The 144,179-nt window shown below is 43.4% G+C and overlaps 1 long non-coding RNA gene across 3 annotated transcripts; it reads left to right on the top strand.

Annotated features, from left to right (window-relative positions):
• Positions 1-33,910: 33,910 nt before the first annotated feature.
• LOC141584058 (uncharacterized) lies at positions 33,911-108,779 on the top strand. 3 transcript variants are annotated; one of them, XR_012516983.1, is made up of 5 exons: positions 33,911-34,003; positions 81,559-81,668; positions 93,733-93,810; positions 98,862-98,988; positions 108,101-108,779. It is a non-coding gene; the product is annotated as an uncharacterized LOC141584058 (long non-coding RNA). The 3 variants fall into 3 exon arrangements; XR_012516981.1 differs by lacking the exon at positions 108,101-108,779 and having other exon boundaries at positions 98,862-102,250; XR_012516982.1 differs by lacking the exon at positions 108,101-108,779 and having other exon boundaries at positions 33,911-34,248; positions 98,862-102,250.
• The last annotated feature ends 35,400 nt before the right edge of the window (positions 108,780-144,179 follow it).

Below are 144,179 nucleotides of genomic sequence, written 5' to 3'. Positions count from 1 at the left end.
TAAGATAAGGGATACATTCATTTTTCAAAATTCTATTAGAGGATATTTGAGAAAAAAGAGAGAGAAAAAAAACCACTGCAATAGGGAAAGGGTCCCCAACCCTACGGACTAGTACTGGTCCATGGTCTGTTAGGAACCAGGCTGCACGGCAGTAGGTGAGCAATGGGCAAACGAGCGAAGCTTTATCTGTATTTATAGCCACTCCTGATCGCTCACAGTACTGCCTGAACTCTGCCTCCTGTCAGATCAGTGGTAGCATTAGATTTTCATAGGAGCGTGAACCCTGTTGTGAACTGCACATGCGAGGGATCTAGGTTGCACGCTCCTTATGAGGATCTAATGCCTGATGATCTGTCACTGTCTCCCATCACCCCCAGATGGGACCATCCAGTTGTAGGAAAACAAGCCCAGGGCTCCCACTGATTCCACATTATGATGAATTGTATAATTATTTCATTAACTATTTCAATAGAAATAAGGTGCATAATAAAAGTCATATGCTTGAATCATCCCTAAACCATTCTCCCCCTCCCAGTCTGTGGAAATATTGTCTTCCATGAAACTGGGACACAACTAGTGACATGAGAGGAGGACAGAAAAAAAAAAAAAAAAAACAAAGGCCCCGAACAAGAGCCATGTCAGGGAGCTGATTTCATTTTAGATGCCATGGAAATCCATGGAAAGATTCCTATGTACTAACTAACATACAACAGGAGGCCATATAGTAACCTGAATAAGAGATAATAGTGGCTCTGATGGAGGTGGTGTCAGTAAAAATGGAGAGAAACGGACAGATTTGGAGGTTTTTGTTTTAGCTACTTTTGGGATGTTCACAATTCGATGGGGGTGACCGAACAAAAATCCATTATATCCAGTCCACCATCACATCACATCTCCAGGGCCAAACATAAAAGGGATTACTGCATAAATGGGTGGGATCCCTCAAATCTAGATTTTGCCTCTTGGATATACACACGGCTGGGATTTCCCATAAGTGGGCTGAACCTGTTACACTAAGGAAATGGGGAAGATTAAAAAAAAAAAAAAACAAAAAAAAACCTTTTTAACCCATAAGAGAGCCTCGCTCAGTTTTTTTTGCAGAATTGTGAGGGGAATGGATTTGAGAAATACTTCTTGGGAACTGCACCAGTAGCAAGAATGATCTGACTCTGAGAGACCTGGCTGTCCTGTACAATTCTGCTTAGTTTTCTGTTGGGTTTTAAATTTCTTCCATTTCCTTGTCCGTTTCAGAACTCTTTACACCCCAGGATAGAATGTAAGAGTGGGAATCTGCCACAACACCTTTGGAGAAAATAGATTCTAGATATAGCCAATAAATCCAGCCCAGAAAATAACTCCCTTTAACAAAGAGAATGACTGATAGAGGGGGAAGACTCATGTAGAAAACAAACCATCAAAAACACCCCGAGGAAGTCTGCCCTCTGCTCCTGACAGCCCGCGGGAGCTCACTGACTACCCCTTCCCCTCAGCTCCTCCTCCAGCTCCAGCCCCTGTGGGATGCTGGGTGAGGAAAATGACCTGCTGTTTCTGTAACAAGTTGGGTACAGACACAGCAAGTGAGTTTCTGGAGGATAAGGCAGATGGCCCCTGGTCCTCCTCCTTGCTCTGCATGCGGCCGTGTTAAGAGAGTTCCACATGGCCACACTGCCTCCCTGGATTGCTGATGGCTGCCTCTCCAGTCAAAGCAGGTCACCCAGAGGGGTCTCTGTTACATGGGAGGAAGGGGAGGAGCCAGATTCCACTTTAAAAGCAGCTCAGTAGACCACCCCGAACCCTTTTGTGTTTATCTCTGATTATCCACTTAGTTCAACATCTGGGCCAGTGGGCAAGGGTAGGGAATGGATGGGGTTTATTGATAACCATTTCCATCGCTTTTCTTCCTCCTGCACAGCATCCCCACAGCATCCTGTTGTCACTCCCTCTCTCCACTGCAGCCCAACATGAGCAAGGATCCAGGTTCACAGTAGCCATGGCAGAAGGCATAGGTGCTCCCACACTCCTCTCAGAGGGAACCAGTGGAGGAGAATGTCTGGGAAAGAAGAGGAGGCAAAGGTCCACAAGGACACCAGCCCTTCAAGCCCTCCGCCAGCCACTGCAATCCAGTTCAGCCTCAGAGCAGAAAGGGCCTGGGCTTCACTCCCGGTTTTTCAAGCCCACTTTGCAGATGAGCCAGTACAGGGTTATGGGTAGAGAAGGAGGCCCTGTCTCTGCGGTTTGATTTAAGAGATGGCAGCTCCATTCTGTCTCTGTGGTTTGATTTAAGAGATGGCAGCTCCAATTGGAAAGTAATTTCTCTTTGGTCCATCTCCGGAGCCTGAAATGTCACTGGTTTTGGTTTATTCCTCAGCAGTAGGCAGTGCCCTTCTTCCTGGATCTCTTTTCAAATCTTCCTCAGATGAAGAACATCTCAAGTCACCCAAACCTCCCGGGAAATGATTGAGTCCTCCAGCGAAAGTCTTCCCATTGGAGCAGAAAAAGAAGAGATTGAAAAGCGAATCTTGAGTGTCTGAGGGAGGAAACAAGGAAAAAAAGAAGAGCGAGAGAAGTGAACAGTCTTGAGTGATAGTAACAGTTAGAGGATTAACCAGGCCTACAGTGGAGCTTCTACAGCCTAGACCAGAGAGCTGCCTCTGCCTGGTCCCCAGGGAGCAGAAAGGAACCAGGCCCTAGGAGTGAGGACTGGAAGTGTTTCTCAACAAACATACCAGCAAGCTTCAGACGTATCCTGTGCCAATTTCTCAAATCCCTGACCTTCATGGGTAATTCTAGCACAAGACCCAAGAATGGATTTTTAGCAAGAAAGGGCTGGTACCAGGAGCCAGCTGTACTGTCCATCTACCTGAGAAGTCAGAATGTGGGAAAGATGAGGGTAGGTGAGGCAGCAGCCAGGGCTCCCGGTGAGGGCCGTGGCGGGCAGCTCTCTTGCTCAGGAGACTCTCATTCCCCAGCACATGTCCAAGTCCCCATTTGCCTGTCATCATAAGGTTCAGAGAGCTGAGAGAGCCATGTGGCTCAAAAACTCAGCCTGTCTCACCTGCCATTTGTTTCTCTGAATGGGCAAATTTCATAGGGAGGCCTATTGACCAGATGTGGCTGAAACCAGTGCCCGAGTATCCCTCTGCAGCTGTGGAGGGGGTGCAGAGGGCCCAAGTGCTGGCCATGAATCATGTTCAGGGGCAGCTGATGTCCTCTGCTCATTCTAGGCAGGGCACAGACAGTGCCAAGGAGGCCACAGCCCAGCCGCCCCCAGCTTGCTGAGAGGCCCTGAGCTTGCATGACCAGTTGAGTCTGATAGTTAGTGCTGAAATCCCTGAATGAAGCCCCTTGCTTTAGGTAGAGACAGTTATAATGAGATGCTTTTCTACATTCAGATGGTCAGTTTAAAATCAGTATTCTGATTTCAAAACAAACGAAACCTGATTCCAGAATAATCCCCTGCCCCTTGCCATCAGTATTATACCTTAATTACTGGTGATACATCAAAAAGCAGTGGGAATCAACTAACATGCCAATCAACAACTCCTTCCATCATTATCAGACCTAGGGGGATAGCAGCTACTATTATTCTGTAATATCTACATAGCTACTTAGTACCCCAAGTCAATAAATGCAAAACCTCCGCTCCTTCTCCTCTCCCAAGCACAGTGTTCAATGCATAGTAAGTACTGAATTAATAAGCTCATCACTGGGGACAACTCTGACCTTGATGACTTCTCAACAACAGTCTTAGAAAAAGCAAGAAGGAGTTGTCCACTCATTGGCCTCAGATAAACATTTGATAAAGTGTTGATTCCTGTGGTTATTTATGAGCTATAACATGCATATAAATGAACGTGTTGTATTAGTCGGTACAAATTTTAAACTTTATCTATGTAAAACATACACTTCATTCTACAGGCAGCTGACTTGTGTTAAAAATGAGGGTCTGGAATGCTGTTAGAATTTGTGTTCCTGCATGCGTATCTGCCCTCCAAAGGGTGCTCCTCAAAATCGCAGGATCTAGCATTGCAGACTTAATCAAACCCATTTCCTTTCCTTTCATAAGCGAAGAAATAGAGGCCCAGAATGGCAAAGTGATCCCTGAACCATTACTCAGCATGCGATGGCAGAGGCAGAATTAGGATCCAGAATCCGTGTTCCTCAAGCCAGTGCTCCTTCTCTCTGCCATGCTCCATAGGATCAGAGTTTCATGGGATCAGAGCCTTCCGCACCAGGGAGTTCGGCTCTGTCGCTGTTTAAGGCATGCTGTAATAAACAATCTGCAGGGATCCGCTCTTCTCTGTAATTCCACATGGTGATTATAAGCCAATTTGTGTTATTCTGTAGTTGCAGCATGGTAGCTGCTTCTTATATTGAAATGTTTCATTTAAATGCATTGGAGTCATATAGTATTTATTTTAAACAGAGGGAAACTAGCCTTTAGGAGTTGAGGCAGTTCCTGGATTAGGTAGTCAGGCATTTTGAATTAGGACAAAAGACCGTAGGTAAAACTGCAAAGTGGGCCGGGAAGCTTGCTGTGCCCATGAGGGAACTTACTGCATAGTGTCAGTGGATTCGTGTGTACTCTAAGTGCTGATTCTAGATTAAACAAATAACATGTCTTACACATAGACCTCCTACAGGACCACAAGTATTTATTTCAAACCTTGGGGACCAAATGTGTTTTGGAAGTCAGATAGTTCAGGTTTTAGAAAGGTAATAGGATATATAAATATATATGCACCATATATTAATAATATTCCCGGTGGAGTCTGAGCAGTACCCTATAATCCAACACATGAAAAGTTCTGCAGTTAAATATGGGAATGCTCACTACTAATGGGATAAAGAAAGACTATAAATAGCTTCATGTTAGCTCAGGTCAGGTTTTGTCCCCAAAAATTAGTTTGTGACAAACTTACCCAAAAAAATCCTGTTTTCAGTGCTTTGTGAAGTTCAAGATTGTGGATAAGAGATTGCAGACTTACCTTGTCTTATTTTAAAAGTATGAATACACTGATCAATAAGAGATACATGAATAAATGAATGTCAATATTTAATGTGCCTTTTGCCATTATATATTTTCTCAATCGATGGCTAGACATGAAGACAACAAGCATGTCAAAGCTCACAAAATTTTAAGGGCTGCTGGCTGTCCTTGGTGGGAGCCCCAAGCCTAACTTGGCCCTGGAGCGTAGCTCACGGAACCACCTCCCTCACTGGTGCACAGCCACACCTGAGGGAGTGGGAGGGCAGCCAGGACCTACGGCGGGAGCTGATTAGGAGGGACTCCACATTGTAGGGCAAGGGTTCCCATTCACATTAGATAGAGGACCTCATTTCGATTGCACAGGCTCTAGAGCCAGATTGCTGGGTTAAAATTCTTGCTCTGCTATTGACCAGTTGCAGCGCCTTAGACAAGTCATTTTACTTAGCTGTACTTCAGCGTCCTCCTCAGCTATGAATCCAAGTAGTAATCAGTTCTATTTCACAGAAATTCTATTTCATAGAAATATTGTAGGGACCTAAATGAGTTAATCCATGTAAAACTCTTAGAGGGGTATCAGGCACACAGTAACCTCTTAATCAATGTTGGGCTTTTTAAATTGTTATTTGTTTACATGTCAATGGTAGGCCGAATAATGCTCCATAAAGATGTACACACCCTAGTCCCTAACTGCTGGATCCTGTAATCGAATATTCTGAAACATATCTCAGTATACGTTACTATCCATGAGAAGGGGAGATGATCCTGGATTTTTCAAATAGTCTCAGCTTAATCACATGAGTCCTGAAAGGGGAGAAATTTCCTTAGCTGTGGGAAGGGAAAGGGATGTGACAATGGAAAGGAGCTTCCATGCTGACTTTGCAGGTGAAGAAAGGGCCCATGGGTCACAGGAAGTAGGTAACCCCTGGAAGCTGGAAAAGCCAAGGAAATGGATTCTTTCCCAAGGTGTCTGGAAAGGAAAACAGCCCCGCCGACATGCTGATTTTTAGCCCCATGAGGCCTATGTTGGACTTCTAACCTAGAGGACTTTAAGGCAATACACTTGCGTTGTTTTAAGCCACTAGGTTTGTGGTAATCTGTTACGGCAGTGACAGGAAACTAATAAATGCCTGTCTCTTCTGTTCTCTAATGAGCAACTTGAAGGTGACCCTGCATTGCTCACTCCTTTATCCCCAGTGTCTAGTCAGAATCGGGCATGCAGTAGGCACTCAATAAATATTTAGTGATTTAGTCAACAAATGTCTGTGTAAAGCATGACAAATGGCTTTGCTCAGGCTAACTGAGCTACCAATATGGGAAATACTGAGGTGAATACTGGACAAGGTTTGACAAATCCTTTCCAGGATGTTAGTCTAATAATATTAAAAACAAAATCATTAAAAAGTGAACTGGATAATGTAATAATAATAATAAAGGAAAATAGCAAGTGCTGACAAACATGTAGAAAAATTGGAGCCCTTGGTAGAAATAGAAAATGGTGCCAATGCCATGGAAAAATACTTGATAGTTCCTCAAAAAGTGAAACAGAGAATTACCACATGCAATTTTTACACCCAGTAATTCCACTCCTGGGTATATATCCAAAAGAATTGAAAACAAGTATTCAAACAAAAAGTTGTACACACATGTTTATAGCAGCACTGTCCAAAATAGCCAAAAGATGAAAACAATACAAATGTTCATCAGTGAAAGTCTAAATGAGCAAAATGTATTATATTCACAGAACTAGTTTTTATTATTGAGCCACAGAAGGAATGAAGTTCTGAGATATGCTACAGTATTGATGATCTTGAAAACATTATGCTAAACAGAAGCCAGACAAATAAAAAGGTCACATATTGCATGGTTCCATTTGTATGAAGTAGCCGGAATAGTCAAATCAATAGAAACAGAAAGCAGATTGGTGGGGAGGCGGGGAACGGGGAGCGACTGACTGCTCGATGGGTACAGGGCTTTCTCTCGGTTGATGAAAACTCTTTGGAACTGGATAGAAGTGATGGCCATGCAACAATGTGAATGTACTGAATGCTGCCAGATAGACACTTGAAAATGGTCAAAATGATGACTACTATGTGAATTTTACCTCACTTTTTAAGAAATAAAGTAAGCTGGGCAGAAAACTTCTTCCGTTTGAAAAATCCCAAGAAGGATGACAAAATGTAGTATTAATCATAGAATCTCTTTTTCCCTACCATCTAATAAAATGCTCGGAAAGTAGCATGAGTGAGTAAGAGATTAATTGATTGATTTCCCAGCACCAAATAAACAAGGAAGGAGGAACAACTTTATGCCGTAAGTGTCAAGAAGGAGCAGCCGCAAAAAAGAAATAGAAGATGCTGTCGGCTCCTGACCTCACAGCCCCCTCTCTTCCCTTTTCCCAAAGCCAAGCCCTTTAGAGGATGGATGGCCAGTTAATGGAAGCCTGATGACTCTCACCAATGCCCTCCAGCTTCAAGAGAAACAGACTGAAGGAGTAAGTAAACAATTCTGGGAAAATTCCAGGAAAAGTCCTTGAGAAAAGAACTCTCACTGCTTGACCCTGGGGACTTTGTTGGAGGCAGGAAGGACTGCCAGGTCAATATGTTGAGCTTCAGAAACAAACTGAGATCTAGAGGAGTGGACTGTACTCTTGGCTAGATTGAGTGGGGGCATGAGTAAAAAGTTATCTTCATCTCCAAAAGGAGTGGAACTGGGCTCTAAGCAAAGACTGTACTAAGGCCTGGCTGGGCTATTCTTGCTTATCCCCACCTTTTCAGGATACAGAGAAGGGGACTGGAAATAAGACCCAACCCTTTATTGGGTCAGAGTGGGGCAGATAAAGAGTCTACATAAGGCAGGGGAATGACAAGGAAAATTCACCCACACTGTATTCCATTGAAGCAATACACAGTAACTCAGAATTGTCCACATTAGGCATAAGATGAAAATAAATCACACAATCTCAATAAAATATTCTAAGCAAAGAATGTATGTTAAATATATGAAAAATCCTGTCTGGGAGGAACCCAAAACCAAAACAGCAAGAAGATTCCTGGTAAGTGTATTATGCTATATAAGAGCTTAATAAGAACACAAGTTAAATGAAATGAAAGATCAAAATAAGATAATAAAACAGCAAAGTGAGATGGAACAGGATATCGAAGAACTATAGGAACAAAATAAAATTCTGAGTAACTTAGAAAGAGATAGTAGATATAACTAAAAATCATACTAATTATACCACTTGAGACCACGGCAAATACAGAGGAAAAAAGAATTAGCTACTAATTAAGACACTCAAAGATAATTCAATGTAAGAATATTTGATATCCCTGATAAAAAACCCAATAAATAAAACAGGAAAATATTGAAAAACCTAATACAGGAATTTTCCTGAAGTGATGGCAGAACTGAATTAGCACTTTGACAAGATTCAAATCTGTGTCCCTGCCCAAATCTCATGTTGAAATGTAATCTCTAGTGCTGGAGGTGGGGCCTGGTAGGAGGTGACTGTATTGCAGAGGAGGTTTCTAATGGTTTAGCACCATCCCCTTAATGCTTTTCTTGTGAGAAGTGGTAGAGTTCTCATGAGATTTGGTTGTTTAAAAGTGTGTAGCACCTTCCCCCTCTCTCTGTTTTTCCTGCTCTGGCCTTGTAAGATGTACCTGCTTCCCCTTTGCCTTCTGCCATGATTGTAAGTTTCCTGAGGTCTCCCTAGCCACACAACCTGTACACCCTGCAGAACTGTGAGCCAATTAAACCTCTTTTATTTATAAATTATAGTCTAGTCTCAATAGTTCCTTATAGTATTGCAAGAACAGACTAATACACACTTGAAAGATCAAACTGTATCCTAGGCAAAATTGATGCAGAATGAACAACATTGTGTCATACTGTGATTAAGCTAATCCGTCTCTAAGATAAAGAATTCTTTGGCCATCCAACAGAAAAAACAAAAGGGGAAAAACATTAAGGGGGCTGCAGATTTCTCCCTATCACCTCCCAATGCCAGAGAACACTATGGAAATAGCTAACACAGGACAAGAACCATCACCTGGAATATTTTTATTTGGTCAAATTTTCATCCTTGTGTAAAGGGATCGTGGAAAGCATCTGCAAATGTAATAGTGCTCAAGGAGTATAGCATCCATGAACCTTCTTGAAGAAAGCCTTCAAGGCCACAGACTATGAAGCCAAACTGCCTAAATTTGAATCCTGGCTTTGCCACTTTCTAGCTCTGTAATTTAGACACATTACTTAACTAACCTTTTTTGTGCCTCAGTCTCCTCATCTGTGAAATGGGGATACTAATAGTCAATATTTAATTGAGTTTTTTTGTGTGTGGATTCAATGAATTAATATGAATTAGTTCCATGATTTTTAGCATTTCCTTTATTTTCATTTTAGTTTCTTTTGTCTCCTATTAAGACCATGTAAAACTAAGTTTAGTATTTTTATTTTTAAGAGAAATATAACATGACAGTCTTATAAAATTATTTTTGTCCGTTCATCCATTCCTTCACTCAATTATAGACAGAAAGATGTCTGAATCAGGGCCCATCATATATTAACGGTAATGGGATTTGAGTAATGCATTGATTTTTTGGTATATATCTTGAGGTTTTATAATATGCATGCAAAAAAACCAATAAAGTTATTATTTTAAAACTAACCAATTAAATAACCATCTAAATATACACAAATCACTTCACAGCCTTGTAAGGAATGATTCATGCTTGCTGAAGTACATTTTGTTCTTAAAAGAAGAGATCGTATGTATAATCAAAATCAACCTTTTCATATTTTGTCAACTATTTTCCACTCTATTACTTAAGCATTAGGGAACAGTTTTGTCTTGTCAACACCCAGCTGGAAATAATAGCTCATAGGTGATGAAAAATAGTGGCTGTGGGGTGTGGAGTGATTCACAGGAACATGATTTCCCATGTCAGGGAGAAATGATCTCCACCAAGTAAGCTGTAATTTTCCATAAGTTGAGCAAAGAGGTAGGGCTTACAGAGCAACAGGCAACTCTTTCTTCCCTGGCCACTCAAATGACCATGCTAAGGATGCTCTCCGTTGACTACAAAGTAACCCTACTGACCTGCCGTGGAACTGAGTCTGGAGTTCTGTGTTCAGTATTTGGCTGATCCTCTGAGCTGCCTCAGGCCTAGTTGGGTGTTTCCTTCCTTCACTCCTATTGCATCTTGATCTCTCTCTGCTCACACTTCACTGTGATGGTTGGCCCATCTTCCCCTTAGGCTGTGAGCTTCTTGAGGGCTGAAATATACCTTGTCCATCACTCTAACCCCTATGCCTTGTTTAGAGTCTGTCTTAGAATGGGTGCTCCCCCAATAGAGTGGATATTTGTTGAATGAATGATTCATTGAGTAATGAATGAGTTATCCATCCTTCTCTCCTGGTCCCTTTTGTCATCATATAAATACCTGTGGTGAGAACAAATTCCTGAGATAAATGGATCTGCTTCCTTCTCACAGGCCCTTGTGAGATGGGAAACTCTGGCATAATCAGCTAGCTGTGTTGCAAAGCTCATCACTAGATGTAGGCATGGCTCCTCTATGACCTAACCACATTCAGTTTTTCTTTTTTAGAGGTTACAAAGGAGGGCTGATTAAGGAACAATCATTCTGGAGTCACCCCCAGAAAAGACTTTATGAACCAGTAGAATAATATAGCTCAAGGACCAACTTGAGGTACTCTTCATGCTGTTCTGCATCCTAGAAGCCCCAAAATAATCCTCATCTTCCCTCACAATGTTATTCTTAGACAGCCATTAGGAAATAACATAAAGGTTATTTGCAGAGCTATCTTGGCAAATAGCAACAGGGCTGTCAGTAAGTAAATAAAATGTTTTAATTTTTATTTATGTTAATTGTAGATTAGATCCTTTAAAAAAAAATTGGGCCCTTAATTCCTGGTGGCTCTGATCACAAAGACCGTCTTGTATTGAGTGTGATTCAATCAGTTTGACAAGGACAGTTAAACCCAGAACTGAAAGAGAATGCTGCTTGTTCCTCATTCGTTAGAAGCAAGAGATCAGCGAACAGGGATTAGGGCTGAGGAGACGCACAGAAGCTGGGAATGAATGGGCGTGCTAGTTTGAAATGGCCTCAGACAACATTTGCTTCCTAATATTTAGATCACGGTGCACACAGCATTTTTTGACAAATGGAAATTAAGAACAAATAAGGAAGGAAAGAAGGAAAAGGAACTCCACAAAATACCAAAACGATTGTGCTTCCTGACTGGTACCCAAACGTAAGTCAGGAGGGCTCCTGGCACTTTGGCTTTCGATACGAAACAGTCAGGGGTACTTTGTAACCTGTTATGCACGTAAAATTGTTAGATTGATCACTTGGAGGGGACACGCTTTTTCTCAGTCCTCAGCTTTGCTTCTCTTATTGATAGAATTTGCTGATGTAGTATAAAGCTCGAAATATGCTAAGAAGAATGAATTATTGAATTCAAAAATTTCTGAAATGTTACGAAATGTTGACAGTACAGACAGATCTGGGGTGGGTTCCTGGCTGTTTGGACATATTTTCTAGGGAGGAGAGTCTCTTTTCTTGGGAATGTGAGGATGGTTAGCACTCCAAGCAGCAGCCAGGGTCTAGGCCGGGGGGCCTCCTCCAGCTATCATAAGATAATCCTCACCAGCTAAAAGCACCATGGGCTCCCTTCTCTGATTCTGCCTTTAGAAAAAAAACACCAATTACTTAAAAAAACCCATTGCATATAGAGCAGAAGTCCTCAGACTTTCACATGTGATACCCGCAGTGCTTGTTAAATGGCAGAGTGCTGAACCCCACATTCTTGAGACCTGGGGTAAGACCCCAGATTCTGCAGTCTTACAAGCCTAACAGATGTCAGAGATGTGAACACCGCAATCAGACAAACTCAGCTGTAGATGCTAATGCAACTTCCCTCCGAGACAAGGACATGTAAGATCAAATTTTAAGAAACAAGGAGATGCAGAAGATCTTTAAGATCTTCTGAAAGTCTGATGTATTGTGCTATTTCAACTGTATTCACAACAACTACAGATGCGATTTATCTGAGCTGCTACTTTGTGCTGGGCCCAGTGTCAGGTCTTCACATGATATCTCATTTGATCCTCACACAAATCCTATTTTGCAGAAGAGGAAGCAGAAACCTAGAGAAATGATGAATTTTTCCCAGAACTTGCAAGTGCTAAGAGTTAGAGCCAGAGAGGGAGTCCCGGTGCCTGCAACCTCAAAACCAAGCATATTTCTGAGCTGCAAGAGAATCAATAGATGTTTCAACAAAAGCAAGGCCGGACAGGACTCCCTCTTCCTTTTGCCTGCATTTAAGGTCTCTAACATCTCTTAGAGTCAATGGCATTAACTTCACAAGTGTTACCTATTGTATTCCCCTGGGAGGGGATGTCACAGGGAGACTTACTCCTGATTTTAATTAGGCTATTTAGATCTTATAAGCTTATATCAATATTAAAATAAAAAGTTCTATAGGGGTGTATTTAGAAAGAGATTAAGCCACCTTTACAGAAGGTCTTTTCTGCAACAGCTACTTCCATGTGGCCCTGAGAACTCATGGGTGATGGTGGTCCTGGCCACTGAAAAAGCTCCAGACCCTGGCACAGGCATCAGAGCACTGTCACCAAGGAACTTTCCCTTGAGATGCAGAATTGTGATGCAGGCCAGATATCATTGATGAACACATAAAGTAAACCATCAATGAAATGAAAAGCAAGAAAGCCATTTGTCCATTGATAGCCTCGGGACAATATACACATCATCTTTTTCCTTCTCAAAAGAAGAGACTTGTGGAGGTATGGGCAGACCTTAGGGAAACCAGCAAAAAACAGTGAGGACTCAGAGACTAGTGACAGGTGTGCTCTTACTAATCCTGGGCCTGATGGGTCCAGGGGAAGGGCCAGGGTTCTGGAGCCCAGTAGGGAAGATCACCTGCCCAGTGGGAGCTGCATTAGAGGAGGGGTGCAGAGACTGCCTGCACATCAACTTCAAAGCAGCCCTTGCAGAAGAGGATGAACAATCTATAAATAGCCTCTTTATTTCCGAAGATAAGAAAGGCTAAAAGTGGCTGATCTGAAACATCCTTTTTTCTTATGTTCAGTCCATTACAGGCCTTTGGTGTTTGAGGGAAACTATGGTTGAATATTTATCAAACCAAACAGTAGAGCACTGCAAGCCCTCTATTCACCAGTCACCTTTCCTTCAATTGTCTGCAGCATCCAGGATGCCTCAATTCAGGTCAATCTCTCAGTTGCCCCCAGTTATAAGCCCCCAGTTTGATGGAACCAATTGAGGTGGGCCAGCGTTTTGAAGAGTTAGCTCCTTATCCTTACTTCTTCATTGATTCTGGCTCAGGTTCTCTGCTTATGCAAACTAAACTTGACTTCATAATGAACTTCCTGTATTTCTGTCATGCTCATGCTCCAGTTCACAGCATTGCTTCTATCTCCAACTATGTTGTTGATAGGACCCGCCACTTCCCGCAGTGTGACTCACTCCCCCACCCATACAATAGGGTATGAGGCATGATGTGTGTGGGGGTCATATTGCTGAGCTGAGCCAATCAGGGTCTTTTCCCTGAAAGCTGAAATGTAGATGACGGAGTCTCCTTGCGGATGGTGTGAGTTTGTAAGTTCTCCATAGCTGGATTTTTCTATGAACGAGAAAAGCAGAGGATGAAAGGTTACAGAGAGGAAGGGAAGAATGAAGCAGAATCAAAGAGAGGACGTATGGATAAGAAACAGAGATGGAGAGAGGTTGAGGATGTTCAAGCCCTGTTTCATTTGCCTGGGTCTCTGTAGCTTGCATGTAAAAGAGTTCTGTATATATGACTCACCTTCTTTTCCTTCAAGCATCAGAGCAGGAGAATTGTCATGATATACTAGATTCCCCATGTGGTTTTCCCAGCATTGTCTCGAAGACAGCCTCTTTTACACGTGGGGAAAACCATGGCGTTTTCTTATAACATCCTCATTTTGCCCTGGAGCTCATATAACAACATCAATAAATATTTATGCAGCATCTACTTACAACATTGGCCTGATTTACTGATGGTAAAACAGGCTTAGTGAGAGGCAAGTGGCCTCAGGTCACACAGCTAGCAGGTAAGTGACTGCACTGAGGTTCCAGAACTCTTACTGATTCTCCTCTGTGTAGATCTAGCCCAATGGAAGGGTCATCCAGCTAGTGGTTTACAAACTAATTTGGTGACCGCAATCATCCAGTTCCTACCTCCAGAACTGCTTAATCAGAGATGTGGAGTGAGGAATGTATGGTTTTTTAAAAAGAAGTTTTTAAGAGTTTAAAAGAAAAAACATGGCTGAGTGCCATGGCTCATACTTATAATCCCAGCACTTTGGGAGGCTGAGACAGGTGGACCACCTGAGATCAGGAGTTTAAGAACAGATTGACCAATGTGGTGAAACCCTGTCTCTACTAAGAATACAAAAAGTTTGTCCCTGTCCATATAGGGACTCCGTTACTAAGTAAGAAAGAGAGCATGGACGTTAGGTGGAAAACTGGCAGCCTTTGCCACAGCCCACTCGGTGCCAGCCACTGCCCTGGGGATAGTGGTGAAAATGTGAGGCTGCTGCTTTCCTGGCACTTTTGTTCCAGCAAGGAAACAGACACTAGATAAACAAAAAATAAATAGTAGAATTTCAGGTGGTGATGGGTAATGGTAGCAATTGTAAATAAGTTGAAAAAGGGGAGGGTCCTCTGAGCAGATGACATTTGAGCAGAGACATGATGGATGTGCAGGGTTGGAAACAAGCATTCTAGCAAAAGAGGATGCACCCACCAGGACCTTGGTGCAGAATTATGCAATGTGTGCTCTGGTGGAGCACCACTGATCCCAAACCTTAAATCATTCTACTATAAAGACACATGCACACATGTTTATAGCAGCACTGCTCACAATAGCAAAGACTTGGAACCAATCCAAATGTCCATCAATGATAGACTGGGTAAAGAAAATGTGGCACATATACACCGTCGAGTACTATCCAGCCATGAAAAGGATGAGTTCATGTTCTTTGCAGGGACATGGATGAAGCTGGAAACCATCATTCTCAGCAAACACACACAGGAACAGAAAACCAAACACCTCATGTTCTCACTCATAAGTGGGAGTTGAACAATGAGAACACATGAACACAGGGAGGGGAACATCATGCACTGGGGCCTGTTGAGGGGTGAGGGCTAGGGGAGGGATAGCATTAGGAGAAATAACTAATGTAGATGATAGGTTGATGGGTGCAGCAAACCACCATGGCACATGTACACCTATTTAATAAACCTGCATGTTCTGTACATGTAGTACTTAAAGTATTTTTTTTTTAAAGTCATCTGTAGCCTGTTCAGATTGGGTAAAAATCTGGGTCACATCAATGAAAGGAACGATGTTAGTGACATTCTATTGGTGGTTTTATTTATTCATGAAATAAATTTTCTTATCCATATGGTAGTTACTGATACGTCAAGTAATTACTGTGAACCTTGTTGGTGTGGTTATAATTCACAGATACCTCTTGCTCCATAAAAGTGTTGCATAGAATAGGTATTTTAAAAATAATGTTCATTATTAAACTACATTAAATATCAATATAGTACAGACACTTCCAGTTGTGTTTCAGTACTTTTCATCTTGTTTATATAATTTTGGATTCTTCCTTCTCTCTAAAAGTACTGTATGAAATATATTTCTTCTTCAAATTCTACTGAATTTAATTTCAAATGTATCCATTTGTGTGTTTAACCTATATCATTTCTTGAGAAGCAATGTCTTCCCTAAGGATATTTGTCCTTGCTGGGTCTTTCTCTTACCTTGAGTGATGCCCTCCTGTTACTGTATTCTGGCGTTTGGCAAAGATTTTTATTGACCTTATTCATATCATTTATGATTGTATTGATTTCAATAAAATTTCCATTTCAACCTTTGCCTTTATGTTGGTGTCATAATCTTTCAAAATCTCTTCATGTATGCCAGACCTCCCTCCCCCTACGCTATGGTTTTTTCATTCCCCCCTCCAGTTCTGTGATATCTTTCTTGATGAAATAGGAATGCCTGCAGTCCTCGGTACACACACTATGCAAAAATCACACTGAACAAGCAGCACTGTGGCATATAACCATGAACCAACGTTTTGCCTCCCACTGTCCCTTTAAATCTGCTTCATGGGCCTGGTTCTTCTCTTGAGTCTGCATAAAAACTCAGGCAGGATTTTCTAGTCAGAGTGTTCTCCAGTCAATAATTTAAAAATCCAGTCTCGTGTAACAGATAATACTTTGGACTTGGTTCAATATTGTTTTCCATTCCTTTCCTGATCATGACCTGTTGCAGGTGGGGGCTGGCAGCCGGGAGAGGGAATACACCCTCCCCTTTCTTCACCTTGTGCTTCCTGTGTCCCTCCTCCATCTCGTTAACTGTGATTTCTGGCCCCTATTCAGTAGATCATGGGAAAGGAGAAAAGGTAACATTGGCCAGAAAAGTTTTATCTTGCCTTGTACTATTGTAAGCTTGGCATTGCCCTCTCTGGGCTTGGGAAGTGTTTAAAGCTGACTTGTTCTCATCTGTATCCTGTGGGGTTTTAGGACATTCCCATTACCAGAGACCTTCCTCTCACCTGCAGTCCCCTGACGTGGGCGGGACACTCTTCTCCAGCTCATTGCGCACTCTTTCCCTGCCTCCTGGCATTTGGCATTATCTCCGTCTTGTCTTCGTCTCTCCAGGTAGCCCTCTTGGATAAGACTGTGGTCCACATCTGGCTTATGGAAAGCAACAGTCTATTTTTCACACTGACAGACCCTGTGAGGACAGGCCCCCAACACAGCCCCTTCTCCTTGGCTTGTGTGTCGGCAGCTGGCCAGCCCAACTCTTGCTCTTAAAATTTCTCAGCTAGGGGTTAGGCACAGTTTAATGTGTCCTTCAACTGCAGGGGACACAGACCACGCTTTCAGAGTGTTCCTATTGAAGGCTCTTCACCAATTTTAACATGAGTCATCAGCACTCTAGTTCTCACTCCAAGGACAGGATCAGAACCATCATAAACCTAGAGCATTCTCTAAAAATGTTCTCTCAACCTCCACTTTCTCCTTTCTTGACTTCTCTAATCTCCTATATGGGCTAGAGGTGGGTGATCAGCTCAGGGTTGAAACTGGTTTTTCACCCCCACCTCTTTTTTTAAAAAAATGTTTTATTTTAACATAATTATGGGCTTATAAGGAATTGCATTGCAAAGAAACATAGAGGTATATCCCATGCAACTTTCACCTCCGGTGTTAACATCTTGCATAACTGTAGAGCAATATCAGAACCAGGAAAGTGACGTTGGTGCAATCCACAGTGCTTATGCAGATTCCACAAGTAAAATATGTACTCAGTTTTGTGTGGTTTGCAAATCTGTGCAATTATTTCACATGCGTAGTTTTATGTAAACACTGTCACATTCAAGATCCGTAACTGCACCATCACCACAAGGTCCTCACGCTACCGCTTAATAGAGTACTCTCTTCTCCTCGCATCCCTAACCTGGCAATCCCTGATCTGTTCTCCATCTCTATAATTGTTATTTTATGAAATAATTCAGTATGTATCTTTCTGAGATTGTCAGCCATCTCCTTTTTACACGTCCCATAAAAAATAATGGTCTCACTTTGGAATGTAACATCTATTGTTTTTGTGCTTCAGCCGAAGGGGAGGCAAGAAGAATTCCATTTCAAAATCCTGTTACGAATAGTTTTGTTCAAGTTTGGGACATATTTTCTATTTTGTGTCTTTCTGATGGCTCAGCATTTCATTCATTTAACAAATATTTTTGGAGTGCCTGGCGTTTTACTGTTTTGGATGCTACTGTCCTGTTAGGCTTAATGTTCTCAGGAAAGCAAATAACTCCCAGGGTCTTCTCCTGGCTTTATAGGTCATTTCTAGGCGACTGTTCTACAACTGCTTATTCTTAAAGTGTTTTAACTTGAACTTGCCCTGAAATGGAAATTTCTGTACCACTTTCTGTTTAGCCTCGAAAAGTCTCTCTCCTATTGACTTGACATTTCACTTATAATGTCTCGGGGTCATCTACCACATTGAACGTTTCACTGCGCACCTAGTTCTTGAAACCTCTTAGTAAAATTATTCACCAAGATTGGCACTTCTTGATCTCTGAGAACTCTTACCTTTTACAAAGAATTGCCTCTTTTTTATTACGCGGTTTTCCTTGTTTGAAATTCAATTCTTTGTTCATTTTGAATAGTCTGTGACTCCTATGGTGATCCATTCATTCTTTACTCACCTATCATCAGGCTTTAGTGTAGACACTTGTCGAAGACATTTCCAAAGTCTGCAAAATGACTCACTCCCCTGACCCTGTGTACCCCGAAGGAACTTTGGAAATCAGACCTGATTCCTCCGTGTAGAACCCATCTTGCCTTTGCCTTCATGAGTGTGTTGATTCAAGCTTTCTGCAATTTTGTACTTTATTTAAAGATACATTCTGTACTTTATTCCAGCAGCCTGGCTGGTATGGAAGAGAGAAACTAACAGTTGGTGGTCTCCCAGGGTCCCCTCTGGAAGCGCAGGCCGAGGCTAACATTGGCAACCCGACTGTCCTGCAGCACCGCAGCTGTTGCAACAACTGGTCCCACATCATAGTCGACAGCTCCACGGTTCTGCCCTGAATTCATTTGAAATTCCTAGGTGGATCACATCCCGTCTGGGTGATTTATTGATATCTGTTTTGTCAGCGAAGACTAGAACATTCTGTGCATTTACTACAATTTTATTGAATGCTCCAACCCGTCCATTTCAAGGACGTGCCTCTTCCTTGGTAAAGGGCAAGGGAAGCATTAACGGCACTGTCTCTTGTATCATTTTTTTTTAATTCCTTTGTGCATTCCATGAATGCCCTCAGTTTCTTGTTTTTGTTTTTGACATTCTTTGGAGTTTCTTACAAGGTGCCCTTTAATAGATCATAGAATTTCAGAAGTAAAAGAAATGTTAAAAGGTAGTTTGGTCCAAACATCCCAACCTAAAGATGAAAAAAGCTGAAGTTGAAAGTTCTGTGACTTGATCTGACACATTGAATGGCTTCAGTTTCCATTTTGATTGTGAGTGCTACTTTTTTTGATATTGATGTGAATTTGAAAATTTGAAAAACATGGCTTTCCTTTTGGATTCTGAAATGCTGTCCTTCTTTTCTAAGTCTCTGTGGTGCTGCAAAGAGGCTATCTCATCAGCGCTGTTGCCTGCCCACCTGGCTGCTGACCAGCTTGATTTTGCTCACCAGGATCCAGAAAAGCCTAAGGTAGCAACCCGGTATGCTGAGCCCTGCCCAGTTCAGGAATCTCTCTGCCTTGACATTTGCTGCAGCTTCGGCTTGTCACCACCCTCTCACAGAGAACTTGTTTATTTCTCCACAGATACAAATTCCTGGTTACAGCGTGTTCCTTTTATAAAAACGGTCTGCTTTCCAAAAGGCTGCTTTCTCAGAGCATTTCACTTTGCCATCTCTATCGGGAGATCTGAGCCGTGACATACGCAGGGTTGAAGTGGGATGGGATGAGATGGGAAGCCCTTTCATATCTTTCTGGAGGGTGTGAAGCCAGCCGGCTTCTTTTGACTCACCATCCTGCTGTCTTATTTTTACTGCGAAAAGGAGGCACACGACGTCCTCCTTGTTTTCAGCCTTCATTCTGAGCACCGCACACCCATGAGTACTGACAGGGGTCTTTCTGTTCCCCTCCGGACCTCGTGGCTATTTCCAATCGCATGATATCCACAGTAGCCTTTATCAGCCACCTCATCACTGGAGCAGGGGCTTCCTGCTTTCTTTCTTTCTTTCTTTTTGAGATGGAGTTTTGCTCTTTTTGCCCATGCTGGAGTGCGATGGCAAGATCTCTGCTCACTGCAACCTCTGCCTCCCAGGTTGCAGTGATTCTCCTGCCTCAGCCTCCTGAGTAGCTGGGATTATAGGTGTGTGCCGTCACACCCAGCTATTTTTGTATTTTTAGTAGAGACGGGGTTTCTCCGTGTTGGTCAGCCTGGTCTCGAACTCTCGACCTCAGGTGATCCACCCATTTCAGCCTCCCAAAGTACTATGATTTCAGGCATGAGCTACCATGCCCAGCTAGGCCTCCTGCTTTCTTATGCAGTCTCCGATCTAGTCAGTGAGTGCTAGGGCTAGGAGTATCGTGGGAATAAAAACCGAACATGCCATCCCTTTCCTCAAGGCTATGGTTCCTGGTGCCCCTCCTAGTTTCATGCAAGGTGTCTAAGGCAAGGTCAACTCCTCTTGGCCTTGCCTTAGACACCTTGCATGAAACTAGGAGGGGCATCAGGAACCATAGTCCTGAACACAGCAAGACGTCAGGGAGCCTGTGTTCAGTGCTCATCATAGGATGTATTCCAGCAGGGTCTCTCTGCCTCTACTGCGGCCCCTGGAATGGGTTTTTTGTTCATGTAACAGCCAGAGAGCATGCCAAAAAAATGCATAAGCTGTCATGCCACTGCTCTGCTCAATGCCCTCCTCCCACACTCGATGACTCCCGCATCACATCACCCTGCGATAGAATGAATTCTTGTCCCGATTTTCATGATATTCGATAACTCTACCACAGCCTCACCATGGCCCTGGTGCATTTTCTGCCCCTTGACTTTGAGTGAGTCACATGATGTTCTTTGTCCTTGGAGTGACAGTGGCCCTAACTCCAGCAGGTGCCTACCATGAGCCTGTGCAGTTGAATTCACCCTCCTCCTGTCTGCCACTGCCAGGGCAAGAACAAGAGGAGTTAGGCTGGGTGCGGTGGCTCACGCCTGTAATCCCAGCACTTTGGGAGGCTGAGGTGGGCGGATCGTCTGGGGTCAGGAGTTGGAGACCAGCCTGACCAACATGGAGAAACCCTGTCTCTACTAAAAATACAAAAAAAAAAAAAAAAAAAAAAAAAAAAGCTGCTTGGTGGCACATGCCTGTAATCGCAGCTACTTGGGAGGCTGAGGCAGGAGAATCGCTTGAACCCTGGAGGTGGAGGTCGCAGTGAGCCAACATTGCATCATTGCACTCCAGCCTGGGCAACGAGACAACAAGAGCAATATTCCATCTCAAAAAAAAAAAAAAAAAAAAAAAAAAAAAAAAAAAAAAGAAAAAGAGCAGTTGCCCCTGCCTTTTGCAGCTTGAGCTCCAGAATGAAACATGTGGAAGAAGCCTGTCTAGGCTGAGCTGATGATGTGCATGAGACGCTGCTGCTGTGTGCCAGTGAACATCTGTCATTGCCACGCAGCAAGAGCTAATTCACGCAGAACCCAAAGGCCTGCCTCATGGTCCTGGGTGTCTTCTCTCATGGCATTTTTGTACACCCTTGCCCTCATGGACTGCGCCCCGGCAGTGTGTTGCTGCCCCAGGGTTTTGCCCTTGCTGTGTCCTCCACTTATCATTTTATTTTCTTCAACTACCTGATCGGAGCTCTGGTAGTGATCATTGTGGTGAAGCAGGGTAAGGGACAAGTGAGTCCCGGCAGGGGCAGGAGGAAGGTGTTTTAGATGTGGTGGTCCAGGGAAGGGGCATTTGAGCAGAGAACTGGAAGAGGTGACGGAGTGAGGGAGCAAGCCACACATATCCGTGGGGGTAGGGGGCCCGGGTGTGTTCCATGCAAACGGTGTCTTCTGAGCACTCTATGTTTTTTTTTCCTGCATTTGTGGCTTTAGACAAGCTCTTCTCTTCATCTGGAAAGTCCTTTCTTCCCTCCTTATCCTCCCCGCATCCTTCTCATTCTGAATTGAGGCTGATCTCATCCAGGCCCCTCAGCTTCCTAGGAGATTGATGTCTGCCTCTGGCCTATATTCCCAGGGTGCCTTGGCAGCCCTCTGGGTATTTGTTGGGGAGGACCATCTTGAGTTCATAGACACCTAAAAATAAAGAAGTTAGACTGGAGAAAATGATATTTAGGAAGAATTTTAAAACTTACTCAGCCATTCTTCCAAATATTCTGAACCTTCTCCTGGGTTCAATCCGGTTGGTAGAGAGCTGGTTACCCAGGCATCATAGCAGCCTCCAATGCATTGCTAGAGTTGAATACCAATGCCCCATATTATTATTATTCAGAGACAGAGCCTTGCTCTGTCATTCAGGATGGAATGTGGTGGCTTGATCATAGCTCACTGCAGCCTTGAACTCCTGGGCTCAATTGATCCTCTCATCTCAGCCTCCAAGTAGCTAGGACTATAGGCAGGGACCATCACACCCAGCTAATTTTTATTTTTATTTTGTAGAGATGGAGTCTCCCTCTGTTGCTCAGGCTGGTCTCGAACTTCTGGCCTCAAGCAATCCTCCTGACTCAGCCTCTGAAAGTGCTGGGATTATAGGTGTAAGCTACCTTGCCCAGCCTGCCCTGTATAATTATACCACTGGCCAGTACTGAGAGTTTGTATAAGACAGCCCAGTGAAGTATCACGTGGTCTACAGCCTTGCTAATCAAGTGTGGTCTGATAACCAGCAGCGTCTCAGCATCACCAACACCAAGGAGCTTGAGAATCTTGCAAAATTGGCTGGGCACAGTGGCTCATGCCTGTAATCCCAGCACTTTCGGAGGCCAAGGCAGGTGGATCACCTGAGGTTGGGAGTTCGAGATTAGCCTGGCCAACATGGTGAATCCCCGTCTCTACTAAAAATACAGAAAAAAAAAAAATAGATGAGCATGGTGGGGCACCTGTAATCCCAGTTCCTTGGGAAGCTGAGGCAGGAGAATCATCTGAACTTGGGAGGCAGAGGTTGCAGTGAGCCAAGACTGCACCACCGCACTCCAACCTAGGCAACAAGAGCGAAACTCCATCTCAAAAATAAAAAGGCAGCAAAATCTCAAGCCCCATTTTAGAGCTTTAGAACCAGATTCTCTAGTGATCTATATGCACAGCAAAACCTGAGAACTGATCAATTCCTCATTTATGACATTGCTTGGTGTCCTCTTTATTAGAATTTAACATTTAAATTGTTGTTTCATTAGTCCCAAGACAAATTGCTCTTCAGAGTATTTTATTTGCTTTGTTGCCCTTGTGGACATTGCAAATCGTGTACAGTTTCTCTTCCAGTTGGCTGCTCAATCTATACTGCCTTCTACACTGCTTAGTGTAGTGTTTTGTATGGAGCAGAAGAAAAATATTTGACTCATAAACAAGTTGAATCCATTCCCTATATTATTAAAAATAAAAGACTCCTAAAGTCCTCAAATGGGGTGGTATGCTTGTTTCAGTGGCATCAGGGTACCAGAGAAATTGAGAAGGCTTTTGCTTACCAGCCGGGCTGAGGACACAGTCCCAGGCGGCACTGGTGCTAACTGCAGAAGGAAAGTAATGGCCTCCATTCCTGGGGACTGAGGAAGAAGCCCAAAGCTCTCAGTGACTGGAAGCTCTGCACATTATGAATTGACCCTGCGAACTGCTCCCATGTGCCAGGTGGGACTTTTGTATGGTCAGCTCGATAATGATGACATAGAGCCATGAGCGATGGGCGGGGCAAATGGACCTGCCCACTTCCTGGAGCTGGGGCTGTGGCCATGTCTTCCCTGCTCCTCTATGCCACAAGGGACCTTTGGACTGCCAGGTGCTGGAGCTCCTTTGCCACTTTTTAGAAGGAAGAATATTCTGGACCCCACCTCCCCTGCCGACCCACAGCCTCCCTCAGCACTATCTCACCTTTTCTGTGCATGGTCGCTGTGGGAGAAGGGAGGTAGCCAAGCTGACTTGAGACTCTATTCAGCTCCTGTTGCTGCAGCAAGAGGGAAGTGACAGGCCATGGCTCCCCCTCCTATTTCAAGGTATCGGCACCTTTCTGAGGAGGCTGAAGCTGTGAGTTTGGTGGCCTTCTGCCCCTATTTCTCAGAGGTTTGCTGGGACAAGGCATGATTGGCAGGCCTGTGCTGGTCTCCTTCTGCCCTGCAGAAATGGTGCCTCTGAAGTGTCGCTAGAGTCACTTGCCTGTCTACTGGGTTTCTTGGACCAGGCAGAGTCATACCCACAGAAACCACAATTAGCAGATGTATGTGTGTGTGTGTGTGCAGACTCACACATACGTATATATTTATTATGTGTGTATATGGATGTGTATATCTATTTTCCTTGTCCAAGAACTAAACTCCCTCTAGAGCACAGCAAAATACTGCTTTACAGTCACTTTTATGTAACCAAGTAGAGAGCTGCCTGAAGTCAGGGGGTGCTGGAATTTGGAAGCTGGCCCTTCGTCTAAACATGGTGCTAGGGGTTAGTCAGTGGTGCTGATTTATCTTCCAGGGCTTGGCAGTCAATGGTAAAAACGAACAAACACAGACACATACTTCAGCTTACCCCATCAGGAACACCGCATAGCATCCCAACCTCAGAGGCTAGTACCTGGAAACCACTTTTTGCTGTCTTCCCACACCTGAAAGCAGAGTGACACTGTGGAATCTGTAGCAGAACCAAGCCACACAGTCTACTTTGGGCCACAGATGGAGTTTGTACAAAATGAGATCCGATTTTCCTTGTCAAGGAGTAGTTACTCCAGGACAGACTTGGCTGCTCTGCCCACTTCATCCATTACAGCTATTCCCAGATCTCCTTCCTCAGAGGCAGCTGCAAATTTGGAGTGCACAGATGTATACTCACATCTTAGATTACTTTTGCCAATGCACATTACCTTATGTTTATTTGAGTTAAGTTTCATCTGCCTTCAGGCTGCACAATCCCCCCAAGTGTTTGAAGGCATCTGGAGTTTCCTGCAAGTCTACTCAGTTTTTATTAGCCAAAACAATTTGGAGCCAGTTGAAATCTCTGGGAAGAGATTAAAGGACAACTACGTGACAATTGCTCGTGTAATCTTTGACCAAGTAGCCCAGGCGGGGACTGTGGGTTGTAAGCAGGATAGTGCTTCTTCCAGCGTGTGCCTCTTCTGATCTCACAGCCCTGGAGAGGTGCCAGGGAGCCTGGCATGGTGTTTGCTTCTGCAAGTGGAAATGTAGATGTCTGTGCTTCAACCAGGGCTTGGAAGCCACCTTCGCAGGGAATGACAGAGAGGCGTGTTACATAAGGTCCATTCTGTCTGAGTGAATTGGTTATGGGAGAGAGAAGAGGAAGCAGAACAAGAGCTGGTGGGAAGCAAGTGAGTGAGAAGGAAGTCTGTGCAGCAGCCTGTTCAGATGTGTAGAAATATAAGTTTAATCCAGGGGAGGAGGGAGAACAGGAGTGAGGTGACGTGGACCAGCCTAGGGAGGCAGAATGGTCAATCCTGGCATGTCCCGGAAGCTGGGAGTGAGGGGCTTGGACAGGGATAGAAGGAGCTGCCCTCAAGACCCAGAAAAAGATGGCAAGGAGCAGCCCAAACTGACAGGGGGAGGGAAAGCAAAAGGAGCTGTTTTCAAGAACCAGACCTCTTGAAGCCTGGCTAGTGCCAGGCTCTTGTGTGTGGGCAGTGTCTGCGCGGATCTGAGTGTTTCAACAAGCTAAACTAGTCAGCTTCAAGCTGTTCCATAGACAGTGGGTGTGAATCCCAAATCATTTCAGACATTCAGCTTTATGTTTCTTTTAAGAAAAAAAAAAAAACAAAAAAAACATGGAAGAAGCACCAGACCCAAATGATTCTTTTTTTTTTTTTTTTTTGGCCAGTTACCTGTGTAGGTATCAGGCCAGCTGTAAAACACAAGTCTGGGTGGGTTAGAAAGGCAAGTTGCCTCTTCCCTTACAACAGCATTGGTAGGAGAGCTTCTTTCTCTCTGCCTGCCTCAAGGATACTCAACATTCTTCTACCCCAGTTTTAGAAACAGGCTGGCAGCACACAATCTCCAGTCTTTGCACAACTCTCTTCCCCTCGCTGGTCCGTTTGTCTCTAAGGTTGTTGGCATTTGCCTGAGCAGCTCATGCATGGGAGTCAGACTTGGATGAAGGTTCAACAGTCATTGGAGGGAGAGATCGTGAACACTTCCACTGCCTTGCTAATAAACCGCCACTCCACCCTCCAATCTGCTGCTCTTTGGTCCTGCTTCAAATTCCTGTGGCTGCAGGGAAGACCTGCTGTTAAAAAGGAGAAGCAAAGACTATGAGTGTGTGGGGGAACTGAACGCAGAGCTGCAGCCTGGGGTGACCTTGGTGAGCACTGTGGCCACCCAGATGGGGAAGCAGTGGACCGGAAGACAGCTCAGGCCCCAAGCTTGCCCGATTCATGGCATCCTTCTTTCTCCCCCACCGAGTGGTTGTGTTAGTTTGATAAGGCCGTTGTAACAAAATACCACAGATTGGGTGCTTTAAAGAACAGGAATTTGTTTTTTCACGCTTCTGAAGACTAGAGCCTGAGGTCAAAGCGTTGGCAGGGTTGGTTTCTTCTGGGGGCTGTGAAGGAAGGCTCTGTTCCGGGGCTCTCTCCTCGGCCTGTAGGTGGCCATCTTCTCTCTGCCTCTTCTGATAGTTGCTCCTCTGTATCTCTCTGTGTCCAAACTCCCCTTCTTAAAGGAACACCAGATGTATTGGATGAGGGCCCAGCCCAAAGACGTTATTTGATGTTAATGACCTCTTTAAAGACCCTATCTCCAAATACGGTCACATTCAGATCTATTGAGGGCTGGGACTTCACCTGTGAATTTTGGGAGTGAACACAATTCAGCCCCTAACAGTGGGCAAGAAAGGTTTCTTTCTGAAGTCTAGCTATAAAGAACACCCATTTGGAGAAGCGAAACAGCCATGATAGTGGTGAATGATAGTGAATGGAATCTGGAAGAAGAAATGCTCAGAGCTGTGCACCTGGAGCCCAGGCCATTTTCCTGGGAACACTGTCCCCTTGCAGATGCAGGTTGGAGGAAGCAACATCTGTTTGGGTCACCTGTGCTCCAGCAACGCCCTCAGCAGCACTTCAGTTGACTATAGGGCCTGGGGGCTGACCATGGCCTATGGTGGCAGAGTCTAGGCCGCAGGGTATCTGAGCTCCTGGAGGGTGACAGTAGGTAAGTGGCAAGGGGACCTGAATTATGAGTTAGTGAAGGTGATCCTTTGGGATCTCTCGGAGGGAAAATCTAGGAAAAGACAGATCTTATACGCCACCTGGTAAGGTGTGGGCTTTGGTTAACTCAATTTGGATTTAGAAGGAAGTGTGGCATTCTTTTGAAATGGCAGACTGGGGAGGTCTAGACAATATAGACTGTAGATATAAAGAGGAGTGAAAGCTTAACAGTTAGAGAGAGGGCAAGAATTACATAAAGAGGGTACAATATGCCAAAGCACGGAAGAGTGAAAATGTTGGCCATTTTTGGGGAGCCTCAAGTTCAAACCTAATTTTAACTATAAATTATAGAACATTTTATATTACTTAACAGTTTACTAAATTTTGTATGTGGTTTTTCTTATTATGTCTTCACAATGACCCTGTGAGATATTTTATTAACATTTGATGGTAGAGGACACCGAGGCTCAGAGACGTTACGTAACTTGTCAAACTCAAAGAGTTCGTAAGTGATAAGCTTAGGATTCTAACCAGGGTGTCTAACTTCAGACCTCACATTCTTTTTGTTTGCTTGTTTTTTTGAGATGGAGTCTTGCTCTGGTGCTCAGGTTGGAGTGTAGCAGCATGATCTTGGATCACTGTAATCTTAACTTCCCAAGTTCAAGTGATTCTCCTGCTTCAGCTTCCTGAATAGCTGGGACTACAGGTTAATTTTTGTATTTTTAATAGAGATGGGGTTTCACCATGTTGGCCAGGCTGGTCTTGAACTCCTGACCTCAGGTGATCCACCTACCTTGGCCTCCCAAGGTGCTGGGATTACAGGTGTGAGCCACCGCGTCCAGCACAGACCTCATATTCTTGACCTGGCTACACTACGAGGCTCCTGGGCATTGCTGAAAAGGGAAGGGATGGGACTTGACAGTTGTCCACCTGGACAAGGATGAATATTTTTTCTTTGAAATTGTTTGGAATTGCCAGTTGCATAATAATAATACAAAGCAGACCAATTTTTAAATGGTTCTATCACTGTTTGTCAAATCTCCATAAATAATTCATTCCTAATTCAGGCTATGATTGCCTGTAGCCAGGGAAAACCTCTCCCTCCACCTTCCTTGAGTATCTCATTGCAATGAGACTTATTCTTGGGTTCCTGACTGCCCTGGGTAAGGCTCTACCAGTAGACACTCATGTTTCCAGTCAGTGGATACTCAGTGCCCCAAGGAGAAACAGTAGGTAGCTTCTATTGGGTTGTCAGGAAGGAAGCATAGACCTTTTAAGAAACTATGTCACGTTGGGATTGAGCAGCCTGACCCTATTGTAGCCTGGAGAGCTATGTGTTCTCTCCTCTTAGAAGGAAAGCTGGAAGCAGAGACATCATAAGTATCAGCCTGATCATGCTTGGCGGGACACAGGAAACAGGAGATTCTGATCTTGCTGTAGCTTAGGTCAAATACCCATCCCAGAGAAGCAGACACATGGAGACTCAGCCTGGAGAAGCCGTCACAGGGAGAGCTAGAGATGGAGGTGTGGTGTAGGCAGCAGGATGGATAGACACACACTTGAGGGCCATCACCCAGAATTTTCACTTGCACTCAATGTAAGGAAGAAAAGATACACACAATGCACTGTTGGCATTTTCTGCACATATTTGATTAAAATCTGACAGCATTTTCCTAGCGAAGGTATAATTTCTGTGATTACCCTCCTCCCGGCTCCTTGAAAAAACAAAAAGCAAGATCATTAGTCGGGTAACTGTGTACGTGTATGTGTTTAGCCAGGTGCCACAGCAAGATGTGCAAAATATTTTCATTACTTGATTCTCAGCATGAATTCTATTAGGAAGAACAATTAGGGTCTGGTATTCCAGTCAGATATAGTACAAGCAAGTTTTTGGTGCTTAGCTGGAATTTTCTATCCAGACTGCTAGTCTGCAGGTCTTCTTCTAGGCACAATGGAGGTGTTCAAGGTCCAAATAAGTGTTCAGCTCGCCGGAATCATGAGACTAGCTTTGGGGCCATTTGCATGCCTGTCATACATGCCTGACACTGGGGAACCAATTTTTAAATTTCCTCTGGTGTGGAAATATCTTGTTTTTGTAAAAAAAATTTACAAAATCAATGAATGCTCCTTATAAGCCCAAATTCAAACAGTACAGCAGTATATAGAATAAACAATGAAAATTCCCTTTAATCCTTACTCTTTTTTTTTTTTTTTTTTTTTTTTTTTTTTTAGACGGAGTTTCGCTCTCATTACCCAGGCTGGAGTGCAATGGTGCGATCTCGGTTCACCGCAACCTCCGCCTCCTGGGTTCAGGCAATTCTCCTGCCTCAGCCTCCTGAGTAGCTGGGATTACAGGCACGTGCCACCATGCCCAGCTAATTTTTTGTATTTTTAGTAGAGACGGGGTTTCACCATGTTGACCAGGATGGTCTCAATCTCTCGACCTCGTGATCCACCCGCCTCGGCCTCCCAAAGTGCTGGGATTACAGGCTTGAGCCACCGCGCCCGGCCTAATCCTTACTCTTATCATCTCATTCCCCTCCCCATCCATGACCACGGCCGATAGTTTGGGGTGTATCCATCTTGACCTATTTTATGTTTTATCACATATGTAACATATAGACATGGTTTACATGAGAGAGAGAGAGAGAGAGAGAGAGAGAGAGAGAGAGAGAGAGAGGTGTGTGTGTGTGTGTGTTAATGAGATCCTACTATACTAGATACATTATTTGGTCACTTACTTTTTTTATTGGGGAATTTTCCATGTCAGTACATATAGATCTACCTTATTCCTTTAGGGGATGCGTACTATATAATCATTCTCTTAACATTTAGATTATGGAAATTTCATACCAAAGTAGGCCATGCTCCCTTCACCCTTTTATTGATCCCAATCATTAAAAATATTCAAAGAAAAGCCGAAAGACAGATAGGGAACCACTGTCTTCTGGTAACTTGAGGAGTGCAGAAAGCTGCCCCCACCCTTCTCTAGGCTGTGCCCAGAATCACTACTCTCCTGAAGCTGAGATTTCAACCTTCATTTCTTTAGGTCTTTGTTTCTTCATATTTTATCACAAGGACCCTCTTCTAAAATGCAGAGAAACTGGGGGTATAAAGGAGGGGGAATAAAACATTAACAGTAGTTCCCATGCCCCTATGACAAGAAGGCTTTGCAGAGTGTGGAGACAATTCACAGAGAAGGCATTATTATTATTCCTGTCTAGCACTTGACAAGTCATTTTTTTGCCTGGATTATGCTCCTTACCTACCTCACCTCCATGTGGACACTGTACAGGCTCTTTTCTCCAAGGAAAGACCTAGAAGGATAAGAGAGTGGAGAGCTTGGGCTGAAGAGGCATTGAAAGGGGAAGTCAAGGAAAAAGAGGAAAGACGAGAGACCTGGGATGCTGACAGCTCACATTACCCCGCTCACGATGCTGCCTAGGGCTGACCCTGCCGTACGCCGGCATGTTCGCCTGCTGACTGGGCTCAAAAGATAAAATTGAGTTCTGTGGATGCTGGCCAATGACTTCCTTGTCATGGGAGCGATTGCTTTCTGCTGCGTTTGCAAGATGTGAATTCATTCTTTTTTAATATCAGTAATACACAGTAAAGAGCTTAATTCGATTTACAAAGAAATGGGATCAGGCAAGCCTTGAAAATACAGTGTGCCTTTATGACTCTAAGATGTTAGTGCTGGAGCAAAGTGAATGTCTCAGCAGCAAGGAAACTCTCTCCATCACCATCATCCTTCATCAATAGGACCTTGGCACATAAGCGATAGGAGCCTGAGGGGCTTGGAGTTTTATGGGTGCCTTGGAGCTCTCGTTCTCATGATGTGAGAAAATTGGGCCATACTGACCCAGTAGTTACAGTACTAACATGCTATTCCTCGTGTAGGAAAAGGAAGCTCCTGGCCTCCACTCAGGAGAAAATCCATCTTAAAGTTACTCATGTAGAGAGTGTGCTGAGCCACGAGCCCTGCTTTCCTGGTCCTTTGCAAGAAGTGAGGTTTCTTTGCTACATGTGTGACCTGGGTTAGAAGTGGTCTCTGCCCTGGTCTGTGTGGAGGATGTAGCTCATGGTTATGCTGGGCTTGGTTTGAGGGCAGGAATTAACATGGAGGAAAGGCTGGGAGTGGATAGGACCCTCTGCCTATGAAGCTGCAAAAGCCTAAGGTCTGTGTCTCTTTGCGCAAGGCGTTGCACCAGCTCCAGGTTTGCTTTGACATCCTGAGGTACTGATCTGGTGGGCAAGTCGTCAGAAGCCTTCAGAAAGCTAGAATGGTGGTCAGGCAGGTAGGAGAGAGAGCTGAGCTCTCTGGTGATGGTGGGGTTTCCACTAGACTTCAATGTAATTAGATTTGCACACATTTTTTGGATATCAGTTATGTACCAGGCACCATGCTAAGCTTAGCAATGAATTAAACTTCATTCTTCCCTTGAGGAACTTACAAGATGACTTCAGCATAACCTGCTAAGGTTGCTATGGGTGCATGGAAGAGAGATGGCCAAGCCCCATGAGAATGGAGGAAAGGCTTTCTGGAGGAAATGACACTTGAGTTGAAGTTTAGAAGACATGTCAGAGTTATAACTGTACAACAGTAGGAAAGTCATTCGAGGCGGAAGAAAGAGCAAGGACATCAAAGATATGTGGAATCACCGTGGCCTGCAAGAAATCAAGCCAGAGAAGCAGGAGCCGGATCATGGAAGGACAGATGTGCCCTGCTAAGGAGCTGGGATAATACTTTGTAAGTGAGAGATCTTAAACAAGGCAGTGCCAAAGCTTAAAGTTGTGCTTTAATAAATCAGACTGGGGGAGTCTGGAGGGTGAAACAATTTTCGAAGCCAGGAAACCAGTAAGGAGTCTGGGACAATGTGCCAAAGGAAGCCCAAAAAGGTCTTGAACATGAGTAGAATCTGACCAGGGGGAGGTGGGGAGAGAGGGGCAGGGCTGGAGAGCCCGGGAAGGAAATTAATAAGGGCCAGGCAGATTGTCAGGATGTCCAACTAGAGATGAGAATTCCAAGAAGGGACCCAGGAGAAGTTGTATTTTATAGGCAGGTCCCTCTTGGCAGGGAGTGGGAAGACAGCCAATGAGATGGGGATTGTCCCACTCTGTGAACATGTTGGATGGGTGGGGCTCTCCTGAGTACAACAGAATCTGAACTCAGGGCAGTGCGATGTACTCCAGAATCTACCTTCTGATGGGCATGGGGTCAGGATGGGCCTTGGAGGTGGTGAGTGGACTACACCAGCAGTGTGGTCTTCAGCTACAGCAGCAGGTGGGCCTGGGAGAGGCAATCACTGGCACAGTCTAACCCACTCAGAATTGCCCTCCTGGACACCACGGGGTATGCAATAGGCAATGGCTTTGAAGCTAAACAAACCCAAGTTCCACTCTTTTCTCAGACACGTCCTGGGTAATTGAGCAACTGATACAACTTCTTAGAATATTAATATGTGCATCTGTCATATAGGGTCTACCTTACTTGATTTTGTAAGGTGTAGGTTAAATGATTACTGTATGTAAAGTGATTGGCATACAGTAGGTTCATTTATCCAACTGAGTTTTTTTTTTTTTTTTTTTTTTTTTTTTGAGATGAAGTCTCACTCTGTTGCCCAGGCTGGAGTGCAGTGGTGCTATCTCGGCTCATTGCAACCTCTCCCTCCTGGGTTCAAGCGATTCTCCTGCCTCAGCCTCCCGAGTAGCTGGGATCACAGGCATATGCCACTATGTCCAGCTAATTTTTGTATTTTTAGTAGAGACGAGGTTTCACCATGTTGGCCAGGCTGCTCTCAAACTCCTGACCTCAGGTGATCTGCCCATCTTGGCCTCCCAAAGTGCTAGGATTACAGGTGTGAGCCACCCTGCCCGGCCTATCCAACTTATTTTTATTAGCACCTACTGTGTTCTCAGTACTATGCAAAGTACTGATGATAAAATTGTGAATAGTACTAGCAAAGTTCTTACTCTCCTTGAGCTTCCCTACTGAATGCTCCATAACCCTCAGTAAAGCTCGCTTCTTTCTACCTGAGTCGGTGCATGTTTTGGAGTGAATACTGTCATGTGCGAAGTGCTTTGCTCAGTCTCTTCTGGAGTAAGTCGCTAATGGACCAGTTCCCACCAGCAATGCCCAGGAAGCCTTTCCAGGGAGCAGATTCCAGGGCCTCATTATTTGCACATTGGATCAGAGCCTCCATAGACTCCTTATTCATGGGAAGCTCTCAAGGTTTTGATGATGACTTTGGTAATCACTGCCCTAGCATACCAGAGTGAAAAAGACAACATTGAACTTCACATAAATATGTTACAGTAGGATAGTGACCAGATAGGCCAACGTCAAGAATTGAGAGGAACAATAAGAAAATATGTTAACTGCGCTTTTGGGTGTAATTGTTTCCTTGAGCGGAATTTTATGTTTATTTAATTAAAGCGTTCCACTTTGATCAAAGGTGTTGCTTTGACTTCTCGAGTATGAAATACAAGACTTGTGAGAATCAAACAACTTGTTAAATGCAAACATTTACCAAGGGCCCTAAGTAAGACAAAATATAATAAATAATCAGCTTTAGAAATTAAGTGTAAATGTCTGTGGAGAAACTAATTATTCCTCTTGTTATGAACATTAACCCACATTCAGTTTTCAAGCCTGTGTTATTCTAATGATGTTCACCATTAGCCATTTCTGACTACAATGAGAAGAATCGCAGGGGGGATTCTGTTCATTAAAGCACCCTGGGATTTGCCTTGTTTTGTCTTCACTTGACTGGAGTTTCAGATGCCTCAAGTCTTCATTCACTATAGAATGGAGAGAACTAGGAGCTGCCCTTGTGTGAGAGCGAAAGCTTTGCATTTATAACAGAACTGGAGGGCTGAGATAGCTCACTGAGACACATACATAACAGGAAGTTTCCTCCCAGAGAGAAGTAGTTAAGCAGAGAAGCAGAGGAGTTGATGCTGTACCAGTATCTTGCTCTAGAAGTGAACATTAGCGATGATGGATTGCAGCTGTGCCTAGTCAGACCCAGGGAGAGGTAAGCGTCAAGACGGGATCCTGTCAGCTTTGTATCTACTTTATCCCTTCAGCCAATGGTTAGCAAATGCCTACCAAGTATCGGGCTCTGTTCGGGGCACTTGGGATATACCCGTGACCAAAACAGACAAAGGTTCCTGTTCTTTATGGAGCATTCATTCTAGTGGAGGGAGAGAGACATGCAACACAAACACAGTAAATAAGGAAGACACAAGATTATACGTGAGAAAGAAGAACTGGAGCAGGGTAAGTGGAATTGGAAATGTATTAAGAAAGGTAGGCAGGGGAGGCCTCAGGGAGAGGGTGACGTGTGAGCAAAGGCTGGAGGAGGTGAAGGAATTGGCCAAGTGGATATGCTGGGGGTGGAGCGCTCGGGGCAAAGGCTCAAAGGGAACGTTCTGAGAGGCACCGAGGAGGCCTGTGCGGCTGGAGTAGAGAGAGCGAGGGACAGAGAGGAAACAGAGGCGGACCACCCAAGGCCTTGTAGACCAGGTCAGAGACTTTGCTTGACTCTGCGTGGACAGGGTTGGGAACACAGTGTGTGATGTCTGACTCAGATTTCAAATCCATTCGTAGCTGCACTGGGGCCACAGGTCCTACGGCAGGAATTCAGGGGAGTGAGGCTGCTTGCTTGGACCATGGTGGTATGGTGGTAGCAATAGAGAGTGAGCTTCTCGATAAATCATTGAGACTGCCCCCAATAGGATTTCCTGCTGGACTGTACGTGGGGTGTGAGAGAAAGAAAAAACAGAGTGGAATAATCGGAAGGGTGGGGAAAAAAATCTGAGATAAACCAAATACACTCACAACCTAATGGTAAGCCACATGCGTGAATGCCAGTGGAGCTGGCAGCTTTGGATGATTTTGTAGGACATCGGGGTGCTGTGGGAAGAGTCTGGGATTTGGCATCAGATGATCCTGGGTTTTGAATGCGTTTACTTGCTCTGTGATTTTGAGGAAGCCACTTGATCTCCCAGCACCTCAGTTTCCTTGTCTATCGTATGGGGTGATGATGTAATAATGCTTCTCTTACAGGGTCTATGAAAATTAAATGAGATAATGCACGTAAAATACCAGGCACCTAGCCCTGGAACTGTTGATTGTCCTGTCCCCTTCCTGTAAGGAATTGTGTAAATCGTCCAGACCTGCGCTGGTGGCAGAAAATGAAGAGAAGGCTGGGAAACTGTTCCGGTGCAGCCTTAGTTTCAGAGAATCTCATCTCCAGAGCATTCTGCACCGTCCCCCCCACCACCCCCCTCCTCCACCTCCCCCCTACCATGGAAATGATGGGACAGCATGCGGGAGACAGAGAACCCAACAAGCTACTTTCTGGCAGCTGTGACCTGCTGGAGGGCTATGACCACCAGATAGGCCTGATAACTTGTAAAAACAGTGTGACATGGCAGAGTAGGAACTTGTTTGTGTGGGATTAGGGAAACATTTATTACAGGCTACAGGACTAATGTGGCCCTGTAGCTGGCTATATGCTTTAAAGGCAGGGAGCCTGTGCAATGAGCTCCTCTAACCAGTGAGACCACCGAACCCCTAGGAACCAGAGTTCAGCCCCATCATATGTGTTTACGACTGGGGTAGCCTTCACACTCATTGCTTGCTTGTTCTGAACTAAAGAAGCCAAAGCAACTTTAAAACCTAGCCTGAATTTTTATCCCCACTGAGCTTCAGATCTGGCTTAGCTTTTTCTTCTTTCATTCATTCCTTATTCCCCTTCTAGCTCTTTTTTTTTTTTTTTCTTGCCATGTCCTGTCCTGGGCTCCAGACCTCTTGACTCTTGAATGTTCTGTTTCTGTCTCCTTCATCCACTTCCTTGCTTCTGTTTCAATTCTGCCCTAGAGAAAATAGATGATCAGAGAAGCCAACAGGGACTAAAGACACATCTTGCCCGAAGACCTGGAACTTGGCTCCTCAGCCCTGCCCAATGCCCCGTCCTATGGTTGAAAGCATCCTGGAGGCTATGCCCATACTCACACCCAGGGAACCATTCTACTGTCTTTCCTCCAGAAACACTGACTCAGATTTCTCCTGTCATATGCCAATCATAAGTTTCAATATCTAAATTAAAGTTTCACATTTACTGGATTCCTAACTAGCTTCCAGACATTGTGCTAGCTGCTTCCACATATATTAACCAGAGTAACCTATTCAATTGTGATTTAATTCAGGAAGGTTGGCAGGACCTGTACCTGCACACTTTAAAAGTATAAACCCTGACATGATTCTCAAACATCTTCCATGGTTCTGATAGAATGCATATCAGCAAATGGGCCGGGTGCAGTGGCTCATACCTGTAATCCCAGCGCTTTGGGAGGCCGAGATGGGTAGCTCACCTGAGGTCAGGAGTTTGAGACCAGCCTGATGAATACGGTGAAACTCCATCTCTACTAAAAATGCAAAAATTATCTGGATGTAGTGGGCGCCTGTAATCTCAGTTACTCAGGATGCTGAAGCAGGAGAACCACTTGATCCTGGGGAGGCAGAGGTTGCCATGAGCTGAGATTGTGCCACTGCACTCCAGCCTGGGCAACAAGAGTGAAACTCTGTCTCAAAAACAAAATGTATATCAGCAAATGAAATTCAGACATTACAAATTTTTTGTTCCCATGATTGCTAATATTTGCTGGATTCTTTCAGATGACGGTGGTTCTCTTTAATAATGAGGGCTGACAGTAAGGATCCATGAGAAAATAAGAAATTCCAAAACTTCCAAGGGCCTCAAGGATGACTAGGAAGCACCTATAACCTAACTGTGGGTCAGGAGTTCGAGACCAGCCTGGCCAACATGGTGAAACTCCCTCTCTACTAAAAATACAAAAATTAGCTGGGCGTGGTGGTGCACCCCTGTAATCCCAGCTAACTCAGAGGCTGAGGCAGGAGAATCGCTTGAACCTGGGGTGCCAGATGTTGCAGTGAGCTGAGAATGTGCAGTGAGCACTTTCAGGAAGTTCACGCCATGGCTGCCAGGTACACCAGGGAATGTAGCAGCAGCAGGCTGGGTCCCCGCGGTGGCTCTGCTTTATGAAGGCTTAGTGCTTAGTTCCTCCGTCTGCTTTCACAGTCTCTGTAGCTCCTGAAGAAACCTGATCCTACCTTGGTATATTCTTTACTTTCTGTCTCTCTTTCTTTTTAAGAGACAGAGTCTTGCTCTGTCAGCCAGGCTGGAGGGGAGTGGCTTGATCATAACTCACTGCAGCCTTGAACTCCTGGCCTCAAGTGATCTTCCTGCCTCAGCCTCTCAAAGCACTGGGATTATTGGTGTGAGCTACTGCACCTGGATCCTTTGTATATTCTGAGTTCAAACTCCTTGAGAAATATGATGAGCTTGTCCTTACTTGCCAAAATTTTCACTCCAGATCACTGTATCGGTTACTGGCTGGCTTCAAGGGCAGGGAGCAGGTCCCCTTGGCTGCATGATGGTGAGGTCATATAATTCTCTGAGGGGTCTCTGCGGGGGGGAGGGGGCAGGGAAATTGGCCTTGTTGGTGTAATTGACTAAAGTACACTGATGACAGAGGACTGTGGGTAAAGTGCTCTGGTGAACCTTCAAAGGTCATTGGCTCAATACTGCTGTGGGCTTTTTACGTGAAGTGCCTTGGTTTCTTCATTCCAAGCAGAAGAGTGGGTGGAAATGTCCTACCTTGCCTTAAGAAGCTATGTTATGATTAGGTAAGAAGACAGAAAAGCAGCAGGTAGTCTATAATTGCAGATCGGCCAGGGTATTAGAAACCCAGCCAACAGACCTAATCAATTCAACAGAAGACACCATTAGCACTTAGTTACAGGGCGACTGGTGAGAAAACAAGCCGCTGGTGTTTATTGTATTGTGTCTGAACTGCTGATGTTCTTCCTGCTGGTGGGAGCTATTCAGAATTACTTTGTCGAGTCTGGCTCTTTGGGGGATAGGAGAGAAAACAGAGCTGGGAGCAGTCTCTGCTGTGAACAACCATAAAATCTACCTTGAAAAGCAGTGCAGAGTAGAAACAGAGATATGGTGGTTGGGAATTGGCTCTGGCTTGCTCAGAAAACAATTAAGAAAGAGAAGGATTCTGTCCTGGGAGGCTAAGTAGCAGAAACATCTCTTCAGGAAGAGCTGTTCCCAGCAGGTGCCAACCCAGGAGACCCAGTGGCCAGGCAGGTCCAAGAAGGTAGTGGGTGCCAGGCTGCACAGCTCAGTGTTTCTTTCTGCCATGGCAGGGAAAGGAGGCTGGATGCAGAAGCACAGTTGGGAAGTGCACCCCAAGCCTGACTGCTTGAGATGGACCAAGAGTGAGGGCCGTGATGAGCCCTGTTGCTTCAGGGAGGCCAGAATCACAGTGTTTAGGGTTAAGGGCAGAATCTGGTTCCTGGGTCAGGAAATTGACCAGCACCTAGAAGGTATCAAGGCCTTAGATATGCAGTTCTAGAAGAACAGAGACAAAGAAGAAATCAAGAAATCCAGAGTCCATCCTAGGATGGGGGCTCAGGGGGACTCAAGCCTGCACTAGGGGAATTTGGTTTTGGCTGCCGTGAAGGCACCCAGGAGGGCCAGAAGCAGTGGCCTAGCTGGTCCCCAGGGCCCGGGTTGACCATGAACTTATGTCCCGGTCCTGTTACATTTTGGTGACTTAAGAAGAGCAATGACCACATTCGTGAGCAGCTTGGAGATCCTCAGGCAGACGCCACCCTGGAGGAGGGCGCCGGGAGAAGCAGTGGAATACATTTGATTAAAGCAGTTTGTTCCTCTGATCAGCCCCAAATTAGGAAGCAGATCCAAGCTGGGCAGCACAAAGTTACATGAAAGGAGCCAAGGCCTGGGGAGTGTTTTCCCCTCTGTCCTTTGTCACTCACTTTACGAACATCTGTACCTTTATCAATACGCAAGCCTCTGGGGCCCTGTGGCATGTGCAAGAACAGGCTCGCTGGCTGAGGCGGCCAAGTGCAAATCCAGCACAACTCGGGGTGCTATCTATCACTCAGGGCTTTCCAAGGAGATCCTATTCAGAAGCCCGGGTGCTTAACAGGCAAGGAACAGTGTTCATAAAAGTTCTTTTGACTTGAAAAGGCACAGAAAAAAACCAATAAAGCTGAGCCCAGCTCTTAAAAAAAAAAAAAAAAAGGTTGATAAAACCGACAAAAAATAAAGAAGTAGTTTATTGTGGTTCTAAAAGAAAGGCAAGGGTTTTTCTTTCTCTTTTTTAAAGGCAGAATTAATTAATCCACCACTGGCTTGAGCTCTGAATGGAATGTTAGCTGTGACTCTGGGGGGGCTGGTTAAGTCCTCTGGACCCTGGATAAGCTTTCATTAAAGCAACGGTATTGAAAACAGTAAATTTAAATTCATCCATTGGACAGAATAGAGCACTAGAAAATGGAGAAGAAAAGCTAAATGACAGGAGTGCGGTTAGGAAGCAACTCTTGAGAGCGGAAGTGCAATTCCTTAAGCCTCCCTTAGGGACACGATGATAATAATATTAGAACAACCACAGTGGGGTCAGCAGCCCTGGTTCCTTCCCCTTCCTCTGTCTTTCCCAGCTTCTCAAAGCTAAAGCCATGGGGTGTCTGCACCCCCAGGCTCAGACCTATTTTACTTCCTGAGCAAGCATGACCAAAGGAAGTTTCTCGTTTCTCATTCTCAGACCAATGGACCAGAGGGCCAGCTAAGGGGCTTCTCCTGTCCTCACCCCATCCCTGGGTGCCCCTCCCCAGGTGACACGCTCCATCCTAGGTCTTGGGATGGAGCGGCCTAGCTGGTCTCTTAATTTTTTCACTGTCTTTACTTTTCTAGGACTGTATATCTAAGGTTTTGATACCATCCATTATTCTGGCCAATTTCCTCCCCTAGGGGCTGAATTCTGCCCTTGAGCCCCAGGCTAGAGTCCTGTCCAATATGCACAGATTTTCTGGGAATGAGCCCACGGCTTGCATGAGTATTCGATTGGCATCTGAATTCCTTGCTGCTGTGCCCAGCCCCTGATGGGATGCACAGGATACCCGGGAGTGTCATGCCACCTGAGATGCCTGCTGTCCTCTCTGGAGTCATCTCCATTCACTTTCCCACACTCTTTCTTGCTCAGGCCTGGCTTCCGCTTGTGCCCTCCTGCCCTGTTGTTGAGAGTCCAGCCTGCCTCTCACCTGGCCCATTCAACCAGCAACTTGGGAAAGCCTGTGGAACCTTGTGCAAGATCTCAGTGGAAGAGAACAATTACTTTGCAGGCACAGTGGAGACTACACAAAGTGTACAGCTAAATCTAGACCTCAGATGTAGGTATGTTTAGGATTGATTAGGTTCATTCATTCCATTAAAAAAAAAAGTATTGAGGGCTTATGAACCATGCACTGTTCTAAGTGCTAGGATTATAGCAGTAAACACAAAAATACGTGTTCTTATGAACATTATGCTCTGGTAGGGAGAAGACAGACAATAAAACAGATTAAGTGAGAAAAAGATATAAATGCTGTGGAAACAAAAAGTGCAGAGGAGAGGCCAGGCAATGTGAGGTAACTGTTGTATTTTAAATAAAGCGAGGGACGGTTTTATGGAGAAGGTGACATTGAGGAAAGACCAAGGGGGTGTTAAGGAGTGAGCCGGGCCACATGGGAACCTGGAGAAGAGCTTTCTAGGTGAAGGAGCAGCCCGTGCAAAGGCCCTGAGGTGGGTGTATGCCCAGTCAGTGGACGAGAACAGAGAAAATGAGGGGGAGATGAAGTGGGGAGAAGATTCAGCACCTGGAGGTGTGTGTAGGCCTCTGGCATGCAGGAATGGAGTAGGCACTGCCTTAGTCAGCTCGAGCTGCCGTAACAAAGTGCCATAGTCTGGGTGGCTTAAACAACAGCCATTTATTTTTTACAGTTCTGGAGGGCAGGGAGTCTGAGATCAGGGCGACAGCAAGGTCGGGTTCTGGAGAGGAGCCTCTTCCTGGCTTTGTAGTTAGCTGCCCTCTCACCGTGTCCTCACGTGTCAGAGGGAAGCAGCTCTGGTGTCTCCTCTTCTTCTTACAGGGGCGCTAATTCCCTCGCAAAGGGCCTCACCCTCGTGATCTCGTCTTAGTCTAATCACCTCCCGAAGTCCCCAGCTCCTAATACCATCACCTTGGGGGTTAGGGCTTCAACATATGAATTTTGAGGAAACAGACATTCCATTTACAACAGGGAGCTAGTGCAGGGTTTTAAGCGCCGTGAAAATCAATTCCAACGTATTTTAACCTCCATTAAGTCAACAATTATATGCCTCAGTTTCCCCAGATTCCATCCTGGACTGTAACTCTAGAAGCTTTTTAGGGAATCGAAATGAGTCTGGGAAAACTCGGGGCTTCTCTGTGTGTTGCTTTGGTAGTTCATGCAAATCTGTGTTTTCTCTGTTCAGCAGAGACAGGTGATTTTCAGCTTATAAAGTTCAATGATCTCAGCTTTAAGTTTTCCTTTGGTCCTACTTGCGCAATTTTTAAAAACTAAGCAGTGATCCACATGAAAGATGTTTGGTTACCCCTATGGCTATAGATCAGACCAAGACGCTACGGACTCAGACAATGTTAATCTTAACCTAGGCCTGGATTTATTAGGCTGCCCGGCATCTGAGATCGCAGATAAGCACATTTTCTACCCCAGGCCTTGTTGTATTAAGCCTCGCATGGACAATGTTCTAAGGGTTCAGAAAAGAAATACTTCAAACTGTAAAGCACATAAGCCTTTCTTTTCAGTCTTGTCTTTTCTCCTCCACCTTCTCTTTCTTTGTGTATCATAGTGAAACTATCTTCTGTGCCCAACTGACTCATCTGAAAGCCTGATCAGTGCCTTGAATTATCCTCACTTTTTTAAAAGGAAGATGAATTATTTGTCTAGAACAAGAAACTGTGCACTGAGATGACTTGATGTAATGCCCTGAGAGGCAATCACAGCACAGTGACCCAGCTGTGCCGGGGAGGGGAATGTGATAGAATAGCGGGGAAGGGCCTTCACTTTTCACTCAATGTCTCCGCTCCATCCCAGGCCACTGGCTGCCCGTCTCTACTAAAAATACAAAAAATTAGCTGGGCATGGTGGCGCGTGCCTGTAATCCCAGCTACTCAGGAGGCTGAGGCAGGAGGATTGCCTGAACCCAGGAGGCGGAGGTTGCGGTGAGCCGAGATCGCGCCATTGCACTCCAGCCTGGGTAACAAGAGCGAAACTCCGTCTTAAAAAAAACCAAAAACCAAAACCCAAAAAACAAAAGTAATGAGGGCATTACCCAGCTCTACGATTTCTGCAGGATTCCGACATGCCTCTGGTGCATACACACAAATTGGACCCATCAGATCTGAACTTGCTCCAGTTGATCCATTTGTGAACAGGATCCAGGCCTAAGCCCCCAGTTCAACTGCAGAACTGACCTGGTCCTAAGGGTGCTCTAGCCTAGGGCTGACATTCATTCATCTAACAGATATTTATCGTGCATTTGTGTGACAGCATTGTTCCAGGCACTGGGGCTACGGTAGGGAATTACACAAACAAAATTCCCTGCATGCATGGAGTTTACATTCTAGGAGGGGTCACAGACAAGATGCAAGTTTTGATACCGGAGTCTCCAGGGCTGCAGTGGATCAGGGAAGAGAGCAGGAAATTTCTCCAGGCTGCCTCCTCGGGACTGAGCTGGACTGGGCCAGGATTTGGGGGCCCAGGAACAGGGGTGGTTCAGCCAGGTCTGGGCTCTGCCCGAACTCCTTATGTGGTCTCCAAAAGGACTTTGCCTCTGTGAAGATCTCTGGCCAAGCATGCTTTGTAGAATCAGTCCCTCCTGATATGACCCAGGCCTCCAACCAGCAAGGCTGCAAATGTTGCTCACTTGTGGAATTCAGGATAAAAACAACCCAAAGTGCTCTGGCGGTTGAAGAATGAAAGTCTGAGCTTAGGGGAATGATCTGTCTCTGGAGGAAGGAAGTTAGAGGAAGGTAACAGCAAACAGGATGAAAGAGGGAGCTGTACTTGCAGGAGTTTTGATGATGAAAAGAATCCTTGAGATTCTTCTTTCTTTCCTCTGAGCTTTGCCTAGCACTTACACATACAGCCTGGCTCCCTCTCGAAGCTCCCAAAGCCCCTATGTGTTAAACAAAGTTTAGAATGCAAGAGAAAATAAACTAGGCATTTTATCCGTGACATGGATTACAGCATCTCCTCGGGTATGACTTACTACCCTAAAGCTTTTTAAAAGGATAGAAGCAATGAGGTTCAAAGCCCAACAACTGTTTCAAACCCATTAACTGGATTTGAGCTTGCCACGCAGCTTCCCTCTGATTTGAGGTAGTTGGGGTGTACATTTATAGCGGATACATCTGTCATTATAAATACTTGTGAAAAAAAATAATGGGGCTTGCAGGTCAGAATAGTCCATTAACCTTAGAACTGCACCACCAGGGAGGTGAGGGAGCATCTTTTGTGGGGAGCAGAGGGGTGTAAAAATGTCCACACGAAGTGTAATAGGTCGTGTCTAGGAGACAAGGGGAATTTTCTGGTTACCCAGAGTTTCATCTAAAGCCAAAGACTCAGAATAAAAGGCTCTAAGTTAATGACATTCTAAGTTCAGGAAGCCACCTGCGACTGTGACTGGTTATAGTCATAGTACGACTCTCCAGCCCTCAGGTAATCTGTGAGAACCTGGGTGGAAGGCAGGTTCCTTAATGGGGAAGTGCAGTGCTGGTGAGAGGAGAGTGATTCCTGAATAGGCCCCTCATAAAGATTAGGCTGCCCCAATTACCCCCTTCGTTAAGTTGTTTGCAAACTGCTGGCCTCTAGGAGGGCAGGGTGCCTGGCACTGTAGGGGGCACTTGGAGGAAAAGGCAGGAAAAAGTAGGCTGGAATACCAAGATGCCCAGGCAGACAGGGAGCAGGGGCACACTCTGTGGTTTCTGGTGTCCAAGGAGGACCGAAGGTAGATCCTGCACACACCACACACACCAGTAGATTCTGGAGATGGGGATACTTGTGTTTACACCAAGAAACCCTGGAAACACATACCTGATTATCTATAGGACTGATGGGAATAGAGGAAGAGCAAGAGCAAGGTAGAGGGTGGATGAACTTCATGGTTACAGTTTTGCAAAAGGCATGGCAGGCAGAGCACTGTGAGGTCACGTGCTGGTGGTTCACTGGAAAATGTGGCTGAGTCTTGCAAGGAACTATATGGCAAAGACGGTGTGTTGTTCACTGGACAGCTACTCTCACCTGCTTTAGGAAGAGAAGTCCGATTCTGTTGGAGAAAGCATTGTTGGCTCAAACGCCTGGCTCAAAATGATGTTGTCTAGTTGTAGCTCAGGCTATTCAAGTAAAATAGGTCAGTAAGTGGAGGCCTGTTGGCAGTCTCTCAGATTTGTTTTCCTGTGATGGACAATATTATTTCCTCCATTCACTCTTTTTGCTCTTCCTTATTTTCTTATTTTTTGTAACTCAGATGAGATAGCTGGAGCTCTGGCAACTATTTTGTGAGAATGAGGATGAGATTACTACCCTAGGATGACAGAGCAATAAGCTAGAAAGAGCTTAAGTCGGTGACAATGTTGTGAAGCCACAGTAATAGCCCCAGATTTCTCATTACCTCTTTCTTACTTAAGCCACAATTGTTTGGATTTTCTGCTACTTATCACAGAGTATTCCTATTGATACCACCACTGCCTATAAGAGCTAGTGCCCCCACCACCTGTCCCCATGAAGTCCACGGGCAGCGAGCCTGATGAGCAGCTAGTGACTGGCCCCAAAGGAGGGCCACAGCTTCTCCATAGCAACAACAGAGGGAGAAAGTCCTCCCTCCCTGTCCCTGCTCTTACCCCGACATTGAAAGGAAAGAGGGAGAATGTGAGTACTGACGCCCTACCCTGCCACCCAAAGACTGTTCCAAGCTGAGCCTTAAGAAACTCAAACCCAGCCCACGGGACAGTGTGTGGAGTAAGTGTTTAAGCCACTCTTAAAAACTGAAACTGACAGTTTTAATAGCTGGAAGTAATTGTCAAGTTTTGGAGTCAGGTTGAAATGTTAAGGGAGGCACTACTTAGTGAGAAAAAGGGATTGGATTCAGCAGAATTTTAGTTTGGAAAACAGCATTGTTTCAATTCTGTACCCCATAGAGGTAAAACATCTCAATCAACTGCTTATAATATGAATCTGCTTAATTTCAATTCTCTTAGAGTCACCCCCACATCTCTATGTACTGGTAAGATTTCCAGGACAGATTCTAAGTTAAAGGAAAAAAGAGGAAACAACGACACAGGACGCAAGACAGGCTACCTTTCAGAAAGTAAAAGGGGCAAGCAGGAGCTGATACTTGTGTTTGCACAAAGAAACCCCAGAAACACATACAGGGTGGATGGAATGGAGGAAGAGCGAGATTTCTTAGAAGGTATTTCTTTATGCGGACTTAATTCTTGAATCATGTGTAATGTATTCCAAACTAAAATTTTTAAATTCAAAATTTTAGTGTCACAGAATATTCAACTTTCTTACAGAAAAGACATTTGGATCAGGAGATGACAAAAATAGGAGACTATGAAATTCAACCCTCCATCCACTTCCAATATTGAAATCAGTGTTTGCTGCATTTTTTTAGACAAATCTCCCAGTTGTGTAAAACAAGAAAGGTTTTTTGTTTGTTTGTTTTAAGAAACAGAGATTTAGGTGAGCTGAGTTGGTAGAAACATCAGGAACCACAGGGGAGCTTTAGGTTTTGTGTGAAGAAAACAGTTTGTGACTTTAGTTAAAACAAAAATTAATATATTACTGCATATAATCTATTGCTATAGTATATGTTATATTAATATATAAATTTGCTAATATATTAATTAATTGATATTAATATATAAATATAGTAATATATTAGTATATTCATATATTAATTTAATACATGTAATATATTAATACATATATCACATGTTATATAGCAATATAAAATTGTACTACCTTATATTAACATATACTAATGGAATATGTACATATCTTAGTAATATATGACTGTATATAATTTTATGTTAATTTATTTCTCAAACTTCTTGAAACCAGATTTTCTGTACCTAAGAGAAATTTTCTGTAACCAAGAGAACTTTAGCTGCAGAAATATAACACTAGTGAGAAATCTAACAAGTTTGTTTATTTAAGGCAATGGTTGGCAAACTATAGACCATGGGCTCAATCCAGCCAGCTGCCTACTTTTTTACAGCCAGTAAGCTAAGAATGGTTTTCATATTTTTGAGTGGTTATGTTTTAAAGGGTTATATAAATAGCTACATAATGTCCTTGCTATGGCCTCTTGGCCTCCAAGTCTGAAGCTCTTTAAGAAAACTTTTGCCGACCCTAGATTTAAGATGTTTTAAGACTCATTTTCCAAATTCTGCTCTGAAGCACGTAGCCACAACTCAGGCCAATCTCTGGCCAGTGACATCCCAACAAAAACATAAAGGTTATTTATTTAGTAAGGAGGCAAGGCTAGTCTTGACGTGAAGTTTTCATTCGGATGTGTAGCATTACACGTGACACATACACACACACACACACACACACACATACACACACACACACACACACATACACACACACACACTTCCCAAGTTGGATATGGGAAAACATTGCTCTGGGTTGGGCGTTTCGTTGGGTCTCGTTCCAGCTGCCAGACACAGAGAAGGCCTAGCATGCAGAGCTCAGTATGTCACCGGCCCATGAATGTGGCTCTTAAATAAAGAAAAGGTGACACGTCAGCCTGTTGCAATGGGGTTCTGTGGCTTGAAAAAGACCTCTGTATTGTATGTGTATCTCAGTAATTGGAACTTGGACTCATCACGTCTTTTTTAGCAATGACATTATAACAGCATGGACCCATCCATCATCATGCCATCCTTATGAAAATGGTTTCCACACTGGTCAGCTTGTCATAGTTAATTAGTCTTCCGATGTATGAATAGTCAGAAGCAAAGCGACTTTGAGGTTTTCTTGAACAATTTTAGCAGTGAACTCCAGAGATATCTGATCTTTCCTGCCTTTTAATTAGAGCCTTTTCATTTGAGAAGGAGAGTGTCCTTGTGGTTAGAAGTACAGTCAGCCTTGTTCTGCTTTTCATTCTTAGTTCTGTAGGCAACTCGGAGCAACCACAGGCGAGTCAGTGAATCTCTGAGTCCTCAAATATGTGAAGTCCAGGAAGTTCTAGAATAAAATGCAGATAGCTGATTGCTGTTCAAATGTAGATATTGTTGAGATCTTAGTGAGACAAGGGTAGTATATTAGATACTGCTATGAAATCTCTAAACTTAGTAGTTTAAAAAAGACAATGATTTGTTTAGCTCAAGATTCTGTAAGTCGTTGATTTAGTTTGGGCACAGCTTGCTCTGTCAGGCACCCACAGTCAGTCGGTGTCGGTGTGTTGGGTGGGTGGGTGGCTGTGCTAATCTTGGCTGGGCTCTCTCATGTCTTAGGCCTTGGCTGGGACAATGGGCTATGCCTCTCTGGTCTGCTTGGCTTCTCCTCCAACAGGCTAGCCCAGGCTGTTTACACAGCAGAAATAGGGGTCTCAAAAGAGAGTGAATGTGGGCAAGGACTCTTAAAGCCTAGGCTTGGAACTGGCAAACTATCACCACCATATTCTAGTGGTCAAAGCAGGTCACAAGGCCAGCCTGGACCCAAAGAGTAGGGAAACAGACTACCTCTTCATGACTTCAGAGTCATGTTTCAGGGGCATGGATACAGGAAGAGGGGTTGTGGTTATTTTGCCATCTACCTCTGGGAGCTAAAACATGAAGGAACACATGCAAGGTGTGAACCGGACCTGCTGCCAGACCAAGTGAGAGAGGAAGGGGCCTTGCCCGTGAAGTCTAGATGCTAAGCTGTGAGAGAGGAACTGATCGGGGGAATTTGGTGACCTCAATTCCAGCAGGGATATAGATGATGCCACTGTTTGTCCCTGGGTCTCCTTTCTGGAAGAAGAGAGTAAGGGAGCCTCCAGGAGACAAATCAGACCTGCAGAGGATGTGTAGGTATGTGAGCAGCACCAGGAGGGGTTCTGGTTAGTTTAGTGAAGAAGGAGGGTGCTCAAAACCATCAGAGTCACCTCACTGTTTACCAGCTGACATCCAAACCTTGAGTCTGATGTTCAAAGGCCTCCACAGCCTGACCCAGGCCTTGTTACTAGACTGATCTTCCGAGACTACAGGCAAGATCATTTGGCTTTATAAATTTTTTGTATCTTTATGTCGTGTTCCCAATAAGAGTATGAGTCTGCGGAGCAGAGATTGGCAAACTATGGCCTGTGGACCGATTCTGTATGATCCACAAAGCCTAAAATGCTAACTCTCTGACATGTTATGGAAAAGTTTATTGACTCTTGCTCTTGGGGGTAGAGGCATGTCATAGATGATTTTGTTTTTCCTACAGAAGAACCATGTACCCTTCAATAAACATGTATTGACCTCTAAGCATCCCATTTCTCATTCTTGTAAATTTGTTTCCTACGTAGAGGGCCTTCTTCTCTTCTGTCTACCTGGGTGAACCTTTTCAATCCTCTGGGATCCTCATCAAATCCTCTGGAAATTTCTGATGACTCTTGCTGAATTCTGAATCCCAATAGCACCAAACCCCACGTCCTGTGTTCATCTTCTGCTTCCAGTTAGTTCTTTGCATCAGAGTAGGTCGTGACTTTAAGTGATACCTGGCTCTTAGCTACCAACTGTTTATCATCCACCCTTCGGTACTCAGTAGATATGATCTGGCCTGGGAAGTGTTCTGTGACTCTGTCATTCCTCTCCCCACAGCTGAGTTTGGAACCCTTCTGTGTACTCCCCCAGTTGCCTGGACTTTCCATCATGGCCCTTGTCTTTGTGTATTGTGATTGTTGATTTACTTCTAGGATTCTCCAATTGGTCTGTGACCTCCTCGAGAACAGGCTAGTGTCTTATTCACTAATGTATTCCCAGCACCTGGTATGGTGCTGAAAACACTCAATTTACATTAAAAAAAAAATAATGGATCAATGTAACCAATAGTTGCTGATTAATTACATGCCTGATTAAAATATTGGTACTATTCCTGGTGGTACCCTATTTACATGCTTCAGTTCTCTAATTAGTCTATTATATATAGTCTAGTTATACATAGTAACCAGACTTAGTTATAATAACAAGTTTTCCTTAGTTACATATCTATGGCTAGTTTGTATCTCTTGATATTAGTCAATGCCTATCAACTTTTATGTGACTGAGGTTATCAGGCCAAAATTGGGGCAACCTGGGAGAAACAAAGCTAGGCGATCCAGGTCTTTGGCAAGAGAGACATGTGGCTTTTTTCAATCCCAATTTATCTCCTGGACTGTGGGCTACTAAAACAAATAGCAGCTCTTCCTCTTTATGAATTAAGCATTTCAAGGACAGTCTGGCTGTGGAATAAAATGATCCAGACAAATTATAGCACACTCATAGCCAGCTTTCTGATTCAAGTCTGAGCCTGCCTGGAGCTCCACGTTCACCTAGCGTAAAATAATAGCAAATGTTTGGACTTGGAAACCATTTGCCAAATGTTGGGATAATATAACAACACACACACATTATCAGAGACAGAAAACGGCATCCTGGAAACAGCTTAACCCACTGCAAATGAGAAGTAAGAGCCTCCTTCCGCAGAAAAGCTCTTTCTAGCTTTCTCTAGGTTTCCCCTGGAGCTGTTTGCTGCTTAAGCCCCTCTAATCTACCCTCCATATTTCCTGGGAGCACATCATGTATTGCAATCGCGTTTCACTGAGCTGTCCATGATCAGTTTCTCCAACGCGAATACATTAGAGACAGGTTGTGAATTGGCCAGCCATGTCAGTGCCGATCTCTTTGCAGTAAAATGGATGCAGAATAACCACATTTTCCCTTCTCTCTGTGTGCTGGTGGCTTCCACAGGAACCCTCTGGAAACGAAGCATCGAAAGAAGCTCACCTGACCAGACAAAGAAGAGACATTTGGCATTTTAAAATGCCTTTTAAATGTCTAGATAGATGGTATATTACCCTGTCGCCTTTTCAAAATCTTTTAGACATGCTGTGAATGCTGTTGCCTAAAAACACCAGCCCAGGAAAACCCTCCGGTGTCCCGGTGAGATAGGGAGCAACCTCACCACTTCTGGAAAGAAAAGGTTCCCACTTGCTTCAGGAAATATCTGTTTCTGCCAGATGACAGGACAAGGAGAAGCCAGCAGAATGTTTTGCTTATATTTTTGTCAGATCAATCATGTGTGATAAACAATGCTGTCTGGCCGTGAAAACAATACACAAGATGGGAGAGTGACTGCTTCAAAGGCTGGCAGGAAAGGGCACATTTCTTCAGGACAACATCAAAAGTCACTCGTTGCCTTGAGTGAGTGGTCAGGATTGCAAGTTTAGTGGCGACAGATGCTTTCGTGTAAAGCCCCGTGGCCCGAAGACAGCTCTCAGGTTGATGCTCAATTGCCACGTGCACCTGAGACATCCCCAGGCATCCAGCAAAGCAGGAGAGCAATCCAGTATTCCCCGAAGAGAAGGATCATGAGGAATGTGGTGGTTGGATGCATAGAGGTCTGAAAAGTTTGCTTTTGCTTTTCCTTCCCAAAGTTCATACCCAATTGCACTTGTGATCATTCTCTTTTGAGAAAAGGCAGTCCAGAGCCCACAGCCGTGAACAAGAGTTGGAGAAAAAAAAGAATGCGCCACCCAAGCTAGTAGGCACCTAGGCCTCATCAGCAGCTTGGGGTCTGCCTACCCCCTCAGCTGGGGAAAGCAGGGGAGATAAGACAAGGGCCCTAAGGCCTCATCAGCATCCTTGACCTTGGCAGAGGGCAGACATGCAGACATGCAGACATGGTCCTTGTTTGCATGGGGTAAGGGGTGGAAGGAGCAGGGGGAGTGGAGCAGAGCGGCTTTACTTTGCTGCTGGAGGCCAGCGAGGGCCATTCAGTAAACAAAGCAAAGTAAAGCAAATCACAACAGCAAAGCAGGGTGTGAAAGGGAGAAGGGTGGATTTCTGGGGAGTCCCTGGCAGGTTGGGGTGCTGCCTTGCCCAGAGAAAGGCTGGAAGGTGTTGGCGTTTCCATGATGCCAAACGGGTGGGGGCTGCCACAGGAGAGGCTGCAGACTGCCCTGAGTCCTGGGTGACTAGCTCTGAGCATCACAGTCCTCTTCAGTCATTACCATGGCCTCGTTAGCTTCAGTACACCTCTGGCTTCAAAAGTGGGGGTGAGCGTGAATCACAGATGCTTGAGAGAACAGAATAGGGGTGCCATGGAGAAACGCCTGGGGGAATGCACCTGAGAATCCCCTGCTGTCCTCCCGAAGCCTGTGTCTGTCTCCTTGCTCAGTCATGTCAGGGAATGTTCCACCTGCTCCATCGTTTTGCTTTGAGAACTTCCTGTCCTGCTTTCTTTGAGAATGCTCCAGGCTTCCTCTCGTTCTTTTGTTCTTCGTACCTCCCCTAATTTCCCAGGCATTCCCATACCTCAATGCTTCTCAGAACATGATTCCTCAGCCCCAAGCTGCCCTGAGAATCCTGACGGGAAGCTTCCTGCTCATCCATTTGAGGACCCATTACTTCAATGGGCTGCTCTGATGAAAAAAGAGAAAGTCACAGTGTTTACTGCCCATCAGTGTAGAGTTACAGAGCAATTCCAGTCAGCCTGTGGTCTGGCACAGCTCTTACTAAGGGTGACTGTGCAGCAAAGCAACACTCTCCATGGAGACAGCTCAAAGAATGGGGAGGAGGCCAAGGGAATCCAAGACCTCCCTGCCTTCCTTTGCCTTCTTCAGCTTCTCAGAGGCTTTTAGGAAGAAGCCCTGACCCTGCTTTTCAGATAATTCAGTAGCTGTTTTAAGGTAGATGGCCACCTTAAAATAAAAAAGAAAGTGGACGATTCTCTACATTTGTGTAGCGTTTTACACTTTTAAGAGCACTTTTTATCTCCCCACCTGAACTGTAGCGCTTTAGGCCTAGGATGGAAATTAACAGGAGGAATCACAAAACTTGGTTACTCCAATCACAAATTTCAGGTCAGAATGTTGGTCTTTTTCTGGTTCAAGCTAATGTTGACCTCTCTGTTAACGTATTTTGGATCCGATTCCAGTGCACCTTTTTGCCTGTAGAGCTGAATGAATTCTGTGCTGTTAGCCTGAAATGACCTTTGGCTTGTTTCCCACACAGCCCTAACCCCTGTCAGTTCCCACTGAAACTGATGATTTCGCAGAATTCTTCACCCAAATGTGACATGCACTTCTTTCCTCTTTCTCTCCTGGTCCCCACTTAGCTCTGTTCTCTTCATTTCCCTCATTTTCTTTTTCTTCCCTTTCCTTTCCATTGTCTTCCCTTTCTCTATATATCTGTCTCTCTTCCTCTCTCCTAGATACTGTTTCTTGTCAATCAGTGTTCACTAGTAATTGTACCTACACTTTTCTTCATATCTCAGGGGCTGGAAACCTGGAGTTCCTGTTTCTTAGGCTTCCTTGATTCCAGGAAGGCAGAGAATAGGCTCTCTTTCCTCTGGCAGAAAGAGATATGGCAGAGATAAGGGCTACGCTGGATATGAGTTTTTGCAGCAGACGCCATATTCTACTATCAGTCACAACTTCAGGGTCAAGAGGCAGCTAAGAAGCCAGCAGAGGGTTCCTGCAGTTTTCTGATGCTGGGATATTAGTATATCCCAACTTCATGATCTCTGGAGCATGGCTATAGTGGTGAACCTGAAACCTAGTGACACCGCCCCTAAATTACCTTCCTGTAGCACAGCCAGTAATTTTACTCACATTTTATCCTCTTCCTGCATTGCTTAAAAGTCAACTTTTTTTTTTTGAGACGGAGTTTCGCTCTTGTTACCCAGGCTGGAGTGCAATGGCGAGATCTTGGCTCACCGCAACCTCCGCCTGCTGGGTTCAGGCAATTCTCCTGTCTCAGCCTCCTGAGTAGCTGGGATTACAGGCACGCACCACCATGCCCAGCTAACTTTTTGTATTTTTAGTAGAGACGGGGTTTCACCATGTTGACCAGGATGGTCTCGATCTCTTGACCTCGTGATCCACCCGCCTCGGCCTCCCAAAGTGCTGGGATTACAGGCTTGAGCCACCGCGCCCCGCCCAAAAGTCAACTTTTATGCATAAAATACCTAGAGTAGTGGTTCTCAAAGACTGGTCCTGGAGAAGCATCATCATCATCATCATCATCCAAGAGCCTGTTAGAAATGCACACTCTTGGGCCCCATCCCAGACCTACTAAATAAAATACCCTAGGGATGGTACCAAGCAATCCGAATTAACAAGCCCTCCAGGTGATTCTGATGTAAACTAGAGTTTGAGAACCACTGACCTACTGAGACGTTTATTCTCCTATCATAAGCCATGACTGATATACACACACCTTCTCAGTGTATGCTGCTTTTTGTATAATTATAAAATACTATGTTACATGTAGAAAATTTGGAAAACTACAGAAAGTGTGAATGAGAAATCAACCCCCACAAAATCTCACTATTGAAAGTTAACTATTGTTAACCTTATTTTTTTCTAGTAATTTCTCCATGCATCCACATTTATACATACAGTTACCTAACTGGTTCATCAGTTTGTATCTGATTTTTTTTTCCCCACATAACATTATATTAGCATTTCTCTGTGCCATTATGGATGCTTATTTAAAGTTTACTTAGCGTTCTATGTTATGGAAATACCATAATTAATTACCCACTCTTCCAATGAGAAACGTTTATGTTATTTCTGGGTTTTGCTGGTATCAGTGAGTGCCAAACTGGATATCCTTAATATAAAATATTTCTCCAATTCTGATTGCTCCATCAGCATCAAAGGATAAATTAGGATATGGATGAGAAGAGATTTAGGCAGGACCGTGCTGGACGCTCTCAGAGTAGTGGCTCCTTCTGTAGGGGTAAGCAGAGACCTTATGAAACTTACCAGTTAGGAATCAAGGTGGGAAAGAAGAGAGGAACTTAAGAAAGAAATGTTCTTTCTATTTCTGAGCTTATATAATGTTGTGAGAGTAGAGGCATTTCAGAAGGAATGGCAAACAAAATGAAGCAAAGCAAGTGATTCTTCTTTTGACGCCCTAGATATTCACCCAAAAGGTAGTATAATTTGAGGCCAGTCCACACTTGCTGTTTATGAAGACACAGAAACCTAAACTCTTTCCCTCCTGAGTCAAGACATCAGCCTGGGGAGACTGAGTCCATTCTTATGTTATAGTGGCTCCTTCTATGCTAGATGGGCTGAGGTCACCCTGAGAAATCTAGGTCTTCTTGTGCCAAATCCCTATAGGCCTCAATGTGAACAGCACCAGGTTTAAGAAGCCAGAAGGGATCCAGGGCCAGCAAACAAGACATGCAGTTTTATTGGGAGCTTACATACAAGGGAGAGTCCACTGGGGAGGTCTGTGCAGAAGAACCACATCCCCCTGCAAAAAGCATGCAGTTTATACAGGATTTTCGCTTTGCACCCTCCCCTTAACAACTTCCACCTGGCAATTTTCATTTAACCCCAAACTCAGGGCCTGAATCCCCTGTAAGGCCAATGTTTCATGGGCTGGGATCAGGGGTCAGATGTTTTTCATAGATAAGAAATTAATTTCTGAACACACATTCAGGTGCATCTGCCATACAGGGTCATTCTCAGAGTATGCTCGAGTCACTGCTGTCAGGTGCATTTACTGCACGCTCCACCCAAAAATGACCCTCGAATGGCCCTCGTGTTCTTACCACCTATTTTTCTGCAATTTCCCTGGGGCCAGGTATGTGGAGGAGCATTACAGGCAGATGCCATGCTACAATACAAACTATATATACATGTCCTTCCAAATGCTTGGGAGTTGATCTGGACCATAGCAGTCCCAGTATGGAGGAGAGGGGCCAGCTCTCTGCCAGATCCAGCAGTCTGTTTTGTTCTGGAGAGAGGCCACCATCTGTGCCTAGTTGGTGAAGAGGTTTGCTGCATACCATCTTTGGGCAGAAGATGAGATGTTTAGTGGGTACAAAAAATGGTCCAGTCATAACCATTTAACAAGACACAGGAAGTCGTGTTGTCGAGAGAGCACTGCCCTTGGCAATGGCCTGGTGCCTGGTTTACAGTATCAATGGATTGGCTCCCCTCTGCAACATGTGGTGGGAGGCCAGAGCAAGACACCAGGGGCACCCAATGTTTTACAGTAAGAGGGTAATCATCCCCTTGCACAAGGAAGGCCCAGGACTCACCATCCCAGAAGTACTAGAGGGAATAGGGCACAAAATAGGTGCGACCCGTATATCCTGTTCCAGGCCCTTCCTCGTGGAGTGGGAAAAGTGAACCCTTGTGGGCTCGTTTGTCATTTCCAGAGGCACATAATGATGTGCTCCCTGGTGGGTAGGTCCTGAGGCAAGGCCAATAGCAGGTTGCCTCCAATCCCAGGCTGGTGCAAAGCCATGTCAGGAATGGGGCCCTGTCCCTCCTGAATGAGGGAGGGAATCCATGGAGGTCTGGCAGCAGCCTCTGTCAAAGACTACGCTTCAGCTCTCACATAGGTGCAGGGCCAAGCACCGAATGGAGCTCTGTGCTCCAGGGGCTACCAGTCAATGTGCTCCTCTGTTGGAGGCATGCCATCTGGCCGCAGTCTGCATCTGAGCGTTCCCAGACCTCCATCTCTGGAAGGTATCCTTTAGCCAACCTGCCATGAGGTACTGGGCATACATCAGCACTGGGACCCCCTCTGCAATGTGCTCCACATGTTGCAAGGCACAAAATGCAGTGCAGAGTCATTGCTCCATGACACTGTCATCCACCTTCAGCACCCTGCCATAACTGGGACCAGGATCCTAAAGGCACATGTTCCTGTCCTTGCCCTTGCCACAGGCCCCACCTAAACCCCTCAGGGTAACCAGCTATGTCCCATTCACAAGACGGTACCCACACAAGATCCCTTCCCCCATCCTTGTGTTTTGCTGCAACTTTAGCTTGTTCAAAGGCCTCATCCTCCCTTGTGGACCCATCGCAGTGGGGTCCTTTTTTGACTAAGAGGTATGGGGACCTAAGAAGTTGGACCAAATGGGGAATAAAAGAACGCCCTTACCATAGAAGGCCTAGGAAGGTTTGCAGCCGCTTTGGTGTGGTATGACTTGGGTAGAGCTGCAGCCTATCCACAATGGCAGATGGAATGACTTCAGTCTTATCCAACAAGATGACAGCCAAGTATTGACTGACAAGCCGAGACCCTGGACTTTGTCTGCACCAACCCAACTGAGACAGCAGAGTGCGGGCTGTAGTTTGGAAACTGGAGAAAGACTCAGAAGTTAAATATCCCTGGGGCAGGTGGCAAAGGTCCATTATTCTCCTTCCCAGGTGAACGCAAATTGGCCTTGACTCTCTGGGGCAAGAGGAATGCTTAAGAAGGCATTGGCTAAATCGATAGCAAAATGGCACATGCCAAGTGCCTCTCCTACCCTCATTGATCGGTAGGGAGATGATGCAAACACTCCCTGCCAATGAGGAGTTCCTGCTCCACACTGGGAGGAGGAACAGCTGCCTACACTCTGGGGGGACCACCTTATTTATTTCCCAGTAATCCACTGCCATTCTCCATGTCCATCAGGCTTCCACACAAGCCATACAGGGCTGTTTCATGGGCTGTGCACTGGCCTTATAAGTCCTACCCAGGCCACCTCCTCATCAGTCCTGTGTTTTCATCATGTCCCCCAAGGTGGGTCATATTGCTTCAGGGCTACCTCTTGCCATGGGACTGGCAACTGTACTGGTGCCCATTTCAAGTTCTCCTGATCACATGCGTCACCACACCAACTCTTAGTCGGAGTTCTGTTGGGATTCACTCAGGGTGGCTGGCAAAATATTCAAGGAAATATTAGGGAAGTTATAAGATTATAGTCTCAAACCTTTTGGAAGGCTGAAAGGTTTTTATTAACTTATGGAACGGGCTGAAGGCAGTCAGTTCTTACATTACAGCTCTAGGTTATAGAGTGAAGATTAAGGATGACAAAAGCTTCCCCAGTTAAGTCTGTTTACCCCACATCCCTTTGTCCCTATTCTAATTTGTTTACTCATGTAAACTTTGTGCTGGGTGATCCTCTCAGGGGGAGGTGGAAGGGGAATACCTGTTAATGGTGTTTACTCTGGGCCACGGAGCCATTTGTAAAACCACTCTTTTAACCATGTTTATTATCCACAAACATGTTGACTTAGAACCTCTGTTATTAAATCTATACTGCATAAATGCTAGGAGGAACAGGGAGTGGTGGTCAGATAGCTGCAATCACCCTCTGAAAGCAGCTGACCATACCTAGCCTGACTCTTACACTGTACTCTGGTGTGTAAGAGTGTATTTATTCATCCGTTGCTGAGTCAGAGTCTGCAGGACAGACCTCTGCAGGTGGTGATCAATGTCTGAGTTCCCCAGCAGTTTTTTGGGGGCTCAGGCCTGGTAAGATATCATTCCCAAGATGTATTCTAGGTTGGGAGCTATGTATACTAAATAGGGTTTTAGTGGTAGTCTCTCAACTGGTGATAGTAGTTGAACCTGTCTGACTTTCATGACCCCCCACCCCCACCCCATAACCATCTATTGCTGTCACAGCCCCTTGGAACACATGAATGGTACCATATGTATTAGTTCATTCTCACGTTGCTGTAAATAAATAAATGGGTAATTTATAAGGAAAAGAGGTTTAACTGGCTCATGGTTCTGCAAGCAGTATGGGAAGCATAGAGGCTTCTGCTTCTGGGGAGGCCTCAGGAAACTTCTAGTCATGGTGGAAGGCAAATGGGGAGTGAGATGGTCTCACATGGCAGGAGCAGGAGCAAGAGGAGGGGGCAGGTGCCACACACTTTTAAACAACTAGATCTCACGAGAACTCATGGTTACAAGGACAGTACGAACAGGATGGTGCTAAGCCATTCATGAGAAATCCACTCCCATGATCCAATAACCTCCCCCCAGGCCCCACCTACCACAATGGGGATTACATTTCAATGTGAGATTTGGTGGGGACATAGATCCCAACTATGTCACCATATATGAGAATGCATCTGGCTTCAGTATCCACGAGGCATGCACAGTCTGTTATTCTTAGGTGACCAATATATAGTTATGTGGCCTCTGGTCCCTGGACACCCTGATCATCATTGCTTGTATTGGGATTCTGGGCCCTTCATCTACTTCCCAGTTAAAGAGGGTGGCGCCTGCCATCTCTCTGCAGGAGGGGCAGTGGGATGTACTTGAGGCTCCGTAGCGGAGCTGTTCCAGCTTGAGCTTCTGCCCTAGTCGAACCAGAACAGCATTAGGCTTTTTATTCGTTTTCATGGTAGGTGTCCCTGCCACTAACAGGTCATGCCAAATTTGTTAGTGGGTCACCCTGTTGGGCCCTATGGCTGTCTCCTTTCTTTTCATTCCAGCAGTGTGTACTCTTCACCCATGCAGCAAGCCTGCTCCATTTCCTCCAAGTCAGTGTCTGCTTGGGCCACCAGAAGCAATGGCTGTCCTACCAAGGAGCTGAGGATAGACACTAGTGCACTGTACCATTGGCTGGGTGCCAACTATAAGATGGTGTCTTTCAAGCCAGCACTGAAAAGTTCATCATCAGGACCTTGATAATGCCCAGCATAGATAGCATGTTTCATCCCTAATTCCTGGAGGATGTCCTGCAATTCTTCCACAGTCTGTCATTGCCAAGGAGATGTGGGGACATCTCCTTCACTTGGCAAGGCTTCCTTGCAGCCTACAACCACCCAGCTGAGGGGCACAGCCTGATCTGTATTACCAGCATCACAGAGGTGCTGCCTCGAGGCCCAGGGGTCTATAATGGATGCCATTTCACTCATGGACAGTACAACACCCTCTGCACCCATGTCCCAGAGACAGAGAAGCCAGTCCACAGTCAATTCTCTCCCCTTCTGCCTGAACCTATTTTCCAGCTCCACAAATTCCACAGCTGTATGGTCCCACATGTGGTCTTCCAGGCAGAAGCAAGTCTTTCAGGACTACCTGCTATGGGCACACTTGGTCTGCTTTTAGCTTGGTGGTGACCAGCAGATGCACAGAGGGAATGGGAACCTCTAAAAGCTCATTCCAATTTTCACTCTCCTCCCCACTAGACCACGGGGTCTCAGGACTTAGGGCCTCAGGAAGATTTAGTCACGATAGCTTTGACTCATTGATGTGGCAGCTGGTGACCATTCAAATGGACTACCTGACAATCTGGGTCATCCATCTTGCACCTGCAGGCAGGACAATAAGAGCTCCAATGTTTCAGTCTGAGCTAATCTGGCACCTCTTTCTAATTGCAGTTCACCCTGTAACTGACAAACACTTGCCTGCAACGTGAGCTTGGCTTCAGTGGCTACTCAGAGGAGCAGTCAGCCAATTGCAGCTGCCACCACCTTGCTCAGTCAGATTCATCTCCTGCAACAACTCTTCTAGATTTTTTAGCATTTTGGGGGGCATCCCCGTACCCACATGTTGCACCCATTCCATCAAGAATAGTGGCTTTTAGGCCCCACACATGTGGACAGCCAGCTCATAATTTCCCCTGTGGATTCCCCTTCCCCGAACCCATCATCTTGGTGCTCGGAGGATTTTCTCCACCCTTCTGGATAGCTCACCAATTGTTGTGCTAAATCCCCATTGACTCCAGTGGGGATGGCACCAGGTTCAAGAAGCCAAAGAAGAGACCCAGAGACAGCAACTGAGATATGAGATTAGTGGGGTTTACATATAGGGGAGAGAGTCCAGTGGTGGCCGGCTGGGCAGGAGAACTGCTGGTCCAGTGGCGGTGGGCTGGACAGAATAACCATACAGCCTAGTGGCAGCGGGCTGGGCAAGAGAACTGCATGGCCCGGAGGCAGTAGGCTGGGTAGGAGAAACACAACCACTTGCAAAAAGCATGCAGTTTATACAGCATTTTCACTTAGCACCCTTCCCCTAACAGCCTCCACCTTGCAATCTTCATCCAACCCGAAACCCAGAGCCTGGTTCCCCTGTACAGCCCATGTTCCACAGGATGGGCTGGGGACTCAGATGTTCCTCATAGATAAGGAATGAATACCCTCAAGCACACGTTCAGGTATGTCAGCCACACAGTGTCATTCTCATGGTATGCACAAGGCATTGCTGTCAGGGGCATTCACCGCACGTGTCTGACCACATTATAGGTGTTTTGGCAATACTTCCTGATTGAATAAAAATGAAAAAAAATAGACGGATAGAATATTTCTGAAAGCCCAGGCATATAAAATATTATGTCAAATGCCCCAGGTTTAGTGATTCTATATAAAATCCCATGCTTAGAAATGGATCAGTTTCCCAGCATGCATGGCACAAATAGGCGTTCTTCTCTTTTCTGCTCTTGTCAATTAATCAACAAATATTTATCAAGGATCAACCACATGTCTAGCAGTATTCTTGTGCAGGAAATAACACAAAATTCTTCCTGCCTTTGAGGAGCTTATAGTATATTTTTTATTTTTAATTGACAGAAAACAATTGTTTATATTTATGGGATAAAATGTGATGATGTGATATTTTGGTCGATGTATACATTGTATTAGAAAGATTCAATCAAGCCAATTAATATATCCATTTTCTCACCAACTTATTTTTTGTGGTAAGAAGGTTACAAGTCTATTCTTTTAGCAATTTTGAAACATGTAATACATTACTATTAATTGTGGTCACCATATAGTGCAATAGAGCACTAGAGCTTGTTACTCTAGCCTGAGACTTTATACCCTTTGATCAACATCTTTTTCCATCTCTACCCCTCTCCCCCAGCCTCTGGTAGCCACCTTTCTATTCTCTCTTCTCATTTTCATGGAATATCTTTTTCTATCCCTTCACTTTAAGTTTATTTGTGTCCTTAGAAGTGAAGTGAGTTTTTCTAGGCAGCATATAGTTGGGTCTTAAATTTTTATCCCTTCAGCCACTCAATATCTTTTGATTGGAGAATTTAATCCATTTACATTCAAAGTAGTTATTGATGTGAGGGCTTATAATTGCCATTTTGCTAAATTTTGTTCAGGTTAATTTGTAGAGCTTTTATTTTTCTCTTACTGTCTTCCTTTGTGGTTTGATGATTTTCTGTAGTGGTATGCCTTAAATTCTTTTTATCTTTTGTGTATTTACTAAAGATTTTTGCTTTGTGGTTACCGTGAGACTTACATAAAACATCTTATGCTAATAATAGGCTATTTAAAACTGATAATAACTTTGATCACTTGCACAAATTTTATACTTTTACTTCCTCCTAATTTGTTTTTGGTCACACATTTTGTATCTTTTATAATTTGTGTCCCTTAAGAAATTACTGTAGCTATAGTTACTTTTAATAGTTTTGTCTTTCAACCTTCATCCTAGAGCTATAATTTGTTTTCAGACAACAATTACAGTATGAGTGTTCTGAGTTTAACTATTTATTTACTTTTACCAATGAGTTTTATGTTTTTATATGGTTTTATGTTGCTACTTAGCAACCCTCCCTGCTTTTTAAGTCAGAGAAAGTGATTATCTCCTTTTCATTTTTTTAAGAGTAGGATTTCCAAGTATAGTATTCTTGGTTGACAGGTTTATTTTCTTTTTTAATCTTTCAGCTTTTTGAATATATCATCTCATTACATTCTGGCCTACAGGATTTCTGCTGAAAATCCTCAGAGAGTCTTGTTAGAGTCTCCTTATACGTAACTGTCACTTTTCTTTTGCAGCTTTCAGTATTCTCTTTTTGTCTTTAACGTTAGACAATTCCATTGTTAAGTATCTTGGTGTGAGTCCCTTTGGACTCATCCTATTAGGTGTATGTGGAGTTTACTGGATTTAGGTTTTAATTTCCTTCCTCAGAAGTGGGAAGTCTTTGCCATTATAATTTTTTGAATGTGTGTTCTGTCCCTTTCTCTTTGTCTTCATCTTCTGATACTCTGATAATGTATTTATTATTCCCCTTGATAATGTCCCACAGTCCCTTAGGTTGTCTTTACTTGTTTTCATTCTTTTTTCTCCTCATATTCTCCTCATATTGTTTGATTTTCTTTAATACATCTTTATGTTCACTACTACTTTTTTCTGTTTGATCTAGTCATTGTTAAAGCAGTCTATGGAATTTTTGAGTTCAGTTATTCTTCAGCTTGATGATTTCTGTTTGTTTCCTTTTTTTTCTTTCCTTTTTTTTTTTTTTTTTTTTTTTTTTTTTACATTTTCTACATCTCTGTTGAAGCTGTCAGTTTTTCCAAGCACTGTTCTCTTTACCTTGGTGAACACCCTTACCATTGTCCTTTTGAATTTCCTGTCAGGTAAATCACATATCTATATTCCATTGAGTCAGTTTCTGATGATTTATCTTGTTCTTTTATTTGGAAAATATTTTCTTCATTTTCCAGTTTTTTCATTTTCCTTCACTCTCTGTGTTGGTTTCTGCACATTGGATAAAAAAAACTACCTTTCCCAATCTTGTTATACTGCTCTGTGTGAGACATGCTCCTGCCCAGTTAGCCTGGCCAGACATTCCAGGTGCCTCCAAACTATTTGTGTTTGTTCAGCCTACTGTTTTTTTTCTTCTTGGCCTCCAAGAAATTAAAGCATCAGGTGGGTGTAGTGGCACACACTTGTAGTCTAGCTACTTAAAGGGTTGAGACAGGAGGATCACCTGAGCCTGCGAGGTTGAGGCTGCCATGATCATACCACTGCACTGCAGCTTGGGCAACAGAAGAAGACTCTGTCTCAAAAGTGTCAAGTCATGCTATTGTCTTAAGAGAGGTAGGATAGAAGCCAGTCCCTTGGGATGCAGATGGAAACATTTGGGTGTTAGATGTGTGTTCCAGTTCCTTCTTTCTCTGCAGAGAAGCTGAGAGCTAGAGTTTATCTTCACTCATTCTGCTCTACATCAAGGAAAGGCTCTGAAACAGATGCCTGTACTGTTTGTCAGACTACTGACTTTGAACCTGGGGAGATGGCTGCTGAGAATTTACAAGTTTAAAAGTCACCTTTTTTGTTCTCAGTGATCTAGGAGACTCAGGAGCGCAGTTTGTCAACTCCCATAGTGAGGAGATTTAAGAGCTAGTCCTTCAGGTGAAAGTTGTAAAAATTGGGGCATGCAGAAACTACTTCCAGGGAGAGTCTGCAGATTTGAATTTATTTCTGGAGCAAGCCAGGGAAGAAGGTGTGGGGAGTTCCCACTCTCCTGTTTGAGCAAGCAGAAGTTTCATCCCTTCCTAGCAAGGGAAGACTTCTGGTCTGGGGTTATCACTGAAGTTTGCCAGTGAGGAAGGTGCAGGGAGTGCTCTTTCTCTTTCAGGCATGGAGATGTCTCCCAGCATTCTCCCAGTGAAAGATTCCAAGACTTTATTTCTAGAGCAAGCCAGGGAAGATGGCACAGGGAGTGCTGTCTTTTCATTCTTGCCAGCATAGTTCTTCAAGCTCTTTCTATGGAGAGATAGCGGGGCTGGGATTATTGTCAGGCCTCCGTGTGCAAGCCTGGACCCAGAAAGTGTGAAGTCCTGCCTGCCTCGGCTGATTGACCCCCACCCCCTGCCTGCTTTCACCATTATCCCTGATCGCCCAGCGAAGCTTCCCCTGGACATTAAGCTTCTCTCCCTACCCTGCCATCTTAACTATTATGATAATGTGAATACTCCTCACCCCACCCTGCCATCTTAACTATTCTTGCTCTGTGAATATCCCTCTGCCCACCCTACCGTCTTACCTACTCTTACACCTTACCCCACCTGCCATTATAACTGAACTTATGGTAATGTATACTCCTTGTCCCTACCCCCACCACTGTAACTAATCTTACTCTGTAACACCACTGCCCACCCCAAACCTATAAAACCAGCTGCTATCCCACCACCCTTTGCTGACACCCTTTTCAGCCTCAGCCCACCTGCGCCCAGGTGAATAAACAGCCACGTTGCTCACACAAAGCCTGTTTGGAAGATATCTTTATTAAATGCATTTAATATTCGGTACTATTGACGCAAATAACAATTATCTCTGGAGCAAGCTGAGGAAAAAAAGTGCAGAAAGTGCTCACTCCCCTGTTCAAGCAAGAAGTCTCAGATCCTCTTTGCAGTGGGAACATCCTGGTCTGTAGTTATTGACGAAGCAAGCCAGGGAAGAAGACTTCGGGAATGCTCACTTTCCCTTTTAGGCATGCAGAGGTCCACCAGCCTCTCTTTAATAGAGATTGTAGAGATTTACAGTTTATTTTTTTTGAAGACAGGCAATAGATACTCAAACAAATCCATGGTTCTATGAGAAAATTAAAAAGAGTTGAGCTTGGCACACAATGACCAGGTTTAACCAAACTCAGGCCTGGCTGCTTGTCACTCGCTTGGAAGCCAAAAATGAGAAGCAAGATGGGGTGGAAGGAAAGCACTTTTATTCAAATGCTAGCTATTGAGAAAAATGGCTGGACTTAGTTCTCAAAGAACCACCTCAGGCTTCTAGGCTGAGTGAAGGGGTTGAGAAGGAAACTTGGTATAGGAAGCCTGTGTGGGTGGGGCAGGATGGAGGTCAGCATGTCTTGCTCCAATGTCTATCTTGAGATGTCCACCTGGAATATGGGCTGGCACCATTTTGACAATGGTCGGGTTGTAGATTAGCCATCTTGAGGCAATTTCTAGGTGGGGAGACTTCCAAAACTGGGTCTGTATGCCTGGTTTATTTCAAGATTAGCCCCTGGAGCTTCTAAGCAAGTACATCATTAGACAAGCACATACGGTGCAGGGAGTGTCTGGAATAGAAAGAAGAAGAAAGCGTTTTCTTAAGATTAAGAAGAGAGAAAATAAAACTTCAAAATACATTTTGTGGTTAGATACTGGGTTACATAGAGTGTGAAGAAGGTATGCTACTTTTGTCACTTTATAGTTCCAGCTATCGCACTGGAGGCTTAGTTGGGGATGGTAGATGATCTGTCTTAGATTCATTTGCAAACCAATGGTCCAGGCTCAGCATAGATTTCAAATCATACCCAGCAGAGGATGCGGCAGGTCTGGATAGAGCTGTAGGGTTTATTTATTTCTTTTTTCTGATTTTTAAATTATTTTTTGAGATGGAGTCTCACTCTGTGGCCCAGCCTGCAGTGCAGTGGTGCAATCTTGTCTCACTGAAACCTTTACCTCCCGGGTTCAGGTGATCCTCCTGCTTCAGCCTCCTGAGTAGCAGAGACTACAGGCACTCGCCACTATGCCCAGCTAATTTTTGTATTTTTAGTAGAGATGGGGTTTTACCATATTGGCCAGGCTGGTCTCAAACTCCTGACCTCGTGGTCCACCCACCTTGGCCTCCCAAAGTGCTGGGATTACAGGCGCGAGCCACTGGGGTTACTTTTTAATTAATTTTTTTTTTTTTTTTTTTTTTGAGACAGGGTTTTGCTCTGGAGTGCAGTGGTGCAGTCATGGTTCACTGCAGCCTTGACTTCCTCGACTCAAGTGATCTTCCTCTATCAGCCTCCCAAGTAGCTAGAACTACACGCATGCAGCACCACACTTGGTTATTTTTTTACTTTTTTTGTAGAGATGAGATCTTGCTATGTTGCCAAGGCTAGTCTCAAACTCCTGGCCTTAAAATCCTCCTACCATGGTCTCCCAAAGCGCTGGGATAACAGGTATGAGCCACTGAGCTCAGCCAGTTTTATGTCTTAAGAGGTTTCGTGTGTTAGTGTCTTGGTTCAAGTGGTGAGGGATAATGGTTAGCAACTTGTCATGACTTGATTGGGAATGAAATAATATAGTAACTATATGATAATCAGTGTAATCAAGAACAGTTTCCTCAAAAATACCTGGCTGGAGTAGCAACTGGGTGCTTCTCCCATGCTGATTCTGGTGTAGGAAAGTTTAAATCTTTCCTCTGAAGTTTCAGCAATTTGAGCCTATGAAATAAATTAATAACAGATGAAAGAAAAAAGGCATACAAATTTATTGACATGCATATGGGCAAGAGAATCATACACAAAATATGAGGCTTAAAGGTGGGAGTTGATTGAAGTTTTTATACCATCCTGAGGTTACAGAAAAAAATAGGGGCTTGGAGCATGCTAAGACAGGTTACAAGAGGGACAGAAGAGAAAAAGGCTAGCATAAGTCCACTAGCCTGGCTAGTGAGGATGATCTTGTTATGCAGATGAACCTCATAGGTAGGAACCCTTAAAGAATAGATAAATAGTAGCCTGTAATAACGGTTTCTCTGTCAGACTTTCAAAGGTGTCAGACTCTGAGTCAGTCTCTCTCTCTCTCTCTCTCTCATTCTCTCTCTCTTCCTCCCAACCCCATCAGTTAATCTTTCCTGGATTTGGACAAGGGGTTGCCTCAGAAAAGGCCTGTTTGCATCTCCTATTTACTTCACTTTATTTCCTCCACAGATGCAAATCTCCCTTTTCCCCCAGAAGGAGGAAATTGCAGGGCTATTCTTGTGCTTGCAGCCTCTCTGAATAGCCATATCAAATTATGCCAAAGAAGTATATTTGGCTGGGCTCAATGGCTTATGCCTGCAATCCCAGCACTTTGGGAGGCTGAGGCGGTTGGATCACTTAAGGTCAGGAGTTTGAGACCAGCCTGGTCAACATGGTGAAACCCCATATCTACTAAAAATACAAAATTAGGATGGTGTGGTGGCAGGCGCCTGTAATCCCAGCTACTCGGGAGGCTGAGGCAAGATAATTGCTTGAACCCGGGAGGCGCAGGTTGCAGTGAACCAAGAGCCCATCATTGCACTCCAGCCTGGCAGACAGCACGTGAGACTCCGTCTCAAAAAACAAACAAGAAGTATATTTTGGGGTAAAATATATTTTGTTTCCCTCGCTGGTCAATCAGTAGAAGCTGCTTGGTGTACTATCTTGAGAAGAATTCCTCAATGAGAATCCCAACTTCAGAACGCGTTAGAAGCAAGCAAAAGCAAAGTAGCGAAGTGAGTGATTATTCTCTTGACACCCTAGGAATCAAAACACACTATGTTCTGTGGCATGTCATGCTTGCGTTTTCTGAGGACACAGGGATGTCACCTATTTTCTTTTTTGATCTGATCCAAGCCATCAGCCAACGAGAAAGGTGGTTGAATGGTTATGTCTTCCATGAGTCCAGTAATAGGTATGCTCGTGACCGTCTGTGATGGTGCTTAGTCCTACCCAGACCCAAATCCACAATGGGGCATAACTTTTCAGAACTGCCCAAGGCTTAGGAAATTGACTATTATGCCAAAATGCCCAAAACACAGCATGAGCCTGTAGTGGATGGTACGAGCTTAGTGGCTTACAGATGCAGTGTAGTTTAAAAAGACCGCTGGACTACTTGATATCATAATCCCCAGAGTCTAGGTTAGTTGGAATACTCACAAACTGCTAGTTGGAATACTCACAAACTGCATGAACTTGAGAAGGTCAGTTTGTTTCCTAAGCATCAGTTTCTCCATTTATTTTTTTTAAAAAATCAGCCCAATAATTCCTGTTCTTCCTATTTCACAGGGATTTTATGACACTCAAATGAACTCATGCTTGGAAGAGCATTTCACTTGGTTCTAGACAAGAACAAGCTATCATCATTAGTTTGCTGGTGACAGGGAAAGCTGCTATTTCCTTTCCCTATCTTCTTTTTTCTTTTCTTTTCTTTTCCTTTTTTCTTTCTTTCTTTCTTCTTCTTCTTCTTCTTTTTTTTTTTTTTTAACAGAGGTAGTCATTTACACACCAGAAAGAACAGTTAAATTTCTAGGCTGTGTGCTTCTTTTAGTGAAATGATTTAGAGCCATGTGTAAATAGCACATAAATTTATTATGACTTGGGTCCAAACCGGGGAATGTGTCAGTATATATACACACATACAATCACCTCTCAACATCTAACAGCGAAAAATATTGCAGCCTTGTAAAAACCAAAGCCACCTTTTTCCTAACTCCTGACAGCTAAAATGTCCTTAAAATAAATGGGAAGGAAAGTTCACTCTACACACCAGTGCTATGGAGTTTTTATAAATCAGGCAAATTTTGAGTCTTGCAGGTAACGTCAGACCTGACGTTTACACTCCTGGTATTTCAAGCCTAATTACTTGCTGCTGAATCATCCAGGTGGCTCTCCAGGCACAAGGATGCAGAACCGCTATTTATTTATTCTAAAGAAACAAACAAACAAAAAGTTGACCATTGGGCCAAGTTAATCAAAAAGTTTTTAATAGAGTCATTGAAGGACCAAGGCAAATGCTTGGAGCCATAAACAGGTGGCGCAAATCATTTTTAGTCTTGTTAGAGAATGTGCAGCAGGCTGCTGCAGGGAGATGATTTCCTGCCTAATTAATCTGCATGTTGCCACCCTGGAATTTATTCATTTTGGGGCATGAATCCCATCTGTAAGGCCAGTTGTTAGAACTGGTGAGAAAAGACTTTCTTTTTTCCTTATTTATTAGAGGAGAGAAGGAGAGAGAGAAAGAGAGAGAGAGAGAGAGAGAGAGAGAGAGAGAGAGAGAGCGCAGAGAGAGCCCATGTAGTTATACTTCAGCTCGAAGCAAATCAAATACTCCTCTGAGTCTTCAGTATTTGAAAGCAGCCAAATGGCTGATGCAGGGTGGCCTGTTCTTTTTGTATTTATGAAGGAATTTATATGTATGTGTGTGTATACATATCACATTTCCTTCATAAATGTATATATCACAAAACCACATATATATTGCATTATATATATAAATATAGATACATATATAACTTTATATGTTACATTATATATATGTAAATATATATACATATACATACATATATACACATATATATATATATATATATATATATATATATAACTTTTTTGTTTTTAGTGGCAACATCTTAATTGGACAGAGCAGCCAGTCACTTAGGGTGAGGTGAGATGTTTTGAGGCACCGATTGATTAGCCAATCAGGCATGCTGCACTAGTCTAAATAGTGTCTTTGTGAAACTTAAAAAATGCACTCCTTGCTCAAGACATTTTACTTTTGTTTGTTTGGAAATTGTCATATTATATTGAATATGTTAGAGTAAGACACTTTACTGCCACCTGCCAGAAAACTGTCATCACACAAACTTCAATCTACAGTGTCTTCAATGTGAAGACCACCTCTTGAGATGCGTGGCTCTTGCATACCACATGGCCTAAACAATTGTACATGTTGGCATCACCGTCGATGCAGCATTTAGCAAGCTGCTGGGGAAGACTGGCTGGTCATATGGTCCCTGCCCTCAGGCAGCTCAGTCTAGCTATGAAGACAGACAGTCAAAATAATCATCCAAATACATGTACAATGACAAAATCGGGAAGTGCTTTGAAGCAAAATTTCAGGGTGCTACGGGACTTCTTTAATGTGATGATAAATGTGTATCTAGTGTTCAAAATAGTTCTTGGCAACACAGTGAATGTTCAATTGATAGTCGCAAGGATGAAGATTTCACAAATTACAACAATCCACAAAACGGAGGTGTGTGGAAATAGAGCTTTCTTTGTAGACCTGATTTTAATATCTGATTGGGAGACCTACCAAGCAGACAATGTCAAACAGTGATGTTTGGGTAATTCAGTTCAATCTAGTGACTTCTAGTCAAATTCAATCCCCCTGTCCTTCTACGCTCTGTCTTCAGAGAGAGACACTGTAAGCGTAAGTCTTCAGAGAGAGACAGCTGCTTCCCCGACTCTGTGTGGTTGGGTCACAGGCCACCTGTGGATGCTCCTTTCCTCACCCTTCCAGGCAGCCTCTTCAAACTGGGATGTCAATGTCCCTGCTTATGTGAGCCTCTTTCTGAATGCTGAAAGCCTCATTGATCCCCTCCAAGCCACTTTTAAGGTAGGGCCCATCACGACCAAGGGCAGCCAGCTGCTGATCCTCCGGCTTGTGCTTTGCCTGTGTGTGGGGTGGGTCTTCGGTGCTTCCCCTCCCAAGCTGCAGCCAGAGGCCAGATGGCACATCAGGGCATCTTTTCTGATGCTCAGAAGGTCCGGTGCTTGGCTTAATTGTCTGCAGTCACCATCTTGAAATTCACAATCATTTTATCTTTGAACTTGTCTTTTGCGAAATAGTGCATGCACCTGAGCAGAGGAAGGTGTGCAAAATGCATGTCGCCATTTCTTCCTATCCCATTTACACATAGCATTTGAGTTAATTCCTTGTATTGACCAGCCACTTAAGTGAAAATGGTGACATAGAAAGAGAGAGAGGGAGCAACCCATAGTTTCTTTTGTCTTCAGTCCTTCCTTAACTCGTCAGTAAGCCAAAGGTAGAGAACGTCAGTAGAATGTGTGTATATCACAAAGCGAGATAAAGACAGTTCCCTGTTCTGGAACAGACAGAGTATGTATGCACATACAAGCTGTGAAATACAAATTGTGTCATGTCAGGGCTTCTGCATATGAGTTAAATGCTTTTAAATTTGCATTTAAAGCTGGCATTGCACGATATAAAGGAGAATGGTAAAATTCGGGCTAATAATTTTACATTCTAATTTTTCTTTACTCAGAACAACATTAAATAGCAAATAAAAAACTCCATGACAAATTGAGAAAGACTGCAGAAGAAAGTGAAAAGCTTTTAATTTTAGCACTTTGCCCTGCTTTTTGAACAAGAAGCCTTACATTTCATTGCACTATGTCCTGCAAATGATGTAGCTGGCCTTGCTCAAGCTCCACACGCTGCATAGAGCTCCTTCCCTGCTTTTCCCACCCCCGGCAAAAAGCTAGGAGGTGGGGAGGGAGGGCAAAAGGTACACAGCTTTGTGCACTTAATTTTCTTTTTCCTAAAACTCCATCCCTTTTTGTTTTCCCAGCACATGTTTCTAGCTCCTCCAAGGGTAAATCATTGACAGCCAGGTTTAGTTGTCTCTCTACACTTCTGGGAAAATGGCTGTGGCCTCTAGCTGGGAGCTGTGTCTTCTGAACGTAGTAAGAGTCTGGTCTTAGCTTTCGGGCTGGCCTGTCTCCATGGCTATTCATTACAGTTCACACTTAGTTGGGACTTTTGGGAGAGAGGGAGAAGCCAGAGCCAGCAAGAACACAGAGGGGAGACAGGCAGGGTCAGGGCACAGTGCTTCCACGTCTCTGCTGATGTGGACAGTAGAAACTTCGTGAGCACCTGCTGCGTAGGGCATGGCTCTGTTGGGGCTCAGAAAACAGAATGCAAAAAGGAAGGGCTCAGTGCAGCCCCAGAAGCAAAAGTTTCTCCCTGGCCTTCTGCTTCCCTCCTCTGAGTCCCATTCTCTCCCAGGACCAGCCATTGAGACTAGAATCCCTCTTCCCCAAGGCAAGTTACAGAAACCGGAACCCCTTTTCCCCAAAGCCAGCCATAAAATCTAAACATGTTATCTGTGAAAACTGACCATAAAGAACGTATCTGACCTACCTGGTTTGACTGTAGGTCGCAAGACCCCCATTCCAGAGAGGCCCTGCCCTACGCCCAGAAGGAAGCGATGCTTTACAGAGGCCAAGAAGAAGCTAGACAGACAGGCCTTGCTGGATTTTCTGACTCAGTCTATTAACATTAGTCATCCCCCCTTTTGTCAAATCAGACTTCCACCTGGCTGTCCACACTTCGTTAAGCTTAAACATAAAAACAGATAGTTCCCCCCGACCCCACCTTTGGGTCTTCATTCTGAAGCCTCCGTTGGATACACGTTGAATGAATTAGGATGCTTTCTCTCCTATTACTTGGTCGGCCTCATGTTGGTGATTTTTCAGTGAACCGCAGTTCCCTCGTTGGTGGGCTGCCATGTGGGGCAGGCAGGGAAGCACTGTGGACTCCAGGAAGGAAGAGGCAAGGCCCTTTGGGGAAGGAGCATCACTCAGTGGCAGATACAGGAAGCCCCACAGCCGGGATTTTCGGTCCTCTGCTCCACAGCGCAAAGGCTTCAGAATCCTTCCTGAGGATTCTCCATTACCACCACACTTGTTAATTTTAGGAAATCAGCATGTTTTATTCATTAAAAAGATAAAATATCTTTGTGCCAGGAAGGCCCCAGAGGAGAGCAGTGCTCAGAGTGGCTAATGGATTTCTTTATAATGCAATTTAATGCAACAAGGCAACTCATGTATTTATGGTTAGGAGAGTTTTCTCTTCATATGGGGGATGAGGGGCTGACAGCCTTAGACTGGGGATACTGCAGAATCCACACCCAGTCCCTGGCCTTACAGAGGCGGCTGCTTTTTGCCTGAGCTACAGCCCTGAGGCTGAGCCATTACCCTGAGTGACCCATCCCCAGTAGACCAAGAGGCAGCAGAGTTGGGCCACTCTCTAGCCATCACCTCTCAGGCCCAGAAGGGAGATCCTGCAGGTCACCAAACAAGGGTTGAATTGTCCTCCATGAAAAAGTCCACCTCTTGAGCATGAAAAAGCCCCAGTACTGGTATTAGAAACCAACTGAAGGAGGGATGGGTAAGCCTTCTGTGAGGAGGGAATTCTTTCTATTTCCTAGAATCTGAGATTCCTGAGAAGACCGTGGAGGGGAGGCTCCTCTTCTGAGAGACAGGTGGTGACATAGGAGCCTGTGAAGCCGAGGACCTTCTCACTGGGAGCTCTGACTAATCAAGACCAGCCAGGGCAACAGCCATGTCTGTGGCCAGCAGAAATCTTTCTGATGCCCCCTGGCTTAAAGGAAAGAGAAACTGTGGGATTACAGCTCCCCCACAAAAAATAAGCAAAATTCATCTTTTTCACATTCACCTGTGGGGCAGAAAATAGACACTGAGGGCCGAAAGCCCTTCCTCCATGGGTCGGCCAGGATGGCATCTGGTATCTCAAAGACCAGAGGCAGGTGAAGGTAGCGGAGACTGAGAGAGGCTTTGGGGGAGGCGGGCTCCACTGTTGGCAGCTGCTTCCCCTCCTCGGATTTCCCCCCTCTTCTCTCTGTTTTGATCTACTAGTACTTCTGTGTTTCTATTTCTCCTCCTAGCCTGGCTTTTCTAGCCTTGGAGAGGCGCTCAAAGAACGCTCAGAACAGGTGAGCAGAAGGCAAGAGACGGGAGAGGAAGCCAGGCAGTGAGGTCATCAGGAGGTCCCATTGTGGAGCCAGAGGTCAGAGCACTTTGAGGTCAGCATTTCTGGTATGGGGCTCCTACCTCTGCTAGAGCATAAAGATGCAAAATGCATTTTCTGAAATCGTTCTTTCTTCTGAAGCTTTCTGGTTTGGTTGAGAACAAACAAATGAACAGGCTCCTAGAAGAGAAAATAATTTCACCTTCCATAGTTGTTTGTTTTTGCTTACCCTTTAGAAAATAATTTCAACTTTTGTTTTAGATTCAGGGTCCATGTGCAGGTTTGTTACAAGCATATATTGCATGATACTGAGGTTTGGGATATGATTGATCCCATCACTCCGGTAGTGAATATAGTACCCAATAGTTTGTTTTCTAACCCTTTCTTCTCTCCCTCCCTCCCACCTCTAGTAGTCCCCAGGATCTATTTTTGCCGTCTTTATGTTCGTGAGTACCCAATGTTTAGCTCCTACTTGTAAGTGAGAACATGCAATATCTGGCTTTCTCTTCCTGCGTTAGGTTGGTGGCCTTCAGCTGCTCCCATTGGGTTTCTTAGGTTTTCTTCTAGGATCCATATAGGACATGATTTTGTTCTTTTTGTGGCTGCATAGCATTCCATGGTGTATATGTACCAATTCTTTATCTGATTCACCGTTGATGGACACCTAGGTTAATTCCATGCCTTTGTCATTACGAAAAGTGCTGCAATGAACATACAAGGGCATGTGTTTTTTTGGAAGAAAGGTTTATTTTCTTTTGGATATGTACCTAGTAATGAGATTTCTGGGTCAAATGGTAGTTCTGTTTTATGTTTTTTGAAAATCTTCAAACTGTCTTTCACAGTGGCTGAACCAATCGGCTTTCCCACCAGCAGTGTACGTGGTCCCTTTCTCTGCAGCCTCACCAGCATCTGCTGCTTTTTAGACTTTTTAATAAGAGCTATTCTGACTGGTGTGAAATGATACGTCATTGTGGTTTTGATTCGCACTTCTCTGATTGTTAGTGATACTGAATATTTTTTTTCATATGTTTGTTGGCTGCTTGTATGTCTTCTTTTGAGAAGTGTCTGCTCATGTCTTTTGCCCTTTTTTTTCAATGGAGTTTTGGTTTTTTGTTTGTTCAACTGTTTAAGTTTCTTATAGATTCTGAATATTAGATCTTTGTTGGATGCAGAGTTTGCAAATATTTTCTCGCATCCTGTGGGTTGTCTGTTTACTCTGTTGATAGTTTGTTGTTGTTGTTTTTGGTTTTCGTTTGTTTTGCTGTGCACAAGCTCTTTAGTTTAATTAGGTCTCACTTGTTAATTTTTGTCTTTGTCAACTTAGTCTAAATTATTTCCCAAGGCCAATTTCCAGAATGGGGTTTCCCAGGTTTTCTTCTAGGATTCTTATAGTTTGAGATCTCACATTTGAATCTTTAGTCCATCTTGAGTTAATTTTTGTATACGGTGAAAGGTAGAGGTCCAGTTTCATTCTTTTGCATATGGTTAGCCAGCTATCCCAGCACCATTTATTAATAGTGAATCCTTCTCACATTGCTTATTTCTGTCAACTTTGTTAAAGATCAGATGGTGATAGGTGTATGGCTTTATTTCTGGGTTCTCTATTCTGTTTCACTGGTTTTCATAGCAGTATGATGCTGTTTTGATTACCATAGCCTTATAATATAGTTGGAAGTTGGATAATGTAAAGCCTCCAGCTTTTTTCTTTTAGCTTAGGATTGCTTTGGCTATTCAGGTTCTTTTTGGATTCCATATGAAGGTATAGTTTTTCTAGCTCTGTGTAAAGTGATGTTGATAGTTTGATAGGAATAACACTGAATCTGTAGGTTGCTTTGGGCAGTATGGCCATTTTAACAATATGGATTCTTCCAACCCATGAGCATGGAGCATTTTTCCATTTGTTTGTGTCATCTCTGGTTTCTTTCAGCCGTGTTTTGTAGTTCTTCTCATAGAGATCTTTAATCTCCTTGGTTAGATATACTTCTGGTTTTTTTTTTTTTTTTAAGTGTGTATGGCTATTGTAAATGGGATTGCATTCTTGATTTGGCTCTCAGCTTGAACATTATTAGTGTATAGAAATGATACTGATGTTTTTATGTTAATTTTGTATCCTAAAACTTTACTGAATTTGTTTATCAGTTCCAGGAGGCTTCAGACAGAGTCTTTAGAAATTTTTAAGTATTGACTCATCTCATCAAACTTTTTCTTTCTCTTGAGTGCTTGCTCAGAATCCTTGCTCTGGCTAGGACTTCCTGTCTTTGCTTTACCCTTTGCACAGTTTTCTGCATTTTGTTCTCTACCTTATTTTCTTTTTTAAGTGTAGATAGTCGTTGGGGCTGGAAAAGTAGACTTGGGAGCCAAGGCAGTGGCTAAGTTGCATAAAGAAAAGACACAGATATCTAACGAAGTAAATCTACAAAGACGATAGAAAACTGTGGATGATAATACTGGTTGCTATTGATTCAGTATCCAATATATTCAAGGAGCTTTCTATATATCACCTCATTTAGTCCTCTCAATAATGTAGACCCCATTAGGGATCAAGAAGAAATCAAGTGTCTAAATAGAGAGAGAGAGAGAGAAAAAAAAGGAGAAATCAAAGAGAAATAAGAGAAATCAATATGTGTAATATAAGATGGTGAACAGCTAGAACATATGCCACTTCTCTCTTTTTCAGGCTGGTGACAGGCATATTAATCAATCACAGTGTCCTGGATATAACTTGAATTTTTCTCTCCATATAATATTCCAAGCAACCATTAGTAACTGATAGAAACAAGTGCTCAATTTTAAATGTATTGGCAATGCTTAGTGTTATAAGAAAATCAGACAGAGTTCTAAAAGGGGGTGGGTTGGGAGATGCCAGCTGCTTGAGAGGGCCCATGCTGAAAAGCAATGATTGGCCAGGAGCACCCTGGTAGTACCTGCAAAGAGGGTAATTTCTGTCGAGCGGTGGTGGTGGGACCCACGCTGCAAGAGGTTAAGAAGGTGATGGAAGGAGAAGTAGAGGCTGTGGGTGCAGGTCACCTGTTCCTTGAATTTGCAAGCACCAAGTTCAAAAGTTGTTTGGACAGATAGTAGGATCCAGCAACACGGATGAACTGGGTATTCCTAACAGAGGCCATAAGGAGAGAGAAGCTGAGAAACCTAGAGGCCACAAATGTGAAAATCCTTCAAAGACTATGGAATGCTTTACAAACATGCAGAAAATAACATGAAATAGTAAAATATTTGACTCTCACATTTTCCTAATTAAAAAGAATAGGAGGATAAACAATTTTCTCCAAATGTTATATACATCAGGTACTTAGCCTCCATTGAACTGATAGGATCAATGGCATTAAGCAGTCAGGATGTGGGTTGGGATACATGTTCCAAAGGCCTGTTTCTCATTGTCTCAGTTGTCATTTTTATATTTTAAGAACAGATCTAGCTGTGAGTAATTGGAAAGCGTAGGCTGTCTTATAACCACAGTTCCATCACTGTGCCTCTCAACTTGACCATGAAGTCCACACAGGCCCGGCTCCGCCTTGGCTCCTGCAGAGCTCAGCTTCGATGGGCTCCCAAACTGCTGCAACCACCTCCTCCCTGTCCTGCTGGTAAATGACACCCACCCGCCCACCCGAGGCATTTGTTCACAAACACTATTCCTACAAAATATTTCTACTAAATGCTCACAAAACGAACAAAATCCATCTGCTAATACTTTCAGAAAATCGTGCCACAAAACAGGCCTCCCACATCACTCTCTATGGCTGTGTTACACCTTGTCGTTAACATGAGCCTCATGGACTCATGGGCAGCCATGGACAGGAGGGGAGAAATTGTTTTAAGGTCCAACCAACGTGGATGACGTTTTCGCTGAGACAGCCTCCAAGAGTTTCCACAACACTTTTCCTACCCAGGCTCTGTGTTGAATAACAAAAAGCTACAATTTATTGAGCAGCTAATTCGTGCCAAGTACTTTGCAAAAGTTGTTTCTCATCTTTCTAAGTTTAGCATGGGAGGATCCCGTGGTAGACACAGAGTGATGTCACTCAGGTTTTGTTTACCAGCAGTGGGGGTGCAGCCAGCAAATGACCTCAAGCTGTCAACTCCTTTAGGGTCTTCCTCAGCTGCAGAGGACTGCCTTGCTAGAGGTTATGTCTTTCTCAGGGCAGCCTGCATCCATGTAAATGCCCAGCCGTTTTAGCCCAAAGTGGAACATTCATTCCATCAGGCAATTCTCATGCTCCAAAGAGGTCAAGGCTTTGTTTGGTCTTCATCAAAGTTCATCTTCTTCCTCTGCCCTCCTTTTTTTCACAGGTGCTGATCCCTAGTAAACATCTCGTACCGCAAACTCAGTGTTTGCTTCAAATTCTGTTTCCCAGTCTATGAAAAGGAGATAGCACCTCCTATGGTTATTAAAAAGATAAAACAAGATCATGCAGAGTAGAGTGCTTTCTGCCATGTCTGGCATACAGAACATGGTCAGTAAATGTTTGGCCATGTCCAAAGTCACACAGCTAGAAACTGTTGGATCCAGGACTCCAGCCCATCTGCCTAACTCTACTTCTTGGCCCCAAAGTTGGTTTAGAACTCTCTCATGATACTTCTCTTATAATGCTTTGTTTCATGGTTATTTGCCTGTTATTGTATCCCAGCCATCTAGCTGCTAAGTTCTGGGAACAGAGATTATGCTGTATCCATCCACGACCCCAAGGCCTAGCAGGGGCCTTATGCATGGGGTGGAGCTCCATTGTTGTTTACTGATGGAATGGCTGTATGCCTGACTAAACTGCCAACTCTTTTAAACTTCCTGTGGGGCTTGGAAAATGAATTAGATCATTTAGGATGCCCAGGTTTTCTAGGTTTCCCAGTCTTCTCTCTACCTATTTTATGGGAATCTCTAAACTAATAAACCTAAACACCAATCTGAACAGGGCAAGGAAGTGACTGTGTTGGACCAGGTTGCAGGGTTTTCAGTGAGAGACTAGAACTGGAATCTCATCAGGGAGCTGCCCTGTGCACAACCCAGACTCTTCTAGAGCTGCTGGCTGGGTAGGGGGCACTGAGCTGGTCCTGCCGTTGCTCTCAGCATGGGCCCCTGCTCTGGGGTGAGGGGTAGGCAGAGAAGCCTCTCTACCCTGGCAACTTCTGTCTATCAAAAGAGGCTTCCTGGTGGGTTTTCTCACTCACTTTCATGAGCCAAGTACTTGGATGTAAGACTAAAAGGATTTGTCCAAATTCTGAAAACTTGGATTGTAATAGTTTTTACAGAACCCTCTGGCAGAATAATCTGAAAAAGTCTTTCTTAGTAGAAAGTAACACCAGCATATCATGAAACAAGTCCGCTTGGGTGAGCCAATCTCCTTTCTGATCTCCCCAGGATCCTTCCTTGCCACAAGAAGAGCTGGGAATTCACTGTAAGGCAGGCCTAGTCCAAATTTGGACTATATAAAACTGTTTTTCCTTTGTATACCTCCTCCACTCCTTTCCACTATGAGGCGGATTTTAAACAGGGGAATTCTTTGATGTTTAATTACCTTCCAGCAGAACCAAACCTTTAAAGAGGAACGCAGAGAGGGCAATGATTAATGTAAAGGTTTTAATGGTGGAATTTTAGACCCTATGACACTGTCTCATCTCTCAGCAACTGCCTGCACTATGTGTTAAAGTCAGGTCTTGCTCACAGTGTCTCTGCCATGCTGTCTGCCAAGGGCTGTGGCAGGGTGAGATACTGTATGTTAAATAAAGGTATTATTATAATCTAGGTTCTACTGGGCCAAAACATCACAGGATTTGATGATATCGTTAGAGGATACAGAGCTGGAGAAATTAAGGCATACACTAAGAAGAAATGGAGAAAAATATTTTTTTCAAATGAGAATTGAAGTAAGATGGAACTAATGAGGCAGAAAGCAGTTCGGACTGGCAAGAACTATCAGGCTAGTTAGAATATCTACTCAGGGAGGTGGAAGGTAAGACAGAGATGCTGGATGGGCTTGGCCCCAATGCTTCTTTTTAGTTTTATTTTTTAAAGCATTTCCCCCCTAAGTATAAGTAGTACATGCCTATTGTAGAAATTTCGTAGAACAGAAAATTAGAGAGATGAAAGTTAAAAGCCATATCTGAAGACTCTACTGCCTAGTCAGCCATTCTTGACATTCTGGAATGTTCTCAAATGGTCTTTAGAAATTAAACACATAAGTATTAACATTTTTTCCCAGAAACATTTTGGTTTAATAGACTGTCCATGTTAGTATGTAAATAACAGTAAATTTCGTATCTACTATCTTTTGATTTCCAGGTCTGCTCTAACAATGTGACATGATGTGTCCTTCTAGATATGGACAATATTAATGACACATGAGTCTGCATTTGTATGGTGGCTGTATCTAGCATAGTTGCTAAAATCTTTCCTAATTCTGATAGTCCATATGGACATTTTCAAGGATTTTTTACATCAAGAAATCGTATTACTTGTGCATAATAACAATGCTATCTCTTTCTTTTTAGTCCATTTACCTCCAATTTCCTTTTTCTTGATTTACTCTGTTGGATAAGCTCTCCTGTAGAACAATGTTGAATAGAACCTGGGGCAAAGGACAGGGTATCCTGTAATGCTTCTAATATTTTAAAAGTGGAAAATTGAAGACTTATTCATAAGAAAAACTGTTCAACTAAAAATGAAAAATTTTTTTCAAAACTTGATGACAAGCATCCACCAAAAATCTAATGAGAATATTCTACTTTCGACACATATTGCCCCTGTCTAGGAGGATAAATGCATGTTAATAATTGAATATGCATGTGAATGCATAGGAAGCCTAGAAATCAAAAGGTAATGAATATGATATCAATATTATGCACATATTAAAATGGGCATCCTTCTAAATCAGAGACTTTCTGGAAAAAATGTGACATATTTACGTAAATTCTTTAAGGTCATTAGGGAACATTCCAACATGTTAAAAATGGTTGACTCAAGATACTGGAATTTATATTTATAAAAGACAAACATGTTTTAAGACAAAAATAATTTATAGGGTTAAAGATAAAGCATGAAATAATGATAAAAAGAAAAATTCACTAGGAAGATAAGGCATATTTTTAAAAAACAGTTTTATAATATCTGTTTCTGGTGGATGAATTTAATATAATTATATTTATTTTGAATATTTATATTTTTAGAAGTACGTATTCGATTGTTATTCTTTTAGTGGTTACCCTTGAATTTTTTAGACTATATACTTGATTTAAGAAATATAATATTAAATCAACACATCTACCCTCTGTGGAACAATACCAGGGCCTTAGAATGTTTTAATACTGGTGACTCTCACTTATGATCTATGTCATTATCTAAAAGTTTGGTTCTGTTTTGTTTTTAAATGCCCTAAAATTAGTCATTTTATTATACATAGAATTTCAGTTTGTTTTCCCTTCTTTTCTACAGTTGATACTTATTTGGACTTCCCCTGGTGTTTACCAATTTATTTGTTCCACAGTGTTTTTTATGTGTTTCACTTCTGTTTTCTAGATTCAATTTATTTCTAAATAAATAACTCTTCCGTACTTCTTTTGGCAATGATTTGTGAGTGATAAACTCTCTTTGCTTTATGTTGCCCTCACTCTTGAATCGTGGTTTCTCTAGGTATACAATTCCTTGTTGACAATTATATTCCTGCCTACCTTGAGGATAGCATTCCACTGTATCTGGGCTCTGTTTTTTCTGATGAGAAAACAGTCTGTTTATTGTTTTCGTTTTTTTTTTTTAGATATCTGCTTTCCCTATCTTCCAAATTCTTAAAATTTCTGTATCACTTTTCATCTCTTTTTCAGTGCTGTAAACATGATTCTTAATGGCAATGTCTTTAATTTTATGAATATGCATAATTTACTCAATTGTCTCCTTAACTGAACATTTATATCTGTTTGCTTTTCAAAATTAACTATTCATGCTGGGCTTGACATTGAGTATACATATATTTTTCCATACATTGCATATTAAGCTACATGCAATACAAAGTAATGACTTAAGAGGAAGGAAAGTTATAACAGGAAAATAATAAAACAAAATACAGGGTAAGCACAGAAAAATTAATTCTACCTTTTCCTTAAGGTAAGCTATGAACCTAGGGTGCCTAAGGGGAGATGAAAATATGGTTTAAATATGTTTTACATTGTCTATAAAATAAAATTGAATGAATTACTCAAGAGAAGCAAGCTTTTTTCCTAACACTATTATGGGTGAAGAAGAGACCCATGGCATAATACTGACATGAAGTTCAGTCATGGTGATTCTAAGAGGGGTTGAAACAATGTATTTCATATATACAACTTCCTAAGAGTCTGGCTTCTGCTATGGGTAATGTTTAAAATCTCTTCTACAGGGTCGTAATCTGCAGACTGTGAAACCTCTGGAATTGTCTGCCAAGTTTGTATGTTGCATTTTGGGGTACAGAGATTTGAGGCTGTTGCTGTTCTTCCTGTCTGATTTTGTCTTGGGATCCACTCCAGCTCCAGCTCCAAACACAGCTCTTGATGGCATATCCCTGGTAACTGCTAGAGGCCCATTGGTGGGCATGACACACGAGTTGGCTCAACTGTTGTACGGTGAAGCTTGTTTATGCTCTGTCTCTTTCTAGATCTGCACAGGAAGCACACAGCTCTGGTTACCACTGGAAGCCGTCTTGCCCCCAGAAACCAGCCTTAAGATGCTGCTGATGCTGGGATTGCAGAATGGAGTAACAGAGAAGTAAGTTGTTGATGACACCATTCACTGCTGATTGTAGCATGTCTGGAATCTGCTCTACATCTAGATTTCAGTTATTTCCAGATATTTTAATGGAACTTAAGCCAATGTGAATCATGTTTTCATGACTTGCATCAGAAACTATTGTCACTGATACAGAGATGCATAACTTGACTTTGAAGAATCTGTGACTAAAAGGATGTAGGAGTCAGTTAGCTAGAAAAATGGATGACAGACTAGGTGTGGTGGCTCATGCTTGTAATCTTAATGCTTTTGGAGGCTGAGGTGGGAGGATCGCTGGAGCCCCAGAGTTCAAGGTTACAGTGAATTATGATCATGCCACTGCCCCTCCAGCCTGGACCGCAGAGGAAGACCTTGTCTCTAAAACGAAAAGGAAAAGAAAGAAAAAGGAAAAAAGAAAAGGATGACAGGTCTTAAGAATTGCCACATTCATGTTTTCTAAGCACTAGGCAGTGGTCTTGGTACTCTATGTACATTAATTTATCATCATAAGAACTCAGTAAAATTGGTCTTATCATCCCTGTCATTATCTAATTATCATTTCCATTTACAGAAGTAGAAAGTGAGTCATGAAGGTTAAGAAACTTGGCTGAGCTCGCTCAGCTGCTGAGGTCAAGCAGCCTGGCCCCAGAGCCTGGGTGCTTAACCACTGCACGATACTGCCTCTCGGTGAAGTGCACCTACCTCCTACAGAGGTCACATGTCTTCCAACCTGGGGTTTTGTGTAAACACGGGACAACATAGAGGTCATGATTTTAATTCTTGGCAAGACTCTGGAGGACAGCTATTCTGAGTTGTCAAGAAGTCGGCAGATGTACAACTTCAATAGCCAGCGGGGGAAGGGAGGGCAGCATATGGGTCGAGAGAGCAGGAATTGGTATTCGGCCGGAGTTGAGTCTGGATTTGCCGCTTACCAGCATTATGCTCTAATCTGTGGGAGTTTTATTTTCTGCAGCTATAAAGTGGGGGATAGTAATCTTTAGCTCTCAAGGTTATAAGGTTTAAATAAGATAGTGGGCACAGAGGATGGTCTTCCTGCTGAGAGACCACGACTTAGAATGGCTGGTCTCTGGCTTCTGTATGAGTGTAGGGAAGCCTGGTGGTCAGTCTCTGCATGGCGGGGTATCAAGGCACAGTGCTTGATCGGGAGAGTGGAATAAAAAGTAGATGCTTTATTAGTATACGGCACTTAGAATAGGCAAATTCATACAGACTCAAAGTAGAATAGGGGTTACCGGGTGCTGGGGGAAGAGGGAAAGGGAGTTTGTGTTTGATGGATACAGTGTTTCTGTTTGGGGGGATGGATAGGGTGATGGTTGCACAACAGTGTGAATATATTTAATGCCACCCAAGTGTACACTTAAAAAATAAAATCTCCGGGCATGGTGGCTTACGCCTGTAATCCCAGCACTGAAGGAGGCTGAGGCGGGTGGATCACGAGGTCAGGAGTTCAAGACCAGCCTGGCCAATATGGTGAAAGGCTGTCTCTACTGAAAACACAAAAATTAGCCAGGTGTGGTGGGGTACACCTGTAATCGCAGCTACTTGGGAGACTGAGGCATGAGACGCGCTTGAACCCAGGAGGCAGAGGTTGCAGTGAGCCAGGATTATGCCACTGCACTCCAGCCTGGGAAAGAGCAAAACTCCATCTCAAAAACAAATAAATAAATAATAACTGATAAATTTTATGCTATGCATATTTTACCACAATAAAAGCATGAGAAAGAAAAAGCAAGAGCTCATGATAGTTATCGGTTAAGTGACAGTAGGGATGATGATGACTGGTTCTGAACACCATGAACAGAAACTCTGGTATGAAAATTTAAAGCCCATAAAAGTAATTAGATTATATTTTTAGAGCGCTTTTTATACGTCATATCTATTTGATCATAATCATTACTTTGCGTAATTTTTAAAAAGTCAAAAAAAAATCATGAGGTAGAGAGGATAGCAAAAGGTCATTTTTTCATTGCCTTGCTGTTTGGAAACAGTATGTTTCAACCCCTGCCATGGGCTTGCTCTGTGGTGAAAGGGCTGTGACCCGCACATATTACCAGGAGGCACGAAGCTCATAATGTGTGTCCCCTCAGCCCCGTAGATGGAGGTGAGGCTTTCCTCGGGGGCCCCATTCAGTTCCAATAGTCTTTACTGAGCATGCTGTTAAGCCTCAGCCTTAAAAATAAGAAGTATCTAATAAAAAAGAAAAAAAAAGTGTATAACCTCCTGTGACTAAAAGAAGGAAAAAAATCCAGCTCTAAACTTTTAAAAGAAAGTGCATCTTTATAATAACAATAAAATCCTCCCAATCAAGCCTTTAAGAGGCAGACTGTATCCCTATCTTTGCCTGGGGCCCATAACTATCCTTAGCTAATCTTTCTCTGACAGATAAAGAGCTGCTATATCTGTTCTTATAGCTCAATTTTAAACTTTATTCAGAGAAGTGGGGAGAGGAAGCCCTGAATGAGAATAAAGAATGAGTGTTTGAGAGTGGGCAAGGGGAAGAGAAAGATGGGATTACTTATTTGCAGAATAGGTGCTTGTAGAAAAAGCAAATCTAAGATCCGAAGCCTTGTGGTTCGTTCAGGGATACTTTAGACAATCTTTGAGACTGCAGGGTCACATCTAGGTCAGTTAGCTGCAGAATTCCGTGTTTACTCCAGTCCAGCCTTGCGGAGGTGTACCGTCAGGGACGGTTATTCTGACAGATCGAATGGGTGCCCAGATGACCCCCTTCTGAATGAGGAGAGAACAAGAGGAGCTTTTCAAATGCTGTGGCAAGTGCAAAGGTGACAAACAAGAAGAAAGCGTTTGTGAGAATTCAGTGTCCCCCGCCAACGGTCCCCAAGGAAAGCTATGAAATCTTTCGTGGAAGGTATCTCTGAAAATTAGAAAGATATTTATCAGCTCAAGATGGTTTCCATTGAACTCTGTACTAGAGAAAGATCATTCTAAATGGCCATTTGAATCCTACGGTGCTGTATCTTCATGAAATTGATATTCTTAGTCAATATGATCTTGTTAGAAGCCTGGGGAGGCGGTGTCCGCCCAGCTCACATAGACACCTTTCTCTGTGACCTTTACTGGTAGATAGACAGAGGCAGCTATGTTTGTACTACTTGGTTTCATCCTCCTGGCTATAGCTGATTGGATCCTGACCCAAGAAAAGCTGGTTAAATTCTTCCTCCCAGGGGGTTAAGGGTATCTAGATTGGTATAGTTTGTTTGCCAGAAGTAAAAATAAACTCTGAACCCTTGAAGATACCATCATTCGTCATATCTGTGGAAAAGTGAAAAAAGTGGTCTGTTCAGAGACAAGGAGCTAAGAGTATTGATGGTTCCTGTCATCTTTTTGGTCCTCAGTTCTAGTTCTTTTTAAAGATCTGGCTATACTTAGGGTCTATGAGCTATGTCAACCCTTCCAGTAAATTCTTTCTATGTCTTAAACCAGTCAGAGTTGGTTTCTGTTACATGCATCTAAAAGAATGTAAGTATTTTCGACTCAAATGTGGGGCATGAGATCTGTGCCCATACAGAAGACAATTAGACTGACAATTACGGGATGTATCACCTCTGAGTTTGCCATCTCATAGGTAGCTTATTATGTCAGAGATGTTCCAACCTCCAACCATGGGGTCCACCTCCTATTGTCTTCAGATCCCATCTAGATGTCTGGGGAAATCACCAAAGGATCCCAAACTAGAAATTATCATAATTATTCTTCTCTCAACCTCTCTCCCAATCATCCAATCCCTCCTGAAAACCTTTTGGTTCTACCTCCAAAATTGATCCCAAATGGATTCACTTCTCTTTATTTGCAGAGTGGCTACCCTAAGCCATCAGTGCGTTTAGTTTGGTTTACTGCAATGGCTTCTGAGCTAGCCTCTGGCCTCCCTGTATCCACTTTGTTCTCTCTCCCCTCCCAATACATTATCTACATGGCAGCTAGATTGATCTCTTTGAAATGTAAATTAGATCATGTCACCTTCCTATCTGAAACATCCTGTATCAGTTAGGATGCAGGCTGAGTTGGTATAACAAAGAAACCCAAAATGCAACGGCTCCGGCAAAGGAAAGCAGATGGTTCAGAGCAGGCAGGTGGTCAAGTTGTATACAGCCACGAAGGGACTCAGATTCCTTCTGTTTGGGTGCTCACCATATCATAAGTTGCTTCTCTATGCTACTGACTCTCCAAAGTCAAAGCTGGCTCTGTAGTCAGATGCACGCAGCAACCACCAAGATGAAGAAAAGAGTGTAGAGCAGATGCCCAAACATTTTAAGAACAAGGTCCAGAAGTTGCGTACATCACTTCTGCACACATCTCGTTGACCAGAGCTTTATCCTATGGCCACACATATACGCAAAAAAGACTGGAAAATTGACTTTCTAATCGTGTGGGCATTTGCTTGCTAAAACTCAAAAATTCTAGGATGGAAAAAACAAAGGAGAGACTGGATGGGTGGGGGCAGGGAGAGACAACGAGTCGTCTTTCCAGGCTCCTAATGGCTGCCCATCCTTGCACAATGAAGTCTAAACAGTTCATGATGGCCCCTAAGGGCATCTGGCCTCCCCTCTGGCCTATGCCACTCTTTCCTTTCCTTTGCTCATAGGGTGGCACAAGGACTCTCTTCTTTCTGCTCCTGGAACATGCCAAGCCTGCTCTTGCCCTGGGGTATTTGTACTTGCTGTGCCTTCTGCCTAGAAAGCTCTGAAGTCACGTCACTCCACGTCTAGCTCCTTCTCATTTTTTGGATCTCAGCTCAAAGGTACCTTCCTTTGAGAAGCCTTCCCTGCTCTTTCTAGTCTGTGTTATCCAGGCTCCCGAGGCTTACCTTTCCTCATCCCTTTCTACCATTGTTCTCTGTTTTGTTGACTTCGTATCATTTTTAAATTTATCTGAATTTACCTTGAGTGTTTGTTTGTATGTTTGCTTGTATTTATCTGTTACCCCACCCCTCACCTTAGAATTTGAGCTTCCAGAGAGCAAGGACTTTGTTTGTCCTCTTTACCACCCTAGACCAGCACAGGGGACAGTTCCTGGCTCACGATACAGACTCAGATGTTGGCTAAGTAAATCAGTGGTCAGCTTGGATCTGGTACCAGCATTCCTAACTAGAAGCTCTTCTCTTAAATTTTGGGAATAATCTCCCATAATCTAGCAAGATAAGATGAGGTGTCTTATCTTGCTAGAGACATGGTCCCCCTTTGATGGGTCCTGGTTCCTTGTTCTGGGGCCAAGTCAGTGTCATTTGTTCTATAACCTCATCACCCACAGGGCCAATTCAATCTGCTTTCCATTCCTGAGATGGGCATAAAACCTGCCTGCTACTTACATTTCTGGAAACTTGGGGAATAAATCAGTTACGTGAAATAAGGGAATAATTTTTTATAACTGATTTAATCATGTGCAGGATGACTTTCAAGCTGACTTTGATTAATGTATCTTCCAAACAACACCATCTCCTAGCTTTCACACAGCCCTCTGCTACCTCGCCCCCTGTGCACTTGGAGGAAGGTGAAGGATGTAGTATTTATAACAAGCAAGTCTGAGTGTTAGAATTCCCAGAGAGTTACACAGGATGAGAACCTGGCCCAATAATAATAATCCTAAACGTTATTTATATGTCATTTCTCTGCCAAAGTCATCTAGGTAGCTCCCACAAGGACCATGCAGGAAAAATTCCACTGTCAGCGTGTGCCAAAAGTCTTAATAAGGAAGGTTCAGGGGTTTTAATTAAAAAGGGCTCATTCAGTGGCCTTTCCCCAGTCAGAATAAAGTCTGTTCCCAACATGTGTGCTGTGGTAGTCAATCCTGGGAAGATGATCTTGCCATCTTTAGGTCCATTTATCTAAGGAAGGCAGAATCTCAAGACTATCCTGAGACATTGCTTTGCCCAAAATGAATTTCCATCCTCAAGAGCCGACTTTGCTGAAACATTGTCTCAGTCCCTGCAGAGGGAGGGTAGCAAAGGTCCTGAAGTCCTGAACACATGGAGAAAGCCATCCGAGGACTGCTCCTTCTCAAACAGTGCTTAATGTAGTATTAAGCAAAGATTTCTCTGGGTCATGAATAAGTGTGGCTGTCAGTATAACTGCCACTGTTGAGTTAAAGAAAAATTGGAACATCAGAAAGAGCATTTAAAAAAAAACTCTAGTAATCATTTTACCCATTACTTTACAAATAGGTTTCTACTTACTGATTCCTGTGAGAATAAAAATGCCATAAGGAAAAAAAAGGAAAGCTCTTCTTTTTAAGTCAAGCTGGAGAATGAGTGTGTCAGAATACCCAGGAGAGATATTCAAGCTTCTTAGATTTGCAGTCTGATGTCTGACAGGACCTGGGTCTACCGGCAAGACATGGCAGGTACTTTTCAGCTGTTTTCTGATGGGAAGCCGAGCTGCGGAGCCGGGAGAGGAAGCCATGTGTACCTGCAAGTTCTGGTGGATGAGACCACAGGCGTTTGCAGATCCTGCATGTTAAGCTGTTGACCTAGAGACCTGTAAAGTTCCAAGGAGCTCCTTTCTGCTCAGAGAAAACAGCTCTGATTGGCAATAGCAGCTAATAAATTCTTACTTGGAGGCAAACATTGACTTCACCTTTGAACCCCAAAGAGCCTCTGGGAAGCTCAGAGCTTTTTAAGGAATTTTACCTTCAAGCTGAGGATTTAGGCCAGATAATGTCAGTGGGAGGATGAAAGGTCAGCATCCTAGCATCCTACAGACAGAGGACTTGAGGAGTGTGGGGTCAACAAACTACCCCTCAAATGGGTCAGTGCTCAAGCCAGCTGCTAATCCCATTTAAAGACATTGCTAGCACTGAAGTTTCACATGACCTCATAGATGCCCTCGATGTTAGAATCAGAGGGGCTTGTGATCATTTCCTCTTGTTTTACTGAGGAAGAGGATGAGGATCAGGGAGGTGCCCAAGATCGTGATCTTGTTTACAACACAACTCAAATATATTCTGGTCAGAAATTTCCAGGACTAGCTTTGGTGATGTGACAGATAAATAGAACCTAACATTTTACAGTGAAAATGATCAGAAGCTCTGAAAACGAGGAGCAGATGCAAGTCCACATGAAGCATGATTAGAATGCACCTGGTGCACCTGCTGTGGAACGCAAGGTGGGAGAGACTCAGGCGGGAGCGTTCCTCACCTCCCACTAGGAGCATCTGCCCCAAAGATTGATGCCTGCCTGGCCAAAATGTCTTGATGTGAACTTTTAAGCATTGAAGGGAAGGCTGATGGTCCTGCAAGAAATGAAAAGGAATGCCATTTGTAGATTGCAGGCTCATCAGTGAGCGCAGGACTGTCGCCACTCAAGCACCACCACCACCGTGGCCAGACATTGAGAAGTAAGAAGGCAGAAATAAAGAGGCAGAAAGGACATGAAAACCTACCTATAGCAGCAATAGGGAAAAGTCTAAAGTTGCCTGTTTAGAACTCTAGCCTTTGTCACTTCGTAGGTTTGTAGTTCTTCCTTTTTGAGAGTTAAATAAAAATTGATTAAACAAAATTTTTTGTGTGTGCATGCGTATATTACCAATGAGTATGATCATTGAGCAAGCATTTCCTGGGTGTCAATTTTGTCTAAGGTACTATGCTGGAGCGGTGAATATGACACAATCTCATCCTGGAGAATCTCTAGACAATACCATGTGAAAAATGCTGTAGGAGTCTGAGGCGCTATAGTGGGACGGGAGTACCAATGTCTAATTGCAAGAACTGAGCACTGCTTTAAAGAGAGTGACATAGGGATTCAATCTTCTACTTTGTAGGGTGAAAGAGTGGGGCTTTATGTTCTAAGCCAGGAGTCAATAGGCAAATCTTTTTTCTAAAGAGCCAGATAGGAAATATTTCAGGCTTTTCAGATGATAAGATCTCTGTTTCAACTACTCGAGTAGTTGCAAAAGCCACTGTAGGCAATACATTAATGAATGGGTGCGTCTGGTTTCCAATAAAACTTTATTTACAAAAAAACAGGTGTCAGGTCAGATTAACCTGAAAGTTACAGTTTGTCAACAGGCATTCTAACCCCTTGATGAGCCAAATCCCATTTAATGCTCACAACAACCCACTAGGGTATGTACAGATGAAAGAGAACTTAGGCAGCTTGCCCAGAGCAATATACCAGCAAAGGGCAGAGGCAGGATTTGAACTCAGGCCACCTGCTTTTAGAGTCAAACCCCCAAGCCCTCATACTTCCCTTATTTTTAAGATAAGCTTACAATTCATCTTCACGACATTCCCCACCCCCATTTCTTCCTCCCCTCTCTGTGCCCTCTGTCATTTCTTTGCTTCTGTGTTTTTTGACCTTTATTTTTCAAAAAGAAATACAGTTTTTTAACATCTACAATTTGCCCAGCACAGTGCCAGGCACTTTGAAGTGCCGTCAATAGACAATAACACGGAATTCCTGGATTCCCTCGGTTTATCATCCCATCAAGGATATAAGGCACATAGAAAAGAATAAGAAAGTGTTAGGAGTGACAGGAAGCTTCCTTCCTCCTCTGGAGGTGGCGGTGGAGGTATCCCGGGTGGAGGGGGTTCACCTGTGTGACTCAGCTGGCCACTCTCCATCCAGCCTTCCCCAGAAAAGAGGGGCACCGTATTTTAACTGGAGAGCCACGAAGAGGAACAGGGCACACAGAGCCAAGCCCCCTTCCTTCCCTTTCCTGTTAGAAGCCAGGCTGCCCGAAGAAGTGCTCGCTTTTGTCTCCCCTCTGTGATCAGTTGTTGCAAGGGTGGGATCTGCGCTCCAGGGAAGAGCTGTCCCTAGTGCTGCCCATGACAGGGTGACTTGGCTGTAAATTCTGCTAATCTAATAGCACATTTATCAACAATAAAGATGTTATTTTGGTCTCCACATGCCCTATTCTTTTGTCTCGTGTCTCAATTAGTTTGTGACTTGCTGGGGATGCCTGGCATTATCTGCCAGGCTGTTGAATCCTCTAACAGCTGATACAAAACAGCACATGAGAAGTGCCCTCTGCCTCCCCCTTCCCCTGAAAAAAGGACACAGATTGCTGGTCAGAGTTTGGAGGAGGGAGAAGAGGTCTCTGTGGCCTTGGAGGGAGGTTAGGAGGCTTAGATAGCTTCACTGAGGAAACAGACAAGTCTTCAGGGAGAAATATGGTTCAGAAAGGATAATCTTTGAGCACATGTTTGTTGCTGTTTGGAATCAGGACCTTGAGGTCCCCACACTTTGAAGAATTTTCCTTGGGGCCTCTTCTCTGGGAAGAAGAAAGTCTGACACGAAGGATAATGTCAAACGTCCAGGGTGTGCATTGAATGATAGAAATTTAGAATTAGAAGGAACTGTAGAGATAATTGAGTGTAATTCTAGAGCAGTGAATCCCAAATTGGACTGCCTCAGAATTACCTGGGGATTTGAAAAAATACGGATATTCAGTTGCCACCCCTGGAGATTCTGATTCAGTAGTTCTGGGGCAGCGGTGGTGATGGTCGTGGGGGAGGGGGTGATATTTTAACAAGCTTCCCAGCTGATTAGGCAGTGAGGTTTGGTACACCTGGCAGGTGATCACCCAGCATTCATTTCAACCCTTCCAATGACTGGACTCACTGAAGTGGTGTCATCTGGAGTAAATACTGGAGGTTCGTTGTCTCACACCAAGGAAATCAAGTATACAGACACAAAAGAAGTAGGTTTAGAAGTGAAGGTTTAACAGGCAAAAGAAAGAGAAAGGAGAATAGCTCTCTCTCCTGTGAGAGAGGGGTGCCTGAGTGGGACTGCTGGCTTGCTGTCAAGTGCACAGGATTTTATAGAGGCGGTATCTGATTTACATAGGGCCCAAAGATTGGTTGGACCAGGTGTGACATTTTCATAGCATGCAAGGAAGCTAGACGCCCCACCCTAATCTTCTGTTATGCAAATGGAGTCTTTCCTGGCTGGAGCCATGTTGCCTGCTCCTTGCTGTACACATGGATGACAAGGAAAAGGAAGATACAGCCGCCATTTTTAACATACCTAGTCCCCAGCTAACCCCTTACTGTTGGCACAGCTGCTGGCATTCACCTCTGCAAGCTTCTAGCTTGTCTTTCTATGTCTGCAGCTTGATTTTATACACTGCTCTTTGTTGAAAAGAAGATGATTTTGGGGTGGCTTTCTATTAAAAGGAAAACCTTACTTTACTTTTTTTTTTTTTTTTTTTTTTTTTGAGACAGAATCTCACTCTGTTGCCCAGGCTGGAGTGCAATGGCATAATATCGGCTCACTGCAAACTCTGCTTTCTGGGTTCAAGTGATTCTCTGCCTCAGCCTGCCAAGTAGCTGGGATTATAGACATGCACCACCACACCCAGCTAATTTTTATATTTTTAGTAGAGATGGGGTTTTGCCATGTTGGCCAGGGTGGTCTTGAACTCCTGACCTCAAGTGATCCACCTGCCTCAGCCTCCCAAAGTGCTGGGATTACAGATGTGAGTCACTCACAGGGCCCAGCCAATAATACCTTTTTAAAAAGGCTGTTGTTGGAAGATTCCACAAAGAGCCTCACAAACTGTTATATAGGATACACAAAGAGGGCTTCGTGTCATGTTAGTTACACCAGTGATACCAACATCCAGTCTGCATGCACATGGCCTCTCTCTCTCTCCTTAGACTCTTTCTTTTTTCATTCTTTGACTTTCTTTCCTTCTTCTCTCCCTCCCTCCTTTTCTTTATCATGTCTCCTCTCTGTTGTCTGTTTTTTCATTTCCTTTTTCCTTTTTTCCTCCCTCCGTCCCTTTCTTTCTCTTTTCCTTTATTCTCTCTCTCTCCTTTCCTCCCTGCTGTTTCTTGTGTGTGTGTGTGTGTGTGTGTGTGTGTGTGTGTGTGTGCGCACACACACACACACAGAAAGAAGAACCTGGGAGACAGAGTTTTGTTTTGAAGAGTATTACTCTTAGCATGTTCATGTACTACGTTCTGGAGAGTCTTGCCTCTACGATGTGTAACAGGATGTCAAATGCAGCTTTTATTTTTTCTTTTTGAGTTTTGAGTTTTGGCCAAGTACTCAAAGTCTGAGAACAGGAGATGTCCAATCACCCATAGAAGAAATGTCAAGGGATTGTGAAGCAGATTTTGCACCCCTGAGCTTATGGCCCCCCTTGGGGTATATAAGAAATCCTTAAAAGATATAAAAATCGAAGGGAGAGGATTTCTTTGAATGAGTTGTCAGGGTACTGGAAGATTCCCTCACCTTAAGCCAAGGAAAGATGGCTTCAGGGTACTTCTAAAGGGGCTGACAGGAGTTTGTGGACATTTGGGGTCTCCAGGCAGGTTCTGGCTCCTCATGCGTGTCTGAAAATTAGAAGCTAGAGGCTGGCTGGGCAGCTGGCCAGCGGCAGAGTGGAAAGAAGTCTTCTGGATGAAGAGCTCACCACTCAGAGTTGTGTTTCCTGAGCACCAGTGTTGACCACACTGAAGAGATCTGACTGTCAGTCATCGTGAGGGACTTTGGCCAAAACTACCCTTGGATGGCAGCGTGCCCCAGCAGAAGTGTGGGGGACAGCGTGGGGGACTGCCTGATGCTGGGGATGTTACAACGGGCAGCATTGCTCAAGTCAAGGGGAATAGAATCTCCTAGGCATTCAATAATGCAAGCGTAGAGATTGTTTTGAAACCGGCTTTTCTGGCAATTGCTTTTAATTCTGCCCAGAGGTCTTTGGAACAGAGAAATATCTTTTAACTCTTTCACTTCATGGATTGGGTAAGCAGTGGTATTATTTCTGGGGATAGTCACTACCCTTCCATGACATCCAAATATTTCTAGAAATATTGGAGTTTCCGATTTCTCGAGGAGAAACCTGGGCATTTTCTGGAATGAGGAAGGATGAGACATACTGGCCTCAAGGCAAATTATCTTTGAGGCTGACTTTCAGAACCCTTTTAGTAGCTCTGATTTTTCACAAAAATCCATGGTGAGGTTATTCTGCAAGTTATGGGAATCTTTCTGGGTTTTTCTAAGTGTTTGGGCAATTCCTCATTCTTGGGCAATTTTCTAATTTTATTTATTATTATTTTGTTGTGGTCATTCCTATTTTTCTAGGAGATCCTCCTGTGGCTTGAAACTTCTGATATTTAAAGTTGCCCCTGGATCACATGCCTTCCTTTCCTAACTGTTCAGGTATGTTTCATTTTGGCAAATGACAGTTACCAGCTGTGATTAAAATATGGAGCCAATGCTTTAGGACTGACACAGAAGATGGTCTTCCTGCAGGACAGATGGCACCTCCGGCATTACTCAGACCGGCCATCCAGGCCCATGTTGCTTTGGATGTGTGCCTGAGGTCAAGGGTCCAACCAACTTGTGAGTAGGCCCCAGGCCAGTGAACCAGATGGATGAGGATGAAAACAGCTGAAAGACCACGTAGGACCTAGAGTGAGTCTCTGTATAGGGAGTGGTTGCAGCATTTTACTATCTCCCCAAAGAGGCCCTCGTACTTAATGCAAAAATTACGGTTCACCATGAGAGTTAAGCATTTAAAGAGAAATTTCTGCCCATTCGGACTGACACAGAAGGTGGTCTTCCTGCCGTGTCTTCCTGAAGATGGTCTCACTTGGTTCTCTCACATGGAATCAAGTGAGAAAACTCTGAATCTCAGCCTTTATCTGAATTGACCAAAAAGGCTCTTTGGGGACAGAAAACTGGAAGTTTGAATAGTCTGATAACTTTCTCTGTCCTGGAAAATCCTGAGGGTAGAATGCGCTCACAGAATGTGTGGACCTAGGCTGTTGGGACACCGGAGTGATGGCCCCAGCTGGCTCTGTGGACAGATTGAGGTCTCGGGGGGTGGGCATCCCAGGGCCCACAGAAGAAATGGGTCTTTAGGACGATGTTTCTTCCTCTTTTAGGGCATTTTCCCCTTTCTCTTCCACAAAGTGTTTGTGCCATAAATACCCTGTCTTCTGTACAGCTGATTTGGAGTTGTCTCTATGTGTGGCAATTAGGCTGGCTCTGGATTCTGCCAACACAGTACCATGGGGGCCCTTGCAGGGGGACAGGGCTGGGATAATAAGAACATCATGTGCTGATCTGTGGATCTAAATTTATTTTTGTTGAACAGGCAACATGTTTACCTGGCCGGGAAAGTTGGAAACGCAAGGCTAATGATATGTGCATTCCAGACACCTAAATGACTTTCTGGGGAAAACTGCAGGCAGCCTTCAGGGTTTTGTAGATGGAGAAAGAACGGAAAGGGACCCTGTGCAGACAAGGGAGCTAGCACAGGAACCTACTGATGGCAAAGGAAATGTACCATGAAAGGCACCTATTCTTCCCCATTCCAGGTGGCAGGGGAAGAAGACAGGAAGGAGACCTGAGGAAACTGATAGCTACGCTTTTCAGACCTCATTCTGCCTTAGGCTGTATATCTGAGTTTGAAAGGCATGACTTCCTCCACCCAGAGAAGGTGTCTTATGACAATGTGAACCATGCAATAGGATAATCAAAGAACCATTTGATAGAAAAGTTGGGAAACAGGTGAGCCCCAGCATTGCAAGTGTTCCCTAGCTGGGTGTCTGAAAGTGTAGATGTATGGAAAGGTACTTATGCCACATTCAATGCTGCACTCATAGTCCTGATTCTTTAGATCCTATGCAGCACCTATTGAACAGACCTTACTATTTGCTAGACATTATCCTCAGCGCTTTACCATTGTCAGCTCATTTGGGTCTCATAGCAACTCTATGACATAGGGACTATGATCATTCATGTTTTACGAATGAGAGATTAAGTAAATCCCTCAAGGCGCAGTTATCCCAGAGCGCACAGCTCGTGTAATGCAGACCAGGATTTGAACCTGGCTCCATAGTCCAAACTGTCAATAATTCGGCTTTGTTTTATACCCCGTGACTATAACTAATTACCAATGCCCATGTCTGTAAGCCTTTTTTCCCTATTAGATAAAGAGCTGCTACGGACAAGAATCATGTCTGGTTTAACCTTTGTTCCTCTCAGCGAGTAATGCCTGGTACCCAGTTGGCAGTCAATGAATGTGTTTGCAAACCACAACCCTAGGCACCACTGGCTGTGCCATTATCTCCTCCAAGGCACGAGTTGTAGAATGAACAGCTTCCGTTCTTATTTTGCACCCCAGCTACTGCTCAGATGGTTTGCCGCATTGCTCAGGTTCTGTACCCTTGACTTCTCCTGACTGTTTATTATTGCAGGAAGCAGCTCCGGGCAAACAGCCGGCTGCCGACTAGGTGACCCACCTCTCGGGCCCGTCCGTTCTGGCCACAGATAGCTGCCCATGGCAAGCGGCAGCGCTTCCAAAAGCACCTCCTCCCTCAGGATTTCTCTCCCCTGCCCCTGGGAGGTTGCCTAGCAACCTCCTCCGTCTTCTCCCCTCCCTGTGTGCAGCTCCACTCTCATTTTCCTCACCCCATCACCAGCCCCCAAGCTCTTTTCAGTGTCATTAACCCCTGCATCTCTCTGCTTCATCATCCCATTATCAAACTTTGCAGGGACTCCGTTTTCACAACAAGCTCAGCCTGACCCAGAAAGCATCCCATCATCTTCTTGTCTTTTACAGTTTTGTAGGATTCTTCATAGCATCCTTTTAATATTAACCTCAATATCAAACTGCCAAAGAAAGAGGCAAAAACAACATGTAAACCAAAACAAAGAGAAAACAAAACAAAACAAATTATGTTTGTAATTTCCTAAGGGGTTTATTCAAGCTTCAGATAATGCTTTCCACCCTAAAAGAGCTTTACATCATATTGTCATGTGTACCATATGATATGACATAAATGTGGGATGGCATACAATATGATTAATTAACATAATATAATATAGTATGATATAATATAGAATAGTATAAAAAAGTAACATGCAGCATTTTTACTTATGCTGGCACCATGACATATGTTTCCCCCGTTGCCCTGCTTCAGAGCCTGGAGGAAAGGAAAGCTCCTGATTTTTTTTCTCTCTTGAAGGCCATCCACTTTCAAGTGACCATCCATACAAGTAGCATGGTGTTGCTGGCACATTTGCCACGGTTTTGCCTGCCGTTGCCCAAGGGCATAGTCATTCCAGGCAGGCAACAGGTGATGCATTGCCAACCCCACCTCCCATACAGAGAAACACAAGTTACCTGAAAAATAGAGCGAGTCACCCCTTTTTAAGATTGGGCCAGGACATCTAGTTGACATCAGCCATGAGTTTTCACTAGCAATTATGCATCTCTCGTTTCTGGCTTTAGGCTGTATTTCATCTACGAAACAGAGAACAATGCAGGGTGACATCGCGGCCATGCTGTCAGGAGGAGTGAGCATGCAGGGTCCAGGGATTTATTTCACCAAAAACACACAACCTGTGACCCTCTGCCTTAAATAGCTTGCAACCGGCAACCCCAGAGTAGGACTCAAAGGAACACCAGTACTGTAATGGTCCCAGTGGTGCCTGATATCTAGGATGATCCTCAAACTTAGGAGTCCCTCTGAGTTTTCTAACCCCATGGGTCCTCAGGCTGGACCTCGTAGTCTGATCAGAGCAGCCTGGGAGGGAGGCATGGATACCTTTGAGACGGCACAACTGGTGTGCCTTTGACATTTGTGGAAGTAAGCATATGAAGGGAATTTCAGACTCATTTAGGATTATCATGTGCAGTTGTTTAGGTGGCATACCACGCAGCCTCTACAATCAAATTGGGGTAGCTCTGGACCTTTTAAAGCTCACTGCTCTTCAGTTACAGGGAGTGTCTTTTACTCCTCCACTTCATCCTATCATTTTTTCTTTCAGATCTGTTCTACCTGAACAAATAACCATTTGTATAACTACATTTGCATCATATTGGAATTTAAAATCAACTCAGAAACTTTCCAATCTGTATATCTTCTTTTACTGAGGACTAGTAGAGAAGAGGTAAAGCGGGATGGAAGCAGGAAGCGCTCACACCTGAGCCCAGCCTCATCTTTCCCTGGCTAAATCTAGACTTCCCAGTTCTCTTTCTCTATGGGTGCACAGTCCCATGTCTAAATCCAGATCAGACAGCAGAAGTGCAGGAGCAGGCAGCTGGAGAACCTGAATCCCAGGTCCGAAGAGACCACCACAATTTACTAATAAGGGTCTTTATCCAAATTCCCCCTCCTCATGGTAGTTCATTTCAATGGACTTGTTATTCTTTCTCTCTCAGGCTCAGAAGACTGTAGTCTGTTAAAATTGCTACCATAATCCATGCCAGGAAAGTTGGAGGGCACGGATATGGCAAATAGTGATTTTTGTATACAAATTCTATATCACATGTTATAGAATTAATTCTTCACTACAGTCATTCATTCCTGCAGAATTTCTTTCAAGGTGTAAATGTTGAGTTTTGGGAGAAATTTTGCTAAATGCCATAAGACAGTGGGAAGAAATGTTTTATCACCGTTGGGGAAGGTAGGTTTAATATTCATTTTATATTATTATTATATTAATAGTGTAACTACTATTTACTGGTGCCTGCTAAATGAAAGGAGCTTAGATAAATGGTTTATATTAATTTTCTCACTTAGTTTTCACAACAACCGTATGAAGTAGGTACCCCCTTTCTCATTACACAGATGAGGAAACTGAGGTTCACAAAGGCTAAGTAACCTCTGGTGGCTGGTGGTCATCCAGATGTCAGAGCTCAAATGCTCTTTGCAGATGACTTAAAGTTAACTTTAATAATTCATTCTGCTCTAAAGCAATTCTTTTCCTGAAGCAGAAAAATCCATATCCAATTTTATTTTCTAGAGTAAAAACCTAGAAACACCACTAATTATGAATATGGGCAGCAGCCACTGGGAATTATACCTCCCTAAACCTTTCAAGTTCTCTGGTTACTATATTGCCTTTTTTCCCCTATAACATTCTTTTTATTTTACTTTGGAAATTTACAAATAATAATTGTCAAGTGATTCATGGGATATGTAGTGATATTTTAATACATGTAATATATTGATCAAGGTAATTGGCATATCTACCATCTCAAACATTTATCATTTCTTTGTGTTGGGAACATTCAATATCCATCTTGCTCTTTGAAACAATGTATTATTGTTAACTATTAGTTTTTAACACTATCTCGTCTTCTTTCTTCTCAGGCTCCACTTAATACACTGCCTTGGTGAACAAAATACATGTTTGATTCATTCAAAGATATGCCAGTGAACCCATTTTCCCTCATTTCTCTTTGCAATTTGCAGAATAAAGAAGGGACAATGTGGTCACCAGGTCAACATTAAGGGAAGGTTTGGTTTCATCGTCTGCCACTCTGCTGTTGCCGACTCTGCCATTGAGGACAGCACATGCTTCCTTCTGCGCTTGCCTGAGGTTTGTGACTTCAGGGCCCCAGAGCGTTTCTGGAAGGAGTAAAATGAGCTACATGGTCTGGGTAGCTACTCCTAAGTAGAGTTCACAGTCAAAGGAATACAAGCTGGGGAAACAATAAAGCAGTCTTCTTGAGTCATCTGTGACAGTTTTTAAAAAAAAAAATTATTTTTATTAGAATAGGGAGACATAGAACCACAAAACTCCTACAGAAAATGAGTCTTCTGAGCACCAGTAACCTCACTATAGATCAATCATATTAAAACCTGGTCAGAACCTACATGACCATTTGCTGTCCTCCCCCCACCACCCCTGGACAGCCCCACACAGTTGTGTGGGTTGAACACTGCACAACTTAAGGAGCACTACCATGTACATTATAGATATAAAAAACTTGTGTATTTGTTGCAACAAATTCCTGGCAGATAACATCAAAGTATCTTAATGTAGGGGTGCCTTGTTCTAATTCCTACAAAGGTGCCATATGGGCTTGCAGTGACTGTGTTACTCATTCTGGTGAAGAAAGCAGATGGCTCAGTGGTAGAGAAACCTCGAAGTGGGAACAGCAGTAGACAGGAAGTCTGTATAGAGAGATGAAAGAGCACCTGGGTCTGAGGGCTGCTTTACCACCTCCTGACACTGCATAAATTCCTCAACTTCTGAGTCTTGGTTCTTATGTACATCATAAGAATAATGATAATAACACCAGCATTACAGGTTTTTTGTTGTACGGATGAAAAGTGTGTGTGTTTGTGTGTGTGTGTGTGTGTGTGTGTGTGTGTGTGTGTAGCCTAGTCTATTTTAGGCATTTGATAAGTGATAGTTATTATTATTATAAACCAGAAGAGTTCAAGTTGAAACTAGGGTGCTTGGCAACCTGCCACAGCAGTTCTTAGCCCCTAGATAGAAAAATGACCTACAGGTGATGAAATTGGTCAAGAAATCTAATGTAACATCAAGGGGATCTATGATCAATACCCAGAACATTCAATGCTGACATTAAAGGTTTTAATAGAGCATTTATTGTTTACTATATGAAATTCTATTGAGTTGCTAGAAGAAAATGAATAGAATACAGTAGGATTCTCAGACAGACAAATATCTACTGATTCCTTCTTTGACCATTTGCTTACTTTGTGATGGGCACTGGGTTAGGAGGTAGGGAAGTACAAGTGAACGTGTTAGTGCAGGTTAGGCTGAGGTCACAAATAGACCATTTAGGTAATGTCTAAACACCGTAGAAGACTGTATTTCTCATGTTTCTGTTCTGAGAGGAGGCTCAGGTTGGAGGATCAACTTTTCTCTTACGTTCCTTCTGTCTGTGGCTTCTTCATCCCCAAGACCTCACCAGTATTTGCAGCTAGCCAAAGCAAGGGGAGAGAACCTTAAAGAGTAAGTGTAGAGAGCTTTTATGGACCAGAGCAGGAAGCAGCCCACATTACCTCATCTGTGTTGCAGAGGACCTAACCATGTGGCTAAACCTCACTGCAATAGAGGCTAGGAAATATATTTCAGCTTTATGCCCAAGGAATGAGAGAACAAATACTGCTGGGCAGCTAGTGATGACCTCAATGGAAGGACAATTCCAGGTGATGAGACCATGTCATAAGATGACTGAGAATTGCTGGACATGGAAAAAGCTTCTCTGAACAAATTATGATTGGAAATTGGGAAATAGGTGAAGGTGGTGCTGTATTTTGAATAAAGTCACTGGGAAGACTATTGATATGGTTTGGCTGTGTCCCCACCCAAATCTTATCTTGAACTGTAGCTCCCATAACTCCCACATGTCATGGGAAGGACCTGGTGGGAGGTAATTGAATCATGGGAGTGGGTCTTTCCCATGCTGTGCTTGTGATAGTGAATAAGTCTCATGGGATCTGATGGTTTTACAAAGGGGAGTTCCCCTACACATGCTCTCTTGCCTGCCACCACGCAAGATGTGACTTTGCCCCTCACTCACCTTCCATCGTGATTGTGAGGCCACCCCAGCCATGTGGAACTGTGAGTCAATTAAATCTCTTTTCTTTATAAGTTATCTGGTCTCAGATATGTCTTTGTTAGAGGCATGAGAACAGACTAATACAACTATGAAGTGAAGAAGCAAAGGATGGCAGCTACTCAAAGGGAATTGACAGCCACAACAGACTGGCTGGTCTATTTGTACACTGGGTGAAATAATGCTGTTGGCCACTCCGGGACAGTGCCACCATCAGTGATGCTGTTTTCTGGCACTCAGGATACCTACCTGAGCCACCTCAGACTGGTCCAAACGAAGATCAAGTAGTCCAATCCAGGTCCTGCTGAATATGTTTCAACTGTGTTCTCTACTGGGGGGACTGGGGACTCACTGATATTGACAAGGAGCTCTACAGGGGAAATGGATGTGATAAAGGATGGGTATGTAGGGACACACAAGGCCTCTTGATGACCCGTCTCTGAAACTCCCATGGAAAACTGTTGGATCACCTAGACTTGCACTCTGATCCTCACAATTTATTATCTGCAGATCTGTGAAGGGCAGGATTCTAAGGTGGATCCCAAGATTCCTGCTCCCTGGTGTATACACCCTGTATAATCTCCTCTCCTTGAGAGTGCATGGGGCCCATTAATGTGACAGGATAGTGGCTCCCTTGGTTAGTTTCTCTTAAATGGCAAAGATGCTGGGATAGTCAATCCCATTACCTTACATTAAGTAAGACTCCATCATAGATGACTGGAGAGTCTCCTGCCAGGTTTGAAGAAATAATCTACTGTGTTATGAGAAAGTCATGTGACTAGGACGCAAGGACAGCCTCTAGGAGCTGAGACTGATCTTAGTGGACAGCCAGCAAGAAAACTTGCAACTCAAGTTCTAAGACAAAACAGCAACAGGAAGGAACTGAATTCCTCTAGCAAGCATGTGAGCTTGGAGGCGAAATCTAAGCCTTATATGAAGTTGCAGCCTCTGCCTTGATTTTTGAGCAGAGGACCTAGCTAATTCATGCCTAGATTCCTGACTCGTGGACACTTTGATGTAATAAATTAGTGTTCTTTTAAGTTGCTAAGTGTCTTAATCTGGTTTCTGTTCTTGTAACTAAATACCCAAGACTAGATAAATTATTTTCAAAGAGAGGTTTAGTTAGCAGTTTTGGAGGCCAGGAAGTTCAAGATCAGGCAGCTACATCAGGTGGTGGCAGCACACTGAGAGCCAACCTGGCTTTTATAACAGAACCTCTCTCATGGTAATCCATTAATCCATTAACTCATTAATCCACCCATGGGGGCAGAGCAGCATGACCCAAACACCTCTTCATTTTTAAAAATTGTATGTGGGCTCTGGGGCACATGTGCACGTCCTGCATCCTGCAGGATGGTTGCATAGGTACATACATGCCATGGTGGTTTGCTGTCTCCATCCCCCCACCCCTGCCCATCGCCTACATCAGGCATTTCTCCCAGCGTTATCCTTCTCCATCCTCCCTGCCCGCACCCTGCTGTCCCCCCGCTCCTCTCCACCCCCCTACCTAACCCTGTGAGTGTCGCTCACTTCTCTGTGCCCAAGTGTTTTCATTGTTCATCACCTGCCTATGAGTGAAATCATGGGGTGATGACCCAAACACCTCTTAAAGGCCCTATGTCTTACATTAGGGATTATAAATCAACGGAAGTTTTGGTGGGAAGAAACATTCAAACCATAGAGCTAACTTGGAGGTAATTTTTTTACACAGCCATAGAAAATGAATAGGGGCTGGGTAAGTTACTTAACTTTTCTAAGAGTCCCATTTTTTGTTTTTTATTAATCCTTTAAAATAGGCATTCCTTATATATGTATTGAGATAATGCATCTAAAAGTGTTTTATAAATTATCAAGTTGTTAACAATGGTAAAAAGGGTTTGTTAATAACAGGCAGTAACATGATAAATTAACATTGATGGGAAAACAAGGAACTAAGCATTGTTTTTAAAAAGTGGATCTAAATAGTGTTTATTTTCAGAAGTTGTTCTGGTCTTCTTTGCTATTTAATGTTCTATTTGTTTTTCCTCCTTAGCAGAGTTAGCTAGGCCCTCTGTCTGGTAGGAGATTGAGTGTGATTCTGGGGATGCAAATCAGAATGTTTCTGGAAAGAATTGCATTGTGTAGGTTATTTCTATTTAAGAAGTAACTACTGGGTGTGGTGGCTCATGCATGTAATCCCAGTACTTTTGGAGGCTGAGGTGGGTGGATCACCTGAGATCAGGAGTTTGAGACCAGCCTGGCCAACATGGAGAAACCCCATCCCCACTAAAAATACAAGAAATTAGCCAGGTGTGGTGGCACATGCCTATAATCCCAGCTACTTGGCAGGCTGAGGCAGGAGAATTGCTTGAACCTGGGAGGCAGAGGTTGCAGTGAGCCGAGATCATGCCACTGCACTCTAGCTTGGGCAACAAGAGCAAGACTCCATCTCAAAAAAAAAAAAAAAAAAGAGAAGAGTAGCTGTGAGAAGATTCGAAACATATTTTGCCTCTAGTCACCTCAAGTTTCTAATTTGCCTGCTGTTGGAGCTGCCTTTGCAGTGAAAATAAGAACTGGCCTAATGATGCGAAGACAAAACCAACAGAAACTACCAGTGTCACTGGGACATATTAGCGGAATGGGCTTTTAATTTGTAAAATCCTCCAAGGCTATGTTTATTTGACTGGATGTAAATATAGACATGAAGTAGTTTGGAGAATTTATTGGGGGGGAAGATAGGAAAAAAATATACTCACTGGGCAGTCGACAGTGTTTTTTAAAAAATAAAAAAAAATTAAAATCCTCATTATTGCTGTTGAAGAATTTGCCATCTTTATTAAGAATTCAAAATGTCTCAAAAACCTTGGAAAATATTTACAAAACAACTAACCAATGATTGGGAAGTGTATGCAAGCTAAATACATATGCCCTCAGATTACACAAAGAAGGTATTATTAATAAAACCTCATATTTGCACATAGATTTTTTGGCATTCAAATAACTTTATTTTTTGAGACAGAGTTTTGCCCTTTTTGCCCAGGCTGGAGTGCAGTGGCACAATCTTGGCTCACTGCAACCTCCGCCTCCCAGGTTCAAGCAGTTCTCCTGCCTCAGCCTCCTGAGTAGCTGGAATTACAGGTGCATGCCACCATGCCTGGCTAATTTTGTATTTTTATTAGATACAGGGTTTCACCATGTTGGCCAGGCTGGTCTCGAACTCCTGATCTTAGGTGATCCGCCTGCCTCAGCCTCCCAAAGTGCTAGGATTACAGGCATGAGCCACTGTGCCTGGACTCAAATTACTTTAGCACATACACACCTAATAGAATGACTAAACTTTAAAAAACTGATCATACCAAGTGGTGGGGAGGATGTACAGGAACTGTAACATTACACACTGCCAGTAGGAATGTCAAATAAGACAACCATTTTGGAAAAACAGTTTGGTGGTTTCTTAAAAAGCTAAATACACGCCTATTACATGATCTAGCCATTCTATTCCTAAGTATTTACCCAAGTGAAATGGATAGGTATGTTCACATAAAAATTTGTACACAAATGTTCAAAGCAGCTTTATTTGTAATAACCAAAAACTAAAAGCAACCCAAATGTCCCTCAACAGGTGAATACGTAAAGAAACTATAGTATACCAATACACCGGAATACTATTCAGGGATAAAATGGAATAAGCAATTGGTACATATGACAACATGCATGAATCTCAAAATAATTATGTTGAGTGGAAGAAGTCAGTCAAAAAAAGAGTATCTATGATGTGATTTTCTTTATATAAAATTCTAGAAAATGTAAAGTAATCTATGGTGACAGAAAGCAGCTTGATTGTTGCCTAGGGATCAGGGAGTGAACATAGGGGTAGGAGGAGCAGGTTACAAAGGGACCAAAGGAAATGTTGGGCATGATGGATGTGTTCATTGTATTGACTGTGGTGATGATTACACAGGAGTAACTACATGTCAAAACCTCAAGGCATATTTTAAATATGTCCATTTATTTTATGTCAATTATACCCAATAAATGTTAAGAAAAATTATTTCCATGCACATAATTGAAGTTTCATTCTCATAATAAAATTCTGAAGTGGTTAGAAAAGATGATTTTCATCTTTCAGATAGGAAAACTATGGTTCCAATGGGGAGAAAAGAAAACATAAATTACAAAGGATTTAAGTTCAGACTGCAGCCTTGTCTCTTCCAGGAATATGTTTGCCATCTGGAGCTGCCTCTGTGGTCTCTAACAATTAAAAAGGATCCAGATCACCTCTACTTGAGTTCATGTCTCTTGGGGGTATTGGTTTCTCTATGGCAGCAGTTCTCAAAGTGTGGTCTGTAAACCTCCTGGGGAATCCCAAGACCTTTCAGAGAGTCTGTTGAGGTCAAAACTATTTTCATAATAATACTAAGAAGATATTTGCCTTTTTCATGTGTTGACAGTTGCCCCAGTGGTATGAAGGCAATAGTAGGTAAGCCTGCTAACTCCTTAGCACCAATCAGGGTTGTGGCACCAAACCATATGATATGGTATGCTTGTGTTCTCACCCAAATCTCATTTTGAATTGTAGTTCCCATAATCCCTAAGTATTGTGGGAAAGACCCAGTGGAAGGTAATTGAATCACAAGGGCAGTTACCCCCATGCTGTTCTCATGACAGTGAGTGAGTACTCATGAGATTTGATGGTTTTATGTGGGGCCTTCCCGCTTTGTTCAGCACATCTCTCTCCTGCTGCCATGTGAATAAGGACATGTTTGCTTCCCCATCTGCCATGATTGTAAGTTTCCTGAGGCCTCCCCAGCCATGCAGAGCTGTGTGTCAATTAAACCTGTTTCTTCTTTAAATTACTCAGTCTCAGGTATTTCTTTACAGCAGCATGAAAATGAACTCATACAATAAATTTGTATCTTGGACAGTGGGGCACTGCTGTAAAGATACCCCAAAATGGGGAAGCAACTTAGAAAATGGGTAACAGGCAGAAGCTGGAACAGTTTGGAGAGCTCAGTAGAAGACAGGAAGATGTGGGAAAGTTTGGAACTTCCTAGAGACTTGTTGAATGGCTTTGACCAAAATGCTGATAATGACATGGACAATGAAATGCAGGCTAAGGTGGTCTCAGTTGGAGATGTCAAACTTTTTGGGAACTATAGTAAAGGTCACCCTTACTATGCAAAAAGACTGGCAGCATTTTGCCCCTGCCCTAGAGATCTGTGGAATTTTGAACTCAAGAGAGATGAATGAGGTTATCTGGAGGAAGAAATTTCTAAGTGGCAAAGCATTCAAGAGGAAGCAGAGCACAAAAGTTTAGAAAATTTGTAGCCTGATGATGTGATAGAAAAGAAAAACCCATCTTCTGGGGAGAAATTCGAGCCAGCTGCAGAAATTTGCGTGAGTAATGATCTAAGTGTTAATTTCCAAGACGATGAGGAAAATGTGTCCAGAACATGTCAGAGAACTTCATGGCAGTCCCTCCCATCACAGGCCTGCAGGCCTAGGGGAGAACATAGTTTTGTGGGTCAGGCTCAAGGTCTCTCTGCTGTGTGCAGCCCAGGAACTTGGTGCTCTCCATCCCAGGCACTCCAGCTATAGCTAAAAAGGGCTAAGATACAGCTTGGGCCATGGTTTCAGAGGGTGAAGGCCCCAAGCCTTGGCAGCTTTCACATGGTCATGAGCCTATGGGTATACAGAAGGTAAGAAGTGAGGTTTGGACACCTTTACCTAGATTTCAGAGGATAGATGAAAATGCCTGGATGTCCAGGCAGAAGTTTGCTGCAGGGGTGGGGCCCTCATGGAGAACCTCTGCTAGGACAATGTAGAAGAGAAATGTGGAGTCAAAGCCCCCCCACACTGTCCCCCACTGGGGCATTGCCTAGTGGAGCTCTGAGAAGAGGGCCACCATCCTCCAGACCCCAGAATGGTAGATCCACTGACAGCTTGCATAGTGCACCTGGAAAAACTGCAGACACTCAACACCAGCCTATGAAAGCAACTGGGAGGGGGTGCTGTACCCTGGAAAGCCACAAGGGCAGAGCTGCCCAAGGCTGTGGGAGCCTTCCTCTGGCATCGGCGTGACCGGAATGTGAGACATGGAGTCAAAGGAGATTATTTCAGAGCTTTAAGATTTCATTACAGCCTCAATGGATTTCAGACTTGCACAGAGCCTGTAGCCCCTTTGTTTTGGCCAATTTCTTCCATTTGGAATGGGTATATTTATCCAATGTCTATACCCCCATTGTAGCTAGAAAGTAACTAACTTGCTTTTGATTTTACAGGCTCATAGGTAGAAGGGACTTGCCTTGTCTCAGATGAGACTTTGAACTTGGGCTTTTGGGTTAATGTTGGAATGAGTTAAGACTTTGGAGAACTGTTGGGAAGGCATCTTTGGTTTTGAAATGTGAGGACATGAGGTTTGAGATGAACTAGGTGTGGAATGATATGGTTTGACTGTTTCCCCAGCTAAATCTCATCTTGAATTATAGCTCGAATAATTTCCACTTGTTGTGGGAGGAACCTGGTGGGAAGTAATTGAATCATGGGGGCAGTTGCCCCCACGCTGTTCTGGTGATAGTGAGTGTGTTCTCATGAGATCTGATAGATTTTTATGGGACTTTTCTCACTTTAATTGGCACTTCTCTCTCTAGCCACCATGTGAAGGACATGTTTGCTTTCCCTTCCACCATGATTGTAAGTTTCCTGAGGCCTCCTCAGCCATGTAGAAATGTGAGTCAGTTAAACCTCTCTCCTTTATAAATTACATATTTTCATATTAGTGTGAAAACAAACTAATACACCATACTAGTTGTCATTATATTATTCACTGCCAGGAACTCATAGTAAAACAAATGATGGTAAAAAAATGCTATGAAATCAAAGATATTTCCATTTAAGAATGTTCTTGAAGAAGCAATAAAAATTATTGATTTGATTAATTCTTAACTTTTGAGAATCTCTGTTTTATATTCTAGGTGACAAAATGAAAAATGTGTTATGTTACATACCAAATTATAATTATTGTCTCAAGGAAAATCACTTGTGTGACTGTTTGAGTTATAAGCTTAACTAGCCATTTTCCCCCCATGAATCACCACTTTTATTTAAAAGCATTGCTGACTAGTTATGTTTATTTAGATTTAGGTATTTGGAAGACATCTTCTCAAAAATGAACTAGCTGAACCTGTTACTTCGAGGTGAACAACTGTGTTAACTGCCAATGAAAATACACAAGTTTTCAAGCAAAAGTTAGAATTTTGGGAAATACGTTGACAGTTTCCCAATACTCAAAGACTTTTCTAATAAACTTATGGTAATATTAGTGAGTGTAATTTAAAAATTTTACATAATTAAATGTGTCAGTATATAAAAGACCTGCATAACCTAGTGAGCCAATATTTTCCAAATGACCAGTATTATAAAATGATATTATAAACTCATGCACAAATGAAAGAGCCATTCAAAGTAGACCAGTGGATTTTACTATGACAGAGTATGAAAAGCTCATGAATATGCTTTTAGATTTCATACCGCAACTAACCTTTAAGATATTATCACTTGTTGAATTTTGGTGTAGTATCAAAGAAGAATATACACAATTGTACTGAAATGGTTACTTAAATATGATCTTCCTTTTCCAATTATGTGTCTGTGTGTGAGGCTGAATTTTCTTTATATATTTCAACCAAATATATATATATATATATGCCCACAAATTATGTGAGAATCCAGATGTCTTCTGTTAATCTGGATGTTAAAGAGATTTGTAAAAATGTGATGTAATGCCACTCTTACTACTTTTTTTTGTCATTTTGAAAAATATGGTGTTTTTTTAATTAAAATGTTATTTATTTAACCTATAATAAATTTGTTAATTGTTTTTCAAAGTTAATTAATAAATACATAATGATTAAATCTCTCAGTTTTAATTTTGAACATGATAGACATTGATAAACATAAGCCACATAAACAAAACCCCTTTGGGATCTGTGATAGGCTGAGTACTGGCCTCCTAAAATAATCCACATCCTAATCACCTAATGTGACTTGATATGGCAAAGGGACTTTACAGATGTGATTAAGGATCTCAGGATGGGGAGAGTATCTTGGGTGATCTGGATGGGGTTCATGTAATCACAGGAGCTCTAGATGAGAATAAGTGGTAGGAGAAGTGACGCCAGAAGCAGAGGTTGTGGTGATGTGAGGAAGGGATCAGGAGTCAAGGACTGCAAATGGCCTCCAGGAGCTGAAAAAGACAAGGGACAGACTCCCTTCAGAGCTTCCAGAAGAAACCAGTCCTGTTGACACATTTGCTGTAGCCCAGTGAGACTGGTTTTGGATGTCTTGCCTTCAGAATTGCAGGGCACTAAATTTGCATTGTTTTGTACCACTATGTTTGTGGCAATTTGTTACAGCAGAAGCAAGAAAACGAATACAGGGGACTTGATCATTTTTAAGTGTAAAGGAGTTCTGAAACCAAAAAAATTTCGAGCCATTCCTCCATTCCTCCATAGCCATTCTGATAGTGGAAGCAGACTCTGGACAGCGTGGACTGGCCCCAGTACATGCCCACATTCCAGAAGGATCCAGTTTCCTCCAGAGTCCCAGGATGATCCTAGAGAACCTCAGAGCTCCTTCAGGACTTGCTATGTAGAAAGTGCTCTATAAATATGTATTAAATAAAAGATTAATAAATACACGGTCCTCTTACATTTCATTACTTAAACAGGCCACTTAAGACAATAATTTACGGAGCTCCTGCTCAATACTACAACTGTTAGGTGAGCCCTTACTTTGATTCCATAAAACACTGTACGTTAAGTCCAGAGTGGCCCAGGGGTTGCCTGAGTTACGGAGATGGCAGGTGACAGCCCTGGTGTCAAATCTAAGTCTGGTCTTCAAGTCCATGTTCTTTCCACCATGGCCTCTGTGGATTTGAACGAACTCCCCCAATGTCAAATAGGCACTAAGCTACAGTTGGTGTTTATGTATTAAATCAGATTCATTTTTAAGTGCCCAGAAAATAAGGTTGAACCTAATTCTAACAACAGGCTGGGTGAGCTGGGGTAGGTAGGAAGGGTGAATGGGTAATCACTATTTCTTCAATGCCTGCTGTGATGACCACCTGCTTTGATTTCACCAGGCATCGCGTCTTCTGCATTGGCAAAACTCTCAGGTAATTCATCCGAAGAGGGGTTTGTTTTCATGTGGATGAGTTTTTTTCTCTAAGATTTTAAGTGAAAGAAATAGATAAGTCATAGTATGGAAGCGATGATTCCCCTGCTTGTACCTCTGTGGCAAGCATTATATCTAATACAATTTACCAGAAATTGTCATCATTATCATTTGTCTGCTGGATGTGGTTTGGCACTCAGAATGGAGGGTTACCATGGTGCCTCTGATCTTTAGCAATTTTTCTTTTTGCTCTGTTTCACTTGGAAAATGTTTTTCTGCCTCATCCTTCACCTAAAATGAAACAGCAAAGGACTGACCAGTCCCTAAGTGACCGTTAGCAGTTTTTCCACCGTTGGATGGCTAATAAGTTAATTAAGCTTCCTGTTAATTAACTTTAATAATTACCTTCGATATGGTCCTACCAAATGGTTATTGCCTTGGCTACGGACTGTTAACTCAGCCTGTCAATCAGAATGTGCTCCCACGTTGCCAAGGGGCAACCTGACCCCATTGGGCAAGAAATCATAAAACTTTGCCAGATGCTTTTGTCTTTAGGAGAGCAGAGTTCCAGAAATGGAAGAACAGTTTGCATCCAATCTCAATGTCCAAACTTCTGGCCTCCTTAAGGTATCTCTATTTTAATGAGGCATTGGCAGAGTGAGTCATCTTGTCTTAATTTAAATCCAGTTCCAAAAGACAGATCTGAGTTTTTTTAAAAAGTAGACAGATTTTGGAGGGTTTTTTTTTTCTTTTAAAGAAAGCGTTCCTCTTTTAGAAAGACTGACTCACACAGAAGCCATCAATGGTAAATCATTGTCTATGCTAGGATTGCCTTTCAAGTAGAATATTTTCCGACCCCACATTCGCCTGCCTTGTCCATGTCTAGAGATTATAACCGCCCTGCAAAAGCATGGGCAGAACAAGCCAATGAATAATGAACGTGGGCTTGAAAGCAGCACGGAGCTCTCTCTGGCCACAACGCCCTGCTAATAACTTTTAGCACTGCTTGATGTCAGGTGGCACGTGGAGTGGAGATGATACTTGTCAGCTAATTTGGCTTTAATACTCAGAACATTCTGACTGCTCTGAGGTTTTCCTGTAGCCAAATTGTCTCGCCTGTTAAATTTGTAATGTATTTAGGGAACTTCATTTTACATGTTTAGAAAAATGGCCTTGGAGACATGTGGTGCTTTGTCGGGAGGCCTGTGGCCTTTGTCGGCAGCTGACGCTGATGCAGAGCGTCAACCTTGGTGCAGGAGCCAGACGCTACTCCCCAGCTCCCTCGGAGAACTTGGTGAGGTTCTGTTCAGGGCTTCAGAAGAAAAAAAAAATAAAAATGCTGATATTTTTAGTTCCCACTCACTCTTTGACTATGAATAGGAATATGATTGAAATTTCCACCAGAATCTTCAAAGCTGACTTACCTTTAAAGCAAATGCCAAGGGTTTGAAAACTCATTCTAGATGGAATAACGTTGGCATGGACGCAGAAGGCCATAAAAAAAGAACCAGAGAAAACAAAACCCCAGGGCTTCAGCAGTGAGGGGTTAAGGTCTGGCTCCCCCTCCTCCACCCCCTCTCCCATCCCCACACCTGCAGGGCAAAGGGCAACATTGCCTTCCAACCTTAAGGGCCTGCACTGTTTGATGGTGGGGAGAACCAGCCTAAGGGTGGCTGGCACAAATGCCCTGGGGGCATGTCCAGCTCTAGAGTAACTGGAGCACTTACTCAAGGAAATGACCTACAGGACACGCTGGGTTGGATTCAAGTATTTTCTTTTCATCTGATAGCACCAGGGACTGGAAGAAACAGAGATAGAGAAGAGGGAAGAAGGAGAGGGTAAAAGGAAGGGGAGAAACTCAGAAAATCAAAAATGAAACAGGGCAGAAGAGCAACCAATGCTAATGGAGTCCTGACTAGGGAAAGAGGCTGCTGAAAGCCCTTTGGCTTTTGATGTCTGTTGTCGTTTCTAGGACAGCTGAGTGCCAACGGGGAGAAGCAGAGCCATGATGTACCTTGTAAACTTTCATGACCTCAGCCCCTTCTCAGGAAGGCACCCAGGAGCTCATTTCAGTTGTCTGTGAAGCCTGCTAGAAACCTCTAGCCAATATGGTTTTCAAAAAATAGATATACTTTCTGGCGATAAATAATGGCACCGACACTGGACACATTAATTTTCTTTCTCAGGCCACAGAGAAATCACCATACTGCATGTATTAATTTAAGAATCTGGAACATATGAAAAGGTTCCAAAAATCATCTGGAGCCCATTATATAATTTATCGTATGGTCTAGCGTTTCACGTACTGTTAGTATCCTCAATTCCCTTGCTCTCTTGTCCTTCCAGACCTATCCAACAAAATCCCAAACTTAGATCAGATCTGCTGTCAACATGACTTGTTCCTATATCCGGTCTGCAGAAAACGTCACCATCACGCAGCTGGGGGCCACTAGAAAGCACAGCCTCTCACTTCAGCTGAGCCTTCATTGGTGCGTTCATTCCCTTTCCTAAGCCTTGGCCTTCAGCTGCTCCCAGTCTCCTCCGTGACTCCTGCAACCCTCACCAGGCTTCCCAGGCCCTGCGCTCCTCCTCAGTTCCCAGTGCCACCCTCTGCCAGCCAGAGCAGAAGCCAGGAAGGCATCTGTAGTCAGCACCTCCATCTCCCTCTACCTCGAGTCTGCACGATCCATCAATGCTGTCTCCTAAACAGCCCTCCCACCGGCTCCCTTTACGCCGTCTGCAGAACCTTTGTCTGAATTCGGGTCCTTACCATCTTTTGCTAGGTGACTACAATGGCCTCCAAATTGTTATCCCTTCCCCCTGACTCACTGCACTGGTCACCTCTTGAACCTTGCCTCTCACCCTTTGTTCCTCTTTTTACATGAGCCATTGCTGTAAAATGCAGCACACACCAGCACCTCCCCTCAGCTGCCCTAAGGCTTCTCTCACCCAGGGTGTTTGGGGCCTGCTGGGAAGCCCTTCACTCAGGCACATCCACTGGATTGGAGAAAGTGAGGGATTTACTGCACCCGACCAGTGAGGGGTGGAAGTGGTGAATGCATGCTCCTTACACACCGGTGACCACCTCAAGCACACACCCCTCCTTTATTGATCTCCCTTCCTTACCTATGTCTCCGCCCGACACACACCCCTTCCCTATCACTGGGATTCCTCCCAAAGCAAAATGTCCACACCAGCCACCAGCACTTGTCTCAGGCTTAGCATCCTGTACAAATGCAATACGCATGCCTAAGTTCCTTCCCTCTAGGGCTCCTGTTCTCTAAGTAGAAACAGACTCATTGTTAGATAAATGTAAAACACCATGGTCCAGGCAGGCATTTGATATGCACAGAGCTCCTATGGAAGGCCTGGGGAGGACTGAACTCAGCCTCAGTGGGTCCGGGAAGTGACATCTGCTGAGTCAGAAGCTGGATGTGGTGGTGGTGGTGGAAGTGTGACCCAAGGGGTGGGGAGGATGTGCAGTTAAATGTTATTGAATGAATAAATTTAATGTCCTTAGGCATCTGAATTTCTTAATAAAAAAAAACTCCAAGCTGCATGCTTTATTCTATAATATACTCTCGGCTTGCCCATATTTTAGGCTAGTTAATTCCCACATGACAAGAATGTTATACACCTCACAGAGCTGGTTACTTAGCTGGTGTGTATTGGAGTATTTTATGGCAATTTTGCAAGAGTGAAGATGACTTTAAGGAGAAGAAAAACCTGGCTATCTCGTGAATCAACCTTAGCATCAAGGTGTTCACTAACAAAGGAAAGCAAAGTGGTGGCCTGTGAAGATGAATAAGAAAGCTTCCCCATTTTCTTGAGGCCTCTCTCACTATGAGGGGTCACTATCTAGATAAATGAGATGGTAAGTATCACTGCCACGTGGGTTCAGAGTCACAACAGGGATGTGCACCCAGCATCTGACCAACTGGAGTTACAGGATTTCCTGTGGCAACATGGCTCTACAATAATCCGAGCTGGGACCAATGCCTCCTGCTCCCCGACAACATCTGTAATCCCCTCCAGAGATGAACACAGTCCTTACTGATAACCTTGTGCTGAGCCTCCTCTCATTTTTCTCACTTGGGGTCAAACTAGAAGGTTTGACAAAAGATGAGAGTAATTTATTAATACATTAGATCTTGCCACCTTAGTTTTAGTCTTCCATTCTGTCTCAAGTGGGGCTGACCTTTAAGGTCGGCTGAAAACATACTTTCCTTTCTTCATTTCTGTCTTTTATTGTCACTCCATTTGGAGTTATGTTCTCTCTCTCACAGACACATGCCTTCTGTCCTATGGTTTAAATGTTTATGTCCCCCCGAGCTCTGTATGTTAAAACCTAACCCCCAAAGTTATGATATGAAAAGATGGAGCCTTTGGGAGATGATCAGGCCATGAAGGCTCTGCCCTCATGAATGAGATTATTAGTGTCCTTATAAAAGGGGCCTGCGGGAGCTCATTCATCCCTTCTGTTATGTGACAACACAGCCAGAAGGCACCGTCTATGAGGAATGGGTCCTCTCCAGACAGTGAATCTGCTGGTGCCTTGATCTTGGACTTCCCAGCCTCCAGAATTGTGAGCAATAATTCTCTGTTGTTTATAAATTACTTAGTCTTAAGTGTTTTGTTGCAGCACCCTGAACAGACCAAGACACTACATTTGGACAGTCATAGATCCATGCAGTTTCAGGGTGCTGGCTGGCAGAATATCACTTGGGAAAAAACATTTTCTTTTTCATGCTTTTTTTTTGTGTGTGTATGTGAGATGGAATGTCACTCTGTCATCCAGGGATGGAGTGCATATGGTAGCACCATCTTGGCTCACTGCCGTCTCTGCCTCCTGGGCTCAAATCAAATGATCCTCCTGCTTCAGCCTCCCAAGTAGTTTGTATTACAGATTCCCACCATCACACCTAGCTAGCTTTTTTGCATTTTTAGTAGAGATGGGGTTTCACCATACTGGCCAGGCTGATATCGAACTCCTTACCTCAAGTGACCCACCCACCTCTGTCACCTAAAGTATTGGGATTACAGGCATGAGCCGCCAAGCCCAAATTTCATGTTTTTTTTTTCCCATCCCAGTTTGCCACTAGGTAAAGGGAATGTCGTATACTAAGCTGTGCCCTAGCTATACTTATTTATTTTTTTTAATGAAAATAGTTTTATAATCTAGGTGGTGGTTTTAAAATAGGTCCACAAATTATTTGATACTCCTTCCTTTAAATGGGGTAGAGGCTAGTTACCCTACCTTTGGGTGTGGTCTGCGCTTAGTGACTCACTTCTTGTGGATACAGTGTGGTGCAAATGACGATGTGCTGCTCCCTAGACTAGGTCATAAAAGGCACTGCAGCTTAGTCCTTGCTCTTTCCCTTGGGTCACAGGCTTGCGGGAAACCAGCTGCCATGTTGTGAGATGCTCAAGCCATTCTACGGAGGAGCCCATGTGGAAAGAAACTGAACCCCACCCCGCCCCACTGATATTCCCTTGCCAGGAGTGTGACAAGCCTCCCTGGCAACAGACTCTCCTTCATCCGTGAAGCTTTCAGATGCTGCAGCCATGGGCCACGCTTTTGCTGCAGTCTTATGAGAGACTGAGCCAGAACCACCCAGCTAAGTGGCTCCCACATTCATGACTCACAAAAACTGTATGAGATAATCAATATTTATTGTTTTAAGCTGCTAAGCTTTGGGGTAGTTTGTTATATAGCAATAGGTAATATACTCTGCACTCAAATTATTTCCTGTAAGAACTAGAGGTGAAAGGTAAGGTATCTCTGTCATGTCAGAATATCTAAGGCTGTTAAAGCAATGACCAAGGACAGGAATTACTTCGGAGTTCTCAGTTTGAGAAGCTTGACCCAGGGGCAGATAATAGAAATTGTTTGATTTTTGTTTACACTCTCTTCTCAAAGAATGTGCAGCAACCTACAACAAAAACATGTTCATGGAAGCCATGGTAAGTAGGAAAGAGAAAACCAGGACCAGATAAAAGAAATGGTAATTGTTAAGCATAATGGCTAACATAGTTGCGACAGTTAAACTTCCATCATGACTCTGAGCTTCCTAGTTGCCATGGTAAAAGGGAAAACTTACAAGTTCTATACCTTTTATTACTGGAAAGGAAGCAAAGCTTTTACTGGTTTTAGATGTTTAAAAAAATTCTCTTATGGACTTTAGTATAGATGCTGATCTAGGTAAAAGACAAGGCTCTCAATCATACTTTTGGCACTATCAGCTTAACAAAATTCATTTAGCTGTTACTTGTGTTCTTTAGCAGGGCAGGTGAAAGAATGACAGTGGTGAGCACTGTGATAGATGACAGAAAACAGGAGGAATTCCTCTGACCTAAGTGCTACCAGGCCTTTTGAAAGTGGCAAGTAAATGTATGTTAAAATATTTTTGATCTGAGTTTTTCTCTCTTTTTCTGTTGGTATATATATAGCACAAAAGCACTTCTTGGGCAGCAATTTAAAATAGCCCAGTTTCTCTCTCTGCTTGTGTTCCAGGTCTTGGTTTTGAGCTATAAATTCTTGCTGCTATCTTAGACTTTTCCTGAGAATCTGAATCCTGCAGCACATCCCATCACATTCCACCAATTCTTGACCTTCTGTTGTCCTCACCAGCCCCCCTGGGCTTTGTTCAAAGTCCTGCAGGGAGCCTGCAGAGGCGATGTAATGCACAGGCTGTGGGAGCTCAGCTACGGGGACTGTCCAGGGGCATAACTGGTTGTGTGAGGCTTTCAGAGATCGCTGCTGTGGTGCCGTGCTTCAGAGAGAGGGCTTGCTACAGCACAGTGGGGTGGCCTCCCGCTGCTGGCTTAGGCCACAGGGATATGGAAACACGTGTCTAGTCTAGAGCTGCTGGGCCTGGGTGAGCTTGAGGCAAGGGAGGCCCCTGGGGGCTAAAATATAAGGAGGCATTCACCCTCTGCTCATTCCTATGGAGCTGTTTCTCATTGAGGCTGAAAGTATGAACTGAACCATGTGAAGATGCCTAGCACGTGGCCGGGAATGCAGTACATTTAATTAATGTTAGTTTCCCTCTTCCCTTTGACTTTCCTTCTTCTGCTCTTTTCTTCTTCTCCTCGTCTTGCTTCCTTCCTTCTCTCCTTCCCTCCATTCTGCAGGCGTCTGAGAGGCAGGGCTGGTGTGTGTTGGGTTGGTTCCTTCGGGTCTTGGCCCTGCTGTCTTCCCTGCTGGATATTCCCCATGTCCACTCTGCGTAATTAACTGCAGCCCACCCTCTCCATCTCCAGAGGCTCGAGCCTTTGCTGACCCCCACTTACGTGGCCAATTTCTCCTATTTTCTGCTTCCATCGCACGATGTCTTTCTCATTTTAAATTCTTATCACATTGGTTATTTTGTATTATTTGAAAGATTACTTGATTGAGATACATTTTACATTTATTTGTAGATTACTTCCCTGAGGCTGTAACACGTTTCTGGTCACCTTTGTAGTCCCAGTACTCAGGACAGCGCCTGAGACATTGCAGGCCTGGAATAACCTTGGTTCCATGAACCAATGACCTAATGAATGAAAAACTCTAGTTCCATGATTGGTATCAGGTGTAAGCCAGCGAATAACAGTTTCTGGGTGATGAGGATGAATGTTTCTACCTAGCGGGGCACATGTAGCACTGAGGATACCATGGGCATCTCAGGCTGCTGGATGCCAGATGCCAGATGCCTCAGACCCAGAGACGCCACCTCCGCACAGTAACACAGGAGAGACAGCTGGGCCAGACTGAGTGACCTCATAAATAAAGCCGTGCCTTCAGGTCTTTCTTAAACACTAGGTGCCTGCATTAATTTGCTAGGGCTACCATAACGGAATACCCCAGATTGGGTGAAGTCCCCCGGTTGGCTTAAGCAACAATAGAACTTTATTTTCTCCAGTCCTGGAGGCTGAAAGTCCAAGACCAAAGTGTCAGGAGGGTGGTTTCTTCTGAGGCCTCTCCTTGGCTTATAGATGGCGTCTTCTGTCCTTCACAGGGTCTGCCTTTGTATCCATCTGTGTCCAGATTTCCTCTTCTTGTAAGGACACCACTCATAGTGGTTTAGGGGCCACACAAATAACCTCATTTTAACGTATACCTCTTGAAATACCCTCTCTCCCAATACAGTCACATTCTGAGGTAACAGGGCTCAGGACTTCAATAACAAGTTTGCGGGGCAGCAGGGACAGGGCTCAGCCCGTAGCATTACCGCTAAAGCAGAACTGCCACTTCCTGGCTGAGTGGCTTCAGATAAGGTACTCACCTCTCTGTGCCTCCATTTCCTGGCCTGGAGATAATAAAGCTACCACCTCACTGAGAGGTGTGAGGGTGAAAAGCCCTAGTCCCCGTGAAGCACTTGGCAATGCTCAGCAAGTGTTAGCTATTCTGCTGATTACTTAGCCCTACTGGAGTTATTGTGAGCATTAGAGTGTAAGAATTGGTCTCTGCCCTCAAGATGCTGACTGTCCCCTTATATGGAATATAAATCTAGTAAGTGAAAACGAGATATTTTCCATGACGGATGCTTTTTGGGCCACCACTTTGGAAGGGAAAGCCAAGAGGCAGAAGGAACGATGAGGGCAACTAGACTTGAGTGTCAGCTGTGCCTCTCCACCTCTCAGCACTGCAGGGTGCCAGCAGCGCCAGGTTCTGTGGTCTCCAGCAGGGCGATGCCCGCAGGGGGGCTCCGTCCTCAGCATTCTCAGTCCTTGTAGTCACCACCCACCACTTTCGTGAGCCAGAGCCACCAAGGGCTATTTACTCCTCTCCCCCAAAAGTGGTCAGATCCACTTTGCAGGCTGTGCTTCCCACCCTAGAACTCTTTTGGAGATGCCCCCATGGAACTCTGATCACCACCTGCTGCTGCCGCTGCTGCTGCCACCAGGGGCCCCTCAGTGACCTTGCTAGTCCCCACCATATCAGTAGGACATGTCTTTCTCTATCAGGACTGCCACTTCCTGGCTGAATGGCTTCAGACAAAGTATTCGCCTCTCTGTGCCTCCATTTCCTCGCCTGGAGATAATGAAGCTACCACTCACTGAGAGGTGTGAGAGTGAAAAGCCCTAATCTCTTCTGTCTGTGCTGGGGCTGGCCAGGAGCTGGACCTTCTTCTCTTCCCCTCCTGATCATGTGCTGTGCCTGCCGAAGCTCATGCCTCTGTGCGTGCTGAGTTTCTATAGATCTAGAAAGAGAGGAACTCTTGAGGAGAGGCGATGTTGGGAGGAAGGGGGAGGACGTCATAGCTTTACTCAAACATCACCTTCTCATTAAGGTCATCCTGCCGTCCGATCTCAAATGAATGACACCAGCCTTGCACTGCCTATGGTTTCGGGATGCCATAGATTTTACTTTTATCCCTGTTTTCTCAGTTAAAGTGTAAGGCCCACAAGGGCAGGGATTTTTATCAGCTTTGTTCATTGCTCTATATCCAGCTCCTAGTTGAGCACACAGCACATACTAGCACAAACATTGATGGAATGAATGAATGAACTCTGGCCCTGTGAGCTCTTGACATCCAGGAACAGGCCGAGGGTCAGAGACAGTAAGTCTTCCTGCCCGTGTGCAGGCTCTCGCTGATTCCAGCAGCCAGTCAGACGTGAGTGGACCACCCAGAGCCTTTTCAATGTAGTTCCATCAGTCATGAAGTTAGTGGAGCTCCCCTGAAGGACTGGCAATAGGTGGTCCCTCCCAGCCTCGAGAGCAGTAGTTGCAGCAGCTAACGTTCGTGCTATTTATATTAGACTGTTTAGAATTACCATCAACCGATCTCAAAAAAAGTAGGTACTATTATTATTCCAAAACTGAAGCATGAAATGGTTATGTAAATACCCCAAAACCGCATAACTAGTAAGTAGCAGGTCTAGAAATTGAACTCGAATTTGTCTGACTCCCAAGTTCTTGCTTCTACAGTGAGCACTCATCTCTTTTTGGTTCTGAGGGTATTTTAAGCTGTGTCAGAGCCTGCTCACCAGATGGCTTTTTAATCTCTCTCCTGTTGCTACCTTATTCATCTCTAAATTGTTTAGTGGAAAGGACTGGTACAGAAAGGAGGCATCTACATGGGAGTGACTTCCTAGAATTGCTGCTGACATTTCACGTGGGCCTTGGTGGGTGGCTTAGGTGTGGGTAGAGGGAGAAGAGGCGGGCACACTGGAGCCGGGAACAACACTGGAATCTGTCTATATGGCAGCTGCCCTTATGGGGATGGAGCAGACATACCCGTGTTACCAGCAACACAAAACTGTGAACTGGATTTAGTCAAATATTTAGCTGGTGGTTGTTTCCTGCTTCTGTCTGCTCAGAAAGGGATTAAAAACTCCTTATAATCTTCCATTTTCTAAGAATCCATAATGCACTGAATTTCGGATACTCTTTTTAGAAAAAGCTTGATGCTTCAGGCAGAATTCTGCAAACAGCAACGTCCCACAGCCTGGAAGCTTTCCCTGGGCATGCTCACTCCTTAGAATGCGTCATGCTAAGCCCGGGGACAGACAGCTGCCACATGTCCTTTGAATAATAGGTGTGTGTGTAGGAGGCTATAGAGGTTCATGTGGCTCCTCTGGAAACTGAGAGCAAGGAACCTCTCTGGTCCTTGCATCCTTGCAGGATGGAGTAGATGCTGCTCTCAGATGAATAAAGTAGAGACAGGCTGGAAATCTGAAAAGTTCATTTATTCTGCCAGCCATAAAGCATTTTGAACTTGCTCCACCCTTCCTATTTTCCATCTGCCTCATTATTCAGCACAGTAATATTTGGGCACTTTGTAAAGAGTGATATTTTCACATAAAGCTATTCCAAGGAGAAGGAAAAATGTCCTCATTTGGCGTAAACCACTCATGCAAATTAGCCTAAATAAAAATAAGACTAAAGGCAACTTAGAATATTATTGTACTTTTCCAGGCTCCTGCTAGTCACTGCTATCAGCTGTAGCATCTCTCCATCCCAGATGACAGTGTTGAGAAGTAGGGCTTTCCATTTTGGAGAAGTCGTTGGTAAAGAACCCACTCAAAAAGAGTGGGCATCAAACATCCTGCACTCAGGTTGTGTTGGGACCACATCCTTAAAGGCAACACAATGTACCAGTGATTGGACTTCCTCGAAGTACATTCCTCTGGGTTTCTATGTTTGGCTCATCACAGACCAGTTCACCAAGAACTTCACATTCACTCTGCTTGTTTCTAGGAGACCTTTTAAGTAGTGTGTGTGTGTGTGTGTGTGTGTGTGTGTGTGTGTGTGTGTATTAAGGGCCAGTGCTGTGTAAACTCTAAATTGTATGGAAATGGTTTTTTCTTCTGGAGAAGAGACCAATCTCTCAAGGCCTCTGGCACAGGAAGTCTTTAGAGCAGGATAAACAAATCATTATTCTCATGCCACTGATGGCAGTGAAGCAATTTCTTTACTTCCTCTTCATTTGCACCTCTTGCTTTTCTCTCTTTCTCTTCTGTTTGCTTTTCTCCTATTCTTAGTTTCCTTCTGCCTTCTCTTCCTTCTTCTGTGGGTGTGCCGTGTGTTTGCTCTGGGTTCCCGGGTCATTCAGGCTTGAAGCAGTATGTGGGTCCAGAATTGAGGACATGTTCCATGGCCACCCAAGACAATGGGTGTTAATTTTTTTATTAATTTTCTCAATTCATGGTTGAAATGGCGCCATTGGATACAGTCTCAAAGTCCCTCCGCAGCCTAGTTGTATTTGTGAACCATTCTGAGAGTAGAATCTCAGTCTGCTATATTTATTCCAAGGTTCTATTTCAATCAGATGTTAAGACAACTGGGACAACACCCTTACTGGACTAGTCACAAAGGAGACAAACATGCCACTACAGTCATCTCACAACTCTAATTTCAAAGGTCATGAGAACAGTGGTTGTATACACCCTACTGCAGCTTTGATTTGTTGGGGTGGAATTTGCAATGCTACATGAAATCAACAATGCCGACCTTTGAATTTCCTTTTTTTTTTTTTAAAAAGTCCTCTCTCTCTCTTTCTCTCTCTCTGTCTTCTATTGAGACCATGATCTTGCAATCTGTTTTTCATCTGAGAAATGTTTCACAGAGAAAATATGCCAAGAGATAAATGGGGAAGTGCTGAGGTGTCCATCTATACAGTTAGTTTTTCAGTTGAGTCGGGGGTAGGGAGGCGCAGAGACCAAGATTTCTAGGAACCCCAATCCTCCAGATGTTTTGTTTATAAGTGAAGCTTCCAAATTTCTGATTTCTTTGCCTGAATGCCTTGAGGCCCCTTTCATAATCACGTTCTTCCCATTCTTCCAAAACAGCCTCCTTTTCTTATTTTTCCCCTTACCTCAAATCCTCAATATTTCTAGCAGATCAGACTCCAAATCTCAGCCACATGGCTGATTTGTATAGAAGTCCCCGCTATTTTGCATGGTCTTTGATACAGTAATTCCACCTAGAGCTATTTCTTTATATTGGTACGTGCAAATATGAGTCATAGAGGTGGCCATCAGAGCATCTGCAGTGAGGTGAACATCAGAACAATGAGGTCGTTGTTGAATAAACTATGACCATTGATAAAATGGAATCGGATGTAGTCATTTCAAATGATGTAAAAGATTGACATGGAATATGTCTTCAATGTGTTATTTAGGAGAGATAAAAAGACAATTATAAATAGTATTATTCTGTTTTATTTAAAAAGTACATATGGTTGTTTTAGAAAAGACTTCATATACATCAAAATGGAAACAATGGTTGTCTCTAGAGGAAATTTTTATCTCCTTTTTTTGATGATCTATTTTGTGATTTTTAACTTTTTTCTTTATGTGTAACTTCATATATACAGTACAGTTTAAATTTTAGTTTCTCCTCTTATTAAAATATAATTTGTCACTTCTTCAAGAAGTCAGAACTAAACTCGGGAGGGAATTAGAGAACTCGTAGAGAGTTTAAAATTAAGCCACAAATGGTAGTTTGTAGAGGGTTCAAAGGTAAGCCACAAAAATGGTTTGGATATGATGGGGAGTGGAAATGGGATTGGGAAGAAGGGAAGAGAAGGATAAAAGCTACAGACTAAAGAGACCACGTCATTAGTTCTACCAGAGGTTTTAGGGGAGGTTTGATCAATCCGTGTGTCTACAAAGGCTCTTTCCCGCAGCAGGGGGATCAGTCTTTCTACAGCAACTAAAAAATAGAAGTGACTTCAAAGTCTAGTATAGGGAATAGGAGGAGAAATTCTCTTTTAGAAACAGTGGAAGGGGAGGCTTAAAGAGTTGTGAAAGCTGGGAGATTTCCGTGTGCTTGCAATGATTTGTTACTTGGGAAAGAGAATAGAATCAGTGTTAAAAGCCAGATTTCTGAAAGGTGTAGACCACAGAAAATTATCAGAGGCCACTACCAGGAAATTACCCTAGCAATAAACAAAGTTAACTAGGGAAACCCACATAAGCTGAGTTATAAACCTCTTTTTAGGTGTGAAAGTCAATGTTCTCTGATCAATCCACACCTGTGACAGAACTCTGGCCCAGAATGTCCTTAGAACACCAAAGGTGGCCAGGTCAATGGCCGTCAGTTTTTTTTTTCAAGATTATGAGAGGTTTGGAGGAGTTCATCAAAGAGCCATCAAACTGGTGACATTACTAGGGAACTTGGATCATAGAGAAAGTTAAAGAGAAGGCAATTATTTCATCTACTATTTGGAAGAAGGAATAAGATAACATGACCTAATTGTCTGACTTTCTTTAAAATAGGAAAAATACTAATAAAAAATATAGTCCAGAGACAATTTAAGTTAAATTGTTTTGTGACATTAGAAAAACACCAGAAGAGAACTCAAATCTGACAGTGTCTGAAAAAAAAATTTTTTTGGGGTGCAGAAGTAAAATCTCTACCCTTTGAAACCTAACTAATTCCAATCCAAAATTAATCAGAGTTCACACTTAAGGAAAAATTTGGAAGATGTACCCCTAGAAGAGAATTCTTAACAGAATAAACCGCCAGTCTGATCTGGTATGGCAATTCCCACGTGGTTATTTATTTGTTCTTAAAAACTGTGAATTCTTGAAAATCAGCCCTATTGCCCACACCTACAATTTAGAATGATAGCCCCAAGCGTTGCAAGATTCTAAGTCATCCAAAAAATATTACTTCATGCTTAGTGTAATCCTCTTACACTAAGAGGTAACATTGGGAGGAACAACCAATGTTATATTTTAGGGAGAATTTTCAAACATGGGGCTAGATGATCAAAGAGGTTTTCTGTTGTTTTTCCTTTTGGATAAAGCTTCCTTTGACAAGAAAATTAAATAAACCAGAATATACTTCATTCATTAATTTATTCATGTATATAATCACTTAACAGGTGGTTACTGAACACATGATATGTGCCAGGCACAGTGCTGGTTGTGAAGGATAAGGAATAAAGTCCAGGTTCTGCCCTCAGGAAGTTTACAGTCTAACCAAAGACACCTACCAATTGGGTGCTCTTATGAAATGTACTACCAATATTAAATATGCTGAAAAGTCAAATAGAGATGGTTTCATCTCTTTCTCCAAATTAATATTTTTAATCCATTTGCAATGTCTTTGCAGTATATATATATTTTCTTTTTTAAAAGTTTTCTTCCCGGTGTCCGGTATGCAGCTAAACAGTATCAGTTTCTTAACGTGGGTTAGTTTCCCAGAGAGTTGTGTTGGCTTCCCTCTGCCCCTCCAGGTCCACTCTCTGCCCTTCTCCACCCTGCTCTGCCTGGGAGGCTGGTCTGTGTGCCCTCTGGCTTTGGGTTGGTTTCAGCCAGCAAGAGGCGTGGTGGAAGATGAGTGGGTGAAGGGATACTATGATGGGGTGTTTGTTTCCCCACTGCCTCCCGGCCTTTATCTCTCTACAAAGACTCAAACGGGAAGCCCTCCCCAAACAGAACCCTTCATGTCTGAAGGTGGATGGCTGCCTTCTATTGCTAGTAAGGGGAAGTGCACTATCCCCTTTGGTTTCCTGAATCCAATTTACCTCTCTGTAAATAGTCCTGGTATTAAACTCTCCTCCAGTGACCTAGCTTAAGGGTACCATCTATTTCATGCCTTCCTGATTGAGAGTGGGGAAAGCCTCCTTCATTAAAGGAAAAAACAAAAAATCTATTCTAGATTATTTCTGGGCCCAGCATTAATGGACTGCTTAGAGAAAGCCTTTGATAATCCTTGTTCATAATTGTTCTGTTCTGATATGTAAGTCAGTAGCACTTTATGAGACATGATCTTATCGTAGATTTTAAAGCCTTTCTTATTTCTTTCACCACCTAGGAGACCACAGACCTGCTAACTTCCTCTCGTTGCTAAATTCTCAACCTTAACGTAATCCCTTGCCCCAGAGCTGGGAACAGTGGTCTTCCATATTCAGGTTCAACCTGATGTGAGTTCCCAGGATAGGTCCTGACCTCAGACATCAGGGACTTGGCATCAAGAGTCGCTGGTTTCTACCCTGGCTGCAACCTGGTGTTCCTGTCCTTACTCCCGTGTCTCTCTGTCAATTCTCTCTGGGACTCAAAATTCAAATCTTTCAACACCCTGCCTAGGAATTCTGCAGCCCATGGGTGGCTGCCCCCAGCTGGGGTGCAGTGATAGGTCCTGGGTCTATGCTAACCAACCACCTGTGCTAGCTGCTAGTGTGACTGGGAGAGGCTGGTCTGCACTTCCCACCCTGCCTTGGTACAGCACCATACTCACACTGAGCGTAAGAAGATAGAGCACTTCCCAAATGCCAACTCACTCATTTTACTTAGTGGCTATTCTGTTCTAGGCACTGTTCTGAGTTCTGGGCAGGTTGGTTTCATATTACATTTAAAAAGTAGGAAAATGAATAAATTCTACTCTTAGAAGCAAAAGGAAGTGAGATAGCTTATCCACTTAAGCCTTAGCTTTCATTCATCATGTTAGTTTCTTTTCTTCCTTTTCCTTTGAATACATATCACATCCATTTTGTTTTCTTGTAAAGATAGGGTGCTTCCCCTTCATAGATAAGTAGAGCAATTATATATTGTAATGATTATATCAAAAAATCTGATTCTATTGCAATTCTAGAACTAGCAGTTTACTTCAGAAGACCATAGGTCTAAAATCATCAAAACTATACTTTCAAATGCTCACCATTTAGATTATGAGATATATTCAGTATTTTGCCCACTTCTATATAATGAAGATATTTCTGTCTTTTTGCTAACTACACAAACTGGCCCTGCTTTGCTGATATGTGTTTTAAAAATTCTTTTGAACAAAGTAGCCCATATAACAGCTTTAGTGACAGGTTGCTGTCCCCTTAACAGATTTTAAAGTTTTATTTATTAAAACTGTTTGGGAAGGTTTTTATGTACAGTTTGGGTGACAGTTATTTTTGTTTCTTAATTCCACTACTCATGATTTGGTGTGTATAACGATTTCTTTTCTTTTAGAGGTGAGGACAAATGGTGAGTAGAGGGCTTGCTGGCAATTGGTTCACAAGCTGAGGAGGGCACACAGGCCAGATATTCTGTCTGAAGAGTTCACAGGCTATTAAAAACAGTAAGGTTTTACTGCCTTGCCTAGTATGGGAATAATTGTTTTAAAGTGAACTGGCATTAAAGTGAACACGTCAAGACTACCTACTTGGAAGCTAGAGGAGACAGAAACAGAAAACACAAGTCCTGATTTGTGTTCCATGACTTTAATCGCTAAACACAGCTCCTTTTAAGCTAAAGAGATATAATGGTACATTTGACAGATGCCTTCACATCAAGATGAGATAGGGCCCTGAAAGTCAAATGTTGAAACTTTCCTACCTTCTACGAGGCTCAAAATCTCTTCTCAATTCCTCTTCACAATACAGTCATTCCTAGTGCAACCCAACACTCTCCCCAGGTGAACCTTGCTTTACACAAAACACCTGTGTGTAAATAACCTGGTAATCGTTCAAGTTGTATTCTAAATGCACCACAGAGATCTCACTTTTTAAGGACCACTGGAATAAATGCTTCTGTGAAGCAGAATAGCCCTTTTGTAATGTAAACAATATAAGCCTAGATAAAGCTTTCAATTTACCTAAGTTTAGATTTTTGCATATTGGGTTTCGTTAAAGCAGAACATATCTGTAAAAGAAAATATTTTAAGCCTCAGTCCTTTGCCAGTCACAATGGTTTTTAAAATCTCATTACAATAAAACCCATTAGTTTGAATCATTAAATACAGGGAAAAAAAATGCTTTCAGCATGTATTGAAATTTCTGATTTTAATAGAAAAAAACAACAGAATGCCTGTTTTTAAGCTTCTAGATCAATCTTATTTTAAAATGACAAGCAGTATAAAGACTAACATCATGCAGAAAGTACACTGCAGAGTGGGGGAGTGACTGACAAAATATGGCCACGATCTACCTTTAAGACAATAGAGGACAAATAAAAAGGAATAGGACCAGCTAGGTGTGATGGCTCGTGCTTGTAATCCCAGTACTTTGGGAGGCTGAGGCAGGTGGATCACCTGAGGTCAGGAGTTCGAGACCAGTCTGGCCAACATGGTGAAACCCCCATCTCTACTAAAAATACAAAAATTAGCCAGGTGTGATGGTGCATGCCTGTAATCCCTGGGAGGCTGAGGCAGGAGAATCACTGGAACCTAGGAGGTGGAGGCTGGAGTGAGCTGAGATCAAGCCATTGCACTCCAGTCTGGGTGACAGAGCTAGATTCTGTCCAAAAAGAAAAGAAAAGAAAAAAGAAAAGAAAAGAAAAGAAAAGAAAAGAAAAGAAAAGAAAAGAAATAGACCCATGTTTGAGTGCTAAAACCTTAGAGAAGGTACAGTGTCAGCTAAGCAGCCAATGTGTTATTGTTACACTTGACAACTATGCAGGTCCATAAAGGAATGGAAGCTGAGAAATGTTGAGTAACATGTTCAATGTCACATGGGTTCTAAGCAGAGAGGTCAGAATTCAAACTCAGATTTCTGCATCTGAAATAAATGCTCTTAACCCCTCTGCCTACCATTTGATTGAACCTTAAATTGTAGCTCTTTGAACATTTTGACTGACAAGGATAGATTTTCAAATGGTTTAACTGAAAACCTCTCTCCATCGTACAGAAATCAAAGTGGGAAAAGGTAGCCATGACCCAAGATGACCTGAGTCTGTTTTATAGGACCAGGAAGAGCCCCAGGCTGTTTATTCTCTCCTGCCCCACACGTTTCCACGCTACACCCACCCACTTTTGGATGGACTCTGCACAGTTCCCTTTTTATTCAGGAATCTTTAGAGGGCACCATCTGTTCACCAGGCCCTGTGTGAAGTGCTGGAGAAACCAACCTGAGTGCAACTTAGTCCCTGACCTTGAGAAGTCTGCATTCTTATCCTTCAGGGAACAGAGCAAGAGTACAGAAATTACATGAGCAGAAAAGCATTTCAGGGATGGATCCAGCTGCTTTTGCACTGTGAGAATGGCCATGCCAACTTAGCATACCCCTCAGAGAGGGGGTGAAGGGAGGGTACTGAGCCCCACTGCCTGCGTCCCATCCTGCATCCTTTCCGGAACCTGCTGATTGCCACCATTTCTTTACCTCGGCAGCTAAAGAAAGTTGGAAGGGATGCGTAGGGGAAGGAAATCAAAAGTCTAGAGCCCATGTGGAATGCTGGTCATTCTTCATCTCTCCTTTGTCACTCTAACAACCTGTCATTTCATGGCTCAGGTGAAGCCACATTTCACTGCAGTTTATTCTCTCAGAAGACGAAGCCCATGCTCTGGTTTCTATCCCACATACTGTATTTAATTTCAGCAAAATCCCAGTAAATAAAATAATCTGGAAAAATATGGAAGTTAGTGAGATTTAGCTTACATACCCATATATTCAGGCATTCATTACAGGGAGCTTATTAAAATGAGTTGATATTTCATATAGCTTTAAAACAAATACACCAACCCAGTTATTTCTTCTAGCATATTGCCCACAGGACAGCGGATGGCACACTTCTGCCCAGTGCACACGATTTCACGCACTTTTCATAGCCTTCAATGCTTTCTTTCAGAGCAGGAGATTTTCAAATGTTATAGGCTGGACATTAAGTTTAATCGGTTATTGTGTTTAGTTCAGAGCAGAAAACAAACTCACCTTGAACATTGCAGTGGATTTTTGTTTAATAGAGACACATCCTTCACTTATGGCCAGCCCTTAGCACTAAGAAAACAAACTCTCATTTATCCTGCACGTGAGGTGAGATGTCATTAAGTTGGAAATTATTAATGACAACTAATGGTTGGTAGTTATTAATGACATTTGTGAGAGCAGGATAAAAACAATAATTATCGTAATTTGAGGTATCATGAATAAACAGTAATTGTAATAATGATTACTATTATAATAATGAGTGAGAAAATGATTTTAGGTTATTAAATCAGCAAGAATAAAGGAAGCCTGTGCATGCATATATGTATATTCGATTGTGGAAGGTTGCCAGATAGAAACAACAGTCACTCTCTCTCCCCACAACCCCCACCGTGGTGTTTTATTTTATTTTTTTTAAAATGTGTGTGGGTCCTTAGTAGGTTTATATATGTATGTGGTACATGAGATAGTTTGATACAGGCATGCAATGTGAAATAAGCACATCATAGGGAAAGGGATATCCATCCCTTCAGGCATTTATCCTTTGAGTTTCAAACAATCCAATTACACTCTTTTAGATATTTTTAAATACACAATGAAGTTATTATTGACTATAGCCACCCTGTCTTGCTATCAAATAGTAGGCCTTATTCTTTCTATTTTTTTTCTACCCATTAACCATCCCCTTCTCCCCTCTAACCCCCAACTACCCTTACCAGTGTTTACCAATCATCTTTCCGTTCCCTATGGCCATGAGTTCAATTGCTTTGATTTTTAGATCCCTCAAATAAGTGAGAACATACAATGTTTGTCTTTCTGTGCCTGGTTTATTTCACTGAATATAATGATTTCCAGTTCCATCCATGTTGCTGCAAATGACTGGATCTTGTCCTTTTTAAGGCTGAATAGTACTCCATTGTGTATATTTACCACATTTTTCTCTTTCTCTTTTTTTTTTTTTTTTCTTGAGATGGAGTTTTGCTCTGTCACTTGGCTGGAGGGCAGTGGCACGATCTCAGCTCACTGCAACCTCCGCCTCCCAGGTCCAAAAAATTCTCCTGCCTTTGCCTCCTGAGTAGCTGGGATCACAGGCATGCATCACCACACCCAGCTAATGTTGATATTTTTAGTAGAGACATGGTTTCACCATGTTGGCCAGGATGGTCTTGATCTCTTGACCCTGTGATCCGCCTGCCTTGGCCTCCCAAAATATTGGGATTATAGGCGTGAGCCGCCGCGCCCAGCCCCACATTTTCTTTATCCATTCTCTATGGTTGGACACTTAGGTTGCTTCCAAATCTCTGCTGTTGTAAATAGTGCTGCAACAAACATGGGAACGCAGATAACTCTGATATACTGATTTCCTTTCTTATGGGTATATACTCAACAGTGGGATTGCTAGTTCATATGGTAGTTCAATTTTTAGTGTTTTTGAGGAAACTCCAAACTATTTTTTATAGTGATTGCCCTAGTTTACATTCCCACCAACAGTGTACAAGGGTTCCCTTTTTCCTCCACCTCCTTACCAGCATTTGTTAGTTGTTCTTCATCCTTTTTATAATAGCTATCTTTTTCTTTTTTTGAGACAGACTCTCACTTTCACCCAGGCTGGAGTGCAGTGGTGCAATCCCAGCTCACTGCAGCCTCTGCCTCCAGGCTTCAGGAAATTGTCTTCCTCAGCCTCCTGAGTAGCTAGGGTTACAGGCACATGCCCCACCACACCCATGTAACTTTTGTGTGTATGTGTATTTTTAGCAGAGACAGGTTTCACCTTGTTAGACAGGCTGATCTTGAACTCCTGACCTCAGGTGATCTGCCTGCCTCGGCTTCCGAAAGTGCTAGGATTACAGGCGTGAGCCACTGCACCTGACTGATATAAGCCATCTCAGTTGGGGTGAGATGATATCTCATTGTCAAGTCACTCTTGATTGAGGACTTACCATGTGCCAGGCACTGTGCCAAAGACGTGGCATACATTATCTCATTTAATTCATAGCAACTTTGCAAGCAGATGTTATTGGTAGCATTATCATCTTTGATATGCAAATGAGAAAATGGAGGTTCGAGCAGTTATGCAATTTGACAATGGTAAGTAAATAGCTGGTAACTGAAAAAAAAGGGATTTGGCCCGGCCCAGTGGCTCATGCCTGTAATCCCAGCACTTTGGGAGGTCGAGGCGGGTGGATCACAAGGTCATGAGTTCGAGATCAGGCTGGCCAATATGGTGAAACCCTGTCTCTACTAAAAATACAAAAATTAGCCGAGCATGGTGGCATGCGCCTGTAGTCCCAGCTATTCGGGAGGCTGAGCAGGAGAATCGCTTGAACCCAGGAGGCAGAGGTTGCAGTGAGCAGAGATGGCACCATTGCACTCCAGCCTGGGCCACAGAGCAAGGCTCTGTCTCAAAAAATAAAAAAAAGAAAGAAAGAAAGAAAAGGATTTAAAGCTGTTCTAGTTCACACCAAAGTCCATGCCATTCTCTGTTAACTGAAAACCAGTGAAGATACCCTGTTGTGTAGGACGACGCTAGCACCTGCTCCACTGGCAATTGCCCCAGGGGACAGGTCCGACCGATAAGTCATCTTAGACCTGGGGGACAGGTCCGACCGATAAGTCATCTTAGACCCAGGGGTCCCAGCTGGCATGAGGACCTTTCCACAGACCAGTATGGTGACAACCCCACAAGGACAGGCCACAGACTCCTCAGTGGAGAAGCACTGAATATTTCTGAAAGGAGGAAGATGTGGTTACCCACCCCGGGTTGGGTATAAAGCCTCCTAAAAATGGGCCTCCTGCGGTTTTGTCACATCCAAGTACTCATAAGGCCCGCCCCTGCTTAGCTGGACTAGATGGAGTGTGATCAGGGTGGTGATGTAGTTTGGATATTTGCCCAAACTCCAAATCTCGTGTTGAAATTTGACCGCCAGTGTTAGAGGTGGGAGCTAAAGAAATGTATCTGAATCGTGGGAGTGGGTCCTTCATGAATGGCTTCATGACATCCTTGTGGTAATGAGTGAGTTCTCGCTCTGTTAGTTCCCTCAGGAACTGGTAGTAAAAAAGAGACTGACAGCTCCCTCCTCTCTCTCTTGCTTCTTCTTTCACCATGTGATCTGCACACTCCTGTTCCCCTTTTTCTTCCACCATGAATGCAAGCTTCCTAATACTCTCATCAGATGCAGATGCCAGCACCATGCTTCCTGTACATCCTGCAGAACTGTGAGCCAAATAAAGCTTTTTTTTAAAAAAAATAAATTACCCAGCCCTAGGTATTCCTTTGCAGCAAAAACCAAACAAACAAACAAACAAACAAACAAACAAACCACTAAGGTGGTATGGCGGTAGACCTCTTTGGGGTTTTCTGATCACAGCTATGATCTAAGCCACCTCTTGACTTTCCCTGTAGGCAGACAGCAAATTCATTGTCCTTCATCCACCATGAGGTATATGTTCAGAAAAAGCCATGCGTTTGTACATGTCTGTGTTGTGTTAAGAATGTACGTAGGGGCCAGATGCAGTGGCTCATACCTCTAATCCCAGCACTTTAGGAGGCCAAGGCAGGCAGATCACTTAAGGTCAGGAATTCAAAACCAGCTTGGTCAACATGAAGAAACCCCATCTCTACTAAAAATACAAAAGTTAGCCAGGCATGGTGGTGAGCACCTGTAATCCCAGCCACTTGGGAGGGTGAGGAAAGGGAATTGCTTAAATCAGGGAGGTGGAGGTTGCATTCCAGCCTAGGGGACAACAGTAAGACTGAAAGAAAGAAGGAAAAAAAGGAAGGAAGGAAGAAAGGAAAGAAGGAAGAAAGAAAGAGAAAGAAGAAAAGAGAATGTATGTAGGGCTGCAAAGTCATCATGAACCTATCTATTAAAAATCAAAGTTCTGAGTCCTCTGGAGATTTGTTTTAAAAGTCACTCTCCTAGCTTCTAATTTTGAAAGGTATCAGTCGGGTGTTTTTTATTTAACACTGGGTAATAGGATTGTTGGCTAATATTTTATCTAAGACAGACTTATCTATATATCAGCAGGAGTTATCAGTTTTCCAATGAATTATAAGAAAATCACATACACTTAATCCTAAGTGTGCGGTGAGTGTCATTTGATCCTTGATGAGTCTACAGATACTTCAGGATCTCATGATACCTTGGAGTCATCGTTAAGAGCATCACTTGTCACTGTGCAGGAAATACACAGCCATTTGAGCATCACACATGGGATTTTGGATAAATGGGCACTCACAGCTGACTGTGAAAAGTGATTCATAAGAACTAATGAGAGTTCAAAATAGTGGAAAGTTCACTTTAATGCAGAGGAAATATGAACCTTTTGACTAAGAGCACCATAGTGTGCCTGTTACCCTCATGAAAATATGATTATATTCTACAGCAAATGGGCTGAAAAAGGAAAGACATGTACTTCTGGGCTTCAGGGTCCATCCCCACAATTAGCTGCTGTGCAGCGTTTTCTGGTCTGGTGGAGTCACATGGCTTCATGACGTAAGCCGGAGTTCTTTTCCTTAGAATTTATTTTCAAACCAAAGCAAGGAGGCTAATCAAAATGACTTTTGGCTGGAAGCCATGGTAACCTATAGGGAAAAGGGGATCTGCAGGATAAGGTCACACTTTTTTGTTTAATGAATTAACCCAGAGAGCCAAATGGGAGAACATATGTAGCTCCCATGAGCAAAGAGGCCCAGCTTCCCCAGAGCCATGTGATGTGAAAGTTAACATTCTGAATTGTAGGCCAACAAACTCTGGATGCAGATAGGTAGCTTACATAAAAAAATGAAACAATAGTGAAAGAAACTGAGCGATCAGAATTGTAAAATTTACAATTTTCTCACATCTGTGCATCTTGGGTTAGACTTCTTAAGTTAATATTTCATGAGCATTATTTCGGTCAGGTTTGTGCACATGTTTAAATAAAACAGTGCTCAGGTAGAACCGTGTTAGAATGCTACCACTCAGGACCATGAAACAATGATGCTGTGGCCTTTGTGTTTTGTGATGAGCTACACGTGACAAGAAGACTTCTCTGCAGAAATGTATTGATTTTGCACATTTTCTCATTTGTTCTTCGCTGAAGTCATCAGAGGTGGGCAGGACAAGAATTACGTTTTGGCAAGAGTGATGTGATAAAAATAATGATAACAAAGAGTTTCATAACACCAGTAAAGTTCAATTTACAACCAGGGTGTCCCAGGACACCTGGCAGAAACACTTTGCTGTGCTCAGTAGATAAAATGTGCCACATTTGGATGAAGCTCTCATTAGCGATTCTCCCTCTTATAACAACTTCATGGATTTTACTGTTCCTTCTCTTATTTATCTCCACTAGGAACATTTTCATCAAAACTGAGTATTTGGTGCTTAAGAGTTCTCCTGACACTGCTTCTTACTCACCAAATAGAGTCATAATCCTTAGTATGTAACTTCAAAATCCTTTACACAATAACCAATTGCTTCCCCAAAGAGGATTGTGACTTTAGATGGAGAATAAGCTGCTGAAGGAAATTAACTCTCAAGAAATGAAAGTCCTGTTTCTGTGCACTTGGAGGCAGGGAAAGAAAAATCCAGAGGCTATCACACAAATGGCAAAGCATTCTTTATTCTGCTTATAGAATTTCAGGACCAGATAGGTTACATACAAGGTCACTCTGCCCTCTTATTCAAAGCTCACAGGCTGGGGAGACAGGGTGGGACTCCTTCCCTGGAATCATTCGGCACCTTTCGGCAAATTTGCCTGAAAGGCTGGGACTCTTCAAGACCTCCTTATTTCCCTAACGGAAATAATGCCCAAACCATTTCATCTACTTTCCCCTTTAGATTGTTACGCACTAGTTGAATCTCAGAGGTAAAGGAAGCCAGCATACGTCATTTAGTTTGGAAAAAAGAAAACACAGATACAAATTTTGAAAGTGTTGTGTGTATTCACATGATTAACATGTTTTCCCTCAAGGTCGAATTAGCAAAGATGAAAGCAAATTCACGAGAGCATGAAAATGCCACATCAAGTCAGGCAGGTCCTCAATCTCCATCTGTGCTCAATCTGTACAGGGGCACCAATCAACAGGGTGGGGCGGGGTGTGTGGAAGTGAAAGAGCTTGGTGACCAAGGTCACAGCGCTGAGTCCCAGCAACACGAATGGGTAAGCTCCTGCAAATCCCTCATCTCTCTGACTCTAGCTTTCCTCATCTGGCCCATGAGGCATGAGACGATACCTGCTGCCTCCTATTTCTGTTAGGGATTCCTATCCTCAGTAGGGATTGTTTTGAGAGACAAAGTAGGTGATGAATGTGAATGTATTTTATTATCAGTACAGTCAACATCCTTGCACAAAACAAGACATCCAGACATCTGGAAGGAAATGTCAAGAGACGCTCTTGGGCTCATTTTGCCTGTGCCATGGACTCTCAGTCCAGTGCTCTTCCATTGCATGGCCATCTGTTTGTTGGTTGGTTGGTTTTGAGACAGGGTCTTGCTCTGGTGCCCAGGCTGTATTGGAGGGGTGCGATCTGAGCTCACTGCTGCCTCGATTCCCCAAGTTCAAGTGATCCTCATGCTTCAGCCTCCCAAGTAGCTGGGACTAAGGCACATGCCACCATGTCCAACTAATTTTCATATTTTTTGTAGAGACAGGGTTTCACCATGTTGTCCAGGCTTGTCTGGAACTCCTGAATTCAAGCAACTTGACTGACTCAGCCTCTGAGATTACAGGTGTGAACCACCGCACCTTGACATTTCAGGTTCTTTAAATCCATGATTTCATTCAAGGTGACCATCCTGGGTGCCATTCCCAGAAGCAGAGCCTGAGATTGAGACTCCCGCGTGAGTGTGCATGGAGACAGCACTCTCAGGAGAGGTCTCCAGAGAAGACAGGAGAGGAAGTCAAGCAAAGGTGTCATGTCCACTGAAGTCCAGGCTTAGGCTGATGCCATACATGTCTGGACTGTGAATGACACCACAGCATGAGGGAAGGGCTGGCTGTTTGTTCCCCTGTACCAGTCAATTCTTGGGTTGGGGTACAGCCAACCCATTCCACCTGCCCACAGTAAAGATGGAATTGGGGGACCATCACTTCCCAGGCATTTCAGGTGATGCAGTTCTCCAGGCAGAGGAAGAATTCTCCAACAAGGCAGCTGTGGGCTATTGGCAGCCAACCCTCACAGCAGCTGTGGGATGAGTCTTGTGGCTTGTGTGGCCACCATGAACATTTAGTATAGCTGGGGAAACTGAGGCTCAGAGAGGGTAAGAAATTTGTCAGCCTTAGGCCTTCACTCCTGCCTTTTCTTCTGCCCAGAACTCTCTTGACCTCCCTGACGCTTGCCAATTCTCTTTATTTATTTATTTTTTTCTGAAACACAGTCTCACTCTATCACCCATGCTGGAGTGCAGTGGCATGATCTTGGCTCATTGCAACCTCCACTTCCCAGGTTCAAGTGATTCTCCTGCCTCAGCCTCCCAAGGAGCTGGGGTTACAGGCACCTGCCACTATGCCCAGCCAATTTTTATATTTTTAGTAGAGATGGGGTTTCACCATGTTGACCAGGCTGGTTTTGAATTCCTGGCTAAAGGCGATCTGCCTACCTCAGCCTCCCAAAGTGCTGGGATTACAGTCATGAGCCACCATGCCTGAAACTTGCCAATTCTTATTGTTTTTTTTTTTAATAAATTTCAGGTTAAATATCAGTACTTCAAGAAAACTCTTCCTTCATGCACCCAGATTAATTTAATCCCTCTGGGTGCTCTCACAGCACCTTCTGCTTGTCCTTGGAGGCACTTGTCAAAATTTTAATTTAAATAATTATTTCTGCAATCATTTATTTATATCTACCTTCTCCATTAAATTGTAAACCCTATGAAGGCAGGAACCATGCATGTCTTGAGGGGTCCTATTCCATCTTGAAGCTATACTATCTGGAACATGTGGCCTCTGGGAGCACCAAATCAGGAAACACTACTAGAACCCTGCTGTATAGCTCAGTGCAAGTGCATAGTAGGTGTTCAACAGCACTATGTATTTGTTGGATGAATGATAGAACACAACTGGTAAGGGGAGTTCAAAACCAGGTCTCCCTATCTCAAAACCATACTCCTTTTCCACTCTGCTTTAGACCAAGCACAAGTCTTATGTATTTATGTGTAATGTTTGTACACATTTTTGAAAACCCAGTCTCAGAATTAAGTTTCCTGCTATGTTTACCTCACACCATACCTTATGCCAATGATGAACCTGCTATAGAAAGTAGTGTTTTAGTTCTTTATCTTAAAACTACTTCTTTCAGGTTTCAGGGTGCAGTCCTTCGCAGGATTTTGCAAGTGTAAGTGAGCCAGACTGTGTTTTTCACTCCTTCTGTCCCTTTCATAATATAAACCCTTTGATCACATCTTGCTCAGCCTTTGTGCTTTCGGGCTGAGAGTGCCAATCATTTCAGCTTCTCCTCATTCAAAAATCACATTTCCTTGATCATTTTCATTCTTCTCCTCTGGACATTTTCCAGCTCTTTATATCTTTCTTGAGGAGAAATCTAACTTCAGCTGGGCTCTGATAATCTCTTATTGATTCTCTAGTTAGCACAGGCCTCACAGCAATTGCTTCAGAACTTACATTCTCTTCCCCAGCCCCAGCTCCTGTGACCACTCCCCAGCTAGTGAGCTCAGTGGTCAGCCCCTCACTTTCTACCAGCAGAGAAGATCAGCTCATCCTACAGGAGCCCTCAACCTCGACTCTTGACCTCTCAGCCTTTCCTCGCTTTCAGGTCAAGAACTGTTCTCTCTTCTAAATCCAACTCTTTTCTGAATCCTGACAGAGTTCTCCCTCTCTCTCTTCCATCTCATCATCTCCTTATGCTGCCAAAACATCAGGGGTTTGGTCTAGGTCTTGCTGCTCACAGCACAGAGAGTCAATCACTGAGACAATGAATATTGCCAAGGAAGAAGGCTTTAATGGGGTGCTGCAGCCAAGGAGATGGGAGAGTAGTCTCAAATCGATCTTCCTGACTGACTAAAATTAGAGATTTATATAGCAGGGAACAAATGTAACTACATGAGGGGAAACAGGAATTAGGGAGGGATGAGGAAGAAGACTAGGTCAATAAGATGCAGGCGGTAGGTTAGGTAATCATGATAGGTGAGGGATCTGATCATTGTTCAGGTGCCATGATCTGGTAAGTTGTTAGTTCCTTGATACTATTAGGGAGGCCTGATGATTGGTTCCCTAAGAAAGGAACTCAGATAAGACAAATGTAACTTTCTCAAATTTCAAGACTGGGAGGGTCAATCTCTATGTTTATTCAAAAGAAACCATAAACATTAGTTCTATGGGACAACTGGGTGTGTTTCACTTAGTCAGAATAATGGAAATTAGCTATTTTATTAGACAACACTCAGCAATTTCAATAGCTTAACACAACAAAGACTAACGTCTCACTTTCACAGTCTGAAAAAGGCTGGATGGCCCTCCTTGGCTTTGGAGCTACGTATCTGGAACATGTGAACTCTAGAGGCATCAAGTCAAGGAAAGAAGTTGCTAGAGAAGGCACATTAGCTTTTCCTATCTCCACCAAAAGTTCTGCATGTCACTCCTGCTCACAATTCTCTAGCCAAAAATAACTGCATGGCCCTCATCTGTTTGCAAAGAATTCTGGGAAATGCAGGTATGCATACAGAAGTGAATGCTGTCTCTGCTATCTCCTTTACAAATGCACACGTTTCCTGTGACTTGAGAAAGTTTTGCCTGACCCTCTTAGACCTCAACTGCCTTTCAGTGAGAAGCTTCCTAAAGGAGTGTGTGCTTCTCCTCTCTCTGTTTCCTCATTATCCAGTCTTTCTCTGACCCTGCATTGTGGACTTTTCCCACCTTATTTGATTACAAACCACTTTGAGGATTGCCAGTCACTCTCTCTCATAGCTGCCATTTCTTCAGTTCACTGCAAGCCTTGAACACATCAGCCTTCCTTTCCTGGTGTGATTCCCTCCTCCATAAGCAGATGTCCTCATCAATCTCCTCCTGGTTTCCCTCACACCTGTCACTCCTCTTCCTGGTCCTTCCTGGTCCCTGTAGGCCATCAGTCTCCAAGCTTTTTGGCATTAGGGACTGGCTTTGTGGGACAATTTTTCTGCAAACTGCGTCAGAAGATGTAATGCACAGGATGACTCAGGTGCATTACATTTGTTGTCCACTTTATCCAATGCAGTGCCAAGCCTTGGGGACAGAGATGGGAATAAGGAGACCCTTAAAGAGCTCGATGTGAGGTGAATAGTCCCAGCAGGTGTAGAGGCTGCTCACTGAAGTGAATGTTCTCATGCATATCTAATTCTTTTTCAGGCAAAAACTGAAATAGAAATTAGGATTTATTAATAGTCCTTATTTATGTGGGCAGTGATACTTCATTCAGTCTAAAAGTCAGACAGTTGTGGGTCATGTGTGGTACACAGTGGTCCTTAGGAGTGAACGAATGTCAATGCAAGGTAGGGTTGACCTTAAACCCCACAGCCAGGGAGGCAGTTGCAGGTCATGGCAGCATACTGTGTTTGCAAGTACCTGTTAGGCAGATTTACAGATTGCACCATCCTTTGTAAACCAAACCAACCCACCAAGATGGACAAGAGGCTTAAAATAATTTCCTGAAATAAAACTATAAATTTGAGATAATACTAATAATTAGGGTGATCTAATTTATCATCTGAACAGGGACACTTCTGAGGTTAAAGGGATCACTATTAATCATTATGCCAGGAAACAGATGTGAACTGAGAATGTCCTAAGCAAACTGGGACACATATTCACTCCGCTAATAACACAGCACAAGCAAACAGTAAGAGAAAGCATTGTGGACATCTTACTCCAGACACAAGCTCTTCCTCATGCACACTCAAGGTGAAGAACAAGCAGATTACAAGGTCTATCAAGAAGCTAATCAAAATATTTTGATGTTATTAAAAAAGACATTTTAAATATGAATTTATATCACTACCATTCACAATCCATTTCATCCTTAGAGTTTCTTGCTCTGGAATATTAGCATTAGCTACTCAAATGAAGCATCATATTAGCAAAATATTTTAAAATATTATCTTTGTCAACTTAATCCTGTCTTCCTTTTTAGTTTAATTTTGTGTTGTTTGTAATGTATCTAATATATTAGAGTGTACATATACATAACAATAATAAATAACAATAAACTGTAGGGTGTATGCTCAAAACTTTTCCCTGATGGGTATTTGATGAAAATGGTTGAATACCACTGGGCTAGAGAGTACCACTAGAGCCAACCTAGTTGCAGTCTGGTGGCCCAGTGTTTTGGTGTCAATGTGCCAGCATCACTCTGAACCCAGTAAGTTTAAAATAGCACCCAGCCCTTCTTCTCCAAGAGAACCCACCTTTTAACTACCCAGTTTCCTCACTGGCATCTCCGGATTTCCAAGTTCAAGACTTGTAAGAGGGTCCTTTGTCAAGACCATCTCTGCCCAATATCCGATTATTCTTCAGATCTCTGCCTCCCTCACTGTCTCCAGTCCTTCCTATTTTCCCTGCTACTACTTTCCTTGAACTTCTCATCACATTCACCATTTTAATTTATTTATTATTTTTTGAGACTGAGTCCTGCTCTGTCTCCCAGGCTGGAGTGCAGTGGTGCGATCTAGGCTCGCTGCAACCTTTGCCTCCTGGGTTCAAGTGATTCTCGTGCCTCAGCCTCCCGAGTAGCTGGGATTACAGGTGCCCACCACCACACCTGGATAATTTTTGTGTTTTTTTTTTAAATAAAGACTGGTTTTCACCATGCTGGGCAGGTTGGTCTAGAATTCCTGACCTCAAGTGATCTGCCCGCCTCAGCCTCCCAAAGTACAGGAATTACATGCATGAGTCACCATGCCCGGCCTCTCTATAATTGTTATAATAATGACCTAATTGCTCTTATTCCCTTCAAATACCTCCCTCTCCAATCCTGTCTGCACTCTGCTACCACATTCACTTTTCTAGACTGCTAGTCTCCATTCGTTCGCCTCAACTCTAACTCAAAAAGTGCAATTTTAAGTCTCTCATTATCTTTGAAGACTCTTGAAAATGAATTGCGAGACCTTCTATAATCTAAGCACACCCTTTCCTTGATTTATTTAGTCAAAAATGATTGATTGAACGTCTCCTTTCTCCTTTTTCCCAGACACTATGTGGGTCACTAGACATATATCCATGAATAATAGAACAATAATTTATTAAGTGCCTACTATGTGACAGATGCTGTGCTGGTGAAAAAGATAACAGAGTTCCATCTCACAAGGACTTTTCAGGCTATGTTGTGAGGGCTTTTACTTTCTACCAAATCTGATATATGACTTTCCCTGTTTAAATCCATCAGCCACAGTTCTTTATTCCTTACACATATGCTGGATTCATTTCCTAGTTCTGCCCTGGTTCCACATCCCTCTTCCCCTTGGCCTGACTCCAGCAGACTCTCCCCCGACCACATTTGTCCACTCCTTAAGGTGCTACTTATTTCCTGTGACCCCATGGATCTCTGCGTGGATACTAGGCCTTATTCATAATCCTCCACAGTCCTAAACCAGTCATACCATGTTATTAGCTTGGTATAAAAGTAATTGTGATTTTTGCCATTACTCTCAATGGCAAAAACTGCAATTACTTTTTTGCACCAACTTAATATTTGTGTGACACGCACGTGTAGGAACTCCCCAGCCGGTCTGCAAACCTCTTGCTTTATGCTTTTGCTGTGGTTGTTTGTTCCAACACGCTGCATCCACCACTGTAGATGCTCCCTAAGTACTATTCAGTTATGACAGGATTAATATGGTGGCCTCATTAGGGCAGGGGATTATGGCAGTCTTTTTTTCCAATATATTTTTCATATTCTCTATAATGGGGCTATATTACTTTTATAATGAAAAAATTAGAAATAAAAATGAGTAAAATACTTCTTTAATTTAATTGAATTGAAATCCAGAAATAATTGCTCTCCTTAGGTAGCTAGACCTTGGAAGTACTAGGGCTAATTTAGACCAGATTGGAAAAATTCAAAAGTAGTTATTAGCATCTACCAGTTCCTCCAAATATAAATTGCTCTTTCTCGATGACAGACCAGATTTTCTGGGGCACATCTAATGTTGTCCTAATTCTGGATTTCCTAGAACATCCTCCAGGGTCAAGCCAGGAGCAGCTGTCAGAAATGCCTAATATCAGGACTTGTGTATGGCATGTTAAGCCTATAAAAACATGTATTCATATAAATGTCTAGCAGTTGCCAAATGGACCCTAAAGGACTTTTGCTTTCAGTGTCGCCTATAATGGTATCTCGGGAAAATGAACGAAACTCAAATCATCAGCAACAGTTGGAGTAGGAGCAAGGCTGTTTGCGCTTACAGCCATCACCACAGAGGGGCATAATTTGCATAAGATGATGAATATTCTTTCGTTAACCAGCTAATGTTTTAAAGTAACAGGAAAGAGGGGTGGGCGGGTAGGTGGACCTCCTATAAAATTAACAACCAGCCTGAATTCCACAGCATACTCAAGAAGGTTAGGGTGACACTGTGAAATGAATAGGATCCCTGCAGAACAAATACACACTTTTCCTCAACCACCAGTTCCCTCCATCTTCTGCCTCTCTGACTGACTAATTGAGCAGTGAGTTTTATTGCTTTGATCATTTATGTCATATCTTTTTATCTCTCTCTCGCTTAACTCTTCCTCATCTGTGAAGGGCAGTTTTGATATCTAGCCTTGTTGAAATTTGCTGGACTGGTACAACACACCAGGTATGTGGAGTATCAGACTGCCGGCCCCATTCCCCACCTTTGTTCTGCTGTGAAGGAAAAACATTTTCACCCTACTTTTCTGATAAAGAAAGTCCAGAGCATTCAGCAGACTTTGGGTGTAGATAATAAACAGGCAAGACAGAGAAGCTTAGAGGACTGGGGTACAGGCTGTGTTTCTGTTTAGATGTTCTTTGCTTTAAGATCATATCATAGGGGTGTGAAGGGTTAGGAATTTAAATTTCTTAGGAAACAGGCACCAGAAATGTTTTATTTCTCTGAAAAGGTAAGATCACATTTGGGAGGGAAATTGTCCCTTATGATAAATGTTCTTTCTCTTCCAGCTCCCACCTCCTCTCACTCCTACAGAAGAGAAAGTGTTAGCAACGCTACAATGTGCAGCGCTATAAACACCTCTCGTCAGTCCGTTCCAATTGCAAAATGAACTATGGCTAGAACAAGATAATATGGGGAAATTGGGTGTCCAAGGATTGCAGATTTCAGCATTTTCCCCAGTGCCATCTGAGCAAAGGGGTTTCCAGGAAGCAGAGAGGCCTCCAAGCATGAATCCAATTCAGGATAAACAAGGCAAGCTGCCAATGGCCTTCCCTTTCCCCAGCAGGGTTACATAAGCACCTTCCTACTTTTTTAAAAATTAGAAGGGCTATTGATTTAGTGCTCACCATGCTTCTGAGTGATTTATGACCCAGAAGATGTCTGACAGCATTTAGGCTGCTTTGTGAGGTTCCAGGCCAAAAACTCAATGAAGAAATGTAGAAGAAACTTTTCTCACTTGCTGATAAAACCCTGAAAAATCTCATCTCCATCATTAAATCTACCTCTGCTTTGCTTAAGGCCTTCTTTAAGTAGGGAAAAATTAAACTTCAAATTTGACTACTTTCTCTGCAAATGCCTATCTTTTTGGAAGAAAAACACCATGAGAACTGCCTTGTTCTGTTTCTGATGGTCACAACTTTTTTCATCCTCCTGGTTTGAGATATTTACATTTTAGATGTTCTACTGCTTAATTGAACAAAGTTATTAAATGTCTGCTTTATACCAGCACCATAGTATATTTATGAAGCTAACAAAAATGAATGTTTTAAAACTTTTATTTTTCCTTCAAAGAACTGGTAGTATAGCAGGTCTGTGGCAGAAATGGTTGCTGTCCAACAGACTTCATGCAGCCCCTCCATAACGTAGAAT

This window comes from Saimiri boliviensis, chromosome 3 (assembly GCF_048565385.1).
Source record: "Saimiri boliviensis isolate mSaiBol1 chromosome 3, mSaiBol1.pri, whole genome shotgun sequence".
Lineage (NCBI taxonomy): Eukaryota > Metazoa > Chordata > Mammalia > Primates > Cebidae > Saimiri > Saimiri boliviensis.
The sequence above is the reverse complement of the archived record's forward strand: the minus strand, read 5'-3'. Positions and strand labels throughout refer to the sequence as shown.